Source organism: Oncorhynchus gorbuscha, linkage group LG04 (assembly GCF_021184085.1).
Source record: "Oncorhynchus gorbuscha isolate QuinsamMale2020 ecotype Even-year linkage group LG04, OgorEven_v1.0, whole genome shotgun sequence".
In the NCBI taxonomy this organism is placed as follows: domain Eukaryota; kingdom Metazoa; phylum Chordata; class Actinopteri; order Salmoniformes; family Salmonidae; genus Oncorhynchus; species Oncorhynchus gorbuscha.
The window spans coordinates 35,357,783-35,501,961 of NC_060176.1; the positions used below are offsets into that span (position 1 = coordinate 35,357,783).

At 43.0% G+C, this 144,179-nt stretch overlaps 5 protein-coding genes and 1 pseudogene across 11 annotated transcripts in view; 4 read left to right on the forward strand and 2 right to left on the reverse strand.

The window, feature by feature from the left end:
- LOC124034004 (nucleus accumbens-associated protein 2) overlaps positions 1-4,760 on the forward strand; it is a 7,447-nt gene extending 2,687 nt beyond the window's left edge. Inside the window, exons 4-6 of the mRNA XM_046346611.1 lie at positions 2,848-2,953; positions 3,153-3,250; positions 3,377-4,760. Of these exons, the coding sequence (XP_046202567.1) occupies positions 2,848-2,953; positions 3,153-3,250; positions 3,377-3,942 (770 nt within the window). The 3' untranslated portion in view covers positions 3,943-4,760. The remainder of the gene's footprint in view (positions 1-2,847; positions 2,954-3,152; positions 3,251-3,376) is intronic.
- A 31,685-nt stretch (positions 4,761-36,445) lies between these two features.
- On the forward strand, positions 36,446-44,238 carry LOC124034005 (endothelial differentiation-related factor 1 homolog). 3 transcript variants are annotated; one of them, XM_046346614.1, is made up of 6 exons: positions 36,446-36,498; positions 40,076-40,167; positions 40,615-40,666; positions 42,873-43,033; positions 43,202-43,295; positions 43,577-44,238. In XM_046346614.1, the coding sequence occupies exons 2-6, from the start codon at positions 40,090-40,092 to the stop codon at positions 43,636-43,638; spliced, it is 447 nt and encodes a 148-aa protein (XP_046202570.1). In that variant the 5' UTR covers positions 36,446-36,498; positions 40,076-40,089; the 3' UTR covers positions 43,639-44,238. The 3 variants fall into 3 exon arrangements, with proteins under 3 accessions (XP_046202570.1, XP_046202568.1, XP_046202569.1); XM_046346612.1 differs by lacking the exon at positions 36,446-36,498 and adding an exon at positions 38,896-38,920; XM_046346613.1 differs by lacking the exon at positions 36,446-36,498 and adding an exon at positions 39,735-39,961.
- Positions 44,239-46,041: 1,803 nt separating this feature from the next.
- LOC124034006 (putative uncharacterized protein BRD3OS) lies at positions 46,042-47,964 on the forward strand. Its single transcript, XM_046346615.1, has one exon. It carries the CDS (start codon positions 46,528-46,530, stop codon positions 46,786-46,788), a length of 261 nt encoding a protein of 86 aa, XP_046202571.1. The 5' UTR covers positions 46,042-46,527; the 3' UTR covers positions 46,789-47,964.
- Positions 47,965-50,855: 2,891 nt separating this feature from the next.
- LOC124034007 (bromodomain-containing protein 3-like) lies at positions 50,856-78,545 on the reverse strand. 5 transcript variants are annotated; one of them, XM_046346618.1, is made up of 12 exons: positions 78,307-78,545; positions 75,923-76,249; positions 72,628-72,765; positions 72,138-72,285; positions 71,854-72,044; positions 67,942-68,313; positions 67,554-67,682; positions 67,274-67,471; positions 66,826-66,894; positions 63,042-63,250; positions 62,457-62,746; positions 50,856-53,753 (listed from the first exon to the last, which is right to left on the reverse strand). In XM_046346618.1, exons 2-12 carry the CDS (start codon positions 76,112-76,114, stop codon positions 53,635-53,637), a joined length of 2,055 nt encoding a protein of 684 aa, XP_046202574.1. In that variant the 5' UTR covers positions 76,115-76,249; positions 78,307-78,545; the 3' UTR covers positions 50,856-53,634. The 5 variants fall into 5 exon arrangements, with proteins under 5 accessions (XP_046202574.1, XP_046202573.1, XP_046202575.1 ...); XM_046346617.1 differs by having other exon boundaries at positions 78,250-78,545; XM_046346619.1 differs by having other exon boundaries at positions 67,289-67,471; positions 78,250-78,544.
- Positions 78,546-85,042: 6,497 nt separating this feature from the next.
- LOC124032974 lies at positions 85,043-114,044 on the forward strand (annotated as a pseudogene).
- Positions 102,185-107,862, reverse strand: serpind1 (serpin peptidase inhibitor, clade D (heparin cofactor), member 1). The gene is given in 9 exon segments (XM_046346622.1): positions 102,185-102,915; positions 103,078-103,222; positions 104,749-104,789; positions 104,791-104,874; positions 105,064-105,212; positions 105,484-106,127; positions 106,323-106,609; positions 107,067-107,118; positions 107,718-107,862. Coding segments are annotated over 9 exon segments (1,704 nt in total). The 5' UTR covers positions 107,828-107,862; the 3' UTR covers positions 102,185-102,723.
- Positions 114,045-144,179: the final 30,135 nt, after the last annotated feature.

Below are 144,179 nucleotides of genomic sequence, written 5' to 3' on the forward strand. Positions count from 1 at the left end.
CTAGAGCAGTGATGTTTTGGGGCTGTTGCTGGGCAACACGGACTTTCAACTCCCTCCAAAGATGTTCTATGGGATTGAGATCTGGAGACTGGCTAGGCCACTCCAGGACCTTGAAATGCTTCTTATGAAGCCACTCCTTCGTTGCCCGGGCGGTGTGTTTGGGATCATTGTCATGCTGAAAGACCCAGCCATGTTTCATCTTCAATGCCCTTGCTGATGGAAGGAGGTTTTAACTCAAAATCTCACGATACATGGCCCCATTCATTCTTTCCTTTACATGGATCAGTCGTCTTGGTCCCTTTGCCGAAAAACAGCCCCAAAGCATGATGTTTCCACCCCCATGCTTCACAGTAGTTATGGCGTTCTTTGGATGCAACTCAGCATTCTTTGTCCTCCAAACACGACGAGTTGAGTTTTTACCAAAAAGTTCTATTTTGGTTTCATCTGACCATATGACATTCTCCCAATATTCTTCTGGATCATCCAAAGCCTTCTAGCAAACTTCAGACAGGCCTGGACATGTACTGGCTTAAGCAGGGGGACACGTCTGGCACTGCAGGATTTGAGTCCCTGGCGGCATAGTGTGTTACTAATGGTAGGCTTTGTTACTTTGGTCCCAGCTCTCTGCAGGTCATACACTAGGTCCCCCCGTGCGGTTCTGGGATTTTTGCTCACCGTTCTTGTGATCATTTTGACCCCACGGTGTGAGATCTTGTGTGGAGCCCCAGATCGAGGGAGATTATCAGTGGTCTTGTATGTCTTCCATTTCCTAATAATTGCTCCCACAGATGATTTCTTCAAACCAAGCTGCTTACCTATTGCAGATTCAGTGGAGTGTGACTGTTTTAGGTTGTGGACAGGTGTCTTTTTATACTGATAACAAGTTCAAACAGGTGCCATTAATACAGGTAACGAGTGGAGGACAGAGGAGCCTCTTAAAGAAGAAGTTACAGGTCTGTGAGAGCCAGAAATCTCGCTTGTTTGTAGGTGACCAAATACTTATTTTCTACCATAATTTGCAAATAAATTCATAAAGAATCATACAATGTGATTTTCTGGAGAAAAAAATTCTCATTTTGTCTGTCATAGTTGAAGTGTACTATGATGAAAATTACAGGCCTCTCTCATCTTTTTAAGTGGGAGAACTTGCACAATTGGTGGCTGACTAAATACTTTTTTTGCCCCACTGTATATGACTAGATATAAAAACAATAGTTTTTTTTTTGGATAGAGTCAAGGATATTTTTTAAAATAATTCTACAAAGTCCTACCGAAAAAGGTAGGCATACAGCCTATTTTCGTTTCCATTACAATAATAACATTAGTGCAATACATTTGAGCAACTTTATTTGTAGATTAGTAATAGTTATAGTAAGTATTACAGTCCAGTTACAGCTTCTCTGACAAAGTAGAAAACAAAAATATATAATAATATAACCAGTCAGGTGCTCATGTGAAGTGATTTGATGTATTCCTAAATAAAACCACCAGTGCATGAACAATTGTAAAGGATGAATTACATAAAGAAAAAGTTGTGGAAATATATCAATGACAATATATTTTTTTTAAACAACGCAATTTGACATTGTCCTCTTTTTCCCGAGTGGGAGCTCGGAAAGGGAAGAGGGAGAGCAGGACGCGCTGCTGCCTTGGCGGCTGTAGCTGCTTTCTTGGTGTTCATGTGGTTCTCACGAAGCTCACATGCCAGGTCCATGATGAAGTCTCTGCTGACTATCTTGTCAAGGCATTGCTTGTACAACACATGCGCATTGATAGCAGCCACGTCAATCACGTTGTAGGACACTGCAACAGGCCAGCGGCAAGTACCTCCTTTTACAGAGTACAGTCTTGCCATCTGGTCGAGTGCATCCACACCAAGCTATTGCATAAAAAAAATAGAACAGAAAAGGTTTGAATTATATATAATAAAACTAATAGTAATATCAATAATATTAACGTAAGACAATATAATGAAAGGAGAAAATATTTGTTGCATGGCAGATGGAAAGGCTATCTGTATGTAGCAGAGCTACATACCTTTGTGCGATTGTAGTCTGTCACTGTCTCCGATGTCTTCTTCTGGTAACTGCTGATGGCAACAGTGGGATGCATGGTGCTGAGGATTGCAAACACTCTTGTTTATTTTCCATCTGTACACTGTGAGTGTCGCTTTTACCACTCTCCATCACTGATGTGGAGTAAAGCTCCGCTGGTATGTTGTTTTGTGCAGAGGGCGGAAGCTCCAGTCTCTGTTTGTTCACTGTTCTGCACAGGCTAGTTTTCTCTGCCAGACTCGTCTCACTGTGGCAGGTAGGATCACCGTCTCAGTTGGCCCTGTTCTGGTTTTGCTGCGGCGAGGCTCAGGCATCAGAGGCAGAGTCTCGAATCAGATGAATAATCTTCATCAGAAACGTTGATCTCAAGCTCAATATCCGATCCTCCATCCGATTACAGCTCATCTAAATTCTACAGCATGTGCAATGCTGTCCGTGTGTCCATTTGTTTGGTTCGGCTTGCCATTGTGAACGACACACATTGTGTGTTGTTCTCAGTTTCTGATTTGACTCTCTGAGCTGAGATTATACAATTTCCAGGTTTTCAGAATCAAATAATTAGACCTCCCGCAGATTTTTTTTAATTTACAAACTCAAACGTCAGTGGCCATTGGCTGTTGTAGTGTTGAAGACCCAAGCCCTCACATGCAGACAGTATATTTTCTTCTTTACAACTGTATCATACAACACAGAGATGTTACCATGGACATAGAGATCATTAGGGAGGCCCGCCATTTTATTGTTTTCATCATGGATGTGAACGTGAGCAGCATTGCTCTGTCCTTTTCCCCAGGTTCTGGTGTATATATGACTCGTGGCCAGTTGATGAACTGTCATTTGTGTGCCGGCATTAAGCACAAAGTCCTGCTGCGTCGGCTGCTCGCCACCTTCTTTGACAGGTTAGACTGTTAAATTATACAGTGCATCTGTAATTATTGTCGTAGCCAGATTCTGGACCTAGGCAGCAGGCTCCTAGCTCTTTATAAAGCATATTTTGTCTTTTTAGACATAGAAAATGAGAGAGGGGGGCAGAGAAAATGGTAGAAAGGAGAAAGGGAAAGCCCTATATGGATACTGATTATGCTATTGTATACATAGAAACACACTGGCCAATAGCTGTGGAACTGGAATTCGCTCCTCCACCAATGATCCCAGCCGGAAACCGTTGGACAACCGAGTCCTAAACACTGTCAAACGTAGGTGCCCTTCTGTTTTCTCGGGTGTTAAACACCATACTGGATTCATTTGGCTCAACACTGTATGTAAAGTTGACAATATGCATCTCTTTCAATGTTGTCTTGTCTCTTTCCTCTCATTTGCAGTCTACTGCCAGAACTTTGCACCTAATTTCAAAGAGAGTGAGATGAACGTGATTGCAGCCGACATGTGCACAAACGCCCGGCGTGTGCGAAAGCGCTGGCTGCCCAAGATCCAGTCCATGCTCCCAGAGACCAAGGAGAGCAGCAGAAGCTCCTGCAAGGGGCAGTCCAGGGCCTGTGCGTCATCCCAGACAAGTGTGCTGTCGTCGGCCTTGCCCTTTGAAATGGACTTCAGACACCTGACGTCGTCCTACCTGACCCTAGAACAGCAGCTCTACGCCGAGAGCCGCAAAGAGACTCTCCTACCTCACCTGCAGTTTGTGGGAACCACCAGGTCAGAGGAGGGGGCTGCAGCAGCAGAGCTGGCTGAGTCCGAGACAGAGCATGGGCCTGATCGAGGAGGACGAGGAGCCCAGGCGGGCCAAGGAACTGAACGCCTCTCTGAGTGCTTGGAGAAAGCAGCTGAGGTCCCCTCCCTCAGCACACAGGGTAAGGCTGGGGCCGGGGGCTCCCCCTCCTCCAAACACACAGCACAGCAGGAGGACAAGTTGCTAGAAGATGACCAGTGAGGTCCTAACATCCCTCTTCTCCACCAATCTATATATGTCTATGTATGTGTATTTAAGCTTTGGCTACTCAACTGCATGTAACATTGCAGAAATTGCAGTTCAGACATGCACTTAAAAGAAAACTGATGAAAAAATGAAATGCAGTATAATAATTCCTTGAAGGAGAAGAGAAGAATTGCTACTACTGTGGCACCTTGATGGACTCGCTGATAGATAAGGTGGGTGAACAGACATGGGGCGAATAAGGAAAAACGTTGAGTTTTTAGTTGTCGTTTGTACTCTTGTAAAGCCTACAAGACCAGAGGTCTAGGGTTGTCTTTTATGTGCATTTACCCTCTACTACACCACTGGTCATAATGTACGACTCACTACTTCTACCAAAAGTCCGGTACCACTTTATTTTACAGTACAGAAATGACCTGGTATTTTACATAGAAATAGAAATACATAGAAATTGCATTGTAAAATGCAATTAAACAATTATAATATAATAACCTATAACCGACATTTGTTTATTTGAGGCTCAATGCAAGTAGCACCACTCAGCACCATTTGGTACCAGGTAGTTACAAATAGTTTAAAGGTCTTTGAAGTAAGTAGCAGAAAGTACCCATTAATACCTCACAATTTCCTAGAAAATACCAAGCAATTTCTCTTCCTTAAAATAAAGTGCAACAAACACTTCTTTATTGAATTCTGTTTTCTAATTGTTCTGCTTCCACCTAATTACCTCTGTGACATTATGTTCATCTATATAATCAACTGTTGGCACTGAATAAGACAAACATTACCAATAACAAAATGGGGAGGCCACATAATATTGCTTCTATATTTCTTTATTTTAATCAGCTTCAAACTGTCGGTCCACTGCGATGCATTGAAGGTATAGCCCCAGTGAGATTGATCTGTTCTTTACCTTATATCCAGTACTGTTTTGATATTACTGATTGGAATATGTTGAAAGATTCATCCACCCAGGACTCATCCATCAACATTGAGGAATATACACCATCAATCAGAGGCTTCATTAGGAAATGTGTTGATATTGTTCCCACAATAGCAATCCGGACATGCCCCAACTAAAAACCCTGGATCAACAGAGATCTCCGTACCATGCTCAGAGCCCATACTGCAGCATTCAATGTCAGCAGAACGGACCCTGATGACTCGGTGGGGAGCGATGCGTACAAGGCAAGCAGTTACGAGCTCCTCATCCATAAGTGATGCAAAAAGACAGTGCAGACTCAAACTTTAATTGATGTTTGACAACCTAGACTCGCGACACGTGGCAAGGACTACAGACTACAAAGGCAAATCTAGCTGTGTGGTGCCCACCGAAGCCTCCCTCCCAGATGAGCTCAACACATTCTATGGTCGCTTCGAGGCAGACAATACCGAGCCATCCAGGAAGACACTCGCTGCTCCGGACAACCAAGTGCTTTCACTCTGAGGCTGATGTGAAGAAAACTCTCGAAAGAGTGAATACTCACAAAACCGCCAGACCAGTTGGCATCCCTGGCCACATTCTCAGAGTGTGTGCTGACCAGCTGGTGAGCGTCTTCTAAGACATATTCAACCTCTCCCTGGCTGTAGTCCTCACCTGCTTCAAGAGACTACCATTGTCTCAGTGCCCACGAAAAACAAGGTGACATTCCCAAATGACTACCGACCAGTCTCACTCACCCCAGTCATCATGAAGTGCCTCGAGAGGCTGGTCATGGCCCACATCAAGGCCAGCATGCCAGGCACACTGGACCCACTCCAATTATCCTACCGCTCCAACAGATCCATGGAAGATCCCATTTCAATCGCTATTCACACGGCCCTAACACATCAGGACAAGAGGAACACCTATGTGAGAATCCTGTTCATTGACTACAGTTCAGCATTCAACACTATTGTTCCCTCAAAGCTCGACACCAAGCTCAGAGCACTGGGTCTGGGCAGCACCATCTGCAACTGGGTCCTGGACTTCCTGACGGGCAGACCACAGGAACAACACCTCTTCTATACTAACTCACCCATGACTGCGTGGCTTTGCATGACACCAACTCCATCAAGTTTGCTCACGACACCACAATTGTAGGCCTGGTAACCAACAATGACGAGTCAGTCTACAGGGAGGTTGTAAGTAAACCGACATTGTGGTGCTCCCAATTCAACTGTGGGAGCATGGCGGCTCTCAACACCAGGCAACAAAAAGAGCTGGCCACTACTATACGAGAGATTGTTTGTGAGGAGATTACCTCTGCCCTCGTCTTACAATAAAAACCGATAATTGAATCATTGGCTGTGCTCACTGCTAACGTGGATACCTATTCTAAAGTGGAAAGCCTGGAGAAGGCAACCAATGCGACAGAGGTGTGACTCCATGACCTGGAAACAGCGCAAGCTAAGTTGGAAGGGATAATCAAACTCCTGTAAATTCAATGTGCAGGTCACAGGACTTGAAACTGGTGTGGAGGCGGTCAACCCAACTTCCTTCATGAGCAAAATCTTTTCTATGAGCTGTTCAGGCGGGAGGTCCCATGTCGCTGATTAACAGTGAGCACTGCAACGGTCAACTCCAACGGCTCTCACTGTATGATTGTACGGATCCACAGCTTTGAAGTAAAGCTGAGAATTGTTCACCTTGTAGTGTAATCTGGGGATTTGACTATGCAGGGAAGAGGATTAACATCTACCCAGACCTGAGTGCCAAAATGCTAAAACACAGGGAAACCCACGACAAGGTGCGATATCAGCTACGCAAGCTAAACCTGAGATTCGGCTTCATCCACTCGACAAAACTCCTCTTGACCTTCCAGAACACCACACACATGTTTTCTACTGCCAAGGAAGCTCAAGACTTCTTCAAGAAGCACATCAAACCCAACACACAACGGGACAAGCCAACAGAAGGAACCTCATGACTGGCACATTTTTTAAGGTATGCTATCCATGCAAAATCACACGGCCTAGCCTATGGCTATGATGCTGCCCTCAGCATAAGACAATGATGACACCCCCTAATGTTTGGGTACAAGGAACAATAATAATATTATTGCTGAACATTAAACTTGTTATAAGTATATTGCCTATGGTCCTGGACATTTACACAGTAATGGCACCACACCAATTAATGAACAATGGACAATATAGTTATATATAGTCAAGTAGTTTAATTTAGTAGCTATTCCTCTACTATTTTATGTTTCATTTTGTATAGATGTTTTGCTACTGCCAAGGAGAGATGGCCAGTCCAATACGGGCTACTACTATACAATAGCTGTTTTGTTTTTGCTTTTTTCCTTCTTGTTGATTCCTTTCCCCCTCTATTTAGGCAGATTCCTTTCCCAGCCTCTAGAGTATAGACTTCACTTTTTGCACATACCCTCTTATTTGTTTTGTACATAGAACAGAGCACTTAAAGGAGGGCAAATATATGTTTAAAGTCATTCTAATCATATTGCTAATAATTTATGCATATCATGGATTAAGATCTATTGCTCCTCCTATTTTTGACTGTTTAGGCATTAGACTTGCATATCTGTCATGTTTTTGTTTTCATTTTCTTTTATTTTTTCTTCATTCCCCACCCTTACTCATCAAGTCTGCAAACTTAACTGTAAAGGTCTAAATTGGTTGCTTATTTTATGTTTTATTTAACAATAATAATGTGTTTTTTTAATGTTACAGCTTAAGACCCCCCCTGCTGCTTCAGAGAAACAGGAGAACAGGAGAAGGAGGGCTGGGGGAACAGGAGAAGGAGGGCTGGGGGAACAGGAGAAGGAGGGCTGGGGGAACAGGAGAAGGAGGACTGGGGGAACAGGAGAAGGAGGGCTGGGGGAACAGGAGAAGGAGGGCTGGGGGAATAGGAGAAGGAGGGTGGGGGGAACAGGAGAAGGAGGGCTGGGAGCTACATAGGAAGGAGGGGGCTGAGGAAGGGGGGGGGGTGGTTTATAGAGACCCAGTGGGTCGTGCTATTTTATTTTACATCCATGATCTTATCAACACTAAGGATAACAATTCCATTTTAGAAAAACAATGGCAACACTAGCTATTGTCTCATGGAATCTGAAAGGCTTTAGTAATCCTATCAAACATTCCAGCTGTCTTGATATTCAAGCAAGAAACCATATTGATATAGCAATGCTCCAAGAAACACACTTTCTCCATAAGGACGCACATAGAATAGAGAACCATTTGTACAAACTGCCGGCTTTTTAATGAGCCCCAAACAAAACTAAGGGTGTTATCATAATGATGCATAAGAAACTCAAAATCACAGTATCCCTGGTGAAGGCGAAGACCAAGAAGGCAGAATCGCTTACCTTAAATGTCCATAATGGGAAGAGAATTGCCTTTATCAATGTGTATGCTCCAAATTCATATGATCCCAAGTTTTTTTTTAAAGTTCTCTGACCAGCATATTGTTAGAATTGACTGAATTCCAACTGGTTATTCGGACAGACATGAATGCCATTTTGGACATGAGGGACAAATCTAATGAGATCAACATACTCTCCAACATACGCTGTATTCAGAAATTATTCAGACCCCTTGACTTCTTCCAGATTTTGTTACTTTACAGCCTTGTTCTGAAATGGATTAAATTGTTTTTATCTCTCGTCAATCTGAACACAATACCCCATAATGAGGGTTTTCAGGTTCAGACATTTTTGCAAATGGATTTAAAAAAACTGAAATATCACATTTACGTAAGTATTCAGACCCTTTACTCAGTACTTTGTTGAAGCACCCTTGGCAGCGATTACAGCCTCGAGTCTTCTTGGGTATGATGCTACAAGCTTGGCACACCTGTATTTGGGGAGTTGCTCCCAATCTTCTCTGCAAATCCTCTCAAGCTCTGTCAGGTTGGATGGGGAGCGTCGCTGCACAGCTATTTTCAGGTCTCTCCAGAGATGTTCGATCGGGTTCAAGTCTGGGCTCTGGCTGGGACACTCAATGACATTCAGAGACTTGTCCCAATGCTACTCCTGCGTTGTCTTGGCTGTGTGATTAGGGTCGTTGTCCTGTTGGAAGGTGAATCTTCTCCCCATTTTGAGGTCCTGAGAGCTCTGGAGCAGGTTTTCATCAAGGACCTCTTTGTACTTTGCTCTGTTAATCTTTCCTTCAATCCTGACTAGTCTCCCTGTCCCTGCCGCTGAAAACCATCCCCACAGCATGATGCTGCCACCACCATGCTTCACCGTAGGGATGGTGCCAGGTTTCCTCCAGACGTTGACGCTTGGCATTCAGGCTAAAGAGTTCAATCTTGGTTTCATCAGACCAGAGAATCTTGTTTCTCATGGTCTGAGAGTCCTTTAGGAGCCTTTTGGTAAACTCCAAGCGGGATGTTATGTGCCTTTTACAGAGGAGTGGCTTCCGTCTGGCCACCCTACCATACATGCCTGATTGCTGGAGTGCTGCAGAGATCGTTGTCTTCTGGAAGTTTCTCTCATCTCCAAGGAGGAATTCTTGATCTCTGTCAAAGTGACCATCGGGTTCTTGGTCATTCCCTGACAAAGGCCCTTCTGATTGCTCAGTTTGGCCGGGCAGCCAGCTCTAGGAAGATTCTTGGTGGTTCCAAACTTCTTTCATTTAAGAGGCCACTGTGTTTTTGGGGACCTTCAATGCTGCAGGCATTTTTTGGTACTCTTCCCCAGATCTGCGCCTTGACACAATCCTTTCTCGGCGCTCTACGGACAATTCCTTCGTCCTCATGGCTTGTTTTTTGCTTTGACATGCACTGTGGGACCTTGTATAGACAGGTGTGTGCCTTTCCAAATTATTCCCAATCAATTAATTTCACCATAGGTGGATAAAGTTGTTGAAACATTTCAAGGATGATCAATGGAAACAGAATGCACCTGAGCTCAGTTTCGAGTCTCATACTTACGTAAACAAGGTATTTTTGTTTTTATTTGTAACAAATTAGCAAGACATTTCTAAAAATAAAATAAAACGTTTTTTTGCTTTGTTATTATTGGGTATTGTGTGTAGATTGATTGATTGAAGATTTTCATTTATTTAATCTATTTTCGAAAAAGGCTGTAACGTAACAAAATGCAGTAAATGTCAAGGGGTCTGAATACTTCCCGAATGCGCTGTACATGGAGACTGTTTTGTGACAAAAATAACGTGTTAAATATGTACAAAAAAATTGAAAATGTTTCCTGACCTTTCTTATATCTCTCAGATATAGGACAGACACTTCAGAACAGACTTTGTTCTGTTTTTTTTGGGGGGGGGGGGGGTCTGTTATTCAATGCGTTTGTATGGGCTAATAATAGTAAGGCCAAATAAAATTGTTAATCAAACTGGGTCGTGTTTTGGAGGACACACGACTCTCGACCTTCGCCTCTCCCGAGTTTGTAGGGAAGTTGCAGCGATGAGACAAGACTAACTATCAATGGAATATCATGAAATTTGGGAGAAAAGGGTTAAAAATATATATATATTTAACATTGGTCATCAAATATTATTTTTTAAATATATTTTTTATACATCAAGGGTTCTTAAAATTATAATAATTTAAATTAATATGAAAGAACAAAACGAACCCTGGTATGACCTTCTTAAAACAATTCCATATACAGCTTAGTAGAATCACCCCCATTAAGCCCCTGGCCCAGGCAATTCGACATTCAAAAGAAGTTACACCAATTTGCCTCAATTCTACGGCTCAAATCATCTCATTATACGCTGAAGATGTATCTCAATCCCTCCCAAATGCTTTGAAGATCATAGACAAATTCCACTCCAGCTCAAGTTATAAAATAAATCTAACTAAATCTCCCCTACTCCCCCTCAAGAACCTGAAAAGAGTACCCCAACTCTACTCTTGAATCCCAATCGTTTCCCATTTTAAATATTATATTTAGGAATAGATATATTTCCTTCGTTAGGCAAAACCATTGTCTAAACCTTCAACAGAATGCTCAGTGAAGATGCGGGAGGAGGTGTGCTTGGTAGGGTGGGAAGGGGTGGGAAAATGGTTTCTGGGTGGGGAGGGAGGGAGGATGCAGGTGTGTGGATATGGACTGAGGGGGTGGGGGAATGGTTTGGTGAGGCGGAGCCTTTTTTGTTTATTTTCCTTGCATAAAAAGTATTACAAAAATGTTGATACACAAAACTGTTGATACACAAAACTATTGATACTGTTCTTTATGTATGTATGCATTTCTCTGGTTGTTTTTTTTTCTTCTTTCGAGTGGCATCCCACAGGTACAAAAAAATATGAAAGGCAAATATGATAAGTGAATACATCTGAATTGATTTGACTTTGAATGTTATACCAGTACCTGTAACCCCCTTCTGAAAAAATGACCAACAAAATTAAAAAAATGTGTTAAAAAAAAGGAAGCAGAGGACGGACACATGCCCTGATCCACATATATGGGATTGCAGTAAAAAGAGTAAGCAGTTTTAAGTTCCCGGTTTCCACATCACCAGGGACTTGACATGGACCAACAGCACCACCACTCTTGTCAACAGGGCGCAACAGCGTCTCTACCTCCTAAGGCGGCTGACGATATTCCGCATGCCAACCCGGCTCCTCTCCAAATACTTCCGCTGCACCATTGAGAGTGTCCTGAATGGTTGCAATCACTGCCTGGTAAGGGTAATTCCTCCATCCACGACAGCAAGACCCTCCAGTGTGGTGAAGACGGCCCAGTACATCACTGGGACCATGCTCCTGCCCATCCAGGACATCTACTTGAAACGGTGCCTGAAGAAGCCCCGCAGCATCATCAAGGACACCACACACCACAGCGAAGAGCTGTTCACTCCCTTATAGTCTGGAGAATGAGGTCTGATACCAACAGACTCAGAGACAGTTTCTAGGCATCAGACTGCTGAACACTTGAACTGGACTGACCACCTGCACTGACTCTCTGCACCTAAGCAAACATGCACTCACTCACATACACAGCCACACAGATACTGTATACGCGTGCACACACACACATATTCATGCTACGCACACACACATCCCAACTGCTGCTACTAGGCTCTTATTATTGCTAAATACTGCACAATTTAAATTCTTACCCACCAAACCCCCCCCCCTTCCCCAAAACTAAATTGTGCCTTCCTGTATTATATTTAAGCTAAAATATTTCTTATATTCTACTGAGCCATTTACTTTACGTTCACATTCTTATCTTTTATAATTTCTTATTGCTGTTGCATTGTCGAGAAGGAACCTGCAAGGAAGCATTTCGTTGGACGGTGTATGTCATGTTTATCCTGTACATATAACTAATAAAACTCAGTCCGTCCCTCCATCAATAACATACTTTCTCACACTCATGTTCTGAAACGAGGTTGAGCGCAGCAGAGTCGTGGTTTACAACAAAACAGATGCAATAAACAGAAACATTGGTCAAAATCCTCTTTGTTTTGATGTCAATAGAGGATGGTTAGAGCTGGGAGAAATGGGTGCATATATTGTATGTTAGGTTTGTTATATTGGTTGACTTTGCCCACAATTACTATTACTTGCTTGACAATTAATGTTAGTCTTTAAAACCGACTCTTCCACAATCAATACATCTAGACGGGTTTGTATTGCACAAAGATTGGTCTGGCTATTGGAATATTTTCAAAACCTAATGGCTGGCTGTTTATGTCACACATGTTATTTTAATCACACTTTTGCTATACGGTATTAATTGAGTATTGTTTGTAGAAATACATTGTTGTTTTGTGATGCTTTTTTGTGAGGTCCTTCTGTTCCATGAGCTTCTCCAGGAGGAGGACGTGTCCCTAAATGTGAAGAGGAGGTTCCGAAACGTCCAGACAGTGTGGAACTGGTTGTTCTGTTTGAGGTGGTTGTTCTCCAGGCGAAAGAGATTCCAAATACACCGTCTGGAGGAAGAAGAAAGAAAAAACAGGCTTCTGGCAAAAAAGTTGTGGCAAACCTTTGGCCAATTTGCCAAAAATGTTTGCAAATTTGTTTTGTGGCAAACTGTTGCAGTAAATATGCGGCAGCTCGTACAACTTCTGGCAAACAATTCTAGGAAACTTGTGGCGAACATTGTGACAAACAGTACAAATATGCAAATTAAATCCGTTTTTTGTTATAATGTGTTAAACAATTCAAATGTATCTACATAAAACAAATCACATAACTTTAAATTAATTTACACTACAGATCAAAAGTTTTAGCACACCTCCTCATTCAAGGTTTTTTCTTTATTTTTTACTATTTTCTACAGTGTAGAATAATAGTGAAGACATCAAAACTATAAAATAACACATTGAATCATGTAGTAACCAAAACGGTGTTAAACAAATCAAAATATATTTGAGATTCTTCAAATAGCCACCCTTTGACTTGATGACAGCTTTGTACACTCTTGGAATTATCTCAACCAGCTTCATAAATTCACCTGGAATGAATTTAAATTAACAGGTGTGCCTTCTTAAAAGTTAATTTGTGGAATTTCTTTCCTTACCCAACACCTCCAGGCTGTGTAAGGGCTATTTTACCAAGAAGGAGAGTGATGGAGTGCTGCATCAGATGACCTGGCCTCCACAATCCCCCGACATCAACCAAATTGAGATGGTTTGGGACGAGTCGGGCTACAAAGTGAAGGAAAAGCAGCCAACAAGTGCTCAGCATATCCTTCAAGACTGTTGGAAAAGCATTCCATTTGAAGCTGGTTGAGAGAATGCCAAGAGTGTGCAAATCTGTCATCAAGGCAAAGGGTAACATTTTGAAGAATCTCAAATATAAAATACATTTTGATTTGTTTAACACTTTTTTGGTTTCTATATGATTCCATATGTGTTACTTCATAGTTTTGATGTCTTCACTATTATTCTACAATGTAGAAAATAGTAAAAAATAAAGAAAAATCCTTGAATCAGTAGGTGTTCTACAACTTTTGACCGGTTGTGTACTTCACATAGAGAAGGAAATGAAACATACTAAATATAGTAACTAAACAACATATATTCAATGTCTTTAACAAAAAAAATAATAACAATACAATACAACTTGAAATCATCAGCATGGTAAACGAAGAAAATAGCTAAGACTGGATATTTCCCAAATAAATCTTGTTATGTATAAATAGAACATTTACATGAGAGGAATGTGAACACTATCGGGATGTTGACCTTAGCATGTGTGACAATTACAGAATTATTTATGAGCCGAGTATTAACTGAGCAATAGATTAACCAATGGAAGTTTATTAAAGGACAATCAGCCAAATTACGCTGTGAGCTATGGGGGTCATAAACCTCTCCAACAGGGCAACGTTATGACACGGCCCTGTAGAAAGTCCTTTGTCCAATGTTTGTTGAATGCATGCATTAGGATACTGAAAACAATTACTGAAGAAAATATATATATTTTGGCATCTTAAAAAGGTAGAAATTGAGTTATGCCTAATATGGAAATTCATATTATTTTTCCAACATGAGTTATTGTTACTCTAAAAAAGATCCTGGGTTAAAAATAACCCAATTTGGGTAATTTCGACAACCCACTGCTGGATCAATATCGGTCAGACACAGCATTGGGTTAATTCAACCCAACGGGTTTGGGTTGTGCTTCTAACCCAACGTCTTGGGTTGAGCACTTGACCCAACTGCTGGGTAAATATTAGACTATATTTCTGGATTGTGACATAAACCCAGCACGTTGGGTTGAGGGATTGACCCAGCAGCTGGGTTATTTATGTCATCCTAATTTATATTTTGATTCGATATTACATTTGAAGGTCACTCTACTAAGGACAGACTAATGACTCACTACTTATTAACTATTTCATTCATAAAGCACTTTTCACAATTCCCAAAATGTAAAATAAATTGTTGTGATCGAATGAAAGCGCAATAGAACATACTTCAGTAGTAAAGGCAAACAAGTCACATACCGTGCTGTAGGCAAAAATCAGGCACAAAAAAACTAAAAGTAAATGTAACTCACTGTTACTCAGGCCCAGAAGCTAGGGTATGCATATAATTGTTAGATTTGGATAGAAAACACTCTAAAGTTCCCAAAACTGTTAAAATACTGTCTGTGAGTATAACAGAACTGATTTGGCAGGCGAAAACCTGAGGAAATGTGGGTAGTTTTCAATTTACATTTACATTTAAGTCATTTAGCAGACGCTCTTATCCAGAGCGACTTACAAATTGAATGCCTAATAAAGTATCCAAGGGGGTAGGACCCAGATTGCAGTTCCTATGGCTTCCACTAGATGTCAACAGTCTTTAGACATTGTTTCAGGCTTGTTTTCTGAAAAATGAAGAAGAATGAGACCTTTCTGTTAGTGGACTATAGAATCATGCAGTGCTGGTTTGCACGCGTGACCGAGTGCGCGCCCTTCATTGTTTTTCCTTTCTATTGAATACGCTATTGTTCGGTTGAAATATGATCGATTATTTAGACAATTGACAACCTTAGGATTAATTATAAACATCGTTTGACATGTTTCGACAAACTTAACCGGTAATTATTAGGATGGATTCGTCTGCATGTTTTGACCGCCTTTAAGCCAGTGGATTACTGAACAAAACGCACCAACAAAACTGAGTTTTTGGGATATAAAGAGGGACTTTATTGAACAAAATAAACATTTATTGTGTAGCTGGGACTCTTGAGACTGCAACCATATGAAGATATTCAAAGGTAAGTGATTAATTTTATTGCTATTTCTGACTTTTGTCATTCCTTTACTTGGTTGTAAAATGTTTGTCAGCGGGGCGCTGTCCTCATATAATCGCATGGTATGCTTTTGCCATAAAGCCTTTTTGAAATCTGACAGAGCAGCTGGATTAACAAGAATTCATCTTTAAGTCAGTGTATAACACTTGTATTTTTTATGAATGTTTATTGTGACTATTTCTGTATTTTAAATTTGGCGTTCTGCAATTTCACCGGATGTTGTCAAGGTGGGTCACTAGCAGAACGCCTGTGCCAGAAAGGTTAAACTAAGGAAGTGCATGATATATATGAATCCTAAGGATTATGATTCAAAGGAACCCCCAGAAGGGTCATCCCCTGAAAAAAACGAAGTACGTGGCTGTTACGTTATCCACGCCCCTATACCAAAGGAATGGTTCAACAATAAAAAGGGTGACCATAAAGCCCTCTGGTTCTTCATTTCAGCATATACCATGGATATTCATATACCATATCAGGACTCCAATACGTCATGGGTACCAGACCCTAAGTACTCTATGCCTCACAGCCCTCCTTTCTACTCCCCCCAGGGAAGCCCCCTGACACCCCCTACATGTACACAGCCTGAGGATGTGTTTGATGGGGTGGGCAGTAGTATTTTTATGGACACCATCAAGGCCTCTGTAGCCACACTTTTAGATGTGGTGATCGGAGAGTATATAAGAGAGAAATGCCACGGTCGTGAGATCAGTCACCCCAGCCAACGACGACCTCCGTGTTTATATGACCCACCCAGGTACTTCTTCAACCACTTTGAGTAGCTGGTGAAAAGACTGTGGTCCTGCTGCATTATACCATTGATGGTCAGAGCCCTGGAGTCTATGGGTCTTGTGCCATCTATTCCCAGGGTTTACGGTGTAACCAAGGCTTTCCTACATGAACTGAAGGAGGTGATCCTACATCCATGAGAAACTCAAAGAAATCAGGCACGCACTGGTGGACGACAACAAATACATGGAAGCTTTGGTGGCTGATGTGGTGACTTTCTGGGTCTGTCAACCCCAAGAGAACGAATAACAATAATATATATGTTTTATTTAGATATAAAGCAATGGGTAATTACTGTATATGAATACGATGTTAGAAAATTAATACATTTTTTCTTTTGAGAGGATTTACAAATGTTATGCAGCAAATTATTGAAAATAAAGTGAGCAATGTATCGCTCTACACAACCTACAAAACAGGGGTTAATGCAGAGCGTGTGCTAAAAATGGAACAAATCATGAGTCATGTACGACATACATACATACATACATACATACATACATACATACATACATACATACATACATACATACATACATACATACATACATACATACATACATACATACATACATACATACATACATACATACATACATACATACATACATACATACATACATACATACATACATACATACAGGGGAGACTCTACAATGGTCACAACTGGTATCCCGTCTTGTGGATGATTCTGAAGAAATAGAAACATCCTTGTCTGAGATTTTAGTTTATTTGTTTGAAACATCATTTAATTGTAACGTGTATCATATTTGTTGTTTATCTACTTATAGAACGGATGTATGTGTTTTAAAAATTCAGCGATATAAGCCTGTAAATGTAAACCAAGTATACAAGGTGTTGCATGCATGGGTCATTGAGAAAACGGGACATAATATTCTGCTATGTATCCTGAATTGTATGGATGTGTCATGGTCTTCATAAAGAGGAGACCAAGGCGCAGCGTGGTTAGCGAACATAACTCTTTAATAAAAGAGAGAACACTGAACAGAACTAAACCAAACTAACCGTGAAGCAATATGACTAATGCAGAACAGGCAACTAAACATAGAATAACAACTCACAAAATAACCAAGGAATATGGCTACCTAAATATGGTTCCCAATCAGAGACAACGATAAACAGCTGCCTCTGATTGAGAACCAATCAAGGCAACCATAGACATATAAACACCTAGACTAGAAAAACCCCTGGACATACAAAACCCTCTAGACAATACAAAAACTAAACAAACCACCCTTGTCGCACCCTGACCTAACCAAATAATAAAGAAAACTAAGATAACTATGGTCAGGGCGTGACATACTTTTTTTTAAATTGCAGAAATAAAATGCAAAATTAAAATGAAATGTTCTCGTTATTTGAAAGGGGCTCATTAATGTTATTGTACATCAGATAGGCAAGAATGATGGCGGAGCAGATTATGAAAAACATTTATTATACCCCCTCTAACCCAGGATCTAATGGGGGGGGGGAAGAGGTTCCAGAGAGCTATAGCCGAAGAAACAGGTAGCAGGTTAGGCGCTGCTCAAGTGAATGATTGGCTAGCATGGACCCGCTATGCGATGGAATTACTATAGATGATGGGGATAGAAAGTGTGTACGATAGGTTTTCATGCATGCCGATGCAATAGTTGCACAACTCCAGGGGTCAATGCCGGCATCTTTGATTACCTCTTCTCTGAATCTAAGGCATTCATCACGCAGTATAACCACATCATTGTCACAGTATGACTCCGTCTCTTTACGGAAATCAAAGGATTTATGACATACTGTCTCATATCATGTCATGAATTTCTCTCGCTCTTTGGGAGACATTTCATCACACCCGTACATTTCGGGGCTGGGATAAGATCCAATATAATGTAGATTCTCCTCAGATGTGAAGAAATTAGGAAACCAACCTTTCACAGAGTTTTCAAAACCCAAGGCCTCAGGCATTTGAGCCAATCTCATGGGTAAGAAGCTTAAACTGTCAATGTATCTCTGGTTGAAGGCGGGGTCTACAAAACACAAGATCTTACTACCTTGCGCTATGACCCTCGGTGCAACAGCTTGTATGAAGAGGTTCAAAAGAAGATAGCAATCATAGGCTCTAGAATTGTGAGCTACAAACGTGAAGCTTTTGTACTGGGGTTTTCTGAAGTGTTTTAGAAAGAGTAGTGCACAATTGGAGCCCTCTGCCGACCACTTTTCACCCTTGAAAGTCATGGTAGATACAAAAATAGGCAAATGAACCCCAGATAGCTGATTAGGTTCAAAGTCATAAAACACATATTTCTCATCATGTTCACCTATAGTAAAGTGACTGTTCCACTGGATGTCATAAGGTGAATGCACCAATTTGTAAGTCGCTCTGGATAAGAGCGTCTGCTAAATGACTTAAATGTAAATGTAAATGTAATCTTCAGCCAAGGGCTGACTATAGCACTCGTGTGGCACTTGAACCACTTCAGTGTCTCTGCTTTTCAAAGGCCCTTTACAGATTGGGCAACGTATGATACCACACTTGAGGTTCAGGGTTGTCTATTTTAAGGTTGTAATTGCAATGGCATTTTGGACTTCTTGTTAATGTCACAACTGCTTACAGATTTACATGCCTTGGGGTGCAATGTTTCAATTTTGTGTGTTTCATAGCAGTAGGCAGAATGACATGTGCGTTGACAATCTGCACAGGGTATTAGGTTTAAGGGTTGCATCGGGCATTTTTCATCCTGACATACTGAACAGTTATAACGACAAGAGTGTAGCCTGTATGACATGATGGACATACATATGGTGCTCCTTAAAAAGCTCTGATGTTGGTAATAATAATAATGGGTGTTTTGCACATAAAAGTAGTGTTGTCCTGGAATTTTAAGAGAGCTGAATTAGCTCTACTATGGTACAAAACCACAAGCTTGATGTCCAGAAATTTTTCAAATTTGACTATGACAGAGAAAGCCACAGCCACAGCATACCTAGACTGATGGCATTTTGGAGCTCCCAAGCCTTTTGTAAAGCCTCTAGATCAGTACATCCAGGGTTGAGTAAATGTGATAGGCCTATTGCAAAGCAGAACTGATTACCAGGATTGTTAACGTTTATGAGATATGCCATCTTATTGTTTATGATTTCTGATTGCACGAGACTATCCTTCTCTGACCACCTTCGCCTAGGGGTTGGCAAACTATTTGTACAACAAGTTCTGGGGTCCTATCAGCTATGATGGCTAAGTTAGATTGAACAAGACGTTCCAGCAGGGCTATAAATTGTTCAAGATCTGCTTCGCCATTGGGTAAAACAAGAGATAGTATGCAAAACACAGTATCTCCACATATTTCAAGTTGTAAGACATCACGAGGTTCGGCAAAATCTGTAGCCCTTTCTAAAAGTTATCCTAGAGTATCCAAAACCATCACATAAAAAACTGCATAATCAAGGCTCTGATTCATACATGTAAAATTTTAAAACTGACGAATCTCTGTATTGCTGAATTTATTGCGGTACACAACACGGACACTTCTATCAATACCATCCCCACTCTGATTTATTACACAATTTTCCAAATCCTCAATAACATTGTGCTGTTGTTCATAGTCATCGGACATAGGAGTTAAAGGAGGTGTGAGTGTGTGGGGGGTGTTGAAGATGTTGTGCTCTCATTCATTTGGTTAATTAAGGATATGAGGTTGGCCCTGTCTGGGTCCTGGACTTCCTGACGGGCCGTCCCCAGGTGGTTAGGGTAGGTAACAACATCTCCACCCCGCTGATCCTCAACACTGGGGCCCCACAAGGGTGTGTTCTCAGCCCTCTCCTGTACTCCCTGTTCACCCACGACTGCATGGCCATGCACGCCTCCAACTCCAACATCAAGTTTGCAGACGACACTACAGTGGTAGGCTTGATTACCAACAACGACGAGACGGCCTACAGGGAGGAGGTGAGGGCCCTCGGTGTCAGGAAAATAACCGAACAGAACACAAGACTGGTAGGAGACCTGAGGAAGGTTGTTATATTTGTGACAGCAGCAATCAATTGCACAGAAATATTTCAATCAAGGACTAAGAAGATCAAGATCATAGTGCAGCAGGCAGTGAGGTATCTTGGAATCACAGGACTGACATGGGGAAATGTACAGGATGACCTCAATAAGATTGAAAATCAGTCCAGCCTGTCACGCCTTGGTCATTGTATTTTGTGTTTTTGTTATATGTTTGGGTAGGCCAGGGTGTGACATATGTTGTATTCGAATTGGGGTTTCTATTATTTGGGATTGCGGCTGATTAGGGGTGTGTCTAGTTAGGCTTGGCTGCCTGAGGCGATTCTCAATTAGAGTCAGGTGCTTGTCGTTGTCTCTGATTGAGAACCGTATTTAGACAGCCTGACTTTCGCTTTGTATTTTGTGGGTGTTTGTTCCTGTCTCTGTGTAGTGTTCACCAGATAGGCTGTAATAGGTTTCACGTTCCGTTTGTTGTTTTTGTATTTATGAGTTATTTCATGTACCGCAATTCCTTCATTAAAGTCATGAATAACCTACACGCTGCATTTCGGTCTGACTCTCTTCATTCAACAGATGAACGCCGTTACAGAAACACCCACCACTCACAGACCGAGCAGTGTGTAAACTGGCAGGATCTAAAGGAGGACGTTATGGACGGTAGAAGCATGGAGTATACGTCGTGGGAAGAAATCAACAGGTGGGCGGCAGACCCAGAGCGAGTGCAGGAGCCCGCCTGGGATTCGCTTCAGCAGTGCGAAGAGGGCTACAGGCTAATGGAGTCAAAAAGGAAAACACGGCGACGCAGAGCGAAAACCGAAAGTAACGGGGGAAAGCGCAGAGAGAGAGTGGCTGAGTCAGGAGTCAGACCTGAGCCTACTCTCCCTGTTAATTGTGAGGAGCAGCAAAATAAGGACTTCTGGTCTTGGGAGATGATATTAGACGGAAAAGGACCCTGGGCGCAGCCGGGATAATATCGCCGTCCCAAGGAAGAAATAGACGCGAATAAAGCGGAGAGGCGCAGGTATGAGGAGGCAGCACGGCGACGCGGTTGGAAACTGGAAAAACAGCCCCAAAAAATTATTGGGGGGGTGGCTAGAAGGGAGAATAGTTATGCCAGGTAGGAGACCTGCGCATACTCCCTGTGCTCACCGTTGGGCTAGAGAGACCGGGCAGGCACCGTGTTATGCTATGGAGCGCACGGTGTTTCCAGTGCGGGTGCAGAGCCAGGTGCGGCACATACCAGCCCTTCCTATTGGCCGGGCTAGAGTGGGCATCTAGCCAGGTAAGCTTGGGCAGGCTCGGTGCTCAAGAGCTCCAGTGCGCCTGCACGGTCCGGTCTATCCAGAGCCACCTCTACACACCAGTCCTCCGGTAGCAGCTCCCCGCACCAGGCTTCCTGTGCGTGTCCTCGAGCCAGTACCACCAGTTCCAGCACCACGCACCAGGCCTCCAGTGCGCCTCGTCTGTTCAGCGCAGCCAGCGCTTTTCTCCTCTCCTGCGCTGTTGGAGTCTCCCGCCTGTTTAGCACAGCCAGAGCCTTTCTCCTCTCCTGTGCTGCCGGAGTCTCCAGTCTGCCCAGCGCCGCCAGTGCTCCCAGTCGGCCCAGCGCGGCCAGTGCTCCCAGTCTGCCCAGCGCGGCCAGTGCTCCCAGTCTGCCCGGCGCCGCCAGCGCCGCCAGTCTGCCCAGCGCCGCTAGTGCTCCCAGTCTGCCCAGTTCTCCCAGTCTGCCCAGCGCCGGCAGTCTGCCCAGCGCCGCCAGCCTGCCCAGCACCGCCAGCCTGCCCAGCGCCGCCAGTCTGCCCAGCGCCGCCAGTCTGCCCAGCGTCGCCAGTCTGCCAGGATCCGCCAGAAGTGCCAGTCTGCCAAGATCCGCCAGAAGTGCCAGTCAGCCATGATCTTCAAGATCGGCCAGACAACCTGAATCATCCAGTTCCACCAGCCAGCCAGGATTTACCGGAGCCTACTACCTGCCTGAGCTTCCTCTCAGTACTGGGCTTCCTCTCAGTACTGGGCTTCCTCTCAGTACCGGGCTTCCTCTCAGTACCGGGCTTCCCCTCAGTACCGGGCTTCCCCTCAGTACCGGGCTTCCCCTCAGTACCGGGCTTCCCCTCAGTACCAGGCTGCTTCTGTCCCGAGCTGCCCCTCAGTCCTGGGCTGCCCCTCTGTCCCGGGCTGCCCCTCTGTCCTGAGATGCCCCTCTGTCCTGAGATGCCCCTCTGTTCTGAGATGCCCCTCTGTCATGAGATGCCCCTCTGTCCCGAGCTGCCCCTCTGTCCCGAGCTGCCCCTCTGTCCCGAGCTGCCCCTCTGTCCCGAGCTGCTCCTCAGTTAAGTGGGGATCTGGGTGAGGACTATTAGGCCATGGTCGGCGGAGAAAGTGGATTATCCCAGGACGCGAAGGGGAGGAAATAGGACATTTATGGAGTGGGGTCCACGTCCCGAGCCAGAACCGCCACCATGGACAGACGCCCACCCGGACCCTCCCTATGCTCTTGAGGTGCGTCCGGGAGTCCGCACCTTAGGGGGGGGTTCTGTCACGCATTGGTCATTGTATTTTGTGTTTTTGTTATATGTTTGGGTAGGCCAGGGTGTGACATGGGTTTATATGTTGTATTCGTATTGGGGTTTGTATTATTTGGGATGGCGGCTGATTAGGGGTGTGTCTAGTTAGGCTTGGCTGCCTGAGGCGATTCTCAATCAGAGTCAGGTGCTTGTCGTTGTCTCTGATTGAGAACCGTATTTAGACAGCCTGACTTTCGCTTTGTATTTTGTGGGTGTTTGTTCCTGTCTCTGTGTTGTAGTCACCAGATAGGCTGTAATTAGTTTCACGTTCCGTTCTGTTGTTTTTGTATTTAGTTCAGTTATTTAATGTACCGCGATACTTTCATTAAAGTCATGAGTAACCTACACGCTGCATTTCGGTCTGACTCTCTTCATTCAACAGACGATCGACGTTACACAGCCAGGAATCATATATTGGTTCATTTGCATTATGGTGTTAATCCTTCAATGGAATGCCAGAAGTTTGATGGCTAATGGGCAAGAGTTCAAACAGTTTCTTGAGTTACCAGCCAAACCTGATATAATATGTAACCTAATTCAGAAAACTAGGCATATGTCATAAGTAACAACTTCACAGGAGAGCCATTTGAACGTAAAAAATATTTTTTTAATCTAAATGAGTTTTTAGGCAGAAATGCCTTCTCGAGCATGTGAACTTTCATGTGCCTTAATAACAAACTTGCATGCCATCTGTAAATATGAATACAATTGATACATTTATGAGCCTTGTTTGTTAAGCCACAGAAAAAGTCAGCAACCTTCCCCACTAGCCATGATTGGCTGAGATAATGAGTGGGCTGGACATGCCGAGAGAGGAGTTCAGATTGGTCTGCCATAGAAGCTCGTCAGTCTGTGTTGGTAATCCTGTCGAACGTGTCTTTTTAAAAAATGCATTGTGTAGTGGAGTTTCATAAGTGTTGCTCTCCACTTTCTGGAGGATCAAGTATTAAAGTATGATAGCTAAAGAGATGGAGAAAACACCTGTCTCCGGATTATATCTTCAAACTAAGGGCAACTGTGGTATGGCATTCCTGACAGGCAGACGTGTCCATGCACAATGATGTATACAGGTAAGATAGTCTAGCGTTAGCTAGCTACAGTACATTTTCAGATATTAAACGTCTTCTAATTTTGACAGAAAGTGGTTTCATTTCAAGCTAAAGTGTACTGTTAGTTAGCTAGCTAACGTTAGCTGGCTGGCTCCCTAGCTGACATTATTATTTGTTTCCCAGAGCCTGTTTGCTGTCCTAGTCAGAGCCTAATGTTAGCTAGCTAACATTGAACATGGCTGGTTAGCTCCCAGCACTGTGGCATTGTTGGCACTGTTCATTGTTATTTAACTAACTAACGTTGGCTGGCTGGCTGGCTCATTAGCTAACGTTGCGTGACGGGTGTACGACACCCACTGAATATGGCCAGTGTCAGTAAATGTCTGCAAAAAGCATAATGAAATTGTTGCCAGCAGAGCTGGTTAGGCTGTTTTCGTGTTATCCAGAGGTAAACAAATCATCGGCCAGAGTGTCACGTGTGCGCTTCAAGAGCAAAATGAGATGGGTGAGGCTAAAGCTTACGAGGGTGTGAACGATGCTGAATGGGTGTAGACAAAGAAGAGCTCTTCACTAGATACCAAAACATTCAAAGGCGATTTTCTCAAAAGTGAGTTTACAAGTTGATCACATTTCAAAGCAGAATTATTTTTCCATTGTTCCTCAAATGCAGTGCATGATATACCATTATTATGTAGCTCTAAGTCTCTACTTTTATCTAATGTGAAAAACACAATTTCAAATTTTGCTACATAAGACAGAATCCAGGTGGTGAGTCACATATGTCTCCAGGAGACATGGCTAAAACCTACGCTAGATTTTGTATTACAAGGTTATGTTGCAGCCCGTAGAGATAGGTGGAGGGTGTGCTTCCTTTATAAAGCGTGGGATCCCATATAGGTGTGTGGGAAAGGGAGTTGAAGTGGTAGAGGTGTGGTTGGGAGGGGGGGAATATGGTAATAGTGAACTTTTACAACCCGTATAAGAGACTGGAGTTGCTGGCCCCTGGGAATGTAGAAGGTCAAGATAGGAGACAGGTAATGTGGTGTGGGGACTCATAGCACGCTCTGGGGAGGGTTATGGACTGATGTAAACGGACAAGTGTTGGAGGAACTACTGGATGAGATAGGGCCTGTGATGGCCGGGGAACCAGGATTGACCCAGTAACAGGAAATGAATCTGCTCTGGATCTTACTTTGATCTCAAGTTCAATGGCAGGTAGATGCATTTGGGAGGTTTTGGAGGAATCTACAGTGTCACTATCCTATCTTGTGCACTGTAGGATTGAGGGAAGAAGAATCAGTAGGAAATGGATTGAGGAGATGGATTTTTGGGAAAGCAGAGTGGGGTCAGTTTCAGGAGATCTTAATTATATAGAAAGATATAGAAATAGTCAATGATGGAATTAGAGGAGCAATAGTAAGGGCCCGCAAGGCAGGTGATTCCTATGGGTACAGGGCAAAGAAAGAGAAACGCAGTCCCCTGGTGGAGTGAAGAGTGTGGAGAAGTAGTGAAGAGTCAGAACAGTGCTTTCAGAATGCTGAAACGGTCCCTTAATTACCAGCACCCGATTCAGTATAAACACCCCAGGGAATTGTCATTAGTCCTTTGTTGTTCTCCATTATGATTGATGATGTATTCTCTCAGGTGAGACCTGATGTTGGGAGGTCATTGGAGCGCTGTGGAAGAGTGGGAGAAATCGATTAGTGAAGTAGAGCAGTGGTCCCTCAGGTGGGGCTTCAAGTTTTCAGTTGAGAAAACACAGACAGTTTTTTTCTAGAAGGAAGGTTGGGGAGGAAATATACTTGAAGTTGTATGGAAGGAATCTGGAGAGGTTGGGAGTGTTTAGATTCCTGGGGGTCTGGTTTGACACTCGAATGACACGGGCAGAGCATGTTAACAGAGTAGTTGTCAAAGGAAAGAAAATATTGAATGTCAGGAATGGAGTGGGGGGGCAGATAGAATGCCATTGAAAATGATATACAGTGGGGCAAAAAAGTATTTAGTCAGCCACCGATTGTGCAAGTTCTCCCACTTAAAAAGATGAGAGGCCTGTAATTTTCATCATAGGTACACTTCAACTATGACAGACAAAATGAGAAAAAAAATCCAGAAAATCACATTGTAGGATTTTTAATTAATTTATTTGCAAATTATGGTACCTGTAGTATGTACTGTCTTTACACACTAGGTAAGACCTGGGCGGACCATCCCCTGTGTTTTGGTTAGTGCACCATGTGGTGCTAGTAAGGTAGGAGAGGGGGCTCTTTAACTTTAACTTTCTTTGCTTTGGTTTCCTCCAAGCATAACAATGGTCATTATGGCCCAACAGTTCTATTTTTGTTTCCTCAAACCAGAGGACATTTCTCCAAAAAGTACGATCTTTGTCCCCATATGCAGTTGCAAACCATAGTCTGGCTTTTCATGGTGGTTTTGGAGCAGTGGCTTTTTCCTTGCTGAGCGGCCTTTTAGGATATGTCGATATAGGACTCGTTTTACTGTGGATATAAATACTTATATCTGTTTCCTCCAGCATCTTCACAGGGTCCTTTCCTGTTCTGGGATTGACTTGCACTTTTCGCACCAAAATATGTTAATCTCTAGGAGACAGAACGCGCCTCCTTCCTGAGCGGTATGACGGCTACGTGGTCCCAAGGTGTTCATACTTGTGTACTACTGTTTGTACAGATGAATGTGGTACCTTCAGGCGTTTGGAAATTGCTCCCAAGGATGAACCAGACTTGTTGGAGGTCTACAAAAAAAGATTCTGAGGTCTTGGCTGATTTCCCCATGATGTCAAGCAAAGAGGCACTGTGTTTGAACGTAGGCCTTGAAATACATCCACAGGTACACCTCCAGTTGACTCAAATAATGTAAATTAGCCTTTTAAAAGCTTCTAAAGCCATGACATTTCCTGGAATTTTCCCAGGAAAAGGCACAGTCAACTTAGTGTATGTAAACTTATGACCCACTGGAATTGTGATAGTGAAATAATCTGTCTGTAAACAATTGTTGGAAAAATGTTGCGTCATGCACAAAGTAGATGTCCTAACCGACTTGCCAACATTAGTTTGTTAACAAGAAATATGTGGAGTGGTTGAAAACAAGTTTTAATGACTCCAAACTAAGTGTATGTAAACTTTCAACTTCAACTGTATGTGGTAGTGGTGGAGTAGGGGCCTGAGGGCACACAGTCTGTGAATGTATTGTAATGTTTTTAAAATTGTATAAACTGCCTTAATTTTCCTTGACCCCAGGAAGAGTAGCTGCTGCTTTGGCTGCAGTTAATGGGGATCCATAATAAATACTACAGTCCCTAGTTTGAATCCAGGCTGTATCACATCCGGTTGTAATTAGGGGTCCCATAGGTTGGTGCACAATTGGCCCAGTGTCATCCGGGTTTGGCCGTCATTGTAAATAAGAATGTGTTTTTAACTGACTTGCCTAGTTAAATAAAGGTTAAAATAACTAAAACAATTAAATAATACAATCAGGGCACAGCAGAGGAGAGGGAGAACTCTGCAGTGTTGATTTATAACATTTGAGTGTGAATAATTTAGTCCAAAATCAAAGTTGTAGGTTTGGATGGCAACAAGATCATATTGTACAGGTAACGTGAATACAAAGCCGGCTAGAGGTGGGTAGAATAGAATGGGAGGCCAGGAGTCCGTGTAACCAATAGAGAGTCAGTGTCCCGAGTGTGGGAACACACACAGACTGTCCCACGGTTGGGTAAACAAGCAAGTTCCTTGTGAACAAAGCATGCAGGAGTCATGAGGCAAATGGCATAAAGCACAAGAGAAAAATATATCAACTTGGGGCTAGCCATTGTTAGTTCAGAGTCACTCGCCCCAACAGTGCACATGTGCTGGAGGCAAGCGAACGCTCGGGAGCGAGGGGGGAGTGTGATGGGGGTACCTGTACCAGACAGGGGGAGACAGGCCAGGGCAGACAGTGAACGAATCAAAGCTGCAGTGGGAGCAGGCAACGGGAGTAGGTCTCACACCCACTTGGGAGAAGCTTTTTTCGGGAGGCAGATTCCTTGTAGAAAGTCCCGGCTAGCAAGTTAACATAGCTAGTAAGTCTCTATCCATCTTTTCCACGTTAGCTAGCTATATCTTTTCAGTGTCGAGGAGGATATCTTTCAGTTTTGTGTTGGATGGTATTTCCAGGTTCCGCTGTGTTTCTTCTGCAGGTTTTGGCTTGTTAGAGTTTTTTTATTGATCATCCGTGGTAGTAGTAGTCCATTCAGGTAATTTAGTCCAAAATCAAAGTTGTAGGTTTGGAATTGTGATCTGGAATCAAGGTTTTGATGTTGAGGTTAGTGCCATGTATAAATCCTTGTAAAAAATAAATAAATGCAGGTACATCTGCTGCTTCCTCTGCTGGAGCTTGGTCCACGCTCTCTTCCACTCTCCTATTCTCTCTCTTTCTCACATAAAACTCCATCTGTTTCCCTGTCCTCTCCTTCAAAACTAGACAATTCAAGACTTTAAACCTGTTGCATTGATATAAAACAATGACGATGCATCTTAAATTGCTAATCTACAAAGTTTATAGTTGGCTTACTTATTTTTGCTACTACGCCGTGCATCTGTTGTAGATCCAGGGGGTGGATTCCTGCAATGTATTCTGGTAGGTATTGCCTCGGAGGACAGTGTCTTCCATTGAACCTTGTTGAAAGAGACATTTTCAACAGAAAAGTTTCAGATATGACTGAAATTTATTTTTATTGATAAAGATAGTAGCTCTATATAATCATAATAAAACACTCTTCAAGGTGCTCCTCGCACACAGCATAACCCCTTCAGGTCTTTGAAGGACTTCTGCAGACTGATGTCCCTACGTCTGATGTTTAACAGCCATATCTTCCTCCTGAGTAATTGAAAAGTTTGTAAGGTTTAATATCACATTTATTGAATTCACAGCAGAGGTGTGTCTGAACACACACTGACTGAGATCCTTATTTTAATGTGTTAAATTAAGTGATTTGTGTGTAGCCAGCACATTTATATGTGAAGCTTGTCTTACTTCAATTCTATGTTCTACCTTCTATTAGTATTCATTAGTTGAATATTTCAGAAGCATGTTGTTGATACATGCTATGTTGCTCATTGGTAGTGTTTGTTTTCCATTTTATGGAAATATGACTGGCTAATGTGTTCTCTTTCTCTCGCACGACAAGAGCAGCATCTATCCTTTCCAGGAGCAGAAGAGGCCTCTGGAGTTTCTGGTGTTAGGTTCTAAATATCAGAGAAAGAACTCGACGGACACAGTTTATTCATCCCAAAGGATCGAACAACTAAACAGAAAAATACATATTCACACAAGCACTGGTATTTAACCCTTTCTCCTATGCTGAGTCTCCCTCTACACATCTGAACGGCCAATGCATCTCTGTTGCTCTTCCTCCCGGGGAAGGACTGCCCGTTCCATGATCTCGCCATCACGGTTGACAATTCCATTGTGTCCTCCTCCCAGAGCGCTAAGAACCTTGGCGTGATCCTGGACAACACCCTGTCGTTCTCAACTAACATCAAGGCGGTGGCCCGTTCCTGTAGGTTCATGCTCTACAACATCCGCAGAGTACGACCCTGCTTCACACAGGAAGCGGCGCAGGTCCTAATCCAGGCACTTGTCATCTCCCGTCTGGATTACTGCAACTCGCTGTTGGCTGGGCTCCCTGCCTGTGCCATTAAACCCCTACAACTCATCCAGAACGCCGCAGCCCGTCTAGTGTTCAACCTTCCCAAGTTCTCTCACGTCACCCCGCTCCTCCGCACTCTCCACTGGCTTCCAGTTGAAGCTCGCATCCGCTACAAGACCATGGTGCTTGCCTACGGAGCTGTGAGGGGAACGGCACCTCAGTACCTCCAGGCTCTGATCAGGCCCACACGCAAATAAGGGCACTGCGTTCATCCACCTCTGGCCTGCTCGCCTCCCTACCACTGAGGAAGTACAGTTCCCGCTCAGCCCAGTCAAAACTGTTCGCTGCTCTGGCTCCCCAATGGTGGAACAAACTCCCTCACAACGCTAGGACAGCGGAGTCAATCACCACCTTCCGGAGACACCTGAAACCCCACCTCTTTAAGGAATACCTAGGATAGGATAAAGTAATCCTTCTCACCCCCCCCCCCTTAAAATATTTAGATGCACTATTGTAAAGTGGCTGTTCCACTGGATGTCATAAGGTGAATGCTAAATGACTTAAATGTAATGTAAATGTGCCAGAGCCTTAGTGATATCTGTTCTTCCTCACTTCATCTGACCTGACCTCTGTCCCAACGCGCTCACTCAACTCCAAATCACAGCGGTCATGGTGACTGATACCAGACTGTCTCTTCTCCTCCCATAGGATCCCTGATGGCTAAAAATAACAAATCCTGACGTAATGTAAACATTATACATTCCCCTCTCTCCCTCAGTGACATGAATAAGTACATTTTATGATTTCATAAGTCAAGAAATCAGAACCCATCACTGGGAATCAGTTGTTTTTAAACCTCTTCTCTGGAACCCCCAGTCATTGTGTGTATATAGGCCAGTACCAGTGTTTTTAAGTTTAATTAAAGTTTATGGTTGTGTTCTAGATCCTTGTTCTCTTATTCTTCTACACAATACACTGAAGTTTAAGAAGTCCTTTAGAGCCTAAGGACACCACCTTTTTGACATTTAAGTCATTTTAGCAGAAGCTCTTATCCACTCCTGTCACCTGAACCTGCTGCAGACCACCTGAACTACATTTGGCATCTGCTGGGGTTGTGGGTCTATGCTTATGGTCTCCTGTTCTCTCTTGTTCTCTTTCTCACCTCTACTCTAGTTTCTGCTGGATGTCTCCCGTTTCCTTATTCCCTCCTAACACCTCCTCCCCTATTCTCATTTCCTCACCTTCTGCCCCACCTTGTCTCCCGTTTCCTTATTCCCTCCCAACACCTCCTCCCTTATTCTCCTTTCCTCACCTTCTGCCCCACCTTGTCTCCCGTTTCCTTATTCCCTCCCAACACCTCCTCCCTTATTCTCCTTCCCTCACCCCCCCTCTTATTGGCAGCCAAGATCAGTCCGACTGTTAAAATGAGGATGCTTAAGGTCTCCTGTTTTATAGTTCATTTAGTAGTGTAGTTATTGTTATAACATCTGTAGTAGTATATATTGTAGTTTGTAGATAATAGTTTATGGTTATGTCCTCTCCCTGTTATTCACCCTTATTTAAAAAAATAAAAATTGTACTCAGTAGTTAATTTAAACAGCAGCGACGTAGTTTTTCTCTCTATGTATAAGAGGAGTATGACGTAGACCACAGAAGTCAGCAGAAAGGCAGCCTTACTTGCTACTCTTTTGACCCAGAACCCAAATGAGGATCTTAGTCTTTACTGATCGTGTCATGCCATAGTTGTGTACAGTACGTTCGGAAATTATTCAGACCCCTTGACTTGTTCCACATTTTGTTACGTTACAGCCTTATTCTAAAATGGATTAAATATACCCCATAATGACAAGTAAAAAAAAACAGGTTTAGACATGTTTGCTCATGTATAAAAAATAAATAAAAACTGAAATATTATATATACATAAGAATTCAGACCCTTCACTCAGTACTTTGTTGAAGCACCTTCTCGGCAGTGATTACAGCCTCGAGTCTTCTTGGGTATGACGCTACAAGCTTTGCACACCAGTATTCTTCTCTGCAGATCCTCTCAAGCTAGGTCAGGTTGAATGGGGAACGTCGCTGCACAGCTATTTTCAGGTTTCTACCGAGATATTCGATCGGGTTTAAGTCCGGGCTCTGGCTGGGCCACTCAAGGACATTCAGAGACTTGGCCTGAGGCCAATCCTGCGTTGTCTTGGCTGGGTGCTTAGGCTCGTTGTCCTGTTGCAAGGTGAACCTTCGCCACAGTCTGAGCTCCGGTTTTTATCCAGGACCTCTCTACTTTTCTCCGTTCATCTTTCCCTCAATCCTGACTAGTCTCCCAGTCCATGCCGCCGAAAACATCCCCACAGCATGATGCTGCTACCACCATGCTTCACCGTAGGGATGGTGCCAGGTTCTGACAGACTTGACGCTAGGCATTTAGGCCAAAGAGTTCAATCTTGATTTCATCAGATCAGAGAATCTGGTTTCTCATGGTCTGAGAATCCTTTAGGTGCCTTTTGGCAAACTCCAAGCGGACTGTTGTCTTTTACTGAGAAGTGGCTTCCGTCTGGCCACTCTACCATAAAGGCCTGATTGGTGTTCTGCAGAGTTGGTTGTCCTTCTGGAAGGGGTCTCCTATCTCCACAGAGAAACTCTGGAGATCTGTCGGAGTGACCATCAGGTTCTTGGAAGACTCTCAAGGAAGAATCTTGGTGGTTCCAAACTTCTTCCATTTAAGAATGATGGAGGCCACTCTGTTCTTGGGAACCTTCAATGCTGCAGACCTTTTTTGGTACCCTTCCCCAGATCTTTGCCTCGACACAATCCTGTCTCTGAGCTCTAAGGACAATTCCTTTGACCTCATGGCTTGGTTTTTGCTCTGACATGCACTGTCAACTCTGGGACCTTAAATAGACAGGTGTGTGCCTTTCCAAATCATGTACAATCAATTGAATATACCACAGGTGGACTCCAATCAAGTTGTAGAAACATCACATGGATGATTAATGGGAAAAGGATGTACCTGAGCTCAATTTGTAGTCTCATAGCAAGGGTCTGAATACTTCTGTAAATAAGGCATTTGTTTATTTAAGAAATTTGCAAAAATTTATGAAAACCTGTTTTCACTTTGTCATTATTGGGTATTGTGTGTGTGATTTTTTTATTTGTATTTAATCCATTTTACAATAACATGCAGACCAGACCGCACACACACGTGCGTCCATGTGCACAATAGCGCACATGTTGATATTTAAAATCAAATGAAATGTTGTCACATGCGCCGAATACAACAGGTATTTCACCTTACAGTGATGCTTACTTATAAGCCCTTAACCAACAATGCAGTTTTAATAAAACACCCCAATTTTTTATTTTTCAAGTAGAGACAAGAATAACAAATAATTAGCAGTAGCAGTAAATAACAATATCGGGGCTATATACAGGGGGTACCGGTACAGAGTTGAAGTGCGGGGGCACTGTTGTCAAGGTAATTGAGGTAATATGTACATGTAGGTATAGTTATTAAGGTGACTATGAATAGATAATAATAGCGAGGAGCAGCAGCGCAGAAGCAAATAGCCTGGGTAGCCATTTGATTAGCTGTTCAGGAGTTTTTTGGCTTAGGGGTAGAAGCTGTTTAGAAGCCTCTTGGACATAGACTTGTCACTCCGGTAACCTTCTTTTACCAGGTAAATTAACTGAACACATTCTCATTTATAGTAATGACCTGGGGAATAAGCTCAGCAAAAAAAGAAACGTCCTCTCCCTGTCAACTGCGTTTATTTTCAACTAACTTAAATATTTGTATGAACATAAGATTCAACAACTGAAACAAACTGAACAAGTTCCACAGACATGTGACTAACAGAAATAAATCCGACCATCACCCCTGGTGAGACAAAACCGCGATTCGTCAGTGAAGAGCACTTTTTGTCAGTCCTGTCTGGTCCAGTGACGGGGGGTTTGTGCCCATAGGCAACGTTGTTGCCTGTGACGTCTGGTGAGGACCTGCCTTGCAACAGGCCTACAAGCTCTCAGTCCAGTCTATTGTGGACAGTCTGAGCACTGAATGAGGGATTGTGCGTTCCTGGTGTAACTTGGGCAGTTGTTGTTGCCAACCTGTACCTGTCCCACAGGTGTGATGTTTGGATGTACCGATTATGTGCAGGTGTTACACGTGATCTGCCACTGCGAGGATGATCAGCCGTCCGTCATGTCTGTCTTCGGCGTCTCACAGTACGGACATTGCAATTTATTGCCCTGGCCACATCTGCAGTCCTCATGCCTCCTTGCAGCATGCCTAAGGCACGTTCGCACAGATGAGCAGGGACCCTGGGCATCTTTATTTTGGTGTTTTTCAGAGTTAGTAGAAATGGCTCTTTAGTGTCCTACGTTTTCAGAACTGTGACCTTAATTGCCTACCGTCTGTAAGCTGTTAGTGTCTTAATGACCGTTCCACAGGTGCATGTTCATTAATTAGTTATGGTTCATCAAAAGCATGGGAAAGTGTTAAAACCCTTTACAATGAAGATCTGTGAAGGTAATTGGATTTTTACTAATTATCTTTGAAAGACAGGGTCCTGAAAAAGGGACGCTTTTTTATGCTGAGTTTAGTTACAGGGGAGAGGAGGGGGATGAATAAGCCATTTGTAAACTGGGGATGATTAGGTGACCGTGATGGTATGAGGGCCAGATTGGTAATTTAGCCAGGACACCAGGGTTAATAAATATTAATTTGGGGACAGGTCAAAAAGCATTAAACGTATGGCAATTTAGCTAGCTAGCTTGCTGTTGCTAGATAATTTGTCCTGGGATAAAATCATTGGGTTGTTATTTGACCTGAAATCCACAAGTTCCTTTACTCAATTAATCCACGAATAAACGGGTAAACGGAGTTTGTTTCTAGTACTCTCTCCTCCTTCAGGCTTCTTCTTCTTCTATGGACTTTATATGGCGGTTGGCAACCAACTTTAAGGTGAATTACCACCACCAACTGGACTGAAGTGTGGACCTCTGTTCATCTTTAAATCACCCATGTGGGTATATGCTCCTAAAAACCAATGAGGAGATGGGAGAGGAGCCAAGTTCTATTTTAGCGCTAAGCTACAAAGATCGTCGTTGACACGTGCGAGTAGTGTGGGTGCAATGATTGAATAACCTGTATGTGTACATTTATTTTAAAACGCTCACACACGCGACGCAGGTGGTGTGGTCAGCGCGTAAGGCTGTAATGTAACAAAATGTATAAAAAGGGAAGGGGTCTGAATACTTGGACTCTATCCATGTAGTCTTCCGACTTCTGGGGGTCTACATCACACTCCTTATCTTCAATCAAAACTAACACATTCCTCTCTGAGATACCACCATAACAAACATTGTCTGATTAGAACAGATTCTAGAAAGAAGATCCACACTTTAGCTTATCCTATGAAACATTTTCAGTTGCTGCTGCCGTGAACCTCCTGATTGCTCTTTTTGAAGCGATGCTCTAATTCTACACATGGTGCATATCTGTCTTTTTTTTGCATCGTGTTCCTATTGAGAGGGGATGCTCAGCGTGTTCATCCAGGTTGTGATCAAATGCTCTTTATTCTCATGGTGTCTATTTGTTCCACCACGTTAACTGGCCTTTCATAAAGGTCTGCTAAATGTACAACTTTTTGAGTTTTGTCTATTTTCTGAAGATGCATATAATTACAGCATTTTTATGGTATTCTGAACTAATCTGATCACAGGGCAAAAGAACTGAAGTTGTTTGCCGATACAATGTCTTACAGACATCAACCATAACTTAAGGTTACTTAACGGTGTTCTACGGCTGGATAAATTGCTTTGCAATGACCCAGTGTCACAAATGACAGCTCCTATTGGTTGTGCAGCATACCCTTGGATGTATTATAGCTGGGCACATTAGTCAACTAACGTTAGCTAGCCATGCTGCCTCATGCTAGTTGTGTTATACTCGGCTATTGTTTCATTGCTGGTAGCATGTTTTATCTATCTGTGATCATTGCTTTAGTGATTGATTAGATGGGTAGTCATGGATACAGCACACTATTGATTACAGCGAAAGACATGTGCCTCACCATGCAATAATTAATCCAAATGCATCTAATCTTTATTTATTATATACCTTTCAACATCTGTTGGAAATTGGAAAACTGATTTTCCTCCCTTCCTCTGGACAGTATTGCAGCCTATTCATGCACATAGATGAGGCTATCTCGTAATAATTGCAGTAGCTATTGGAATCTTTGACACAAATGTAACAGTATAACTTTAGACCGTCCCCTCGCCCATACCCGGGCGCGAACCAGGGACCCTCTGCACAGATCAACAACAGTCACCCAAGAAGCATCGTTATCCATCGCTCCATAAAAGCCGCGGCCCTTGCAAAGCAAGGGGAACCACTACTTCAATGTCTCAGAGTAAGTGACGTCACCGATTGAAACGCTATTTAGCACGAACCACCGCTAACTAAGCTAGCCGTTTCACATCTGTTACACAAACATGAGATTCCAGCTAAACAATTTCATATTAAAGCGAGAAATTAGCTTTGCGTAATGATTTGTTTTTAATTTTGCTTCCCCTCCCCCTAAACAAAATCATAGAGAACATTTTACATTTATTGATGACGTATGTCTTATCGTGAATTTATTTTATTTTCCGCGACGGAGGACTAGTAGTGGAAAAACGTACAAAGACATTGATTTCTAGCTGTTTAAGAATTAGCTAGCTATCACCTAGAAGAGGTCAAGTACCATTTGTGCGCTACTGAATATGCATGACATTTTTCATTAGGAAAACGTCCAGTACGTAGTGCACTCGTCCTAAACAAAGTAATCTCTATAAACAATTAGGTAAGTCTACCAACCTTAGTGCACTCTGTTTGATACAGATTTTAGTTTTGGAAACAGAAAACTGTATGTAGATCAAATGTTTAATTGATTAGAAAATGTGCAGAATGTCGACCAAAATCCATTTTGTTCCAGTTTCACCCACTGTGGCCAATGGGCTTCCTCACATCACCATATTTGGTAGTGAGTGGAAACGCAGTGAGTGGATGCTTCACATGCTTCACATTTATACATCCGGTGAAATCGGTATCCTTGTTCTATCTGTTCGTAAATTCACTCTGAAGTGCCAGAAGGCGTTTGTAAATTCAGAGCATAGTCAGATTGTCCAAATCAAATGTTTTTGGTCACATACACACAGTAGCGTGCCGTGGGCCTGGGCCTTCAGTGAAGTCCTACACAGTCCCACCTGAATTAATCCACCTCTTATTACCATCATTATGGTGCCATGGCTCTAGACACTATACATTTAGACAGAAGCGCAGTATAACCAGGCGTTGTGTCACCTTGAAATTGACATTTTTATTCAGAGAATTGCAGGGGGAGAGTACAATACCAAAGTACGGCTGGGCACTTCGTTGCCCTCCACTCGGGTGTCTTCAAAAGCGCCATTGCTTGTAAGTGCCCAGCCGTACTTTGGTGTCTCGTTGCTGCCTTGGTTAGACAACTCAAGTTTGCAAAGCCAGTGTGGCTCCAAACACCAAATCGATCACTTGCAAATAATAGGCATTCCCAGCAGTACAGTTTGCAGTGCTTCTCGGAGCCTGTGAGCCATTGATAGCGCTCGTAGTTGGAACTTTGAAAGTGGCGAACGAACCCCTTTCCCGCCTGTGACAGGCTTTGTAGCGTCGGCATCGACCTCTCCTGACAATATCTAACTTTTCTTGAAAAGTTTGTCTTGAGAATGGCATTATAATTATATCCTCGACCAAATCGATATATTCTCCTTCCGCCATTGTGGGTTGAAAAAACAGCTTAGTAGTAGGCAAATTAATTTGTTTATCAAATTCAGTTTCCTAGTTCTGAGATTCTGCATAGGCCCATATAGGACCTGCCTCTCAATATTGGTAATCCAATCAAAAGACGTGCATGCACTACGCCTGCTAGCTGGCTCCTGTGTAACACTGGGGCCAGCCAGCAGGCGTACAATAGCCAACTCTAAAGCTGATTGGTTGACACTAAATTTTAATTTCCATTCACTTTAAGCTACAAGCGCCCGCACTGTTGATTCTGAAGGGCAGATTTTAGACCCCTGGCAACACATGATGGCTGAATATGATTGGATAAAAGATCTAACATAAAGACCAGCCCTCCAAATCTCAACCTGGGGCTGGAAGCAGTGCAACCAAGAGGAAAGCTATGAAATGAAGAGTATAACTCTTACTCTGGGGAATAATTTAATACATATTTGTGAGAAAATATATATTTTTTAAAAGTATATTCTGATGATGTTTAGGCCAGCAGAGAAGGCCTTGCTGGCCCTAACGGCCCACCACTGCACACACATGGTTAGCAGATGTTATTGCTAGTGTAGCGAAATGCGTATGCTTCTAGATCCGACAGTGCAGCAGTATCTAACAGGTAATATCTAAGAGATTCCACATCAACCTAATATCTAACAATTCCACAACAAAACCTAATACACACAATCTAGTAAAGGAAATGGGATAAGAATATATAAACTATATGGATGAGCAGTGACAGAGTGGCTAAGATGCCATAGATAGTGTTGGATACAGTATATGCATATGACATAAGTAATGTGAGATATGTAAACATTCTTAAAGTGGTTTTATTAAAGTGTTCCATTTATTAAAGTGGCCAATGATATCAAGTCTGTTGGTAGGCAGCCGCCTCTGTGCTAGTGATGGCGGTTTAACAATCTGATGGCCTTGAGATTGAAAAACAGCTTCCATCTCTGTCCCAGCTTTGATGCACCTGTACTGACCTCACCTTCTGGATGAAAGCAGGGTGAACAGGCAGTGGCTCAGTTGGTGGTTATTGTCCTTGATGATCTTTTTTGCCTTTCTGTAGGTGTCCTGGAGGGCAGGTAGTATGCTCCCGGGGATGCGTTGTGCAGACCGCACCACACTCTGGAGAGCCCTGCAGTTGTGGGCAGTACAGTTACAGTACCAGGCAGTGATACGGCATGACAGGATGCTCTTGATTGTGCACCTGTAAAATTTAGTGAGGGTTTTCGGTGACAAGCCACATTTTTTTTAGCCTCCTGAGGTTGAAGAGGCGCTGTTGCGCCTTTTTCTCCACTTTGTCTGTGATATGTACACCGAGATGGCTGGTTTCCTACCTTCACCACCTGGGGGCAGCCTGTCAGGAAGTCCAGGACCCAGTTGCACATGGCGGGGTCGAGACCCAGGGACTCAAGCTTTATGATGAGTTTGGAGGGTACTGTGGTGTTGAATGCTGAGCTGTAAGTCAATGAGCAGCACTCTTACATAGGTATTCCAACTACATAGGTAGTCCGTTTGTAAATTCAGAGCATTTCGCTCTGGGAGTTTTCAGTGTGCACACTGGACAAAGGAGTAGGGTGGATCTGAGCTTTCTGACCTCACTGGCAGTCAAGTACCCAAGTGTAACGGATGTGAAACGGCTAGCTTAGTTAGCGGTGTGCGCTAAATAGCGTTTCAATCGGTTACGTCACTTGCTCTGAGACCTTGAAGTGGTAGTTCCCCTTGCTCTGCAAGGGCCGCGGTTTTTGTGGAGCGATGGGTAACGATGCTTCGAGGGTGACTGTTGTTGATGTGTGCAGAAGGTCCCTGGTTCGCGCCCGGGTATGGGCGAGGGGACGGTTTAAAATTATACTGTTACACAAGCTAACTGGGTAAAGTTAGCCTGTTAGCTACTTCTGTAAATAAATGAGAGAACACCCCACGCTGACCATTTTCCTCGCCCTAGCAGAGCTGGTTAGGCTGTTTTAATGTTATCTAGACTAGAGCGTTGGTAACTAACTGTGCTGCTGAAGTCTAATTAATTACGTTTTTTGCCGACGTTTACTGACACTGGTCAAATTCAACAGGTGGTTTACGTTCGTAAATTCCTCAGTGCACACTCAGACAAGAGCGCTCTAATATCGAATAGACAGCCAGAGTGAATTTACGTTGACTACAACTTTCGGCCATTTTGGAGGCTGTCTCTAGTTCATATGACGCGTTCAAAACAACAGGGAGCTCGGTTCGTCTGAGCACTCAAACAATTGGGAACTCGGAAAAAAAACTAAATCCAACTGGGAAAATCGATTTGAACGTCCATCCCAACGCGGAATTCCTACTCGTGAACTCTGGCCTCTTTCTAGAGCTCCGGCCTGAAAATCACTGACTTCTTGATTTGTCCTCGTATTTTTCCGAGTTCCTAATTGTTTTGAATGCGGCATTAGTATTGCTTAATGCGCTAAGGACGGTATGTGACGTCATTATAGAACTCTTGTGAACGACGGGGTCGACTATTCGATAGAGTACGGTACTTTCATAGTTACCACGTTATATTAGCGTGCGCTAAAGTTATCGTATAGCATACTGACTTTACATGTGTATTTAAACCAACCTGTTTATACGTTGTTTCCATCAAGGTAAACTCAAAAACATGGCAGAAAGTGATTGGGATACCGTGACCATACTGAGGAAGAAGGGACCAACTGTCGCACAGTCGAAGTCGAAACAGGTAGCTATAACGTTAGTGAGGTAGAGGCAGGCTTGGGCTAATGCGTTTGCGAACGTTAGCCGATTACTAGCGTAGTCTGGCTAGCCAGCGTCTGAACACGCTTGTTAGTGAACTGGGACCTAGCTATCTTTTTGCGTAAACTATTTTCGGTTTTTTTCAAGTCTTACTAGCTGTCTACCCTGCTAGCTTATTTGCATTAGAACTTGTAATAAGTTGGCCAGAAATGGTTCCAAATGTACCTAAGCTAGCTAGTAACGTTAGCTAACTAACGTTACTATACTGTAGCTAGTTATGTTAACCAAATATGGTGGTGGTATTATTATTGACTTTCCCTTTAACGGCGTGTGTCTTGTAATGTGACTAACGTTTAACGAGTTAAAATGTATGAACTTTCTACACAGTCAGGACACATTGACACAACAATGTGACACGTTTACTGTCGTTTAGGCTGTTGCAGCAGCTCAAAGACGTGGAGAAGAACTTGATACCACTAAGAAATGTAAGAAATCCCATCAATTTGCTCTTGTCCTTGTATTATCTTTTGGTTTGGTAGGATGTTGTGCCATGTCTGTGGTTATTATTCAATGTTGAGAAGATGGATAGCTTGCTACACACACCATCTCAATAATGTCATTTTATTTATTTTTTTCACCTTTATTTAACCAGGTAGGCTAGTTGAGAACAAGTTCTCATTTGCAACTGCGACCTGGCCAAGATAAAGCATAGCAGTGTGAACAGACAACACAGTTACACATGGAGTAAACAATTAACAAGTCAATAACACAGTAGGAAAAAAAGGGAGTCTATATACATTGTGTGCAAAAGGCATGAGAATGTAGGCAAATAATTACAATTTTGCAGATTAACGCTGGAGTGATAAATGATCAGATGGTCATGTACAGGTAGAGACCTTGGTGTGCAAAAGAGCAGAAAAGTAAATAAATAAAAACAGTATGGGGATGAGGTAGGTAAAAAATGGGTGGGCTATTTACTGATAGACTATGTACAGCTGCAGCGATCGGTTAGCTGCTCAGATAGCAGATGTTTGAAGTTGGTGAGGGAGATAAGTCTCCAACTTCAGCGATTTTTGCAATTCGTTTCAGTCACAGGCAGCAGAGAACTGGAACGAAAGGCGGCCAGTTAGTTTCAGAAATAGATAGCGGATAGTTTCAGAAATAGAGGGTCCAGATTGTCAAGCCCAGCTGATTTGTACAGGTCCAGGTTTTGCAGCTCTTTCAGAACATCTGCTATCTGGATTTGGGTAAAGGAGAACCTGGAGAGGCTTGGGCGAGTAGCTGCGGGGGGGGCGGAGCTGTTGGCCGAGGTTGGAGTAGCCAGGCGGAAGGCATGGCCAGCCATTGAGAAATGCTTGTTGAAGTTTTCGATAATCATGGATTTATCAGTGGTGACCGTGTTACCTAGCCTCAGAGTGCAGTGGGCAGCTGGGAGGAGGTGCTCTTGTTCTCCATGGACTTTAGTGTCCCAGAACTTTTTGGAGTTGGAGCTACAGGATGCAAATTTCTGCCTGAAGAAGCTGGCCTTAGCTTTCCTGACTGACTGCGTGTATTGGTTCCTGACTTCCCTGAACAGTTGCATATCGCGGGGACTATTCGATGCTATTGCAGTCCGCCACAGGATGTTTTTGTGCTGGTCGAGGGCAGTCAGGTCTGGAGTGAACCAAGGGCTACATCTGTTCTTAGTTCTGCATTTTTTCAACGGAGCATGCTTATCTACCTAGCATGGACTTGAGGTCAATGTCCTTCCAGGCCAGGTCGATTAGAAAGGCCTGCTCACAGAAGTGTTTTAGGGAGCGTTTGACAGTGATGAGGGGTGGTCGTTTGACTGCGGCTCCGTAGCGGATACAGGCAATGAGGCAGTGATCGCTGAGATCCTGGTTGAAGACAGCGGAGGTGTATTTGGAGGGCCAGTTGGTCATCAAGGCCTTGAGTTTTTACATTTTTGATCTTTACTGCCAACTAGATTTTCATAATTTTCCAATGAAATCATGGCAGTATTGAGCAAATGTTTGAATTGTGTACTGAAGGGGAGTAAACTTACTCATATTTAAGCACAAACGCACACATTTGTCTGCGACATAAGTCTAGAAATCAAGTTATTTAAATCTGCCAATACAGGTGGTTAGAGCCATTTTGTATATTCATATAGTGCCATTTTGTATGGTATGTAACTAAAGGGGCCACCCATTGTCTTTCGACAACTGCTGTAAAACTGTGATATAAGACAATGTCAATCTTGATTCTTGGGATCCACAGGGTGTGCTTTTCCAGCCTAATTGTAACATTGATTAAACTCAAGTGCTTTATGATTAGTTGAGTCAAAGTGTGTCTACTGGGCTGAAACAAAAGCCTGCAGACCATGTGGGTCCCCAGGATTAGGAATGAAGAACAGGGGGTGGTCCTTTTTGTTTCAGTCTTGTATCTTAAAATGCATAGTCACAATAATTAGATCTTGTTGTTGAATTTGTTAGCTTATTACCCAGTTTCCCAAACTTGGTGCTCTGGACCCCAATGGGGGCACATTTTGTTTTTTGCCTTAACACGACGCAGATGATTCGAATTATCAAAGCTGGGTGATTAGTTGATTATTTAAATCTGTGTAGTGCTAGGGGGAAAAAACAATGTACACCCCTTGGTCTCGAGCACTGAGTTTGTGAAACCTTGCTATTACCTTTCTCTCCCTCTCAGGGGCTGCAGGACAAAACAAACAGCACGTGATCACCAAGAATACAGCAAAGCTTGACAGAGAGACTGAAGAACTTCAACACCAAAGAGTATCTCTGGAGGTGGGCAAGGTCATCCAACAAGGCCGGCAAAATCAGGGCCTGACGCAGAAAGACCTGGCCACTGTAAGTGCACTCTCCCAAATGTGGATTAAAGAGTTTACAAAATAGGAACTCGGTTCATTTTCACTGAGGGTTGTTTATTGAAGTGTATTTACCTTGGCTTAGCAGGGCTTGGATCAAATAAATGTTCTTTACCAGTCATGGATATGTTGGTCTTTATTTTGTTTTTAGAAAATCAATGAAAAACCACAGATAATTGGAGACTACGAATCTGGAAAGGCTATCCCCAATAACCAAGTAATGGGAAAGATTGAAAGAGCAATTGGTGAGTTTTATTTTCAGCTATTTTTTCTGTCATAGCTTCATATCACCCTTCTTGCACCATAGGCCTGTTTGACACCATTATTGGGTTATTTTTGTACTAACTAGTCTGATTACAATCATATTTTATTATCAGTATCACTAATGGAACAATTAAGCCCAGGTGTTTGGCGGTGGTGTCAACAAAAATCGGAGCGATTTTTTTTAAATTTATTTTTTATTTATTTTTTTATTATTATTTTTTAAAATTATTATTATTTATTTTTTCCTCCATGTTATCCATAGGACTGAAGTTGCGTGGGAAGGACATTGGGAAACCCTTGGAGGCAGTCCCAAAGAAAAAGTGAAGGCAATGCCTTGAAGCAGCTTAGCCTACAGTACTACCACCACAGCTGACAGCCTTGTCAATTCTCTGGAGCGCTAGCACATCTTAACCAGTTTATTTAATTAACTCTGGCTGCTATTTTCTTTTACTGCCCTGATTCCAATAATGAATGTCAAGCTTGTGGGACCTGATTTAAACAATATTGCATAACTAAATTCAAATTTATTGTGGTTTTGTTTTGCATCTGGCTTTCAGCAAACCACAAGAAGAGACTGGATTTTACTGAATGGTTTTAATGTCTTCAAAACTATATTCTATACTCCCTGAGGTCTGTCTCCATGCTCGTTCTGTGGTCATTCCCTTTCAACTAGACATGGATAAGTTTGGCATTTTGGCTAAAATGTTTTATTGTAGTGTATGCTTTTCAAACATTTATGCAAGAATGCTGCTTTCATGGGCTGATATCTCCTGAAAAAGTGATTTATTCAATCTCAAGGGCCTAAAAAGTTTAACGAAATAATAAAATATGGTATATGGAACCATTGTCTTAATCAATCATTCTACTTCGATTGATTTTTTTTTGGACACAATGTTGCCATGTACTGCTTGTCTAACAGATGTACATTTGTTTTGCCATATGTTTTTTTTGCTGGATGCGTAGCCTGTATTTTCCGTACTAAATGCACATGTGCTTCGCACGGTTGCAGAATGGTTTGCAACATGGAGAAGATCATTTTCGCCCTGGTCAACCAAAGCAAATGATTATAACAGATTAAAGTTATTCTCCTATTGACCTACTGGTTATAATATACGCCATTTAGCAGACGCTTTTATCCAAAGCGACTTACAGTCATGTGTGCATACATTCTACGTATGGGTGGTCCCGGGAATCGAACCCACTACCCTGGCGTTACAAGCGCCATGCTCTACCAACTGAGCTGGGTGAGATACTGGTGTGCATTACAACAATTCATTACTGAACAAAAATAAACATAACATGAAAAAATGTAAGATTTGACTGAGTTACACTTCATATGAGGATCTGTCAATTGAAGTAAATTCATTAAGCTCTAATCTATACATTTCACATGACTGGAACTACATCTACAGCATCAGTTGTTCACATACCTTTAATAAAATATGTAGTGATGTGGAACAGAACTAGTCAGTATCTGGTGTGACCATTTGCCTCATGCAGCACGACACATCTTTGTATACTGTTGATTGTGGCCTGTGGAACATTATCCCACTCTTCAATGGCTGTGTGGAGTTGCAGGAATTGGAACACACTGTCGTACACATCAATCCAGAGCTTCCCAAACAAGCTCAGTGTGACATTTCTGGAGAGTATGCAGACCATGGAAGAACTGGGACATTTTCAGCTTCCAGAAATTGTGTACAGATCCTTGTGCCATGAGGCCATGCATTATAATGCTGAAACATGAGGTGATGGCACGACAATGGGCCTCAGGATCTCATCATGGTGGATCTGTGCATTCAATTGCCATCGATAAAATGCAATTGCGTTTGCTGTCTGTAGTTTATGCCTGCTCATACCATAACCCCACAGCCGCTATGAGGCATTCTGTTCACATTGACAACAGCAAACAGCTCTCATACAATGTGGTACCCCACCTCTTTAAGGAATACCTAGGATAGGATAAGTAATCCTTCTCACCCCCCCCCTTTAAGATTTAGATGCACTATTGTAAAGTGACTGTTCTACTGGATGTCATAAGTTGAATGCACCAATTTGTAAGTCGCTCTGGATAAGTGTCTGCTAAATGACGTAAATGTAATGTAAAATGTCTGCAGGTGTGAGGCCAGTTGGACGTACTGCCAAACTCTAAAACAACGTTGGAGGTGGCTTATGGTAGAGATTAACATTACATTCTCTGGCAACAGGTCTGGTGGACATTCCTGCAGTCAGCATGCTAATTGCACACTCCATTAAAACTTCAGCCATCTAACAGGGGTGTAAACAAATTTGTGCACAACATTTGAGAGAGATACTATTGTTGTGCGTATTGGAATGTTTCCAATATATTTTATTTCAGCTCATGAAACATGTGACCAACACTTCAAATGTGTTTATGTTTTTGTTCAGTATAGTTTTCTTGTCTGTCTCAATCTCTAGCAACATCAATATATTTAACTGGTTTTCATATAGAGTACGGATTTCAATTCACTTGCTTGCCCTGCATGATGGCATGCTAAATTACACAAGTCCTTCAGCCGGTGTCTTCTTGTCTCTAACTACAATTAGTCATAATTTTGGCCTCTATGGTGACTCTTCCCCATAGGGAACTTTTATGAACTTCTGTTTGTACCACCGCACGGTAATACAACGTACGAGTTGAAAATATTGAACTCGCGGCATCCTAGTGCTGGATCCCAAATTTAGCATTGCGGACTGCTCCATTGACAATGAATGACTTCCGCCGGAACGCAGAGTTTGACACTTCTGGTGAAACTTAGCGTTGACTTAACTCTGGCAGCAGCGACAAATACATCTCGGCTCAGCCATGTCTGATGAATTTGTGCTGTAAAACCTGCGTCAATATTGCAAATCACTACGGAATCGCACTGAACAAACCCAGTTGATAGACGTATATGTATTTTTTTTAAGGAAGCTGGATCGCTAACAATTACTGTTACGTTAGCAACAAGCTAGCTAACGTTATCTATATCCACAAGTACGTGTAGTCGTCAACGTTTTACACGGTTGGGTGTCACAAAAGAATGGTTGGTGACGGTGTCATTTACTAGCTACTGCCAACCAGAAAATCTAACTAGCTAGCTAGCTGCTTAATCCGTTTTCTTCGAGAACTACGACAACGCTACCCCAGCACTGCCCATCCAGGCAGTCAGTGTTAACAAAACAAGAGATTGGAGCGATGACGGCAACATCATGTCTGGGAGATATCCTTTAGTCGAGAAAGCCCTCTCAGAGGGCTATGCTCGGTTTAGGTTCAAGGACACGTCGCTGCTAATTTGGCAACAGCAGCAAATGGAGCTGGAACAGGGACCACCGAGTAACTACCTCAGTCGGAGTCAAAGTACGTGGTACAGTCAGTATGGAAACCAGGCAGTCGTGGTACGGGACAAACGAACTGTCACAGTGGATCCAATTGCTGACGCTGGAAGTTCCAGAATATGTTTGATTATGTGACAGTTATAGTGACACATACATTTATTCATATGCCCTACGCTTCCATATTTGTAAACTGTTTGTGCAAAAATATATGGTGCAGACTGAAGTTGATTATTTGTGTCCTGAAAGACGTCTGCCATAAACATGTCATGACCGACTATGTGGTGGTCAAAGTAAGCCTGTGCATGTACATTGGGGTATGGCAGTGTTAGCTAAGGTTTACATTGGGGCAGCAGGTGTCCTAGTGGTTAGGGCGTTGGACAAGCTGACGAGGTAAAACACGTCTTTCTACCCCTGAACAAGGCAGTTAACTCACTGTTCCTAGGCCGTCATTGAAAATAAGAATTTGACTTGCCTAGTTAAATGTAAAGCATTTTTTTAATCATTTATAGCATTTTTGCATTTCAATGCAGTATTGTCAATATATGCACTTGTCTCTCACGAACACTTGTAACAAGACAATTGTTGCAACAGCAAGTGGAGGTTGATTATGTAAGTCGCTCTGGATAAGAGCGTCTGCTAAATGACTTAAATGTAATGTAAATGTTGATTATGTGCATTGTTCTGTGAAATAAGTCTGCACTTTTTCAATTCAATTTCTGTCTGTTACATACCATAAACCTTTAACATAGCTAATGCCCCTGCCAGCTTTAACAGCTGTGATGTGGATAGTATACAAAGACTCCAGGAGCTCACAATTGTATGTAGTTTATTCATTAAAACAAACTCAGAAAATAAGGGATCCCATGTAAATAATTACATCAAATATTCACTTTGTTTGCCCTGCATCCCCATATATTTTCACCCTTATAACAACATGAATCTTACATTTCTCAAAGACATGTCTACAGAAGTTACTATACTGTGTTACAAAATATTTAAGTTGCAGCAGGAGGGTAGGCAAATACATACAATTGTTTTGAAATAAAAATGACCTATGACCAAGAACTAAAAGGAACAAATCAGTGAATATGGTGAAAACCCTTTAGAAAGTATTCAAACCCCTACTTTTGCCACATTCTGTTGTTATAAAGGGGTATTCAAATTAATATAGTTTTCTGTCAACGATCTACACATGTCAAAGTGGATTTTTTTTTTAATCAGTAAAGAAATCACTCTTGATTAGGTAAATATTCAACCCCTGAGTAAATACATGTTATACTGAACAAAAATAAAACGCAACATATGTCTAAACCTGTTTTCGCTTCATCATGGGGTATTGCGTGTAGATTAGAGTAAAAGATTATATTTAATCCATTTTAGAATATGGCTAACGTAACAAAATGTGGAAAAAGTCAAGGGGTTTGAATACTTCCCGAAGGCACGGTAACATGGTCAGTTCCAATACCACAATGCTCTGGCTCCAACGGGACTCTGGAAACATGGCTCTCGGTCAAGATACCCCCCATGGCTATCCAACTTGATGGAGTCTCCATTCACTGCGCAGACAGGACAGTGGAGTCAAGGAAATCAAGGGGGGAGGGGTTTGCCTCTACATCAACTGGTGTGCTAACTCCAGTGCGATGGAAGTGCCGACCCACTATTCCCTCGTCTTGGAATACCTGATGGTCAAATGCCAACCCTTCTACCTCCCGAGGGAGTTTTCAGCTGTGACTGTTGTGACTGTTGTATACATTCCACCCCAGGACAAGAAAAATAACAATCTGGCACTTAACGAACTGTACAAGGCTATAAACAAGCAAGAAAAGCAGCCTCGATGTAGGTTCTGGTTGCCAGCGATTTTAATTCCCAGTCACTAAGACGTGTGATACACAACTTCCATCAACACGTCTCCAACGCCACAAGGGGCGATAAAGTCAGAGATCACTGTTATTCTACCAGCAAGCAAGCATACCTTGTCTGCCCTTTGTCTGCCATTTGGTAAATGACTCCGTAGTCCTGCTTCCTGTTTTACAAGCAGAAACTCAAACAGGAAGTACCTGTGACTCGCTCTATTGAGAAATGGTCACCAGAATCAGAGATGCTACAGGACTCCTTTGCCACCACTGATTGGAATATGTTTCGAGACTCCGCCGATAACATTGAAGAGTTAACACACCTCCGTCATTGGCTTTTTTGAAAATGCATCGGCAACGTCCCCACTGTGAGGGTTCGCTGCTTCCCCAATCAAAAGCCCTGGATTAATACAGAGATTGACACTAAACTAGAGGACAGGGCTACCGCACACTGAGCTAACATAGACAACCCTGTCTATGGCTGAGGACAGGAATAAGTACAAGAAGTCCCGCTATGACCTGGGTCATGGCAGAGTCATCAAACAAGCAAATGGACAATATAGGATTAAGGTGGAATCATATTACATAGGCCAAAAACCGTCTCAGAGATTAGGGTGAGGGACAAATACCAAACAACTCGATGGCGGAGAGAGGGGACAAGAGAAGTTAATAGGAGGGGAGGCCACAGATGAATCCCTGTTTCAACTGTACCGAGCAGACAGTGTGTATTGCGGCGTGTGGGCGAGCGGTTTGCTGATGTCACCGTTCTTCCATGGCCTACACTCAGAAATGTCACCCATTGAGCATGTTTGGGATGCTCTGGATCGACGTGTTCGACAGCGTGTTCCAGTTCCTGCCAATATCCATTAACTTCACACAGCCATTGAAGAGGAGTGGGACAACATTCCACAGGCCACAATCAGCAGCCTGATCAACTCTATGCGAAGGACATGTCGTGCTGCATGAGGCAAATGGTCACACCAAATACTGACTGTTTTTCTGATCCACGCTCTTACCTTTTAAACATAAAAAGTATCTGTGACCAACAGATGTATATCTGTATTCCCAGTCATGTGAAATCCATAGATTAGGGCATAATGCATTTATTTCAACAGACTGATGTCTTTATAGAAACTAACTAGGTAAAATCTTTGAAATTGTTGCATGTTACATTTTTATTCAGTGTAGAATCACCTTTGGCAGTGATTACAGCTGAGATTTTCCTGGGTAAGTATTAGCTTTGGACACCTGGATTGTACAATATTTGCTCATTCTTTTTAAAATTCTTCAAACTCTGTCAAGTTTCTTGTTGATCATTGCTAGACAGCAATTAAAGTTTTGCAATAGATTTTCAAGACAATTTCAATCTAAACTGTAACTAGAACTTTCAATGTCGTCTTCGTAAGCAACTCCAGAGTATATTTGGTCTTGTGTTTTAGGTTATCCTGCTGAAATGTGAATGTCTCCCAGTGTCTGTTGGAAAGCAGACTGAAACCAGGTAGCTCTATTCAGTGTCTTTTTAGCCTAAAAAAACTCCCTAGTCCTTGCCGATGACAAGCATACCCAAAACATGATGCAGCCACCACCATGCTTGATAGTGATACTCAGTGATGTGTTGTTGAATTTGCCCCAAATTATGTGCAGTTTTATTGAAAACAGGATGCATGTTTGAGTATTTTTATTCTGTACAGGCTTCCTTATTTTCACTGTCATGCAGGTTAGTATTGTGGATAAACTACAATGTTGTTGTAGTTTCACAACCATTAAACAGTGTAACTGTTTTAAAGTCACCATTGGCCTCATGGTGAAATCCCTGAGCGGTTTCCTTCCTCTCTGGCAACTGACTTAGGAAGTACGCCCGTAACTTTGTAGTGACTGGGTGTATTGATACACCATCCAGTGTAATTCATAACTTCACCATGCTCAAAGGGATATTCAGTGTCTGCTTCTTCCAATAGGTGCCATTCTTTGCGAGGCATTGGAAAACCTAGTCTTTGTGTTTGAAATTTACTGAGGGACCTTACAATTATGTGTGGGCTAGAGATGAGGTAGTCATTCAAAAATCTTGTTAAGCACATTTTTACTCCTGAACTGATTTAGGCTTCCCATAACAAAATGGATTGAATACTTATTGACTCAAGACATTTCAGTTTTCATTTAATTCATTTGTAAAAACATAATTCAACATTGACATTATTGGGTAGTGTGTAGGCCAGTGGATCTCAATTTAATCCATTTGAATTTCAGGCTGTAACGCAAAATGTGGAAAAAGTCAAGGGGTGTGAATACTTTGAAGGCACTGTATATACACTTGTCTCAACTCGTATGACATCACTCAGGCACACCAAGCTGTTTTTAAATGTTTTAATGTAAGAGGTTGTCTGTGTTAATGAGAATTTAGTTGTTAAAAGTAAAAAAATAATCACCACTACTAGCAACTCATTTAATGATCTCAGATTCATGAATTGCCATTGTAAATTCTCTAATCGATTGCAAATACATTTACCACCTCACATACATAATAGTAAAAACCCAGTCACAGCAGGTGTATTTGTAAAAGGGTAAACAAGCAGTTTGAATACATTATTCTGAATTTGGACTACATTGTTTATTAGGACACTTAACTACACTAAACAAAAATATACACGCAACATGTGAAGTGTTGGTCCCCTGTTTCATGAGCTGAAATAAAAGATCCCCCAAATTTGACATATGCACAAAAAGCTTACTTCTCTCAAATTTGTTTACATCCTTGTTAGTGGGCATTTTTCATTTGCCAAGATAATCCATCCCCCTGACAGATGTGGCATATTAAGACGCTGATTAAACAGAGTTTATCAGTACACAGGTGCACCTTGTGCTGAGGGCAATAAAACGTCAGGTCTAAAATGTGCAGTTGTGTCACAACACCACAGATGTCTCAAGTTGAGGGAGTGTGCAATTGGCCTGCTGACTGCAGGAATGTCCACCAGAGCTGTTACCAGAGAATGTAATGTTAATTTCTCTACCAATGTCATTTTAGAGAATTTGGCAGTACGTCCAACCGGCCTCAACCTCTGACCACGAGGAACCACGTCCAGCCCAGGACCTCCACATCAGGCTTCTTCAGCTGTGTGATCCTCCAGCCTGCTTGATGAAAATGCGGGTTTGCACAACAAAAGAATTTCACCAGAACGTATAAGGGAAGCTCATCTGCGTGCTCGACGTCCTCACCAGGGTCTTGACCTGACTGCAGTTTGGCATCGTTTCCGACTTCAGTGGGCAAATGCTTCTCTTAGATGGCCACTGGCATGCTGCCGTTCATCCGCCGCCATCACCTCATGTTTCATCATGATAATGCACGGCCCCATTTTGCAAGGATCTGCACACAATTCCTTCAAAGCTGAACATGTCCCAGTTCTTCCATGGCCTGCAAAATCACCAGACATGTCACCCATTGAGCAGATCACAATTAGCAGCCTAATCAACTCTATGCGAAGGAGATGTTTCGCACTGCAAATGGCGAACCGACTGGTTTTCTGATCCACGCCCCTACCGTTAAAAGGTATCTGTGACCAACAGATGCATATTGGTGTTCTCATTCATGTGAATCCATAGATTAGGCTTATATGAACTTTAATTCAGTAAAATCGTTGAAATTGTTGCATGTTGTGTTTATATTTTTGTTCAGTGTAGCTTTGTTTACAGAGGTCTTTGCAATGCTCAAATGTTGACAAAATAATTCGGTCTTGAGTAAACCAATTGAGTTTTTATACATTCTGTGTTTAGTCGATCACCCAGATGAGATGGAGAGCCCATTGCTCTCCACTCAAAAGAAACAGGCTATACTGTAAGTGTTAATTCACCTACATGTGGAATATAACCATCATGTTCAATGAAAGACTAGCCCATACACAGACAATGGAAATAGTTATTTCATTCAATAATGAAAGTTGTCAGATTTGGCACATGCCAAATATACAAACAGGCCAGGAAACAAATCACAATGTGATGAGTGTTAAATGCTCCCCTCCTAAAATGTTTTAACATTAAACACTGGCTGCATAGATACATGTAAAGGACAATAGAAGTGTCAAGAACTATCGAATAAAATTGAGAAAAACATAGAACTCAGTCTCAACTGCTTGATAAAAGAAAATCACCTGACAAATCATCAGGTGAACTCTTTATAAAGGAGTAGATGTTAAAAGGTATGAGTACATCTAGTAATACATTACTTTGGGAAGTATCAAACCAAACAAGTTCATTTGTATATGCTCCACATTCTTGATGCAAAATATCAAAGCAAAACACTGCTAAGAAATCAAGACGCAAAAATGATAATTAGACAATCAGCAAAAGGTGTTCGAATAGCAACTTTACTTTGCCACAAATGTGTATATAAAATATCCTCAGGAAATACAGATAGGGCCATGATTAAGTCAATGTTCTATTCAACTATATTTTAACAGACCCTTGAGACATAACAGATTTAAATACTGATTGGAGCATGGAAGATTGATAAAAATAAATTATTTGCGATAGATGACTAGTAACCATTTGTTTTGCATTGTCAATGGAAATGAGATTTATGCTCATAAAAATAACAATCGTCTTAATTTCTTCAATATAACTGTATACATAAAGTAAAACAAAATGGAATGGAGTGTTGTGAGGTGGCAAAGGTCAAACTACAGGCAACAGCCTTCCCAGGAAGAGAAAAAACATTTGTCCCTTGAGACAATGTTGTCCAAACCAAAATCAATCTTTAGTGTTTTTAAAGATTTCCTACTGGTATAACAGTCTTTCAAAGTTGATTCAGCTACAAGCACCCATGTAAAGCAGATTTTTTTTCTCTTCAATTAAAATAACTAACATGTGGTTCTGGTGATACCAGGCATTTCCCTTTGAGGGCCAGCAAAAACAAACCCTGACTATGTCAGCTATATCTTCTTACACGTTTTCCTACTTTGTCTCTAAAGGCATTTCTAAATACAAAACATGATCAATATCTTCAGTCATCGAAAGTCTTCATTATCTTATAAAAGTAATCCAGGGGAAGAAAAGAAGACAATACCCTACTAGCTAAAAAGGAGGGTAGATTACCTAAGGTGAGAGAGGGACTCAGGGTATGGGGGTCTTTCACTGATCAATCGGAGTCGCTGCTTTCTGAGCTGGAGCCACTGGAGCTGCTACTGCCAGAGTCAGAGGAGCTGCTGCTGCCGCTCAGCCGAGAGGCACCCCCTGCTGGCGCCGAGCCTGCCTTCTCTGCAGAGAAGAAGGAAGGAGGAGAGGGTTAATACTAAGGCACACAGTCAAACACAGACATATCAACTAGAGAAAACAGACAACCATCCTTTTCACAGAGAGCATCAATGGACAGTATATTATAAACAGCCCAAAGCGGCATAATTAGTAATAGGCCATATTTAGTCAATACTACTTACTACATTGACATACTACTACTATTGACATACTATTGATATTGTTCAATGACTAACACTTTTGAGGTGCATGGTTAGAGGAGAAAAAGGAGGTAGCCATCCAAGCAGTCAGAGTTTCTTACAGAAATGTCTGAATCTGTCTGAATCCCTCCATGGCTAAAGCTTAACGCAGAAACACTGAAAACGTGTCCCATGTAGGGCTGTCCCCAACAACAACAACAACAAATCTTGGTGACAAAGAGTCCTCTGTTCCTTCGACCAATCGAATGGTAAACATTTTAAAATGTGTATTTTTCCATATATTGACACAGACCGTCTTTCCACCCTCAGCATCCGACGGATTGTCTCCACCTTCCACCACCATGCACCATGGTGAGTATTTACTCTGTTCACAGCCATAAACGTATGTGACAACAGTTCACTCATAATAACGTATTATTTGTTGAACAACAATTACAGTCCATCCATTCTAGCTGACCCCATTCCTCACTTGAACCCCATGTAAAGTGACGTGCTCTACAATACGTCTTCTTATTTGTCTCTCCACCCTCCCGCCTCTCTAATGGACTGTCTCCACTGTGGCTGTACAGTAAAAGGAGTCGACCTCAAATATGAAAACTGTTCAAGGGTGTGTAGACTCACTACACTGTATACCCATTATAGAAATCTATAGAAACATCTATTCTACCATTTCTGAATTGTGTTCTGAAGTATCCAATCTAACCAGGAAATACTTTGATATTCGGGGAAACGCAACCAGAGTGACTGATGAACTCTCCAGCAGATGGACTGGATTCCAACAGAGAATACAACAATGACATAAATATATACTTGGATTTCAATGTACATAATTTTAGATTGTGTGTAAATGAATCCAATCGTCTTGCCCGCTCTCAGTCCCACCCCATTCCCTTTGTCCACCAAGCCGTCGTATCAGCTTAGCCCACTAGGGACTTTTTCCTATCATTGTTAGTAACCAATATCTACTGTTTGTTTATGTATTTCTGTGATTATTTAGTTAGTAAATAAATAAATAATTGAGCCAATTGGTGTAATTTGAACATTTTCCATGGTGCCCCGACTTCCTAGTTAATTCAATTTACATGATTAGTTTAATCACGTAATAATAATGACAGAATTGATTTGATAAAATAAGTTCACATTTAATGACAAGCAAGAGACACGACAAAGCTACAATCTTGATATAATGGATTGCCAGTCCTTGGATCCATAGCTCCTATATGTTTATCACCCGTGCTATCTGGGATCCTTGGGACGTACCTACCCCAAATCATGACCCTTCCCCTAACCTTACATATAACCAAATCCCAAGTTCATCATAAGGTGGCTGCAGCTTGCTTGCACCAGACAGAGGCAGAAAGGAGAGGACCAAATACAGCAAGGAAAGGGCGGATAGACCCAGAGACATAGATACATTTAAATGTACACACACACGCACAGTTTAAGTCGGAAGTTTACATACACTTAGGTTGGAGTCATTAAAACTATTTTTTTCAACCACTCCACTAATGTATTGTTAACAAAATATAGTATTGGTAAGTCGGTTAGGACATCTACTTTGTGCATGACACGTAATGTTTACAGAGATTATTTCCCTGTATCAGAATTCCAGTGGGTCAGAAGTTTACATACACTAAGTTGACTGTGCCTTTAAACAGCTTGGAAAATTCCAGAAAATGTCATTGCTTTAGAAGCTTCGGATAGGCTAATTGACATCATTTGAGTCAATTGGAGGTGAACCTGTGGATATATTTCAAGGCCTACCTTCAAATTCAGTGCCTCTTTGCTTGACATCATGGGAAAATGAAAAGAAATCCACCAAGACCTCAGACAAACAAATTGTAGACTTCCACAAGTCTGGTTCATCCTTGGGAGCATTTTCCAAACGCCTGAAGGTACCACGTTCATTTGTACAAACAATAGTACTCAATTATAAACAAAGGGACCACGCAGCTGTCATACCACTCAGGAAGGAGACGCGTTCTGTCTCCTAGAGATGAACGTACTTTGTTGTGAAAAGTACAAATCAATCCCAGAAAAACAGCAAAGGCCCTTGTGAAGATGCTGGAGGAAACAGGTACAAAAGTATTCATATCCACAGTAAAATTAGTCCAATATCGAGTCCTAAAACACCGCTCAGCAAGGAAGCCACTGCGCCAAAACCGCCATAAAAAAAGCCAGACTACAGTTTAACTGTAAATGGTGAAAAAGATCATCATTTTTGGAGAAATGTCCTCTGGTCTGATGAAACAAAAAATAGAACTGTTTGACCATAATGAACATCGTTATGTACGCTTGCAAGCCGAAGAACACAATTCCAACCGTGAAGCACGGGGGTGGCAGCATCATGTTGTGGGGGTGCTTTGCTGCAGGAGGGACTGGTTCACTTCACAAAATAGATGGCATCATGAGGATGGAAAATTATGTGGATATATTGAAGCAACATCTCAAGACATCAATCAGAAAGTTAAAGCTTGGTCACAAATGGGTCTTCCAAATGGACAATGACCCCAAGCATACTTCCAAAGTTGTGGCAAAATGGCTTAAGGACAACAAAGTCAAGATATTGGTGTGGCCATCACAAAGCCTGATCACAAAGCCTTGACCTCAATCCTATAGAAAATTTGTGGGCAGAACTGAAAAAGCATGTGCGAGCAAGGAGGCCTATAAACCGGACACAGTTACACCAGCTGTCAGGAGAAATGGGACAAAATTCACCCAACTTAATTGTGGGAAGCTTATGGAAGGCTACCTGAAATGTTTGATCCAAGTTAAACAATTTAAAGGCAATGCTACCAAATACTATTTGAGTATGTAAACCTCTGACCCACTGGGAATGTGATGAAATAAATAACTTTCATCTATTATTCTGACATTACACATTCTTAACATAAAAGTGGTGATCCTAACTGACCTAAAACAGGGAATATTTACTGGGATTAAATGTCAGGAATTGTGAAAAACTGAGTGTAAATGTATTTGGCTAAGGTGTATGTAAACTTCCAACTGTACATGTAAGGGATAAACACTGATGCTTTGTACATTATCTGGAAATAATGGATGACTTGGTCCTGCCCGTGTTTATTAGTTCCAGAAATTGTACAGAGCAGAGGCGTTTATCCCACTTATACCACGGTTGCCAAAGAAAACAAGCACACATTTACTGGTAAAAATGACATGTAAATTCATACCATTTCATCCTTCCACTTAACCTGGTTGGTAGTTCTATAGGTTAGGTTGCTAGAGAAGCTGACTTGTTCATTATATTTGTTTGATTGCTATGCAGACTGGCAATGTTCTTATCCCTTGCTTGCTAGCTAGTCATGTCAAATCTACAGATACAATTACATCAACATAGCTGCATTTGCATTTGTTTAAGCTGTTTTCTAGTGCATTTATTTGGGTACATCCATGCTACTGTACATGCGTGTAGTGCCTGTTGAGGGATGACACGCACAAAGTCAATTTCATCTATTTAACTAATTAGAAAATGTCATGTATTTTTTTATGTTTATGTTGTTCATATTTCAGTTGATAACTGCAATATAACTACCTACATTTAATATAACATTACTAACTACATTTAACAATGTTTTAGTGGGGGAAGGGTGGGGTAGAATTGAGTGGATTTGGGACATTGCTGGGCCGATTCTGGCCCAAAAATAGCACCTTTGGCTGAGTTAAGGGCTCCCGAGTGGCGCAGCAGTCCAAGGCACTGCATCTCAGTGCTAAAGGAGTCACTACAGACCCTTGTTCGATTCCAGGCTGCATCACAACCGGCCGTGATTTGGAATCTCATAGGGCGGCACACAATTGGCCTTCCGTCGTCTTAGGGTGTGGCCTGGGTAGTCCGTCATTGTAAATAAGAATTTGTTCTTAACTGACTTGCCTAGTTAAATAACAAATAAAAACAAAGTTCAGGCTACCAGATCTGGGCCGAATGACTCGGGCCTAGTCTGTACTGTCATTCATTTCGGACTCGGGCCGGATTGCATTTGGCAATTTTCAGTTTGAACGCACAAAAGCATTCACTGTGAAAGTTGATAGGCTACATTTAATGCCATTCATATATAGCTTATACGCAATTTATTGAATCGCTTCATGTTTTCTTGCGCAAACTGTGAGCAACTCAGACATGTCTCAAAACACAGGGATTTCGATTTTCACCGGACTAGTATTATCAGAGGACCTTGGAGTACGTTATTCTGGCTGGAATTGATGCTCTCCTGCCATGTTAAAAATTATTGATATAGTAGATTCGGACGGGACTACAGATGTGGTGTTTTGTGCTCGTGAACATACACTATAGTTCAAAAGTTTGGGGTAACTTAGAAATGTCCTTGTTTTTGAAAGAAAAGCACAATTTTTGTCCATTAAAATAACATCAAATTGAATAACATCATCAGAAATCCAGTGTAGACATTGTTAATGTTGGCATTAGAAAATGTGAGAAAATGTGCTTTTCTTTCAAAATGCTAGTGTAATTACATTACTGATCTCCCCCAGTAAAACAAATCCCGTCCGAATAGGGCACAATAGAGCCTGACCTATAGCACATCATAATCACATCAATAAATTGGTTATAACAATCTGAACACCATAACACGTGACAGAAAAATGGATGCCGAGGATGTGACAAAAACTCGAAACGGGGGAATGTTTACTGTTTGCTCAGGGGGTAAAGGGAAAGTTGTGTAGAATCATTGACTAGTGAAAAATACTGGAAATCAAGAAAAAGGTAAGGAGCAAGTGCTGATTATAGACCTAATTAAGTTGGAGTTTCCTTTCCTCACTTTTCCTAGAAAATAAGGCAAGGGCTGTTTTCCTTCTCTGTATTGTTCTCAACACCAATATGCTTGTTAAATTTGCTTATATTCACATAGCAACATGGTCTAGGAAAAGGCGCCAATTCAACAGCACACTGATGTGTTTCTGAACTGCGGACAGCGGCCAATATCCAATGCAGGAGGAAGTGCATATCAAATAACGTTATTTTTATTAGTGTGGCACCATTGTTCTTATGTAATATAACCATATACAATTTCAGTAGCACGTCTTAGACTGATGGACTGTGTCATCCCCACGGCCTCCTCAATGACTCAGTTCACTCAGACAGGTGTTACGTACACCATGATATTTTAAAAAATATACGTTTTGCTACTGCTCTACTAAAGAAATCTGTCTGTCAGTCAACAGCCTATTGACCAAACAATCGACGAGTCGACTCACTGGTGTCTGCCCTAGTCCCATTCCATGTTTGTATTATTTTTAATGATTGTCTATCACTATGTGCCATCAGGGTGATTGCCCACGAAACTCGAACAAAAGAGGACCATGTTTCTTTTGATTTTCACAGATTTTTATCCATAAAAGGATCCTTTGGAAGAAGGTATGATTAAATTTGACATTTGTATCTTAAAGCACAATTGAGAAATAATTTAAGTTTTGGCCTTACTCAGGAACTACTTTTCGACACCATAATGTTTCATCTGTCATATGAAGCTTTACCACTTGCTCTGTAATATGAGTAATATTTAGATTTTTTAAAATGATTTTATTGCATTCATTTATGAATAAAGATCGATCTAAACATGAATATTGAAAAACATTTTCCAATATGTTGTTGATCATAATAAATCTACAGCGGGGGTTCTTATTTTTTTTTAGCTCGTGACCCAAATGAGAAATGAATCGTCCTCCTGTGACCCAAATCCAAAACGACCCAAATTAATTATAGATGTATTCTCATAACTCGCGATCCACCTCTCACATGCCCAGGGCCCACTTTGGGTTCTGACCAATAGTTGAAGAAAGAAAACCTGATCGAAAGGCATATTATATCAAAGTTCCCAAGTGGGAGCTCACCTAGTTTTAGAGTTATGATAAAAATTGCAGCATTATGATCCAATCCCCTTGTAGCACATACAGATTAAACATGGAGTCTTAAAGGAGGCCTGGGTAAGGTCAAACTGTCACAAATGTTCCAATTTAAATTAAAGGAATAATCCACACAAAACCACAAAGTCATAAGATTTACAGTGTTAAATAAGCGGGAACAAGGTTATATATAACAATGTTATAAGATTCGTAGCAGCATGTGAAAATCTGTTGCAGCACAAGTAGACTACAAAACCCATAATTTAAAGCCATCAATCTTATATATATACTTTGTCATGAGGATATAAAACGGATGATGGTGATCTGGAGTGCAAGTAATTGTTTTAAAAGCGTTATGAAATGTTATGTTGTGTCCCCCCCCCCCCCCCCATCTCCAGTGATGAGTACCGTATATGTATGACGCGTTCCTACACAATTTCCTGATTTCAGACAGACCACTTAAAAGTTAAAACATGGTGAAAATAGTTATTTTACACACTCATAAAACATTCGAAAAATTGACAGGAGTTTAAAGAGTTTATTTTCTGGGGGGTGAATTATCCCTTTAATTATTTCTCAATTATACTTTGACACAAATGTCAAATATCTGTCAACAATCCTTCTTTCAAAGAACCCTTCTATGGATGCGATTTCATGAAAATCCCCCAAATCATGGTCCTGTTCTAGTTCGGTGAGGAATCACTCATCATAAAGCTACTGGACAGTGACGACTCAAGTAGGTCTATGCCACTTCCTGACACGGACCTCCATGCTTAGACAGTCGCTAGGTCGGGGGGGTAACTGATCCTTGAAACTAGAGAAACATTAATTCTACAAAGCATCAACAAAACTGCCATCAACGCCTCAACTAGGCCAGTGAGAACTTTTCACTTGCCCATCTTTTGCCTATACTATTCTAGTCCATTTGGCAGCCTGTTGCACATTTTGAGCTCTGAAACACCGGTATCTTTGTCAAGCGGTTTCTTGTGGTTCAGTTGTCCACTCACATCCCGTAGTCTCTTTTCTAACTATTCTTTTCCTGAACCAGTTCTTCCTTAGAATTGGCACTGTTTTCCTCAATGCCCTCTCTCAATGAGAGACACACAGTGCCCTGCAATAAGTTCCCACATGATGTACCTTGCTGATGTGGTAACAAGCTGCATGTCTTGGTCTCTCTAACATCCATTACTTTTTCTGTGTTTTGGTGGTGGTAATGAATCCACTTAAAATTCTATTGGACCAAAACAATAGTTCCAGTTCAAGTCAGTTTTGCTATCTTGAATTAGGATATATTTCTATTATCGCATTCAACACAAGTACTCTACGTGAATTGCCAAACTGCTCTGCATATAAGAGACAATTTTATCTGAACTGAAGGCTAATTTTCAATGAACCACTAAAACCAGGCATGCAAAGAATGGGAGGGTGAGTAACCTCAGTTCAAAGGGGGAGGAAGGAACAAATGCAAGGGAGCTTTAACCTCTTGCTCCTACCTGACACGCAGACGTCCCATCTAGACATCTGGAAATGCAAATGCGCTACGCTAAATGCTAATAGTACTAGTTAAAACTCAAACGTTCATTAAAATACACATGCAGGGTATTGAATTAAAGCTACACTCGTTGTGAATCAAGGCAACAAGTCAGATTTTTTAAATGCTTTTCGGCGAAAGCATGAGAAGCTATTATCTGATAGCATGTAACACCCCAAAAGACCCGCAGGGGATGTAAACAAAATAATTAGCATAGTCGTCGCTACACAAACCTCACAAATAAAATATAAAACATTCATTACCTTTGACCATCTTCTTTGTTGGCACTCCTAGATGTCCCATAATCACTATTGGGTCTTTTTTTCCGATTAAAATCGGTCCATATATAGCCTAGATATCGATCTACGAAGACTGCGTGATAAACGGAAAAAAATAGCGTCTTATAGCGTAAGGTCATTTTTTTAAATTAAAAAAGTTGACGATAAACTTTCACAAAACAAAATACTTTTGTAATGCAACTTTAGGTATTAGTACACGTTAATAAGCGACCAAATTGATCACGAGGCGATGAATATTCTTTAGCTGTCCGTCTGGAAATAATGTCCGGGTAAATCTCAACCAAAATATCCGGTCGGAGACCGGAAGAACTGCGCTGCCTTGCGTCTGTTTGACCAAGAAACAAATAGTAGGCAAATGACAAGACTCTAGACATCGTGTGGAAGCTGTAGGTATTGCAACCTCAGCCCCATTAAATGTGGTTCACCTTTATCAATGGGTTCAAGTCACGCATGGATATATTTTTCCATTTTCAGTGATCAGATTTTCCTGCACTTTTCGATGAAACGCATGTTCTGTTATAGTCACAGCCGTGATTTAACCAGTTTTATAAATGTCTGAGTGTTTTCTATCCACACATACTAATCATATGCATATACTATATTCCTGGCATGAGCAGCAGGGCGCTGAAATGTTGCGCGATTTTTAACAGAATGTTCGAAAAAGTAGGAGTAACAGGTTAAAGCATTTAGGCAACAGACAGAGAAAGGAGAGGTTTATCCCTGAAGAAGCCGTAACCATTAGTGACTGGAGAAGGGAATCTGTGAAAACACCAAGAAAGAGTAATAGTTCACGACTTACGTAAAAGTTTCCGCTGCTTTTTCTGCAAACAGGACTTGACGTATCGTTCGAGCTCACGAAGGGTTGAGGGTTTGAGTGTCTCAAAGTCTATCTCTATCTCGTCTGGATTGGAGTCACGCAACGATGGCTCCCGGGACTGGATGATGTGGACCACCCTGCCCAACTTCTCACCCGGAAGACGGTTGATGTCAAGGCTGAGCTGGCGCTTCTCGTCGTACGACATGGGAAGGGATGGCTCCTCTTCTGACTCGTTGTTCGCCACCACCACCTTGGACCCTTTCTTCGGTTGCCTGAAATTGTTTTGGTCAGATATTTGTTAGGCCTACAGCTTTTGCCTCTCTCAGGAGGTTCAGCTTAGCACTGAGAGAAGTTCAAAGAACAGATGATTCGTGACAGACTGACATGTCTGGATCAGGCTACATGGGGATACGAGTTAAAGTGTTAACACAGCAGTGCGTAACACTGTTGCAACAATGATTCATCCAAAAGCAAAAGTTACTGGCATTATTGAGCAAATTACTTGTGATGCTCAGGACAGTGTGATGAATTACGAAACACAGATATGAAAAGACTGGGCAGTAGTACCTGGTAGCCACCACCATGCTGTTTGGTTTCCGGGCTGGAGCCTTTTTCTGATTAGCTGGCTTGACTTGGGGTGCTGACTTGGGTTTCTTCTTGTCATCCGCCGTCCCCTTGTCCTTCTCTTTCTTATCTTTTTCCCTTTTCTCCCTTTTCTTTGGTTTACTTACTGGGGCCTGTGACAGAACAGCCAGCTGTTCGTGAACGGCCTTCAGCTGAGGAGAAAAGCAGAGTCAAGAGTCACCCATGAGTCCAGATGTTGGTGTATGTAGGGTGAAGCTGATGGAGGGACTGGGGCAAGATACTGGGAGTGATGGCAAAATACAGGCATCGATGGTTAGCTTAATGTGTGATGTCAGCACGTGTAACCTGTTGCAGAGAATTTGCACCATTATGTCGTGGACCATCTCATGTCACAATTATGACAGTGATATTAGTTATATTTTAGCCCTGGGAGGGACATTTTCTTTTCCCTTTGAAGGAGTCATTTTATAGCCAATTCATGCTTGATTGACTTTTGTTGCATCTTGAATAAGATAATACATAAATCATCCTCAAGTTATGTGCATTAATTAATGGAGTACACAGTACTCATGTTTCTGCATATCTTCTCAAATGAAAGCTCAAAATATTAACAGAGGAAACAATCAAGTGTGTGATGTGTATAATGTACATTGATTTATGTCAGAAAAACAGAATACTGGCATGCAAATGAGGTGTCTCGATAAATAATTTCCCATTGGCCTGGGAAAAAAGCAGTAGGAAAAGCACACCGGGACCACCCAGCCTGTACTGTAGCTATCTAACACTTTAAAACAAGACGCACATGCTGACTCCCCAAGTGACGCATTGACTGATTGCTTTTTGAATAAACAAGTATGTAATATAGAAACAAACAAAAAAAATATATATAATAACTTTGAATTGTGAACACCCTAATAAAACACTGACATTTCCTGGTCTTCAGCACAAAAACATTGGTCTTTTTTATTCCACTTGAAAAAAGGAAATATTTTAAGTGAAGCTACAATGCGGAAAAAGCATTTGAAATCATTGCCAGAATCATTTAAAAAAAAATAAAACACTGCTAACACTATCACCATTCGCCACCAGCCAACACTGTCACAGTTTTATTAGTCGTATTTACAGGATACACATGGTTTACATCGTCCGACGAAATGCTTACCACCATGAAAACTAACATTTCCTATGAAAAAACAACACTAAAATAATGCAACAATGGAGGGAAAAAGTAACTATCAACAAAATCTTAGAAAAGACATGACAAAGAGCAAGCTGACTACTGAGGGAAAGATCATCTGCTAGGGATGGACAATAGTTTTCAAATACTTTAACACTGAAACTTGTATTGCAATATCCATGTGACATTGTAACATACTACAAAGATATACCATTACATTTCAAATGATTAATAAAACAAACTTTTCAATGTAGTTTTTATGACATGCGCCCCATAAAAAGACTGGCAGCCGACGGGTAGCACTCAGTGGGTAGCTTGTTTTTAATGTTGGCCAATCAAAGTGGCAAAAAGGCTCAATGTAATTAAAAGTTAGAGATATAAGAGTAGGCTACAACGAGAAACCAACAGGTAAGCGGTTTAATCTTAATGGGGTTGGGTAGAAAGCGCATTCAGAATACATTCAGACCCCTTCCCCCTTTCCATATTTTGCTACGTTACAGCCTTATTCAGAAATGGTTTAAATATAGATTTTTTGACATCAATCTACACACAATACTCCAAAGCAAACAGGTTTAGAAATTTCTGCAAATTTCCAAAACTAAATATTTACATACGTATTCAGACCCTTTTGCTATCAGACTCAATAGAGCTCAGGTGCATCCTGTTTCCATTGATCATCCTTGAGATGTTTCTACAACTTGATTCGAGTCCACCTGTGGTAAATTCAATTGATTGGACATGATTTGGAAAGGCACAACTGTCTATATAAGGTCTCACAAGCCATGAGGTCGAAGGAATTGTCTGTAGAGCGCCGAGACAGGATTGTGTCGAGGCACAGATCTGGGGAAGGGTACCAAAAACATTCTGCAGCATTGAAGGTCCCCCAAAACAGTGGCCTCCCTCATTCTTAAATGGAAGAAGGCCTGGCCAAACAGAGCAATCGGGGGAGAAGGGCCTTGTTCGGGGAGATGACTAAGAACCTGATGGTCACTCTGACAGAGCTCCAGACTTCCTCTGTGGAGATGGAAGTACCTTCCAGAAGGATAACCATTTCTGCAGCACTCCACCAATCAGGCCAGACGGAAGCAACTCTTTAGTAAAAGGCAGAGTTTGCCAAAAGGACTGTCAGACCATGAAAGAAGATTCTCTGGTCTGATGAAACCAAGATTGATCTTTTTGGCCTCAATGAAAAGCGTCATGTCTAGAGGAAATCTGGCACCATCCCCTATGGTGAAGCATGGCGGTGGCAGCATTTGTGCTGTGGGGATGATTTTCAGTGGCAGGGACTGGGAGACTAGTCATGATCGAGGGACATATGAAAGGAGCAAAGTACAGAGAGATCCTTGATGAAAACCTGCTCTAGAGCACTCAGGACCTCAGACTGGGGTGAAGGTACACCTTCCAACAGGGCAACAACCCTAAGCACACAGCCAAGACAACACAGGAGTGGCTTCGGGGCAAATCTCTGAATATCCTTGAGTGGCCCAGCCAGAGCCTGGACTTGAACCTGATCAGACATCTCTGGAGAACTGGAAATAGCTATGCAGCAACGCTCCCCATCCAACCTGACAGAGTTTAAGAGGATCTGCAGAGAAGAATGGGAGAAACTCCCCAAATACAGGTGTGCCAAGCTTGTAGCGTCATATCCAAGAAGACTCGAGGCTGTAATCACTGCCAAAGGTGCTTCAACAAAGTACTGAGTAACACTTACATAAATGTGATTTCAGTTTTTACTTTAAAAAATATATATAAATGTGCAAAAATGTCTAAAAACAACATTTTTGCCTTTCATTATGGGGGTTTGTGTGGAGATTGATGATAAAAAAAAATGTTTTAATCAATTTAAGAATAAGGCTGTAACGTAACAAAATGTGGGGGAAAAAATCATGCGGTCTGAATACTTTCCGAATGCACTGTAGCCTCAATTAGCCTAGCTAGCTGTAGCTGAAAAGCTTAGCTAGCTAGCTAGCTAGCTAGCTAGCTAGCTAGCTAGCTAGCTAGCTAGCTAGCTTGTCTGGGCTAATCCAGTCAAGAAAGGCACGGTTATATCATAGGAGGCGCTATAGGAGGACAGGCTCATTGTAATGGCTGGAATGGAGTCAAATATGTTTCCATGTGTTTGATGCATTTGGTACCATTCCATTCCAGCCATTACAATGAGCCCATGCTCCTATATCGCCCCCCCCACCAGCCTCCTCTGTGTTTTATGGGACGGTAAATAACATTGGGGCTGCTACAAGTTAGTCTTGGCTGTAGCTGAGTTGCCTTGGCTAAAGTTACTTGGTCTCTCTCTCTCCCCTCCGTCTGCTCGGCTTGCTCCCTCCCATCTCACACACAACGGCCCCTCCGGAGCTGCAGCAATAGCGTGCCAATGCCTCTCCCTCACTCAGCAGTGCTCAGATTAAAAACATTTAAAAAACACATGTATTTCGAATATCCCACATTTTATTTCAAACCCCCATCCCTACCATCTACCAAGCACACTTACAATCCGTTTCAGAGTGCTGGTCCCTCTACCGCTCTTTCAACAAGGTGCAATACAAAAATATAAATAGTTTTGTGGGGACGGGGAAGTAAGAGATAAATCACCTGAAAACGTTTGGCACACCCGTTTTTTTTCCCCGCCCTGTTACCATTGGGGTGCTCCACAGTGATTTGCTGGTAAGAAAGCCAAAGGGGAAATCAGTGGACAAAGATAGAAAACTCCAAAGTTCATGTTAACATCCTAGCAGCACAACAAACTATTTCATCATCAGACCTAAATATTGTCACCATTGGTATGAATGAAATGTAAAACATTGCGCTAAAATGTGAGCTCTACAGTTACAGTATGCAAGCCACGATACCAAGATATTCTAACAGTTTGTGGCGGTAGAGGGTTAACTATGTCACTTTTACTGTGGATCTCTGAACACCATGCAGTGGCTTTGATTTTTAAGTGGTAGCGGTCTAAATCTGATGTGGGGGACGAAGAGGGCATCTCCCTGTTCATCCATCCACGGGTTTTGGATCTTGGTCCTTGGTTGTGAGAACCCACCTGTTCCGAACCCACCTGTTCCTGCAGTTCGGCGAGCCGCATGGCCCGCTCCTCCTCTGAGTCCGAGCTCTCCGAGCTGGAGGTGTTGCCGCTGCTCTCACTGCTCTCTGTACTCTTGCTTACCACCGGCATGGTGGAGGGCTGGGTGGCGTCAACGGGCTCGTCTGGCATCTTGGCAAATCGCATCTCAAACACATCCTGAGAAACAAGAAGACAAGGGGCAGTTCAACCGACAGTGCTCCAATGAGGTGAGTTAAAGATCTGATGAACTTTATCCTACCTGTAGCTTCCTGGCCATGGCTACAACCTCGTGGTCGGGGGGGTTGTACTTGTAGCAATTTGAGAACATTAACCGGACGTCCGTCGCAAAGCTTTGGGCATCTGGGTAATCTTGACTGTCAATTTTTTTCTGTGGACACAGCGCAAACAGTCAGAGTCTTATTACTGAGAAAGCTTTCTTCAAAACTCAAAAGCAAATCTACTAGCAAAACAAATGTAATCATCCTCCCCTTAGCTGTTACGGTGTCGACTGTCGTTCAGGGACAGTTTTAATCACGAAATTTAAAAAACAGGGTCAAATTATTTTCTTCCACCAAGTAAACAGCCAGACTTTGGAGGGCAATTTAGAAGAGTTAGGGGTGAGTCGAGGGAGTGAATAGGGGACCTACTTTGACAGTGCTGAGGTCCATGGGGTGCTTGATGATCTCATGGTAGTCATGCAGTTCTAGCGCCTCCGCATCTACAGGCTTATAGAAAGGCCAAGCGTAGGCTGCGTGCTTCTTGGAGAGCATCTCCTTCAGGATGAAGTCGCAGTGCTTGAGCTGCTCGCCGGGCTTGCCTTTCTTGCCACCGAGCAGTGGCACCTCTCCGTCCTCGGTGCCCTTCTTGGGGGGTTTAATGGGTCGCACCGTGCTCTCCCGCCTGGATGAGACTTTCCCCTGTTGGGATTCCAGGAGCTGGGTAGGGGAGTCACTTCTACTGGCCGAGATTGCTGAGGTTGTGGGAGTTGTTGTGTCTGCTTTCCGCTTCACCCCCTTTTTCTGTGAAAATGACAATGACCAAACAAAGACATCAGTGGCTTGCGTCTCTTTATCAAGACATGGCATATTCAACATTTTCTGATTTCTAATAGATTATTACATCCTAAGACAACATTTCGAGGAGCAGAATTGTAAAATACGTTCCCCACACAAAATCCCATTAGACTGTAGAATTAAATAAAAAGACCCCCGGGAGAGACCAGTCTTCCTGGACTTAACATTACTTTTTTTTATATAATTCAAAAAAATTACATACATACAGTTGAAGTCGGAAGTTTACCAATTACATTTAAACTCACTTCACAATTCCTGACATTTAATCCTAGTAAATTTCCCTGTCTTAGGTCAGTTAGGATCACCACTATTTTAAGAATGTGAAATGTCAGAATAATAGTGGAGAGTGATTTATTTCAGCTTGTATTTCTATCATTACATTCACAGTGGGTCAGAAGTTCACATACACTCAATTAGTATTTGGTGGCATTGCCTTTAAATTGTTTAACATGGGTCAAACATTTTGGGTAGCCTTCCACAATAAGTTGGGTGAATTTTGGCCCATTCCTGCTGACAGAGCAGGCGTAACCGAGTCAGGTTTTGTAGGCTTCCTTGCTCACACACGATTTTTCAGTTCTGCCCCAAAATAATTCTATAGGATTGAGGTCAGGGGTTTTTGATGTTGTCCTTAAGCCATTTTGCCACAACTTTGGAAGCATGCTTGGGGTACTTGTCCATTTAAAAGACCCATTTGCGACCAAGCTTTAACTTTCTGATTGATGTCTTGAGATGTTGCTTCAATATATCCACAATTTTCCTTACTCATGATGCAATCTATTTTGTGAAGTGCACCAGTCCCTCCTGCAGCAAAGCACCCCCACAACATGATGCTGCCACCCCCGTGCTTCACAGATGGGATGGTGTTCCTTGGCTTGCAAGCCTCCCCCTTTTTCCTCCAAACATAACAATGGTCATTAAGGCCAAATAGTTACATTTTTGTTTCATCAGACCAGAGGACAATTCCCCCAAAAAGTATGATCTTTGTCCCCATGTGCAGTTGCAAACTGTAGTCTGGCTTTTTATGGCGGTTTTGGAGCAGTGGCATCTTCCTTGCTGAGCGGCCTTTCAGGTTATGTTGATATAGGACTCGTTTTACTGTGGATATCGATACTTTTGTACCCGTTTCCTCCAGCATCTTCACAGGTTCCTTTGCTGCTGTTCTGGGATTGATTTGCACTATTCGCACCAAAGTACATTCATCTCTAGGAGACAGAACGCATCTCCTTCCTAAGCAGTATGATGGCTGCGTGGTCCCATGGTGTTTATAATTTTGTACTATTGTTTGTACAGATGAATGTGGTACCTTCAGGCGTTTGGAAAATGCTCCCAAGGATAAACCAGACTTGTGGAAGTCTACAATTTGTTTGTCTGAGGTCTTGGCTGATTTCTTTTGATTTTCCCATGATGTCAAGCAAAGGGACACTGAGTTTGAAGGTAGGCCTTGAAATGCATCCACAGGTACACCTCCAATTGACTCAAATTATGTCAATTAGCCTATCAGAAGATTCTAAAGCCATGACAATTTTCGAGAATTTTCCAAGCTGTTTAAAAGGCACCGTCAACTTAGTGTATTTAAACTTCTGACCCACTGGAATTGTGATACAGTGAATTATAAAAGTGAAATAATCTGTCTGTAAACAATTGTTGGAAAAATTCTGTGTCATGCACAATGTAGATGTCCTAACTGACTTACCAAAACTATAGTTTGTTAACCACTCTTGGGTAGTGGGCAGTATTTTCACATCCAGATGAAAAGCATGCCCAAAGTAAATTGCCTGTTATTCAGGCCCAGAAGCTAGGATATGCATATAATTGGTAGATTTGGATAGAAAACACTCTAGTTTCTAAAACTGTTAAAATAATGCCTGTGAGTATAACAGAACTGATATGGCAGGCGAAACCCGCGAGGACAAACCATCTCCCCCCAAAACAATTCAGCCTACCACTATTTTCAATGGCTGTCACTTGTATTATAAGGACAAGTCCTCCTAAATTGTAGCTCCTAGGGCTTCCACTAGATGTCAAGTCTTTACAAAGAGTTTACAGGCTGTTTTGGGGGGGAAAAATGAGCCAGAAATTCAAGTTTTTCTAGGTGGCTCCCATTTTGACTGTAAAAAATAAACAAATTAACATTTACAGTGGCTTGCGAAAGTATTCACCCCCTTGGCATTTTTCCTATTTTGTTGCCTTACAACCTGGAGTTAAAATAGATTTTTCGTGAATTTGTATCATTTGATTTACACAACTTTGAACATTTAATTTACCACTTTGAAGATGCAAAATATATTTTATTGTGGAAAAAAAATTAAGAAATAAAACTAAAAAACTAAACTATTCACCCCCCCAAAGTCAATTCTTTGTAGAGCCACCTTTTGCAGCAATTACAGTCTCTTGGGGTATGTCTCTATAAGCTTGGCACATCTAGCCACTGGGATTTTTTCCCCCATTCTTCAAGGCAAAACTGCTCCAGCTCCTTCAAGTTGGATGGCTTCTGCTGGTGTAAAGCAGTCTTTAAGTCATACCACAGCTTCTCAATTGGATTGAGGTCTGGGCTTTGACCTGGCCATTTCAAGACATTTAAATGTTTCCCCTTAAACCACTCGAGAGTTGCTTTAGCAGTATGCTTACAGTCATTGTCCTGCTGGAAGGTGAACCTCTGTCCCAGTCTCAAATCTCTGGAAGATTGAAACAGGTTTCCCTCAAGAATTTCCCTGTATTTAGCCCCATCCATCATTCCTTAAATTCTGACCAGTTTCAAAGTTGCTGCCACCACCATGCTTTAGTGTGGGGATGGTGTTCACAGGGTGATGAGGTATTGGGTTTGCGCAGACAGAGTTTTCCTTGATGGCCAAAAAGCTCAATCTGACCGGAGTACCTTTTCCATGTTTGGTGAGTCTCCTACTTGCTCCATGGGATGTTCAAAGTGGTGTATATTATTTTTTTAGAACCCAACCCTGATCTGTACTTCTCCACAACTTTGTCCCTGACCCGTTTGGAGACCTCATTGGTCTTCCTTGTGCCGCTTGCTTGGTGGTGCCCCTTGCTTCGTGGTGTTGCCGACTCTGGGGACTTTCAGAACAGGTGTATATATACTGAGATCATGTGAAATCATGTGACACTTAAATAAAGTCCACCTGTGTACAATCTAACTAATTATGTGACTTCTGAAGGTAATTGGTTGCACCAGATCTTATTTAGGGGCATCATAGCAAAGGAGGTGAATACACCACTTTAAACAAGTAATTTTTTTCATTTCACTTCACCAATTTGGACTACTTTGTGTATGTCCATTACATGAAATCCAAATTTTAAAAAAATTAAATTACAGGTTGTAATGCAACAAAAAAGGGAAAATGCCAAGGGGGATGAATACTTTTGAAAGGCACTGTACATACATTTTCACAAACACTAATGACATCACACTTGCTCAGACCCACATTCACACCCAACGCTGTTACCAATACCTGAAAGACTTTCTGGACTTACTTTGATGACTGGCTGTGCTGTGGGAACCACAGCCATCATGGAGGCAGCGGGAGACACAGCTTGGACAGGGATAACAGAGATGATGGTTGGCACTGGCGTGGCTGCTATGACAGGAGTCTGACAAACAGGTGGAGGGGAGCTGGGATAAGTGGATGGGGGTGAATCTGTTGGCTCGGCCTCTGCTTGGCTGCCTGAAAGGAAGACGCAGGAAGCAAACTTTTGTAAGTGACAGACATTTCCCCTCAGTGCACAAGTCCCTCCCAACTGTGAAAGGATGGAGTTACCTGCACTAATAGGCCCTCCTGGTTTGTGGGCAGCTTTAACTTTGGGGGCCGGTGGTAGCAGCTCCACCTCCTCCTGAGGCATTTGAGACACTTTCTGTAAGAAGATTTTCTCCAGAGCTTGGGCCATCAGCACAATGTCATCTGTAGGCTGTGGGAATACAAGAGGGAATGAGTTATGGGTCAAGATGAAGGCGAAGGTCAGACGGAGCACCTGATCAAAATTATCACAGTTACAGTATCAATAATACCTAGAAAGGTGATGGGGCGCCTCTAGACAGAGTAGAGAAAGTGTAAATACTTTTCAAATCCCAATCCTCATCTTGATGAGTCAAAATAATGTACACAAGTTAAAATCAATGTCACAAAACTGTGTGTGTGTGTACATGTCAGTTTATGTGATCCTGTGAAAAAAAAAAGTATGCTCTCTGAACTACTTGTTATTGCTGGTTTTTGTATTTCGATTTGGAATGAATGGTAAAGGATAATTTACCTTGTTGTAGATGTAACAGTTGGTAAACATTGTGTTGAAGTCCTGCATGCACTCGCTGGCGCTCCAATAGTAGTTATTCTCTAGCCTCTTCTTTATTGTTCCCATGTCCATTGGGCTCTTGATAACTTTATGATAGTCCTATATGGCAGCATCAATTGGAAAACAACGTTCAATATGAGGGAGCAATAAAAAATAAATGGCCAGGAAATAAACATGTTTTATGATGAATGTTGAACAATGAGGGGTTCATCCTTTCACACATCGTAATGTTACTACTACTTAGGAACCACACAAAAATGTACATACATCCACACAGAGTATTTACATTCAAATATAAGAGCCTACTTCTACCCAGAGCCAAATGTAGCATTTAAAGCTAGAATCCTTAGCTGTTACATCCATTTCTGGACTTATAAATGGATGACATATACCCATTGATGCTTTGAGAATATCTTATAAATGCCTCATGTGCTTATTTAAACTGTCATACCCTATTAGAATCCAAAATATAAGCTTGTTTTACTCCAATGTTTGTAAAAGTAAAATCTAAACAAACACATAGCCTCAAAACATGGTTTAAGGTCCAATGCAGACCTGTTTTATTTCAAAATAAAATAATTTCTGGGTAACAACTAAGTACCTTACTGTGATTGTTTTCAATTAAAATGGTGATATAACAAAAATAGCTTCTTAGCAAAGTGGCATTTCTCAAGAAGTTTGCTAGGACTGTCTGGGAGTGGTCTGAGTGGGGAGGGGAGAACTGAAAATGAGCCATCATGGGCGGAGAGGTTTGGAACTCTTATGGGTCTGGCACCAGGCAGGCCAAAACTTCATCCCACCAAAACAGTCCTTTCAGTACAAGGGAATTATTATTTTCACAGCATTTTCACAGATTCTAGCATTTAGTCTGTTAGTCAACCGAGATTGTTTTAGTCGAGCGGGAACAAATAATATAAACTCAGTAACAAAAGAACGTCCCTTTTTCAGGACCCTGTCTTTCAAAGATAATTCGTAAAAATCCAAAGAACTTCATTGTAAAGGGTTTAAACACCGTTTCCCATGCTTGTTCAATGAACCATAAACAATTAATGCACCTGTGGAATGGTCGTTAAGACACTAAGCTTACAGATGGTAGGCAATTAAGATCACAGTTATGAAAACTTAGGACACTAAAAGAGGCCTTTCTACTGACTCTGAAAAACACCAAAAGAAAGATGCCCAGGGTCCCTGCTCATCTGTGTCAATGTACCTTAGGCGTGCTGCAAGGAGGCATGAGGACTGCAGATGTGGCCAGGGCAATAAATTGCAATGTCCGTACTGTGAGACGGGTAAGACAGCGCTACAGGGAGACGGGACGAACAGCTGATCGTCCTCACAGTGGCAGACCACATGTAACAACAACTGCCCGAGTTACATCAGGAACGCACAATCCCTCCATCAGTGCTCAGCCTGTCTACAATAGGCTGAGAGAGGCTGGACTGAGGGCTTGTAGGCCTGTTATAAGAAAGGTCCTCACCAGACGTCACCGACAACAACGTTGCCTATAGGCACAAACCCACCGTCACTGGACCAGACAGGAATGGCAAAAAGTGCTCTTCACTGACGAGTCGCGGTTTTGTCTCACCAGGGGTGAAGGTCGGATTCACGTTTATCGCCAAAGGAATGAGCGTTACACCGGGATCGATTTGGAGGTGGAGGGTCTGTCATGGTCTGGGGCGGTGTGTCACAGCATCATCGGACTGAGCTTGTCGTCATTGCAGGCAATCGCAATGCTTTGCATTACAGGAAAGACATCCTCCTCCCTCATGTGGTACCCTTCCTGCAGGCTCCTCCTGACATGACCCTCCAGCATGACAATGCCATCAGACATACTGCTCGTTCTGTGCGTGATTTCCTGCAAGACAGGAATGTCAGTGTTCTGCCATGGCAAGCAAAGAGCCCGGATCTCAATCCCATTGCGCACATCTGGAACCTGTTGGATCGGAGGGTGAGGGCTAGGACCATTCCCCCCAGAAATGTCCGCTGAACTTGCGGGTGCCTTGATGGAAGTGGGGTAACATCTCACAGCAAGAACTGGCAAATCTGGTGCTGTCCATGAGGAGGAGATGCACTGCAGTACTTAATGCAGCTGGTGGCCACACCAGATACTGACTGTTACTTTTGATTTTGACCCCCCTTTGTTCAGGGACACATTATTCCATTTCTGTTAGTCATGTCTGTGGAACTTATTCAACAACTGAGACAAACTGAACCTTGTTTTGGTCATACAAATATTTACACATGTTAAGTTTGCTGAAAATAAACGCAGTTGACAGTAAGAGGACATTTCTTTTTTAGCTGAGTTTTAAAAAATCCTTTGTTTCCATCTACAATAGTCATTTACAACATTAACAACATCTACACTGTATTTCTGATCAATGTGATCAATGCCACACAGCCAGGTCCATGCCACACCGCCAAATCAATCAAGGTGTGGATGGAGGACCACCAGATCAAGACCCTGTCATGGTCAGCCCAATCTCCAGACCTGTACCCCCATTGAAAACCTCTGGAATGTGATCAAGAGGAAGATGGATGGTCATAAGCCATCAAACAAAGCCGAGCTGCTTGAATTTCTGCTCCAGGAGTGTCATAAAAGTCACCCAACATCAATGTGAAAGACTGGTGGAGAGCATGCCAAGACACAAATATAGATTTCTGAACTCTTCCTAAGTTAAAACATTAGTATTTATTATTAGTAATTTCTAAAAATTAATGAACTTATTGCTCTGCATTATTCAAGGTCTGACAACACTGAATCTTTTTTTGTTATTTTGAACAGTTGTCATTTTCTGCTAATAAATTATCTAAATGACAATATTTTTATTTGGAATTTTGGAGAAATGTTGTCAGTAATTTATAGGATAAAACAAAACATTTCATTTTACCCAAACATTAGATGAGTAATGGCAGAATCTACGAAAGCCAGCAGGAGAGGAAGGAGAATAGTAGGGTCAGGTTACGTTTTTTTGATTCTGGTTATCTAGATCTCTGGCGCACTCTTGCGGCATTTGTCTTATTTCATCAAACCGTAAGCTTAAAGCATCAGACAAGCGCAATGCATATATTTGATGTTATATGGAAAAATACACTTTAAAAATGTTTACCAGTAAATTGGTCGAAAAAACAGACAACTTTCGGTGGACCAAGGTTTTTTTCTGTTGGGGACAGCCCTACTAGCTTAAAGGATCTGCTTCTACCTATTACTAACTACCAATAACAAAAGAGAAAACTACGGAGTGTGGACTTGACTTACAGCAAGACATAATTTGATGGTATCCACAGGTGTATAAAAGGGCCACGCAAACTGATGTTTCCATAGAGTCTTCACCACAACATTCTGCATGTACTGTAGTTGGTTAGTTTTCCTGCCAGGCTTGTTGGGGTTGAAGAACTCTGGTGGCGGTGGATTAACAAGCGTCGGGACGGCCGCAGGAACAGCCGACATACTGGCAACAGGAGAACACTTCTTCCCAGTTCTGCAAAACGTCTGAGTGTTTTCAATGGATACTTTGCTCCTCTTTCAGCTCCTTATTTCTCCAGCAGTACACACATCCCATCTCATGACCTGAGTGTCCGTGCCCTGCAAAACAAAATAAACAAATATTGGAATTAGAAAATTAAGGGAGCTGCAGTTCAGAAAATATGAGACACTCAGAGTTAAAGATAGCATCCTCACAGACAGTAAAGTTTACTTGAGTCAATTAGGCTAACATTTTATGACAAAGACTTTGAGCTATCAGTGGTAGCTAAATTATTTAAAAAAAATTTAATTAATAAAAAAATGTAAGTATACATTACATCTAGCCTAAGTAATATAGCCTGCACAGACACCTGATCACTTAGAATTTGTCAAATGGGCAACGAATTTAGCATTTAGCTGGGCAACAGCTAGCTAGATTGTTACACCAGATAATGTACCCTCAGAAATTGGTATCCATTACTGGGAGTTACAGGTTAGGTACTGTTTGCTATACAAAGAGTGGGTCTAATCCTGAATGCTGGTTGGTTAAAAACGCATTCCAGCCGGTGTCTATTCCACAAATTTACCACCTGCTAAATCTATGACGTTTGTATAAACCTTACTGTCTGTCTCTTCAACATTTGCAACATAGTTTCAATATTCAAATTCTATGTCCAACGATCCCATAATAATGAACGTGTCAGGGTCGGGAGGAGAGGCAGGCAGCGTTTCTCAGCCTGTAGAAATCATGAATCAGCTGCCATAGTTTTTATGGATATATACAAATAAATGTCAATTGAAAAAAAAGGTATAAAGAAACGAAGTGCATCTAGTTTGCAGTCTTCCAGACAACACCCGTGCCAGTATATCCTCCAAACACCGGCTTCTTTTATCATTTACTGTAAGTGTAGCACAGAGAATTTCCGACCGACCTTAACAATACTTTCTTCATTCTCAATTCGCTCAAAATGTAGAATCTAAATTGTCCGTGTCCAGTTGCAGGTGGAGCGTTAGAACTAAGAAAATGCTCCATTATGAAAATAAAATGTTTTGCTCCATGAAGTCATCCAAAAATGTGTATACTCTGCCATCTTGTCCATTTCAAATGTTCTCCTATTAATCGAGATCGGTGGGTGTCCACCTCAAAGTGCTGCATGTCATGACAGCCCTGTCTCGTTCAATGAGAGAACACTTGAAAGAGACAAGATGGCAGTGTATACACATTTTTGGATTACTTCATGGAGCAAACATGTATTTTATTTTAATAACGGAGCATTTTCAAAATTCAAACGGACCCCCTGAAACTCATTTTATGAGAGTCCCGTTTCCACAAATCGAGAACGAAGATTGTATAGCCAATACCAGTTTAGCATAAAATTATATTGCAGCTTCTGTATAGACAAACCTGTAATTACATTATATGGTGTTACAATCTGTAGCTACACCAAACAGTACCAAACCTGTAACTCCCAGTAATGGATACCAACGATATTTGGTTAAATCACATCTGTAGCTAGGCAACAACGATGCAGAGATAAAACATTCCCAAAAGCACATTCCCCTCCAAGTTACGTCCAAAATCTGACACGCTTAGCAATTAAAATGCATATTGCTAAATGTACACAACTACTTATCCACCCTTTATCTCACAAAATAGTAGCTATTGTACATGTAGCGATGGTGTGCATGATGATTACGTAGCATCACAATCTATTCCTTTAAAAAGATGGCGGGCAGGGCAACGCAATGCTAGCTTGCTAACTATCCTCTCAATCGGCAAAATCCTAAATGTGCATGCCATGCAAAGAGCTAGCTAGCAACGTACATACTCCACTAGTTCGCGTGAAGTAGCTACACCTAAAATGTTGAGTGGTGTGTTATAGAAGAGCTGAACATGATATAATTAGATAGACAGCTTCCCATTTACACTTCGCATATGATAAATGTAGCTTCAGCTACTAGCCTAACAAATCCTAGCTGCTTTGTAGCTGTGCATTGTTTCAAGGCGCCGAGCGGGCCGGCCGAATCAGAAAACAACCTAGATTGAGTGTATTTGAGAAACACTTAGATATGTATCCTGTCATTTAAATTACACAAACCAGAACAAAATAACATTTTACTTTATCACTCTCTCCTCAAATGGCTCCAGTGGTGGTTCGCTCGCAGTTTTCAGGTACCTTTTATTTCAGCGAAGTAGCTAGCATATTAGATGAGTTATCAGCATAGAGCTAGATAGAGGACAAATATTTTTTGTATCTGTTCCATTATAGCGTCTGTGGCAGCGCCATTAGACTATCTCCAATGTGAAGAGGTCCATTTTCTTCTTCATGACTGGCTGATCACTATGAGGACCCGGTTGGACATGACTACAACAGGGTCACCAGGAGGGTTCAGCCAATGAAATTGAATTCCCACCCAGTTGACCACATTAAAATGGTGGAAGCACTCATTGGCGCTAATAAAGTATTTTGGCCATAAGATGCCGCTATCATTCTTTATGGTCATCAGCTGTCTGCAATATCCATGCGCAATTTCGAGCAGCATCATGGTCCTTGTTGTGTTTTGATGGTTAAAGCATTTAGAATTGGAGGTATGTCCCTAAATTACTTACTACATATCCCAAGATGCACCTCCTTATTGCACAAGCCATGTTTTGGCTAAACATGCCGTCGTGAAGGGAAACGTAATTGTTCGAAGCTGTCAATTGGCTTTGAAACAACATGATTAAATATAGAATCCGATATTACCCACAATTATACATAACTTATAGGAACAATGGTTTTAAAGTAAATGTGTCCGATAGAATGCTGTAATTGCACAACTCCCTGCATTCCCAGCTAACAGGTATAGGGAGAGAACGTATTTATAATGTTACCTGTAACGTTCCCCTAATGTTTTACACGGAACCCAAACCTGCTGCTGCGCTATCGTGCATACATTTATTTTGTCCCCCCTCCACCAAACGCGATCACAACACGCAGGTTAAAATATCAAAACAAACTATAAACCAATTACATTAATTTGGGGACAAGTCGAAAAGCATTAAACATGTATGGCAATTTAGCTAGTTAGCTTTACCAGAGATGGAAAAGGACATGAGAAATCCGAATCGCTAGTTTTTTCTGGTTCATATAGAGTCACTGAACTAAGCAGACCAGACCCAGTTGCTAGTGCATTGCTGCCTATGGGAGAGCCACCCCCTTAAGCAGACCGAAACTTTTTTTTTTTCAATGGTAAATGTGACTCACCACCTGGATTCGGTCTTATGTAGCAACAATTATTGAATTTCTGTTTTTTACATTGGATAAAGTTGAGACATAGCTACAAACAATTGGAAAGTAATTCTGCTTTGAAAGTTGATCAACTTGTAAACTCACTTTTGAGAAAACCGTGTTTCAATGTTTTGGTACTACTATTGGAGAACCATTCTTTGTCTACACCCATTCAGCATTGTAAGGGTTGATCTGACCATTGTGTACTAATTTGCCAGCTACTTCAAGACACCTAAGAGAGAGAGAACAGCTCACTGAACATTATTACGCAGGGTTTGTTAGGCTGTTATGTTATCCAGAGCATTGGTGACTGCAACTGTGCTGTCAGATTGTCCATTCGTAATTCCGAGTGTTTCGTGTTCAGAGAGCACACTGAACGCTCTGGCCAATACAGTGGGGCAAAAACGTATTTAGTCATCCACCAATTGTGCAAGTTCTCCCACTTAAAAAGATGAGAGGCCTGTAATTTTCATCATAGGTACACTTCAACTATGACAGACAAAATGAGAAAACAAATCCAGAAAATCACATTGTAGGATTTTTTATGAATTTATTTGCAAATTATGGTGGAAAATAAGTATTTGGTCACCTACAAACAAGCAAGATTTCTGGCTCTCACAGACCCGTAACTTCTTCTTTAAGAGGCTCCACTGTCCTCCACTCGTTACCTGTATTAATGGCACCTGTTTGAACTTGTTATCAGTATAAAAGACACCTGTCCACAACCTCAAACAGTCACACTCCAAACTCCACTATGGCCAAGACCAAAGGGCTGTCAAAGGACACCAGAAACAAAATTGTAGACCTGCACCAGGCTGGGGAGACTGCATCTGCAATAGGTAAGCAGCTTGGTTTGAAGAAATCAACTGTGGGAGCAATTAGTAGGAAATGGAAGACATACAAGACCACTGATAATCTCCCTCGATCTGGGGCTCCAAGCAAGATCTCACCCAGTGGGGTCAAAACGATCACAAGAACGGTGAGCAAAAATCCCAGAACCACATGGGGGGACCTAGTGAATGACCTGCAGAGATCTGGGACCAAAGTATCAAAGCCATCAGTAACACACTACGCTGCCAGGGACTCAAATCCTGTGGTGCGAGACGTATCCCCCTGCTTAAGCCAGTACATGAACAGGCCCGTCTGAAGTTTGCTAGAGAGCATTTTGATGATCCAGAAGAAGATCGGGAGAATGTCATATGGTCAGATGAAACCAAAATATAACTTTTTGGTAAAAACTCAACTCGTCGTGTTTGGAGGGCAACAAAGGAGTGGCTTCGTAAGGAGTGGCTTCGTAAGAAGAATTTCAAGGTCCTGGAGTCGCCTAGCCAGTCTCCAGATCTCAACCCCATAGAAAATCTTTGGAGGGAGTTGAAAGTCCGTGTTGCCCTGCAACAGCCCCAAAACATCACTGCTCTAAAGGAGATCTGCATAGAGGAATGGACCAAAATACCAGCAATAGTGTGTAAAAACCTTGTGAAGACTTACAGAAAACGTTTGACCTCTGTCATTGCCAGCAAAGGGTATATAACAAAGTATTGAGATAAACTTTTGTTATTTACCAAATACTTATTTTCCACCATAATTTGCAAATAAATTAATTAAAAATCCTACAATGTGGTTTTCTGGATTTTTTTTCTTCTCATTGTGTCTGTCATAGTTGAAGTGTACCTATGATGAAAATGACATGCCTCTCTCATCTTTTTAAGTGGGAGAACTTGCACAATTGGTGGCTGACTAAATACTTTTTTGCCCCACTGTAAGTAGGGTTGTTCTGAAAGCTCTGACCTCACAACCACAGTCAAGTTCCCACTCTGACCTTTTTACTCTCCCTAGCAGAGCTGGTTAGGCAGTTTTCATGTTATCCAGAGCGTTGGTGACTGTAGTTGTGCTGCTGCAACATTTTAATTACACTTTGTTGCCGATGTTTACTGACACTGGACATATTCAATGGGTGTTGAACGTTCAAAAACAAATCAGTTATTTTGCGCTCTGGCACACTAAGATGAGAGAGACTTTTGTAAGGGTCTCTTTTCCAAGCTTAAAAGGATAATCATTCAATATTGGCCATGCTGTCAATCCATGTTCAAAACAACTGGAAACTCGGAACTGTGAAATCAAAGACTGAGTTCAAGACAACTTGAAAATCTGATAAAAAAGAGCTCTGACAGGGAAAATACGTTTTGAACGGTCATTCAATCCGGAATTCCAAGTTGGGAACTCTGGCCTCTTTCGAGAGCTTCGACCTGAAGATCACTGATGTCATGATTCAACCTAGTTTTTTTTCCAGAGTTCACAGTTGTCTTGAAAGTACCATAAATCCAGAGAATGCCAGACTTTGATGACAAAGTTTGATGACAAAGTTTGCCAGTGAAGGACCGCCGTGCCACCTTCCAGTTCAAGTGAGCACAGTAAAACAAGACAATTCTTGTATACTGCTACATACATTATATAATATGCCAGTTAGATAGGTATACTGTAGCTAAGAAGAAATACTAAGTGTATGCTATGTGGTGAACTGTTCGTAGCCCATGTGCCCCCCCCCTAATAATTTGGTCCCTTTCCTCATCATAATTTAGCCTACTGTTCTGACTTGGTGGTCCACATTTAGCCTATAGCCTGTTTTATAGAAATGTCATCATCAAATGTTGTAAGAGCTTTCATTGTCTGCTTATATGCCCCCTTTATTTATCCTATGGTTCTGACTTGGTGTACAGGGAGAATACTGTAAGAACGGCCCATGTTCTGTATTCTGTCGCTGTACATTTCAAAAGTGCTGAACAAATAGTTATTTACAACGTCTGTCCTAGCTCGCTCATTAATATCGGAATCTAAATTATGGATTGCCTCTTGGCCCCTCATCGTCCCCTTATGCCATAGTTTGTACATCTCAATTGTCAGTAGAAACCACATTTGTTTAAGCAAGTCAGCCATATCAGCTATGCTTTTTTTAAAGGCAGAAAATGAGTCTGAATTAACTGTTTCGCTGCCAGACAAGGCTCCGCTGATAGCCGGGTGTAGCAGTGGTAAGGTGTTGGGACTGCTGTTGGGACTCTGCTGTTTGTGATAGCTTTATGTAGGTCCTAACAGTTTGTGGGCACAGTTTGTCACCTTTATGGTGCAATCAATGTATTGTTTAACGTTGTGTAGTGGCTTTGCTGGAATGCATACATTTTTGGGGGGAAGGTTCTGGAGAAAAAGGTGTTTCAAATTGTTACAATCATTACAAATCGTCCAAAATACATCAAAGGCATATTGAATGCAATGTTTGATGTTGAGTTCTGATATTTCGCAAGCATCGCAAGGAATACAGAAGTAGTTCATCCTAGGGTGGTGTGTCCAATTTGTCCTAATGGTGGCACATTGCTTCAACCCCTGCATTGCTGCTTGCAGCTTTAATGACTGTTATAACTATACCTATTCTGCCATTATTGTGAGAAGAAAAAAAATTATCGTGAGATAATAAGACCTAGGGGGATGCACATTTATGATGGTAAAGGGCCATGAGCAACACCCTCTCATGCAATGCCATGCCAACTGGCCACATGGCGGCGCTATCGCAAACGATTGAAAATGATAACTTTGAAAGCTCACACCCCACACTCCCTGTGATCTAGAGTCATGAAATTCGGTACTCTACTGACAAGGAACAAATTTGCTGAAGGACCCCTAAGGTCCGCCATTATGGATTTTTTGCAATCTTTTATTTGATGAAAAATGCTTAAAAGCTACTCCTCTGGCACCTAATGACCGATCTACACAACAGTTCATAGGTGGCATCTATGGACCAAGGTCTCACAACGCAATATTTTCCAGACTTCTACCAAAAACAACATGTCCTCTATTGACCAATAATGGGCATGACCTGGCACATAAATGCCAATAAATCAGTCACGGATATTCGTATCGTAACAAAGCTTGGTACAGATGTTTCAAACACTGTCAAGACACAACATATAAAAACACCTCCGTATCGAACACATGGAGGCACTATAACGGAACATTTTTATATATCTTGAGCTGTTTGACTCACAGGGAGGAAATTTGGAACACATGCTCAAGGATCTGAATCGAGCTAAAGTATAGTGTTTGACAGCAAAAACCATTGATGCAAGTTCATTGGCTCATATTGTTTAGCTACAATCCCTAAAATATTTATTTCACAGATGTGCATCCATATCCATCCTATACCAAATTTGGTGCCGATCGGTCCAGCAGTTCTGGAGAAGAAGACGTTTAAAGTATTAAACATCATAAATAATTGTCCAAAATACACCAGAAGCATATTGCATGTTCAGTTTGATTTTGAGTTCTGATATTTGGCAAGCGTGGTAAACAGTGCAGAAGTAGCTCATTTTTAGGGTGATGTGTCCAATTTGTCCTGAAGTTGGCAGAGTGGTCCCACAGCTGGAACCCGGTATTGCTGCTTGCAGCTATATTTTATATATATATATATATTTATTTATTTATTTATTTTACTCCATATACAAACTTAAACACACAAACAACTTACAAAAGCCCACAAACTATGACTACATCTCATCTGTCCAGGCTCGCATTGCTCACACCCCCATCCCTAGTGCCTACATTATTGTTTGTGTTTTCATGAACAAGTACTTGATGAATAGTTCTCTTGTAAACCCATATGGGCTGGGCACCAAATGGTGTATGACACTGAAACAAATCAACATAAAAAAATCTAAATTACATGAAACACATATGGCCATAGGTCAGGTATTACATGCCCTGCATAACCTGCATAACCTCGGCAAGACGGAGCTGCTCTTCCTCCCGGGGAAGGACTGCCCGTTCCATGATCTCGCCATCACGGTTGACAACTCCATTGTGTCCTCCTCCCAGAGCGCTAAGAACCTTGGCGTGATCCTGGACAACACCCTGTCGTTCTCAACTAACATCAAGGCGGTGGCCCGTTCCTGTAGGTTCATGCTCTACAACATCTGCAGAGTACGACCCTGCCTCACACAGGAAGCGGCGCAGGTCCTAATCCAGGCACTTGTCATCTCCCGTCTGGATTACTGCAACTCGCTGTTGGCTGGGCTCCCTGCCTGTGCCATTAAACCCCTACAACTCATCCAGAACGCCGCAGCCCGTCTGGTGTTCAACCTTCCCAAGTTCTCTCACGTCACCCCGCTCCTCCGCTCTCTCCACTGGCTTCCAGTTGAAGCTCGCATCCGCTACAAGACCATGGTGCTTGCCTACGGAGCTGTGAGGGGAACGGCACCTCAGTACCTCCAGGCTCTGATCAGGCCCTACACCCAAACAAGGGCACTGCGTTCATCCACCTCTGGCCTGCTCGCCTCCCTACCGATGAGGAAGTACAGTTCCCGCTCAGCCCAGTCAAAACTGTTCGCTGCTCTGGCCCCCCCAATGGTGGAACAAACTCCCTCACGACGCCAGGACAGCGGAGTCAATCACCACCTTCCGGAGACACCTGAAACCCCACCTCTTTAAGGAATACCTAGCATAGGATAAAGTAATCCTTCTCACCCCCCCCCCCCTTTAAGATTTAGATGCACTATTGTAAAGTGACTGTTCCACTGGATGTCATAAGGTGAATGCACCAATTTGTAAGTCGCTCTGGATAAGAGCGTCTGCTAAATGACTTAAATGTAAATGTTAAATGTGCATTCTAAACGGATGTGTGCAGGTGAAGAGCTTTGTGTCTGATTACTTCCTGAAAACACAGGATGCCACAGAGGTGGGGATTTGTTTGAATCTCTTTAAAACTATATAAAACAGGTTGTGAGGAAAAATGTTTAGCACTTAATTATGCTAATGCTAAGCTGTAGCGAATCCCTGGATCCATACTGTAGGTAGACCTCTATGTAGGTATCAATAAGATTAAATGGATTTGGGTAAAGCAATCCTTTAAAGTGCATTAATAACTGTGTTCTCAGCCCTGCAGCAAGGGTTTGTAAGGCAGGTAAATTACGATTTATTATATGTGCTTTTTTTTCATGTGCAATAGCAGTGCAATAACTGTGTTCTGGGATTCCTCAGGGAGGTGTATAACTTTGTGTTGGAGTTCAGCAGCAGCCAATCTGAGCTGCAGATGGTGCTCCATGATGCAAGGGGGCTGCCGGGGGAGCCCAACGCCCTCAAGCTCCTTGGCCAGGCCAACGTGGCCTGCGTGGACCTCGCGGTGTGGGCTGTCAAAGACGAGCAAGGTAATTCATTAGCTATAACAATGTTGATAACTTCATTCTTGCCTTATGTGTTATTACATCATTGACATCGCATAATGTTGTCAACAGGTCAGAGCCATACAGACAGAGTTTGATAATCATCCATCATTTTGACAACAGCATTCATGCTTGAACGTTAAAAAGGGACATGTCCTGGTGGGCCTTCCATGGTCATGGGCCACTATTTCAGTGCCCCTAGAGATCCGGGGCTTTAACAACTGCTGCCTACCTCCTCTTTCCTCCCTTTACACTCGTAGGAGCTGAGAACCTGTGCACCAAACTATCCAAGAAGCTGCAGTCCAAGACCTCCAGTAAAGTCATCATTGCGCACATCTGCTGTCATCATCTGCTGTCTACAGGTAATGTACTCCACCTCCTCCTTTCGACACTCCCTGTCCCTCCTCCTTTCCCCACTCCCTGTCCCTCCTCCTTTCTCCACTCCCTGTCCCTCCTCCTTTTCCCACTCCCTGTCCCTCCTCCTTTCTCCACTCCCTGTCCCTCCTCCTTTCCCCACTCCCTGTCCTTCCTCCTTTTCCCACTCCTTGTCCATCCTCCTTTCCCCACTCCCTGTCCCTCCTCCTTTCTCCACTCCCTGTCCCTCCTCCTTTTCCCACTCCCTGTCCCTCCTCCTTTCCCCACTCCCTGTCCCTCCTCCTTTCCCGTCTCCCTGTCCCTCCTCCTGTCATGGCTCTGCTCGCTCTGCTCTGTGTATGTCTTTAGGTTCTGAGACATCTTTTTTGAGAGGTTTCCGGTAGTCGGCCCCTCTGCTTTGTGTCAGTCTGTATGGTTAGGGCAGGACTAATTTCTTCATCCCGCTTCCGCAGCTTTTCATCACGCACCACCTGCTCTCCCTGACTTCTTGTCCGACTCCCACCCGCTCCAGCAAGAACTGGTCCTGAACCCGACCTCAGTCCTGCAAATGTTATTTTAGGCATATATGTAAGAAAGCTTGCTTGGCAGCCCAGGCCAAGCAATTTTGTGCCATATAGGCAAGATCAAAATACGCAAAAATAGCCCCAAAAAATACCTGAGATTCTCACATGGCCCATTTATCTTAGGCTATCTGTATTGTTGGGCTATGTCAGCCAATAGGCTAGATAGAAAATAGAATAATTGCACTTGACTTGAGTGAGCTACGTTTTGAGCTACATTTTTTAGGAGCGGGACGATTGGCAGACAGAATAAAAATACATGTGTTATTCATAATTATTTCCAGTCAACTTAAATACTACATAGATATATCAAATCAAATATCAAATCAAATCTAATTTTATTTGTCACATACACATGTTTAGCAGATGTTAATGCGAGTGTAGCGAAATGCTTGTGCTTCTAGTTCCGACAATGCAGTAATAACCAACAAGTAATCTAGCTAACAATTCCAAAACTACTACCTTATAGACACAAGTGTAAGGGGATAAAGAATATGTACATAAGGATATATGAATGACTGATGGTACAGAGCAGCATAGGCAAGATACAGTAGATGGTATCGAGTACAGTATATACATATGAGATGAGTATGTAAACAAAGTGGCATAGTTAAAGTGGCTAGTGATACATGTATTACATAAGGATGCAGTCGATGATATAGAGTACAGTATATACGTATGCATATGAGATGAATAATGTAGGGTAAGTAACATTATATAAGGTAGCATTGTTTAAAGTGGCTAGTGATATATTTACATCATTTCCCATCAATTCCCATTATTAAAGTGGCTGGAGTTGAGTCAGTGTCAGTGTGTTGGCAGCAGCCACTCAATGTTAGTGGTGGCTGTTTAACAGTCTGATGGCCTTGAGATAGAAGCTGTTTTTCAGTCTCTCGGTCCCAGCTTTGATGCACCTGTACTGACTTCGCCTTCTGGATGATAGCGGGGTGAACAGGCAGTGGCTCGGGGGGTTGATGTCCTTGATGATCTTTATGGCCTTCCTGTAACATCGGGTGGTGTAGGTGTCCTGGAGGGCAGGTAGTTTGCCCCCGGTGATGCGTTGTGCAGACCTCACTACCCTCTGGAGAGCCTTACGGTTGTGGGCGGAGCAGTTGCTGTACCAGGCGGTGATACAGCCCGCGAGGATGCTCTCGATTGTGCATCTGTAGAAGTTTGTGAGTGCTTTTGGTGACAAGCCAAATTTCTTCAGCCTCCTGAGGTTGAAGAGGCGCTGCTGCGCCTTCTTCACGATGCTGTCTTTGTGAGTGGACCAATTCAGTTTGTCTGTGATGTGTATGCCGAGGAACTTAAAACTTGCTACCCTCTCCACTACTGTTCCATCGATGTGGATAGGGGGGTGTTCCCTCTGCTGTTTCCTGAAGTCCACAATCGTCTCCTTAGTTTTGTTGACGTTGAGTGTGAGGTTATTTTCCTGACACCACACTCCGAGGGCCCTCACCTCCTCCCTGTAGACCGTCTCGTCGTTGTTGGTAATCAAGCCTACCACTGTTGTGTCGTCCGCAAACTTGATGATTGAGTTGGAGGCGTGCGTGGCCACGCAGTCGTGGGTGAACAGGGAGTACAGGAGAGGGCTCAGAACGCACGCTTGTGGGGCCCCAGTGTTGAGGATCATGTTGTTGCCTACCCTCACCACCTGGGGGCGGCCCGTCAGGAAGTCCAGTACCCAGTTGCACAGGGCGGGGTCGAGACCCAGGGTCTAGAGCTTGATGACGAGCTTGGAGGGTACTATGGTGTTGAATGCCGAGCTGTAGTCGATGAACAGCAATCTCACATAGGTATTCCTCTTGTCCAGATGGGTTAGAGCAGTGTGCAGTGTGGTTGAGATTGCATCGTCTGTGGACCTATTTGGGCGGTAAGCAAATTGGAGTGGGTCTAGGGTGTCAGGTAGGGTGGAGGTGATATGGTCCTTGACTAGTCTCTCAAAGCACTTCATGATGATGGAAGTGAGTGCTACGGGGCGGTAGTCGTTTAGCTCAGTTACCTTAGCTTTCTTGGGAACAGGAACAATGGTGGCCCTCTTGAAGCATGTGGGAACAGCAGACTTGATTGAATATGTCCATAGAAACACACCGGCCAGCTGGTCTGCGCATGCTCTGAGGGCGCGGCTGGGGATGCCGTCTGGGCCTGCAGCCTTGCGAGGGTTAACACGTTTAAATGTCTTACTCACCTCGGCTGCAGTGAAGGAGAGACCGCATGTTTTCGTTGCAGGCCGTGTCAGTGGCACTGTATTGTCCTCAAAGCGGGCGAAAAAGTTATTTAGTCTGCCTGGGAGCAAGACATCCTGGTCCGTGACTGGGCTGGATTTCTTCTTGTAGTCCGTGATTGACTGTAGACCCTGCCACATGCCTCTTGTGTCTGAGCCGTTGAATTGAGATTCTACTTTGTCTCTGTACTGACGCTTAGCTTGTTTGATAGCCTTGCGGAGGGAATAGCTGCACTGTTTGTATTCGGTCATGTTGCCAGTCACCTTGCCCTGATTAAAAGCAGTGGTTCGCGCTTTCAGTTTCACGCGAATGCTGCCATCAATCCACGGTTTCTGGTTAGGGAATGTTTTAATCGTTGCTATGGGAACGACATCTTCAACGCACGTTCTAATGAACTCGCACACCGAATCAGCGTATTCGTCAATATTGTTATCTGACGCAATACGAAACATATCCCAGTCCACGTGATGGAAGCAGTCTTGGAGTGTGGAGTCAGCTTGGTCGGACCAGCGTTGGACAGACCTCAGCGTGGGAGCCTCTTGTTTTAGTTTCTGTCTGTAGGCAGGGATCAACAAAATGGAGTCGTGGTCAGCTTTTCCGAAAGGGGGGCGGGGCAGGGCCTTATATGCGTCGCGGAAGTTAGAGTAACAATGATCCAAGGTTTTTCCACCCCTGGTTGCGCAATCGATATGCTGATAAAATTTAGGGAGTCTTGTTTTCAGATTAGCCTTGTTAAAATCCCCAGCTACAATGAATGCAGCCTCCGGATAAATGGATTCCAGTTTGCAAAGAGTCAAATAAAGTTTGTTCAGAGCCATCGATGTGTCTGCTTGGGGGGGGATATATACGGCTGTGATTATAATCGAAGAGAATTCTCTTGGTAGATAAGGTCTACATTTGATTGTGAGGAATTCTAAATCAGGTGAACAGAACGATTTGAGTTCCTGTATGTTTCTTTCATCCCACCATGTCTCGTTAGCCATAAGGCATACGCCCCCGCCCCTTTTCTTACCAGAAAGATGTTTGTTTCTGTCGGCGCGATGCGTGGAGAAACCCGCTGGCTGCACCGCCTCGGATAGCGTCTCTCCAGTGAGCCATGTTTCCATGAAGCAAAGAACGTTACAGTCTCTGATGTCCCTCTGGAATGCTACCCTTGCTCGGATTTCATCAACCTTGTTGTCAAGAGACTGGACATTGGCGAGAAGAATGCTAGGGAGTGGTGCACGATGTGCCCGTCTCCGGAGTCTGACCAGAAGACCGCCTCGTTTCCCTCTTTTTCGGAGTCGTTTTTTTGGGTCGCTGCATGGGATCCATTCCGTTGTCCTGTTTGAAAGGCAGAACACAGGATCCGCGTCGCGAAAAACATATTCTTGGTCGTACTGATGGTGAGTTGACGCTGATCTTATATTCAGTAGTTCTTCTCGACTGTATGTAATGAAACCTAAGATGACCTTAGGTACTAATGTAAGAAATAACACAAAAAACTGCATAGTTTCCTAGGAACGCGAAGCGAGGCGGCCATCTCTGTCGGCGCCGGAAGTAATAATATATAATAATAATAATAATATATAGTAATAATATATATATATATATATATATATATATATATATATACTACATAGATTTCTTCGAAAGACAACTGTGCCATGCTTCTCCGTCCGTGCAGCCTACAGGCTATTTAACTGAGAATACATTTACATTTACATTTAAGTCATTTAGCAGACGCTCTTATCCAGAGCGACTTACAAATTGGTGCATTCACCTTATGACATCCAGTGGAACAACCACTTTACAATAGTGCATCTAAATATTTTAAGGGGGGTTTTTATCCTATCCTAGGTGTTCCTTAAAGAGGTGGGGTTTCAGGTGTCTCCGGAAGGTGGTGATTGACTCCGCTGTCCTGGCGTCGTGAGGGAGTTTGTTCCACCATTGGGGAGCCAGAGCAGCGAACAGTTTTGACTGAGCTGAGCGGGAACTGTACTTCCTCAGTGGTAGGGAGGCGAGCAGGCCAGAGGTGGATGAACGCAGTGCCCTTATTTGGGTGTAGGGCCTGATCAGAGCCTGGAGGTCTCTGAGCACCATGGTCTTGTAGCGGATGCGAGCTTCAATTGGAAGCCAGTGGAGAGAGCGGAGGAGCGGGGTGACGTGAGAGAACTTGGGAAGGTTGAACACTAGACGGGCTGCGGCGTTCTGGATGAGTTGTAGGGGTTTAATGGCACAGGCAGGGAGCCCAGCCAACAGCGAGTTGCAGTAATCCAGACGGGAGATGACAAGTGCCTGGATTAGGACCTGCGCCGCTTCCTGTGTGAGGCAGGGTCGTACTCTGCGGATGTTGTAGAGCATGAACCTACAGGAACGGGCCACCGCCTTGATGTTAGTTGAGAACGACAGTTTGTTGTCCAGGATCACGCCAAGGTTCTTAGCGCTCTGGGAGGAGGACACAATGGAGTTGTCAACCGTGATGGCGAGATCATGGAACGGGCAGTCCTTCCCCGGGAGGAAGAGCAGCTCCGTCTTGCCGAAGTTCAGCTTGAGGTGGTGATCCGTCATCCACACTGATATGTCTGCCAGACATGCAGAGATGCGATTCGCCACCTGGTCATCAGAAGGGGAAAGAAGAAGATTAATTGTGTGTCGTCTGCATAGCAATGATAGGAGAGACCATGTGAGGTTATGACAGAGCCAAGTGACTTGGTGTATAGCGAGAATAGGAGAGGGCCTAGAACAGAGCCCTGGGGGACACCAGTGGTGAGAGCGCGTGGTGAGGAGACAGATTCTCGCCACGCCACCTGGTAGGAGCGACCTGTCAGGTAGGACGCAATCCAAGCGTGGGCCGCGCCGGAGATGCCCAACTCGGAGAGGGTGGAGAGGAGGATCTGATGGTTCACAGTATCGAAGGCAGCCGATAGGTCTAGAAGGATGAGAGCAGAGGAGAGAGAGTTAGCTTTAGCGGTGCGGAGCGCCTCCGTGATACAGAGAAGAGCAGTCTCAGTTGAATGACTAGTCTTGAAACCTGATTGATTTGGATCAAGAAGGTCATTCTGAGAGAGATAGCGGGAGAGCTGACCAAGGACGGCACGTTCAAGAGTTTTGAAGAGAAAAGAAAGAAGGGATACTGGTCTGTAGTTGTTGACATCGGAGGGATCGAGTGTAGGTTTTTTCAGAAGGGGTGCAACTCTCGCTCTCTTGAAGACGGAAGGGACGTAGCCAGCGGTCAGGGATAAGTTGATGAGCGAGGTGAGGTAAGGGAGAAGGTCTCCGGAAATGGTCTGGAGAAGAGAGGAGGGGATAGGGTCGAGCGGGCAGGTTGTTGGGCGGCCGGCCGTCACAAGACGCGAGATTTCATCTGGAGAGAGGGGAGAAAGAGGTCAGAGCACAGGGTAGGGCAGTGTGAGCAGAACCAGCGGTGTTGTTTGACTTAGCAAACGAGGATCGGATGTCGTCGATCTTCTTTTCAAAATGGTTGACGAAGTCATCTGCAGAGAGGGAGGGGGGAGGGGGAGGAGGATTCAGGAGGGAGGAGAATGTGGCAAAGAGCTTCCTAGGGTTAGAGGCAGATGCTTGGAATTTAGAGTGGTAGAAAGTGGCTTTAGCAGCAGAGACAGAGGAGGAAAATGTAGAGAGGAGGGAGTGAAAGGATGCCAGGTCCGCAGGGAGGCGAGTTTTCCTCCATTTCCGCTCGGCCTTCCGGAGCCCTGTTCTGTGAGCTCGCATTGAGTCGTCAAGCCACGGAGCGGGAGGGGAGGACCGAGCCGGCCTGGAAGATAGGGGACATAGAGAGTCAAAGGATGCAGAAAGGGAGGAGAGGAGGGTTGAGGAGGCAGAATCAGGAGATAGGTTGGAGAAGGTTTGAGCAGAGGGAAGAGATGATAGGATGGAAGAGGAGAGAGTAGCGGGGGAGAGAGAGCGAAGGTTGGGACGGCGCGATACCATCCGAGTAGGGGCAGTGTGGGAAGTGTTGGATGAGAGCGAGAGGGAAAAGGATACAAGGTAGTGGTCGGAGACTTGGAGGGGAGTTGCAATGAGGTTAGTGGAAGAACAGCATCCAGTAAAGATGAGGTCGAGCGTATTGCCTGCCTTGTGAGTAGGGGGGGAAGGTGAGAGGGTGAGGTCAAAAGAGGAGAGGAGTGGAAAGAAGGAGGCAGAGAGGAATGAGTCAAAGGTAGACGTGGGGAGGTTAAAGTCGCCCAGAACTGTGAGAGGTGAGCCGTCCTCAGGAAAGGAGCTTATCAAGGCATCAAGCTCATTGATGAACTCTCCGAGGGGACCTGGAGGGCGATAAATGATAAGGATGTTAAGCTTGAAAGGGCTGGTAACTGTGACAGCATGAAATTCAAAGGAGGCGATAGACAGATGGGTAAGGGGAGAAAGAGAGAATGACCACATGGGAGAGAGAAGGATCCCTATGCCACCACCCCGCTGACCAGAAGCTCTCGGACATACATAATAGGATAGGTGCACCTGTTCTCACATGCCTGGCAAAAGACTGGAGGTGGGCTCCTGAACTTGAAGCAGCAAGAATTCGTCAATTAGTTTTGTGAATATTGAGATAAAGAGGTGATTTTAATACAATAGAAAAGGTATGCAAAACAGAAAGACAACCCTTTAGAAAACAATCTTGCATAGCGTTTAGGAGCAGGACGATTTGCAGGCGTAGACAAATGCATTATTGATATTCAGTCAATGTTGGAGCCTCAACTATAGCTTATCATAGGAAGCTACTTCCCTTGACAAGACAACTTCGTCATGCTATTGCGCCCATAAAGCCTAGAGGCTATTTAATTGAGACCATACAGAGGCACATTTTATCTCACATGCCCAACAAAAGAGAGAAGAGTATAGGCTAGAACTTGAAGCAGCAAAAATTAGCATATGACAGTTTGTGAATAGTGAGGTATATAAGAGGTGCTTGTAATACAATAGAAAACTCATTCAAACAGAAAGACAGCCATTTCAAAAATCCGCAGGACAAAAAAAATGATTTATGTTCCAAAGCTTCCTGACCCCAGCATGAAAAAATGCTGATATAGCGCCACAATGATCTCTGTTGGGGTCCACGCCCAGTAGTAGCCCACTCTGATCTCTCTCGGTGTCTGTCTGTCTGTAAGGTCTAGGATGCCTGTGTGAGAGATTTCCAGTAGCAGCCCACTCGGCTACCACATTGCACAGAGACTTTCGGTCCTCGTCAAGTTCTACAAATACCATAGCCAGTACAACCCAGGTAACCATGACTACCAACGCCATACACTACCAAAACATTTAAGAGTGGATTTATATCTACCAGTTACAGGACGACTAATTACCATCTCTTATATGTGAATTAGAGTTTGGAACAGTCTGACCGCGCAGCAGATGCCTTTCAGACATTCATTAATCACACAGTATAAGTTGCCTGTCGGGCACGTTGGGAAAAACTCAGAGGTGTTGGTGCTGGGACTGTTGTTCCCAAAATCTCCACAATATAAATCCACTATTTATCATATGCTATTGTCCAGGGTGACTTACAAATCAGTGCGTTAACCTAAAACAACAACATATCATGTAAAACAATGACATATCACCATCATTTCAAGTAAAGTATTTGCAATGGAAAGCCAAATCATCACAGCCAAGTCTGTACAGGACAGGAAGAACCAAATTACAGATGCTGTAATCTAATTACTAAATGACATGTTGGGTTGTTACATAGGCTACATGTTCTGCTGAGAACTGTGTCACGTGCCAATCCCATTTCCTGTTGAGCTGTCCCGCTTCAGTGGAGCATATTCCATGTCTGAACAGATCGATACACAGTTTAAGTTATTGATTCCAGTTGGCAAAAGCCATACAGTATGTAACAACTCACTATTACAGTACTACATCTACTAGTCTGCTATTATATCTTGAGACATTTTTTATTTCGACATTTTTGATATCTCTCTCTCTCTCCTGCGCTCTCTCGAAGTGGCGACAGAGATCAGGATTAACCTGACTGAGGAGCATTCTCAGTCCACCTTCAACATCCTGTCTCACAGGAAGGACCAGTCGTCCACGTATGAACAGCTCCGGGACATCTCCATCGGCAACATCTAGAGGTACCCACACGTGGTGCACTCAAACATCTTACGCCCACATAGGTGTAGGGTGAAGTTGGCCCTAGATGTGGATCTTGGGTCAGTTTTGCATCTTCCCAACTAATGGTTAAAGTTAGGATTGCGGTTAGGACTCCCACATACACCTGGGAGGCCCCCTCCAATTGATTACTTATAGCATTAAACAATCTTACTCCCTTTCTCTCTATCTCAGGTGTCAAAATAGAGGCTTTCCTGGCCAGCCTGTCCAACCGTCTCTAAATCTCCCAGGAGAATAACAAGTAAGTTTTTAACATGATGATGATGATGATGATAAAGATTACTGTGGATATGATGACGTGATCCCTTATTGCCCCTTTTACTGATGTGTCACGAGTCCGACCGAGGGTGGCGCTCGGCGGTCATCGCCGCCGGCCTATTAGCTGCCACTGATTGTCTTTCCTCCCCCTCCTTGTATGTTTATTGTTAGCACCTGTTAGGGAATCATTAGTTGGGCTTTATTAGACAGCCGGCCCGCCTGTTTCTTTGTGCACTTCCGGCGCCGACAGAGATGGCCGCCTCGCTTCACGTTCCTAGGAAACGATGCAGTTTTTTGTTTTCATAAGGTGAATGCACCAATTTGTAAGTCGCTCTGGATAAGAGCGTCTACTAAATGACTTAAATGTAAATGTAAATGTTATTTCTTATATTGGTACTGAACATAAGAGCAGCGTCAACTCACCATCAGTACGACCAAGAATATGACTTTCGCGAAGCGGATCCTGTGTTCTGCCTTTCACCCAGGACAACGGAATGGATCCCAGCCGGCGACCCCAAAAAACGACTTCGTAAAAGGGGAAAACGAAGCGGTCTTCTGGTCAGACATCGTGCACCACTCCCTAGCATTCTCCTCGCCAATGTCCAGTCTCTTGACAACAAGGTTGATGAAATCCGAGCAAGGGTAGCATTCCAGAGGGACATCAGAGACTGTAACGTTCTTTGCTTCACAGAAACATGGCTCACTGGAGAGACACTATCGGAGTCGGCGCCAGCTGGTTTCTCCACGCATCGCGCCGACAGAAACAAACATCTTTCTGGTAAGAAGAGGGGCGGCTTCATGGTTAACGTGACGTGGTGTTGCCACAACAACATACAGGAACTCAAGTCCTTCTGTTCACCTGATTTAGAATTCCTCACAATCAAATGTCAACAGAATTATCTACCAAGGGAATTCTCTTAGATTATAATCACAGCCGTATATATTCCCCCCAAGCAGACACATCGATGGCTCTGAACGAACTTTATTTGACTCTTTGCCAACTGGAATCCATATATCCGGAGGCTGCATTCATTGTAGCTGGGGATTTTAACAAGGCTAATCTAAAAACAAGACTCCCTAAATTTTATCAGCATATCGATTGCGCAACCAGGGCTGGAAAAACCTTGGATCATTGCTAATTCCAACTTCCGCGACGCATATAAGGCCCTGCCCCGCTCTCCTTTCGGAAAAGCTGACCACGACTTCATTTTGTTGATCCCTGCCTACAGACAGAAACTAAAACAAGAATCTCCACTACAGTGCCACTGACACGGCCCGCAACTAAAACATGCGGACTCTCCTTCACTGCAGCCGACGTGAGGAAAACATTTAAACGTATCAACCCTCGCAAGGCTGCAGGCCCAGACGGCATCCCCAGCCGTGCCCTCAGAGCATGCGCAGACCAGCTGGCTGGTGTGTTTACGGGCATATTCAATCAATCCCTATCCCAGTCTGTTGTTCCCACATGCTTCAAGAGGGCCACCATTGTTCCTGTTCCCAAGAAAGCTAAGGTAACTGAGCTAAATGACTACCGCCCCGTAGCACTCACTTCCGTCATCATGAAGTGCTTTGAGAGACTAGTCAAGGACCATATCACCTCCACCCTACCTGACACCCTAGACCCACTCCAATTTGCTTCCCGCCCAAATAGGTCCACAGACGATGCAATCTCAACCACACTGCACACTGCCCTAACCCATCTTGACAAGAGGAATACCTATGTGCGAATGCAGTTCATCGACTACAGCTCGGCATTTAACACCATAGTGCCCTCCAAGCTCGTCATCAAGCTTGAGACCCTGGGTCTCGACCCCGCCCTGTGCAACTGGGTACTGGACTTCCTGACGGACCGCCCCCAGGTGGTGAGGGTAGGCAACAACATCTCCACCCCTCCACCCCGCCACTGCCACTGCCTGTTCACCCCGCTATCATCCAGAAGGCGAGGTCAGTACAGGTGCATCAAAGCTGGGACCGAGAGACTGAAAAACAGCTTCTATCTCAAGGCCATCAGACTGTTAAGCAGCCACCACTAACATTGAGTGGCTGCTGCCAACACACTGACTCAACTCCAGCCACTTTAATAATGGGAATTGATGGGAAATGATGTAAAATATATCACTAGCCACTTTAAACAATGCTACCTAATATAATGTTTACATACTCTACATTATTCATCTCATATGTATACGTATATACTGTACTCTATATCATCTACTGCATCCTTATGTAATACATGTATCACTAGCCACTTTAACTATGCCACTTTGTTTACATATTCATATGTATATACTGCACTCAATACCATCTACTGTATCTTGCCTATGCCGCTCTGTAGCATCACTCATTCATATATCTTATGTACATATTTTGTATCCCCTTACACTTGTGTCTATAAGGTAGTAGTTTTGGAATTGTTAGCTAGATTACTTGTTGGTTATTACTGCATTGTCAGAACTAGAAGCACAAGCATTTCGCTACACTCGCATTAACATCTGCTAACCATGTGTATGTGACAAATAAAATTGGATTTGATTTGATTATTGTAACCTTCGGTTATGTAGTAGAGGAACGTGTTTGTTCCTGGTCGTGTATTAAGCTGTACTATTTTCATCCCCCATGTTTGGGGCATTTTGGTTTTGAGCACCCAGTGTTGCGTTAGTGCATTAAAGAGCACAGTATTGCACTCTCTGTTTCCTGTGTCTGACTCCACACCCACGACACCCGGAGCGTTACATGATGACAGCACTGCTACCCATGATTGACAGCCACTCTGACTAATTCATTGTCTCTCTCCCTTTTACTTTTACATTTTATTTTAAAAAATGTATTTATTCTTTAACTAGGCAAGTCAGTTAAGAACAAATTCTTATTTACAATGACGGCCTACACCAGCCAAACCGGGACAACGCTGGGTCAATTGTGCGCCGCCCTATGGCACTACTAATCATGGGCGGTTGTGATACAACCTGGATTCGAACCAGGGTGTCTATAGTGACGCCTCCAGCACTAAGATGCAGACCGCTGCACCCCTCAGGAACCTTATTACTAATGATAACCCTGCCCATGAATGATTGACACACTCTGACCAATCCAGTGTTTCTCGCTCTCCCTTTTACTAATGATAACACTACCCATGATTGACAGCCACTCCGACAAATCCGTTGTCTCTCTCTCTCTCCCAGAGAGGCCACCTGATCCTGGACCACACAATCAGGGCGTTGGGTCACATCGTGCTGGCTCTGAGGGACACTCCCCGAGTTATGGAGCCCATCCTGCAGCAGAAGTTCTGCCAGCCGCCCTCTCAATGTTCTCATCATAGACCAACTGGGCTGCATGGTCATCACAGGCAATGTGAGTTGTCCATGCACGCACGCACACACTCGCACGCAAACAAATTTCCCCCTCAGTGAATTCACTCCCTTCTTTCTCAGTAAACTCACTTCCCCCTCTCTTCCTCTCTCTCTCTCCGTGGCCCTGTGTGGCTCAGTTGGTAGAGCATTAGAGCATGGCACTTCGGTTTGATTTCCACTGGGGCTACCCATACATAAAATGTATGCATGGATGACTGTACGTCGCATCGGATAAAAACATCTGCTAAATGGCAAATACTATATATATATTCTCCTTAGCAGTATATCTACCAGGAAATGTGGAACCTGTTTCAGCAGATCAGTGTGAATGCCAGCTCAGTGGTGAACTTCTCCACTAAGGACTACAGAGACCATGGATAAAGGTGGGGGTTTTCCTCAAAGGAGTACAAATACCATCATGGGTGTCGAAAGGGATTCATGGGCTTTCATGAAGTGTTGAAATGACAAAGTTGTGTGTGGTACTTGTGTATACTGCAGACACTGCTCCCTGGCTGTGATCAATGCTCTGGCCAATATCTAAGTCCATTTCCAGCAGGTGGACCTACTGGTTTATGAGCTGATGATCCATGTGCTGGAGCTATTTGTCCAGCTGGGGGTGGAGGGCAAGAGAGCCACCAAGAGGGACTTGGACAAGGGCCCTGAATTGAAGGTACAAACACACACACACGCGCGCACACACTCACACTGAGGGCAATAACAGGTGATTGGAGACCACTTTAGAAACATGTTTCATCTGAAGAGTTTTGGCAAATAAATGTTGACTTGAATAAATGAGGTAATACTGTAATAACAAGTGTCTTATAGTGATTTCCCCTCCTCCTCCTTCAGGCATCCAGCAGTGCAGGCATCCTTGGGGGTTCTTATTCCAGTCATTGCTGTGGTAAGTACGTACCATTGGCGCTCAAATCACTCATTCGCACTCAGACAGGCATCACGATTGTGCGAGTATCTGAAGTAAAGGAACGAGTGTGTCTTAGGGGTATTGTCTATCGACGATTGACAGCCATAGTCCTATTTTCTTAGCCTATTTCAATAAATATGTTATGTACAGAACACAAAAGAGGTATGTGGGCCAGACACAGCAGATAATTCCACCAAAGCAGCACAAAATGTCTAGTCAGAAAATATTTGTTTTCTCTCTCTCGGTCGAATGCATGGGCATTAGCCTATAGACCATACCTATTTTTTTTAAATAACGAACACTCCTTAACTGTATTGTGTCTATCTGTTTACATTTTTAAAACTTATATTCCCATATCTTTCCAGTCGATAGGCTATGAATATGACTTTGGGCTATAGGCTACACTTTCATTGTTTTATGCGTGGCTTTCTTCCGATTCAACCATGAATACATCTAACGGAGTTCCTGCTCAAAAAGTTGTCTGAATAGACTAAAAATGTAAAGTAGTCAGGGGACTAACAATAAGAGAGAACAAACCATATTGAATTAAAAGTTTAATCAAGCATATTAAGAAGGAAATCATCCGTGCGGGGCTAGGAAAACTATCCATGCGAGGTTGAACACCAGATAGCCAATAAACTATCCTCCTACTAAGCTGATTCTAAAAGCTTCAAGACAAGTTCAAGTTATGAACATTAGCCTATTTACCAAATATTCTAGATTCAAAAGGTGTTGTCCTAAAGTTTCCGCTTTCAAAAAGAAGAAGAATGAAAGTCTATAAGCCCAGCAGTGTTTCCCCTATATTTATTTAGCAGTAACGGGCCGCCGACACTTCTAATTCTTTGCCACTCCTTAGAAATATATATTTTTTCGTTGTTTTATTAGAAAAACATTTTCATAGTGCTAAATCATTGTCAGTCTAAACGTATATGACTAACACCAAATATATACTATGTAGAAAAGATAAAGGAGCTATATACTGTATTTTTCAATAAGATCATCGTTGAAAACTAACAATCACCAATGAAAATAGACTGTCAGAAAATCTAACATTAAAAAAATGTCATGGCATGGGGCCTCCCAATTGATTTTGTTATAATGTTTCCTCACTCAAATTGCATGAGAACATGGTAAAATGTGTAGAATTTAAAAACGGCTAATTTTCTTTCAGCCCAATTGCAAAATGTGTAGAATTGCAGGAAATTTGTTTTTTAAACGGATTTCTTTTCTCTTACATTTCAAAGATGATAGTACAAAAAATATGTTTTTTTCTTTGTGTTATCTTTTACCAGATCTAATGATATTCTCCTACATTAATTTCACATTTCAACAAAGTTCAAATTGTTTCCTTTCAAATGGTATCAACCACAGTGTGAGACGCAGAGTATGTGAATGGATGATCTCTGCAGGTGTGGTTCCCAACATGAAGCATGGAGGAGGTGTGATGGTGTGGGGGTGCCTTGCTATTGACAATGTCAGTGATTTATTTAGAATTCAAGGCACACTTAACCAGCATGGCTACCACAGCATTCTGTAGCAAAACACCATCCCATCTGGTTTGCACTTAGTGGGACTATCATTTGTTTTTCAACAATGACCCAACAGGTGCCAGGCTGTGTAAGGGCTATTTGAACAAGAAAGAGAGTGATGGAGTGCAGCCTCAGATATTTGGTTCCTGAGTGGCGCAGCGGTCTAAGGCACAGCATGTAAGTGCTAGAGGCGTCACTACAGACCCTGGTTCGATTCCAGGCTGTATCACAACCTACCGTGATTGGGTGTCCCACAGGGCGCCGCACAATTGGCCCGGCGTTGTCCGGGTTAGGGGTTGGCCGGGGTAGGCTGTCATTGTAAATAAGAATTTGTTCTTAACTGGCTTGCCTAGTTAATCACAGGTTTAAAAAATCTGATGACCTGGTCTCCACAATCACCTATCCTCAAACCAATTTTTTTTTACCTTTCTTAACTAGGCAAATCAGTTAAGGACAAATTCTTATTTACAATGACGGTCTAGGAACAGTGGGTTAACTGCCTTGTTCAGGGGCAGACGACAGATTTTTACCTTGTCAGCTCGGGATTCAATCTTGCAACCTTTCATTTACTGGAACAACGCTCTAACCACTAGGCTACCTGTGGCTACCTGATGGTTTGGGATAAGTTGGATGGCAGACTGAAGGAAAAGCAGCCTACAAGTGCACATCATATGTGGGAACTCCTTCAAGACTATTGGAAAAGCATTCCAGGTGAAGCTGGTTGAGATTGACGTTGTCATTGACGCTGTCATCAAGGCAAATGGTGGCTACTTTGAAGAATATATAATATAGAATATTTTGTGTGTGTGAGATGGATCTGATGGTGCCATTACATACCAACCCAAAAAGATCTGAGCTCCATCTAATTAGAGTTTAACTCAGCCGACAAATATTTACTCTTTGCTAAATATGTAACTGGGTTTTTATCTTGTAGCGTTTGTTTTCACCCTTTATTGGAAAGCTTACTGTATTTGTACGTTTTCTTTATTTTAACATAATATATGTCATTTTAGCCGATGATTTTATCCAAAGCGACTTAGTCATACATTTGACATATGGGTGGCTACTGGAATCGAACCAACAATCCTGGCAAGCGCTACCGACTGAGACAGACCGGATTTTGAATTTTGAATTTTGAATTAGGTCATTTTTTTGTATTGCTGAAAATGTACTAGAGAAAAAAAATGTTGCACCTGTATTTTAACTTGTAAAGCCTTTAAATGTTTGTCATACAACACAAAAGCATTTTCAACAGTCTCAAATGCTTTTGTTTATTCTTTTATCTAACATTCTAGACAGAACTTTACATACACAGTAGCTAAACACTTTTCAGAAAATCCAAACATCAAACATTTAAAAAAAACTAAACAAGAAAGTCATGGTCAAATTGACTATGTTGTTTTCCCCTAAAACATTTATTGAATAGCCAAATCTTAGTGTTTCTAGTCGAACAACTTCCACTGTAGATGTATAGAGAGATGGAACATTAACAGACAGCAAATATCAACACTCCTGACTAACCTCTCTCAGACACAAGTTCATACAGTTCGCCATGACAGCTAGTAGTCCCATTGTAGGATCAGCAGAATTTGTTACCAGGCCAATATTTTTGAAAGGCCTTCCTACTTTGGGTGAATGCTAGCTGAAAAGAACATTTAAAAAGATAGTTCATAAAAATAAAATAAAATATTTTGTTAATTAGTCCACTGTTAATACAATCCTAAAAAAAAATATTATTGTTAGTAGGTACATTTTTCTAGATAGAATGAACTACAGAGTTACGAAGCGTTTAGCTCTGTGAGGGGTCGACCACGCGGCCCATGAAGACGAGGCAGTCTGTGCGGTGCTCGTAGATGAGGAAGAGGAATGGCCGGTCTATAACGAATCGTATCTGTGAGGAGAGGGGCATGAAGCCCACCTGGGTCAGGGCCGCAGCCTCCGTCCCCTCCTCGTTCACCGTGATCGTCCCCTGGTGCTTCAACTGGTGGGGAGAGAAGAGAGAGAATCGAGTTATGACCCAATGGTTATCTTATCTAACATTTTTAGATAAAAAGTTATTTGGTTTTGACAGCGTATTGCTGGTGTTAGCATCGAGCAGTGAAAGTTAAGATTGTGGTGTTTGCTCTCTTGGAGGTTTGTTTACCCAGTTAATAGCGATCTTCTCTGAAGTCATCCCAGTGAAGTCACCCCTCTCCTCAAAGAGGTCTGAGAGGCCCATCTCCTTAAGGTTGTCTATCAGGTCATAACTCTGCTCCAGCTTAAACCTAGGGAAGACCACCTCACGCGTCCTTGGGTAGAGACCAATACAGAATATACTCTTTAGACCCATAGACTGGTTTCAGAAATTATTAATATTCCTTGACTTACTCTACATTATCTCACCCATCTACACACAATACCCCATAATGATCTCACCCATCTACACACAATACCCCATAATGGTGGGATTTTTATTTTTTATTTTTTTGACAAAGGGATTTTTTTTTATAGAAATGTATTGGAAATGAAATACAGAAATATTGAATTTACATAAGTATTCACACCCCTGAGTCAATAGTTTGTAGATGCACTTTTGGCAGTGATTACAGCTGCGAGTCTTTCTGGGTAAGTCTCTACGACCTTTCTACACCTGAAATGTGCAACATCTACCCATTTTTTTATTTATAAAAAAAACGTTTTTAATCTTCACACAGAACTAGGTTTTCCTCTAGGATTTTGCCTGTGCTTAGCTCCATTATGTCTATGCTTGAAAAAATGGAGAGTGCTACTCAGTAAGTGGATTTGCCCATAGCACTTTGTATTCAGATTTGTATTCTGTACGGGCTTTATTCTTTTCACTCTGTTGACTAGGTTAGTATTGTGGAGTAACTATAATGTTGTTGAGCCATCCTTGGTTTTCTCCTATCACAGCCACAGCTCTGTAACTGTTTTAAAGTCAACATTGGCCTCATGGTGAAAATCCCTGAGCTGTCACCTTCCTCTCCGGCAACTGAGTTAGGAGGAACGCCAATATATTTCTAGTGACTGGTTGTATTGATACATGATCCAAAGTTTAATTTATAACTTCACCATTCTCAAAGGGATATTCAATGTCTGTTTTTTATTTATTTATTTTTTTATCTACTAATCTGTGTTTTAAATTCACTGCTCGACTGAGGGACCTTAGAGATCATTTTATGTGTGGGGTACAGAGATGTGGTAGTCATTCAAAAATGATTTTAAACACTATTGTGTACAGAGTCCAAAAAACGTTTTATGTTACTTGTTAAGCACATTTTCAGTCATTAAGTTATTTAGGCTTGCCATAAAGGGGTTGAATACTTATTGACATTTGAGCTTTTCACTTTTTATAAATTTGTAAAAAAATTAAAAAACATAATTCTACTTTGACATTATGGGGTATTTTGTGTAGGACAGAAAACACCTCGATTTAATAAATGTTAAATTCACGCTGTAACACAACAAAATCTAGAAAAAGTGAAGGGGTGTGAATACTTTCTGAAGGCACTGTGTCTCTTATCCCATAGCTTCCATAATGTGGTCGTTCTGGCCCTATACTCTAACCTAGTGGTCATCTTTTGTTCATACCGTTACGGTGCTTATTCCTGCTTACCTTGGGCCAGGTCTGTTCACCTTGGGCCAGGTCTGTACACCTTGGGCCAGGTCTGCTGAAATGTTGGTCAAGTTTTGTCTGGAATGGCCAACTGTTGTCTTGTATGGTCATGTGTGCTGTTCTCTTTTATCGTGTATGCCTGTCAGTCAGTCAGTCAGTCAGGTTCTTACCTATTGGTCAGATGTGGTCATATGTTCTCACCTGTTGGTCATGTTGCTAAGCCATTTGTTGACCACTGTGGGGGGAGATCTCTTGCTCCAGCTTCCTCATGCCGGAGAACTTCCTGGGCAGGGCGATGAGCATGCTGATGTTCCCCACATAGGGGAGCTAGAATAATCATTACGATAATGAAATGACAATCTTTTTTGAGACGGTCTAAATCCATAACCGTCGGTTACACATTTATACGGTAATTGTGCCAGCCCTGTACTGTAGGCCTAAATTGCACTGCACTGAATCTTCTTTTTTTTGTTGTTGATATAGCTCACTTCCCTGAACTAAATGTCTACCACCCACCTGTAGGATGTCACACTGCAGTTCGTGGTCTGCAGCCGCCAGGTAGTTCCCTTTGTTCTGCATCATTGGCACTCGAACGTTTATCTTCTCATTCACACGGAAGTTCCGGTAGTGAGTCATCTCCTTTGGGAATTTCTGCTCCCACGTACCTGTTTGTGTGGGTGGGGATTTGTTGTTTGTGTGGGTGAGATATTGTTTGGCTTGTGTCAATAAAATGTTTCTACAATTTTCTTACAAAGAGAGGATTTTAAGTTTGTTGTTAAAATCTAGGCCTAATGGAAATGTAAAATAGACCATAATGTATCACTTTAAAAGATTTGACTTAATGTTGACAAAATATAATCAGAGACAGACAGATACTTGGTGCTTGGTCCATAGAAATGGCATAGTTGAGTCTTATTGCTCTGATGTTATCTTTACCTTTAAAGTAGAGGTAGTTGAGTAGCATCAGCACCATATTGGGGTCCACATTTTTTAGTGGTTCTCTGATCAGTCCTTTGGTCAGCTTCGAGATGCGCCGGTTAGCCTTGACCAGAAACGCCTTGTCCCTGAAATCCACCGATTGGGGCTCTGCAAAGTAGTATGCCTTGGTGTCTGCCCGGAAACTCGGTTCCACCGACACCTCCTTTTTCACGTACAGGTCATTAACGGATCGCAGCGTGTACCCGAAATTGCGTCGGAAGAGTCTGTGTGTGAGCTTCCGGAACAGCTTGTGCACCGTGGCGTTGTCATAGTGATTGCTGGCATTGACGAAATTGGCGAATCCCAGCACCCGGTAGAGCTGAGAATGTGTTCCAGGCCCCGCTCCCAGTGACATCATGCCCATGGCGATGGAGATTCCGGCGGGCGCCAGCAGAATGTTGTGGGTCTGGTTGACGTTGTTCCGAAGGCTGCGGTAGAGGTTGAAGCCAAAGTGGGCGTTGACCACGTTGATTCGTTGGAGGCGTGAGCGGTCGTGAAATAGGCTCAGGAGTCGTGCGCGCCGCGTCTTTGGATCTGAGGGCTCAGCGAAGATGTCGATATGCGGAGTGGGAGTTGCGATCTCATCAATCTCATCCCCCTCACTGTAATAATATAAATATTATGAAAATATGGTCATTTAGCAGAAGTGTTTCATCCAAAATGATTTACACAGTCAATCAAACCCACAAGCATGCACCATGCTCCAAACACTGCAACCAATGTTTTGTGTCTATGGAGCGTCCCAGTGCTTAAATCCCTTGACATCGTTACAGGATTAGTAAGTGTGTATCACCCACCTGTAGTCGTCCCCTCCCTCAGCCAGGATTTTGTCAAAGTCGATGTAGTCTTCGTCCTCAAAGCCTTCCAGGGGCAGATCATTGGTCACCGTGTTCTCTTTGTGGAACTCCAGAGGAATGTTCTCCATGTCCAGAGCTCCACCCCGGCCGAGGCCTCGTGGGTCCGGCTCAGTGTTTGGGGTCGGACTCTGGTCATAGAAGCTGAAGTGAGAGGCCAGGTCCTTGACCCCGGCGAGAGAGGGGCCGACAACGACACAGGACACAGCGATGACCGTGACAACCCACATCTTGACACGTACACAGCAGACAGATAAAGAAGGCATTTATTCATCTAGAACAAACCACCGTCAACATCACAACAGACAGAGCCCGAGGAGATTGATCAAACTTTTCTATTGTGACTCAAAATAACCTAAAACCAGTGTTTCTAGTCTAAGTCTTCAGCAAAGGCATGAGTCACGACCCACCATTTGAGAAACACTGACCTAATGTATTTATCAAGAACCATGATCAATATCAATTGCAACATGCTTAGCCTTCTTTTGGTTGAAGGCATACACACTAAAGAACATCCAAAAAAGTATTCTGCAGTTGTTCAAAACTTGCAAACATTTCTGCTTAAATTTCAGAGGAACTTTTCAGTTAATAAATAGGAGTTATGTACGAACGCGACAGTGATAGTCTTTATCTTGTTAGGATTCACGTATTTGACGGCAGTCAGTCAAGTACTCTAAAATGGCTTACCTGTGCTTTCTCTGTGATGGCGGGAACTGGTCTGTTTGGTCTGTTTGCAACACTGTGAAGAAAGAGCAGAAAGCCCAAACTGAACTTTGATGTCCTCTTACCCTGAACAAATAGCTCAGATCAAACAACAAAGTGTACAAAGTGCTGGATCTGTCTGAAATCTTTAACTCTGCCCCAGTCACTTGATCACTTAATACCGTATCTGTATTTTTTGGACGAATTTTGAATTTTGTCCATTGAACTGGTAACTTTAATTGATACGTTGACGGAAATTATTGGAGATTACACAGTTTTACATGTTTAATCACTAATACAGTAAAAATGTGCTATTTTGTTAAGAAAAAAAGTTTGACATATGCCCATACATTGTTACTCTAGATTTTACAATGCCAATGCAATACAGATTCACTGGCCTTCATTGGAAAAATGGCACTGTGGACCACTGAGTTCTCCTCAGTGACATTCAATCTCTGTCATCCATCTAATATATAATAATAATATATGCCATTTAGCAGACGCTTTTATCCAAAGCGACTTACAGTCATGTGTGCATACATTCTACGTATGGGTGGTCCCGGGAATCGAACCCACTACCCTGGCGTTACAAGCGCCATGCTCTACCAACTGAGCTACAACTTTACCCATCTATACCTGTGCAAAGCCTGTGGGCTTAGCGGTACGCTCCCAGCCTGTCTCCCCTTTGCTTTCAGCTGTCTGAATAAAGTGTGAAATTTAAAAAATATATATATATCTCTATCCATCTTCCTTTTCTCGTCCTTTACTGCTGACCAGACGGCTGCTGCCAATCATTGAGGCTAATCCACTCCTTCAGAAGCTCTTCAGGGACTTTTGGCTGTACTCTGTTGCAGGGATGCAAACTGTTGAGGCCCCAAAAAGGTGACTGAAACATGCAACAAAAAACATGCCTGCTAGGGGGAAATGCAGGTTTTAACTAATTATACAACAAAGAAAATTATCTACATGATCAGTCTCTGTGTTTAAAATAAAACGTAGTTAATGTAAAACTAACTCACAGCTAAATTTTTTTAAAGAAAACAATCCAATGTTATTTGTTGCCTAGACTTTACTGCAAATGACACACAAGTCTTGAGAAAAAACAATACACCAATATTGCAGTTAGCCATGACGGCCTTTATAATAGAACACTTGTGACCACACACATCTAAATATTGCACTTGGGGAAAAAAACATCTTAAAGTAGAAAAACAGGCATTCTATTTTTGCTCTATTATAGTGTCCCAATATAGCAGACATCGATCAAGTGCACAAGGATACATGTGAGCAAAAATAACGTTCACTGAGTAAAACATTAAATAATCCCCCCTCACTCACACACAAGTATCAAGTTCAATACAACAAAACCAATATCTTCGGGCACATGATTACTTTGTACACTTTCTGCCTGTGGACATCTGTTCTACATAGTGCCAGCAGAGCATGATACCCTTTGTTGGCATAATTGATCTCTTTCAGGCAGGTATTGAAAAAGTGAGAAAGAGGGAAAGTGTGTGGGGTTCCTTTCACCTATATAGTGGCATCCAGCTTAAGCCAGGCCCAGCTCCAGCTACACTTGATCCCTGAATCCACTGAATCCATAAGCAAAGTCTAATTTTCACCTCATTCTCTCATTCTGAAAATTAACCACATTGTGTAGTAGTTCACAGATAGTAGTTAGTTCATTGGCTAGTTAACTAGTTAACATTTCACACAGATTGCCAGGGTCCAGTAAGCAACTAACACGTTATAACTTGAGGAATGGCAAGGAGTCAGAAACCAGTTAATACTATAGCGAATTGGTTAGGTTACTAACGTTAGCTCATCTGATGTTGTAACCTTAGCTAGCTTAACGTTAGATATCTGAATTTATTAACCAGCAAATTTTCACACCATAAACTGAATTATTTGATCAGTTAAGTTGGCTAATGTTGCTCAACATTTCTCTGGCTAGCTAACGGAGAATTCGATCCAGCTAGCAAGATACTGTAACGACCCTGGGTTTATAAGCGCGGAAATCGACTCTGTCGTTCGAGCATGCTTTTGCGGCACATGCGATAGCGCGCCGGACCTCGGGCTCGAAGGTCGAGGGTTCGAGACCTACTCCCTGCTGTTTCATTACAATATTTAACCAGTTATGCATTAGGGGGCTCTATTAAAATTTTGGGATGAAAAACATTCCCATTTTAAACAAGATATTTTGTTACGAAAAGATGCTTGACTATGCATATAATTGACAGCTTTGGAAAGAAAACACTCTGACGTTTCCAAATCTGCAAAGATATCTGTGAGTGCCACAGAACTGATGCTACAGGCGAAACCAAGATGAAATTTCAAACAGGAAATGCCCCAGATTTTGGAGGCGCTTTGTTCCAATGTCTCCTTATATGGCTGTGAATGTGCAAGGAATGGGCCTACACTTTCTGTCGTTTCCCCAAGGTGTCTGCAGCATTGTGACGTATTTGTAGGCATATCATTGGAAGATTGACCATAAGAGACTACATTTACCAGGTGTCCGCTTGTTGTCCCCCGTCAAAATTATTGCGTAATCTCCAGCTGCATGCATTTTCCCATGTGGTTTAGAGGAGAAACCAAACTGCCACGAATGACTTATCATCGAATAGATATGTGAAAACCACCTTGAGGATTGATTCTAAACAATGTTTGCCATGTTTCTGTCGATATTATGGAGTTAATTTGGAAAAAAGTTTGGCGTTTTGATGACTGAATTTTCGGGGGGTTTTCTCAGCCAAACGTGATGAACAAAACGGAGCGATTTCTCCTACACAAATCATCTTTTTGGAAAAACTAAACATTTGCTATCTAACTGAGAGTCTCCTCATTGAAAACATCCGAAGTTCTTCAAAGATGATTTTCATCCGAAGTTCTTCAAAAATGATTTTCTTGTTTTTGTGAAAATGTTGCCTGCTGAATGCTAGGCTTAATGCTATGCTAGCTATCAATACTCTTACACAAATGCTTGTTTTGCTATGGTTGAAAAGCATATTTTGAAAATCTGAGATGACAGTGTTGTTAACAAAAGGATAAGCTTGAGAGCCAATATATTTATTTCATTTCATTTGCGATTTTCATGAATAGTTAACGTTGCGTTATGGTAATGAGCTTGAGGCTATACTTAAGATCCCGGATACAGGATTGCTCGTCGCAACAGGTTAACAATGCTAACAATACTTGTTCCACCACACTTTCTCCCTCACCTCAAACTTTCCAAATGCTAGTTGTTTTTCGATTACAGCTCATGAAGTATACTTCATCACCTGTCTCTTCTCTCTTCAGTCGCGTGATGCATTCTGTTGTTATGAGAATGTTTGGCTGACCCTTGGATACAGCCAGTATTGCTCCAAACTTCTCATCGGATCTATACGAATCATGTAGGTCACCTATTTTGGATTCAAAATGGCTAATTTCGCCGAAAGGTTACTAGTTTGCATCTCCGTTGTTGTCATGGCCTTTGCTGTGGAGGGCTTGGGTCTGTGGCCAGAGGAGTGGTATGAGGGAGTGTGTGAGATCGCCACCAAGTCTCCTCTCCTGATCTTCCCCAGTGGTGAATCGCTCCACTCCGAGAGTACAACTCTGCCAGACACACACAAAGACCAGCACAGTCAGGTGGTCAAGTCACCTACCCTAAATAATGGCACCTGTATGTTTATTGAAACTCTACTTGTCCCCTTTCGAAGTCTTAACTTTACCTGTCTCCTTTCTGTGAGTATAACTACCTGTCTATCACCAAGGCCGAGCTTAGTGACCTACAATCCACCATCATCAACTTGTTAGACCCCTCCCCTGAAGGATCTGCTCTGATCAACAAACTAGACTTCGCCATGTCAACGTACCTACTGTCTGTTTACTGGCTAGAGTACATGAGGTGATGTTCCGGTACTTTGAGGACAAAGCCATCCAGAAGGACATATCGGGTGGGTGTAATTTACTATTATGGATCCCAGCTACTCCATCTATTATTATTACTCCATCTATTATGGAGTAATAATAATCTACTCTTTCTGGGGTCCAGCAAAATTAAGGCAATTTATACAATTTTAAAACATTATACAATACATTCATAGATTTCACAACACACCCTGTGGGCTCTCAGGCCCCTACTCCACCACTACCACATATATACATTATTAAATCCATGTGAATGTATAGTGCATGTGCGTGTGTGTGTGTGTGTGTGTGTGTGTGTGTGTGTGTGTGTGTGTGTGTGTGTGTGTGTGTGTGTGTGTGTGTGTGTGTGTGTGTGTGTGTGTGTGTGTGTGTGTGTGTGTGTGTGTGTGTGTGTGTGTGTGTGTGTGTGTGTGTGCGTGTGTGTGCGTGCTGTGTATGCATGTGTCTGTGCCAATGTTTGTGTTGCTTCACAGTCTCCTCTGTTCCATAAGGTGTTTTTTATCTGTTTTTTTTAAATCAAATTTTACTGCTTGCATCAGTTACTTGATGTGGAATAGAGTTCCATGTAGTCAATGGATCTATGTAGTACTGTGTGTTTCCCATAGTCTGTTCTGGACTTGGGGACTGTGAAGAGACCTCTTGTGGCATGTCTTGTGGGGTATGCATGGGTGTCTGAGCTGTGTGCCAGTAGTTTAGACAGACAGCTCGGAGCATTCAATATATTAATACCTCTCATGAATAAATGTAGTGATGAAGTCAAGCTCTCCTGCACTTTCAGCCAGGAGAGATTGACATGCATATTATTCATATTAGATCTCTGTGTACATCCATGGGCCAGACATGCTGCCCTGTTCTGAACCAATTGAAAGTCCTTTTTTTTGTGGCACCTGACCATGGGACTGAGCAGTAGTCAAGGTGTGACAAAACCAGGGCCAGTAGGACCTGCCTTGTTGATAGTGTTGTTAAGAAGGCAGAGAATCACTTTATTATAAACAGACTTCTCCCCATCTTAGCTACTACTGCATCAATATGTTTTGACCATTACAGTTTACCAACTAGTGTTACTCGAAGCAGTTTAGTCATCTCAATTTGCTACATTTTTCACGTTATTTATTACAAGATTTAGTTGACATTTAAGATTTAGTGAGCGTTTTGTTCCAAATATAATGCTTTTTGTTTTAGAAATATTTAGGGCAAATTTATTCCTTGCCACCCACTCTGAAACTAACTACAGCGCTTTGTTGAGTGTTGCAGTCATTTCAGTCGCTGTAGTAGCTGACATGTATAGTTTTGAGTCATCCGCGTACACAGAAACTCTTTACCTTTTACTCAGTCAGTGGCATGTCGTTAGTAAAGATTGAAAAAAAGCAAGGGGTCTAAGCAGCTACACTGTTATCTGTGTTCTAATGTTTTATCTTGATTGTATATACTTTTTTTGCTCCTCGTGAGGTAGATGACCAGGTTTTTTTCTGTTTCTGATTCAATGTATCATTAGGTTCGATGCAGTGTGTGATCGGTGTTGCTGATAAAATCTTCGATGTCTTCCTCAAAATTATGGCTGAAAAAGGTAGGTGTGCTCTTGACCTTTTCACATATGAGTTCCAAATATCTCTAAGGATCGTCCCAGCGTGAGTTTTTTTTATACGTGATGTCAAAATGCACTCACTATTCCAACATGCGATTGTCACTCAACAGGACAGTTAATCCGTGCTGCCCTCAAACTAAGGCACTCTGCCTGCTTTTTATTTATAGGCTGTTTCATATTGTCAATTTCAAGTTGTGTTTTCTAACAACAGTTTGAATTGAGGTGTGTTCCGCCTCCTCATTAATTCACATAAAAGTAGGCCATTTCACTTTTGTGGACAATACATTTTTGGGGGGCATTACTGAGCCTGAAAAACTTCCCCAAGCACTTCGCCATTGTTTACGCAGATCAAGTATGCAGACATTTGCGTATCTCCAGTCAGATCAGAACCTGCATAAACTTTTTCACATTTTCCAGCTGGTGCCTTCATGGTTGTTTTCATTACTACATGATAATAACTTTGATAGAAACGCACACATCTCCAAAGTAAATGCCTTATTACGTTATAATAGTTTCTGAATGTCTTTTCTACTGTTGCTCACTGTATGTGTTGAGCATAATATATTTGTGTGTATTCCTTGTAACCACGGACACGCAAGGTAACATTACTAACTTCGTAACATTTACGGTGTTATACTCAGTCGTGCTTATGTAGCTACATTCTTCTATTATCTCTGTAAAACAATGGTAATTTCGGCAGGGAAATATTAGTTGTGTTGTCTTTTGAAGCAACCCTGGCCTTATGACCATGGCTTGTTTTCATTTGGCCTGTTTAGCATAGCTCTGTTCTGCCTCCTTGTGGAGCTCAACAGTTACTGTTTCTTACTGTTATAACTCATTTGTGATTTTGTCAATGTAATACATTATTTTTATGGCAGTGTTATTATGTTACCTCTTTCAAATATTGTTTTATTGCTATATCCTGAAATTGTATTCTAATGAATAATTCCTCTTTATTCTGTACTTTCAGAAACCACAAACAGCATTTGCCAATATCATAACTGGAGCTGGACATCTTTGGAGCTGAAGACTGAGGCCAGCTTTTGTATGCTAACGTACACTCCTTAACAGTTGTACTGGATGAAAACACAGCAAGAAAACACATAGGCCAATATGTAATACTCATCTATTTTATTAAACTATTGGTGAACAACAACAAGTTTTACTAATGGAAAAAAACTGCAAGAAAAGACTGACAACTTATGAATATGCATAACCGATAATTCATATTCATGCAGTGATTGAACAACAACTGCATTCCCCCCCCCCCCACCTCTAAGCATAGTATCACGGCAGATTACCGTTCAAGTCACCTGTCAAGTCAGTCGGTAATTGCTGCAGATGTGCTCAATATTGCTTTATAAGGGCACAAGGCGAGACCCAAATGCAGACACGGGAGCCAGATGGTTGAGCTCCGATATTTATTATAACAAAGCGGCCCACGCTTGGATTGCGTCCTACCTGACAGGTCGCTCCTACCAGGTGGCGTGGCGAGAATCTGTCTCCTCACCACGCGCTCTCACCACTGGTGTCCCCCAGGGCTCTGTTCTAGGCCCTCTCCTATTCTCGCTATACACCAAGTCACTTGGCTCTGTCATAACCTCACATGGTCTCTCCTATCATTGCTATGCAGACGACACACAATTAATCTTCTCCTTTCCCCCTTCTGATGACCAGGTGGCGAATCGCATCTCTGCATGTCTGGCAGACATATCAGTGTGGATGACGGATCACCACCTCAAGCTGAACCTCGGCAAGACGGAGCTGCTCTTCCTCCCGGGGAAGGACTGCCCGTTCCATGATCTCGCCATCACGGTTGACAACTCCATTGTGTCCTCCTCCCAGAGCGCTAAGAACCTTGGCGTGATCCTGGACAACACCCTGTCGTTCTCAACTAACATCAAGGCGGTGGCCCGTTCCTGTAGGTTCATGCTCTACAACATCCCCAGAGTACGACCCTGCCTCACACAGGAAGCGGCGCAGGTCCTAATCCAGGCACTTGTCATCTCCCGTCTGGATTACTGCAACTCGCTGTTGGCTGGGCTCCCTGCCTGTGCCATTAAACCCCTACAACTCATCCAGAACGCCGCAGCCCGTCTGGTGTTCAACCTTCCCAAGTTCTCTCACGTCACCCCACTCCTCCGCTCTCTCCACTGGCTTCCAGTTGAAGCTCGCATCCGCTACAAGACCATGGTGCTTGCCTACGGAGCTGTGAGGGGAACGGCACCTCAGTACCTCCAGGCTCTGATCAGGCCCTACACCCAAACAAGGGCACTGCGTTCATCCACCTCTGGCCTGCTCGCCTCCCTACCACTGAGGAAGTACAGTTCCCGCTCAGCCCAGTCAAAACTGTTCGCTGCTCTGGCCCCCCAATGGTGGAACAAACTCCCTCACGACGCCAGGACAGCGGAGTCAATCACCACCTTCCGGAGACACCTGAAACCCCACCTCTTTAAGGAATACCTAGGATAGGATAAGTAATCCTTCTCACCCCCCCCTTTAAGATTTAGATGCACTATTGTAAAGTGACTGTTCTACTGGATGTCATAAGGTGAATGCACCAATTTGTAAGTCGCTCTGGATAAGAGCGTCTGCTAAATGACTTAAATGTAATGTAAATGTATGAGAACTCTTTGAGTCAGTGGTCTGGCAGAGAGCCAGGTCCTGGTCATGCGCATTTCACATGATAGCGACCTGCGTTCCATGGCTTTTCTACAGACAATGGAATTCTCCGGTTGGAACGTTTATTGAAGATTTATGATAAAAACACCCTAAAGATTGATTCTATATTTAGTTTGAAATGTTTCTACGACCTGTAATATAACTTTTTGAAGTTTTCGTCCGACGTTCGGCTGGACCTGCACGAGTGTTTGGATTTGTGTACTAAACGCCCTAACAAAAGTAGCTACTTGGACATAAATAATGGACATTATCGAACAAATCAAACATTTATTGTGGAACTAGGATTCCTGGGAGTGCATTCCGATGAAGATCATAAAAGGTAAGGGAATACTTATAATGTTATTTCTGATTTCTGTTGACTCCAACATGGCGGATAATTGTATTTTTTTCTGAGCGCCGTTCGCAGATTATTGCATGGTTTGCTTTTTCCGTAAAGTTTTTTTGAAATCTGACACAGCAGTTGCATTAAGTAGAGGTATATCTATATTTCCATGTCTAACAATTGTATTTTCATCGACTTTTATATTGAGTATTTCTGTAAAATTATGTGGCTCTCTGCAATATCAGTGGATGTTTTTGAAACTAGTGAACGTAACGTGCCAGTGTATACTGAGATTTTTTTATATAAATATGAACTTTATCAATCAAAACATACATTTATTGTGTAACATGAAGTCCTATGAGTGTCATCTGATGAAGATCATCAAAGGTTAGTGATTCTTTTTCTCTCTATTTGTGCTTTTTGTGACTCCTCTCTTTGGCTGGAAAAATTGCTGAGTTATTCTGTGAGTTGGTGGTGACCTAACATAATCGTTTGTGGTGCTTTCGCTGTAAAGCCTATTTGAAAACGGACACTGTGGTGGGATTAACGTCTGCCTAAGTTACTTCCCTAGATCCATTAGCCTGGACAATGAGATGACAGGTCTGGAATGGCGAGCCACAATCCGGACCTCCCCTGTCCATTCTGGTGGTGGTCTTTAGCTTGCAGAAATCTTACCAGGTTAAACCACCAGAGGGGCACTGCTACGATGATCCACAAACCAGGAAATCCGATGGTCATTCTTATGGTGGGTTGCAACTTCCAAGGTTGAACCCACCAGATGGGGACTGTCATGACTGACTGTGTGGATCCAAAGATCAGGTTACAGTGGATCAGCATCTACAGAGCCCTCTCACCCGTAGAGGGGGGTGGGATTCATGTGGGGGTTTTATGACACTTCACATCGATGGTAAATTGTACTGCTCCTCAGTACTGGGAAAGAAATATCCCTTTGTCTCCAGAAGATTTTGCCGCCCCAAAAAACATCCAAAAGGGAACACTAGGACAATATATTTCAACATCCAAATGTTGGGAATGATGCGATGGAATATGGGAAATGAACGTCTATTTTGTGATGTCATTAAAACGGGTATAAAGATGTTATAACGAGAACATTGTAACTTGAACTTTCACACTGTGAATATCAAGGAAGTAGAGAATATTTCTGTTAAGATAGAAATGTGATTTTAGTTCTCTAACGAGATCATAGTAATGATGATTATTTGCCTCATAACTAGCCATGCCCTAGGGAGCACAGAGAGCATGTCAGCATGATGTAAATGGCCCTTTTTACCCAAGGGTATAAAAGATTGAGTTAAGAATTAACATACTAGACTAGAAGGACCACGAGCTGCAGCTAGGTCTACATTGGTCACGACCCTGAAACACACGGTTAAAGAAGACAAAGGAGCCTCTAACAATCAAGGTTACGGTTGAGTAGCTGTTCTAAGTACTGTATCTAAGAAAGTGAATTTAAGTAGGACCATCCGGTTACTTTTTTCAAATCATCAAATCATCATACACTGCTTTCATCACCCCGTCTGGGGATCATTGACACTGCTGATTAGCTGTCCTTAAAAGACCACTCTTGGTGGGTCAAAACAGAATTGAAAAACTGCCCAAATGAAACATGAGATGAATTCACGTTTTCACCAGCAGGTAGCAGCCGTTCTCAGAGAGAGACCCTATGGTCTCAGTCACACAAACACTACACTAAAAGAAAGACATGCTGAATCAGCAATACAAATAAATTAATAAACATTTTTTCAAGTAAAAATGGTCTGTTGATATGTGAGACTATAGTGGTGCTGCAAAAGGATATCAGAATGATTCTTCAAACATTAGCTGGATTTACTAGGTCCTTAGAGCGCTTAAAAGGAGGGGAAAAAGCCATGAAGTTACATCTGTTAAATCTAACAAGAAACCAGACGGAAAACAATGCTCTCTCACTCTTGCACTCTCCCTCTTTCTCTATGCTTTTGAAGAAGCCTGCAAATGTCTGGTGGATGTGAATGGGGGCTTACCTGTGCTTACATGTTTATGCTGGCCTATGTAAAAGAAAGTGAGCAGGCACTGTATCTTAGTTGCACTGGTGAAGGCCCAGGTCTTGCAAAACAGGTTTGGTAAAAGTAGCTTACTCCACAGTGATAAAATTTCATTATGACATTTTAATTGAATATTAATTAACTGAAAGATGAGGATGAAGAAGAATTATAGTTTTGGTAAGTCGGTTAGGACATCTACTTTGTGCATGACACAAGTAATTTTTCCAACAATTGTTAACAGACAGATTATTTCACTTACTGTATCACAATTCCAGTGGGTCAGAAGTTTACATACACTAAGTTGACTGTGCCTTTAAACAGCTTGGAAAGTTCCAGAAAAGGATGTCATTGCTTTAGAAACTTCTGATAGGCTAATGGACATCATTCGAGTCAAATGGAAGTGTACCTGTGGATGCATTTCAAGGCCTACCTTCAAACTCAGTGTCCCTTTGCTTGACAACATAGGAAAATCAAAACCCCAAGACCTCAGAAAAACATTTGCACACCTTCACAAGTTCATCTTTGGGAGCAATTTCCAAACCCCTAAAGGTACCATGTTGATCTGTACAAACAACAGTATGCAAGTATTAACACCATGGGACCACGCAGCCATTATACCGCTCAGGAAGGAGACACGTTCTGTCTCCTAGAAATGAACGTACTTTGGTGCGAAAAGTGCAAATCAATGCCAGAATAACAGCAAAGGACCCTGTGAAGATGCTGGAGGAAACGGGTACAAAGTATCTATATCCACAGTAAAACTAGTCCTAAATCGACATAACCTGAAAGGCCGCTCAGCAAGGAAGAAGCCACTGGTCCAAAATCGCCATTAAAAAGCCAGAGTACAGTTTGCAACTGTACATGGGGACAAAGATCGTACTTTTTGGATACATTTTCTCTGGTCTGATGAAACAAATATAGAACTGTTTGGCCATTATGACCATCATTGTGTTTGGAGGAAAAAGGGGGAGGCTTGCAAGCCAAAGAACACTATCCCAACCATGAAGCACGGGGTGGCAGCATCATGTTGTGGGGGTGCTTTGCTGCAGTAGGGACTGGTGCACTTCACAAACTAGATGGCATCATGAGGAAGAAAAATGTATGAATATATTGATGCAACATCACAAGACATCAGTCAGGAAGTGTTGATGGAATTTATAGGTTTAAATGACTGACTAGAATATTCCACACTGAAGCCATATGAATGAAATGGATTAGAATCATGAGATTATTCAAATGATGTGTGTGGTTTTAGCCTGTAGAATTACATATCCGTGAGTGTAGTTTTTAGTCAGAAGTAGGGTATGACAATATAGCTGTACCATAGTTCTATAATAGTATCTTAAACACAGACTGTCTGAGCAAAATTCAGTGCCGACCCGACTAGAGATTTGAGAAAGGACAGGGAGTATGTCTCAAGGTCTCCCTAATCTTTGTCGGCTGGGTAGTGGGACAGTATGTGCATATGATATCTACTGTTTGTGTGGAAGTATGTGCGCAGCTATAAAATGGATGTCTTTGTATTCTTGACTTTAGAACGTTCTCTGAATTAACTGTACTAACCTTTTGAGTCTTTTTTGTTTGTTGCATAAACAGACTAATTATTATTATACCCATGGTCTTACAAACCTCGTGGATTGGTCAGAGCTATTTATTGTTAGTTATTCTCATTGGGATTGAAAATTCTTGTGACAGGAAGTTAAAGCTTGGTTGCAAATGGGTCTTCCAAATGGACAATGACTTTCAAAATTTGTGGGGGCAGTATTTTGTTGTTTGGATGAAAAACGTACCCAAATAAAACCTATGCCTATTTCTCAGGCTCAGAATCTAGAATATGTATAGAAATGTCAGATTAGGATAGAAAACACTCTAAAGTTTCCAAAATTGTCAAAATATTGTCTATGAGTGTAACAGAACTGATATTGCAGGTGAAAACCTGAGGAAAAAACAACCTGGAATTGCTATTTTTCCTGAAAGCTCTCTGTTCCATTGCCTGCCTTCGCTCCATTTAAAGGGATATCAATCAGATTCCTTTTCCTATGGCTTCCCCATGGTGTGAACAGTCTTTAGACATAGTTTCAGGCTTTTATTATGAATAATGAGCGAGAAAGATCACACCGCGTCATTGTATGGCTGGGTGCCAGCAGCATTTTGCATGCGCAACAGCTTGGAGCAGACATTTTCTCTCTCTCCTATTGAAGAAGGTACAGTCCTGTTGAAATATTATCGATTGTTTATTGTAAACACAACCTGAGGATTGATAATAAAAAACGTTTGACATGTTTCTACGAACTTTGCGGATACTATTTGGAATTTTCGTCTGCCCGGTCGTGACCGCTCGAGCTTGTGGATTTCTGAACATAACGCGCCAACCAAATGGAGGTATTTTGGATATAAATATAATCTTTATGGAACAAAAAGAACATTTATTGTGTAACTGGGAGTCTTGTGAGTGCAAACATCCGAAGATCATCAAAGGTAAGTGATTCATTTGATTGATTTTCTGACTTTCGTGACCAATCTACTTGGCTGCTAGCTGTTTGTAAGGGAATACCCCCCTGTATTGGACAAAAATGAATGGCAAGTCATTGGCATCGGACAAACCATATACACATTGGCCAATACCACCCAATTCGGCGTTGATTCATGCAAAGTGTATTGCAAATGCCATATGGCAATTGCCAGTTGTAACACTTTAAAAATCCAACAGGGGGCGAATCCTCTCCACCGGGGTTTTTCATATTGGAAATGTAACCCAAGTCAACGTCCAAAAGCAAAATTTTGAAAAAATGATTTTTTTGTCAAAAACTTATCACCCCTTAAAAAAGTGCTTTCTGGACCGTTTTTTGAAATTCTTTCGATTTTTTTGTCAATTACACATGTGTAAGAACTGTATGAATATACTTTTGTCCAATTTTATTATCATAATTTTTTTTTTTACATGCGCATAAGGAATATGTTTTGTCCAATTTCAATATGATTTCATAGGAAGTCAAAAGTCAAAAATGTCAAAATTTTGTAAAAAACTTCACACACCCTTAAAAAAGTGCTTTCTGGACCGTTTTTCGAAATTCTTTCGATTTTTTTGTCAATTACACATGTGTAAGAACTGTATGAATATACTTTTGTCCAATTTTATAATCATATTTTTTTATATATATTTTTAAATTGTGCATAAGGAATTTTTTTGTGGGCCAAATGCCATAAGAAATTTGACATGCTCAAAAATCCTGCAGAAATGCAAAATTGACTGGCCTGACGAACTCGGGATGGCCAGGCAGTGATAGTTGTTCCTTTCCATCACTCGTTGTGTTGATTTCATCATGTCCATTTTGTGATGTTTTTTTCACTATAGAATCATATTGCAAGTGCACGTGCATTTGCAATATGTTTCAATGTGCATTTACCATATGAAATTTGACATGCTCAAAAATGCAAAATTGACTGGTCTGATGAACACAGGATGGCCGAGCAGTGATAGTTGTACATTTCCATCACTCGTTGTGTTGATTTCATCATGTCCATTTGTTTATGTTTTCTCACTTTTGCAAAGTCACTGTGCATTTGCAATATGGTTCAATGGGCATGTACCATCACGATTTTGTCATGCTATAAAAATGCTGCAGGAATGCAAAATTGACTGGCCTGATGAACACAGGATGGCCTGGCAGTGATAGTTGTTCCTTTCCATCACTCGCTTTGTTGATTTCATCATGTCCATTTGGTGATGTTTTTTCACTATAGAATCATATTGCAAATGCACGTGCATTGTTGTGCAACTGGTAACCCAAAAATTTAAATATGGTTGTAAATGCATTTACCGGGACTCCTATTATCCATGCCCGCTATGGCAGTACCCTACTACGGCCCTCTATCTATGGGGGCAGTCCTGAGTGCTTTATGGACTGTTTAAAATATTCTGATGGATACGCATTGTTGTGCAACTGGTGATTGAAAATAGGCACCTGGTAACCCAAAAATGAAAATATGGTTGTGAATGCATTTACCGGTCATTCTGATATTAATGCCCGCTATGGGAACACAGGATGGCCGGGCAGTGATAGTTGTTCCTTTCCATCACTCGTTGTGTTGATTTCATCATGTCCATTAGGTGATGTTTTTTCACTATAGAATCATATTGCAAGTGCACGTGCATTTGCAATGTGGTTCAATGGACAATTACCATATGAAATTTGACATGCTCAAAAATCCTGCAGAAATGCAAAATTGACTGGCCAGATGAACTCGGGATGGCCTGACAGTGATAGTTGCTCCTTTCCATCGCTCGTTGTGTTGACTTCATCATGTCCATTTTGTGATGTTTTTACACTATAGAATCATATTGCAAATGCACGTGCATTTGCAATATGTTTCAATGTGCATTTACCATATGAAATTTGACATGCTCAAAAATCCTGCAAAATTGACTGGCCTGATGAACACAGGATGGCCGAGCAGTGAGAGTTGTACCTTTCCATCACTCGTTGTGTTGATTTCATCATGTCCATTAGGTGATGTTTTTTCACTATAGAATCATATTGCAAGTGCACGTGCATTTGCAATGTGGTTCAATGGACAATTACCATATGAAATTTGACATGCTCAAAAATCCTGCAGAAATGCTAAATTGACTGGCCAGATGAACTCGGGATGGCCTGACAGTGATAGTTGCTCCTTTCCATCGCTCGTTGTGTTGACTTCATCATGTCCATCAGATCCTCCTCTCCACCCTCTCCGAGTTGGGCATCTCCGGCGCGGCCCACGCTTGGATTGCGTCCTACCTGACAGGTCGCTCCTACCAGGTGGCGTGGCGAGAATCTGTCTCCTCACCACGCGCTCTCACCACTGGTGTCCCCCAGGGCTCTGTTCTAGGCCCTCTCCTATTCTCGCTATACACCAAGTCACTTGGCTCTGTCATAACCTCACATGGTCTCTCCTATCATTGCTATGCAGACGACACACAATTAATCTTCTCCTTTCCCCCTTCTGATGACCAGGTGGCGAATCGCATCTCTGCATGTCTGGCAGACATATCAGTGTGGATGACGGATCACCACCTTAAGCTGAACTTCGGCAAGACGGAGCTGCTCTTCCTCCCGGGGAAGGACTGCCCGTTCCATGATCTCGCCATCACGGTTGACAACTCCATTGTGTCCTCCTCCCAGAGCGCTAAGAACCTTGGCGTGATCCTGGACAACAAACTGTCGTTCTCAACTAACATCAAGGCGGTGGCCCGTTCCTGTAGGTTCATGCTCTACAACATCCGCAGAGTACGACCCTGCCTCACACAGGAAGCGGCGCAGGTCCTAATCCAGGCACTTGTCATCTCCCGTCTGGATTACTGCAACTCGTTGTTGGCTGGGCTCCCTGCCTGTGCCATTAAACCCCTACAACTCATCCAGAACGCCGCAGCCCGTCTAGTGTTCAACCTTCCCAAGTTCTCTCACGTCACCCCGCTCCTCCGCTCTCTCCACTGGCTTCCAGTTGAAGCTCGCATCCGCTACAAGACCATGGTGCTTGCCTACGGAGCTGTGAGGGGAACGGCACCTCAGTACCTCCAGGCTCTGATCAGGCCCTACACCCAAATAAGGGCACTGCGTTCATCCACCTCTGGCCTGCTCGCCTCCCTACCACTGAGGAAGTACAGTTCCCGCTCAGCTCAGTCAAAACTGTTCGCTGCTCTGGCTCCCCAATGGTGGAACAAACTCCCTCACGACGCCAGGACAGCGGAGTCAATCACCACCTTCCGGAGACACCTGAAACCCCACCTCTTTAAGGAATACCTAGGATAGGATAAAGTAATCCTTCTCACCCCCTCCCCCTTAAAATATTTAGATGCACTATTGTAAAGTGGTTGTTCCACTGGATGTCATAAGGTGAATGCACCAATTTGTAAGTCGCTCTGGATAAGAGCGTCTGCTAAATGACTTAAATGTAAATGTAAATGTCCATTTTGTGATGTTTTTACACTATAGAATCATATTGCAAATGCACGTGCATTCGCAATATGTTTCAATGTGCATTTACCATATGAAATTTGACATGCTCAAAAATGCCAAATTGACTGGCCTGATGAACACAGGATGGCCGAGCAGTGAGTTGTACCTTTCCATCACTCGTTGTGTTGATTTCATCATGTCCATTTGTTTATGTTTTCTCACTTTTGCAAAGTCACTGTGCATTTGCAATATGGTTCAATGGGCAGGTACCATCACAAATTTGTCATGCTATAAAAATCCTGCAGGAATGTGAAATTGACTGGCCTGATGAACACAGGATGGCCTGACAGTGATAGTTGTTCCTTTCCATCACTCGTTGTGTTGATTTCATCATGTCCATTTGGTGATGTTTTTTCACTATAGAATCATATTGCAAATGCACGTGCATTGTTGTGCAACTGGTAACCCAAAAATAAAAATATGGTTGTAAATGTATTTACCGGGACTCCTATTGTCCATGCCCGCCATGGGAGTACCCTACTACGGCCCTCTATCTATGGGGGCAGTCCTGAGTGCTTTATGGACTGTTTAAAATATTCTGATGGATACTCATGTTGTGCAACTGGTGATTGAAAATAGGCACCTGGTAACCCCCCAAAAAATATGCTTGTAAATGCATTTACCGGTCATTCTGATATTAATGCTCGCTATGGGAACACAGGATGGCCGGGCAGTGATAGTTGTTCCTTTCCATCACTCGTTGTGTTGATTTCATCATGTCCATTTTGTGATGTTTTTTCACTATAGAATCATATTGCAAGTGCACGTGCATTTGCAATATGGTTCAATGGACAATTACCATATGAAATTTGACATGCTCAAAAATCCTGCAGAAATGCAAAATTGACTGGCCAGATGAACTCGGGATGGCCTGACAGTGATAGTTGCTCCTTTCCATCGCTCGTTATGTTGACTTCATCATGTCCATTTTGTGATGTTTTTTTCACTATAGAATCATATTGCAAATGCACGTGCATTTGCAATATGTTTCAATGTGCATTTACCATATGAAATTCGACATGCTCAAAAATGCAAAATTGACTGGTCTGATGAACACAGGATGGCCGAGCAGTGATAGTTGTACATTTCCATCACTCGTTGTGTTGATTTCATCATGTCCATTAGGTGATGTTTTTACACTATAGAATCATATTGCAAATGCACCTGCATTTGCAATATGTTTCAATGTGCATTTACCATATGAAATTTGACATGCTCAAAAATCCTGCAAAATTGACTGGCCTGATGAACACAGGATGGCCGAGCAGTGAGAGTTGTACCTTTCCATCACTCGTTGTGTTGATTTCATCATGTCCATTTGTTTATGTTTTCTCACTTTTGCAAAGTCACTGTGCATTTGCAATATGGTTCAATGGGCAGGTACCATCACGAATTTGTCATGCTATAAAAATCCTGCAGGAATGTGAAATTGACTGGCCCGATGAACTCGGGATGGCTGGGCAGTGATTCTGGTTCATCTCAATGGCTCGTTAGGGTTGATTTCAGAATGTCACTTTTGGTGATGGTACCTCACTGTTTAAACATATTGCAAATGGACAAGAGTCACCAGCAAGTCACCGTCCATCAGTCAATTAGATATCATTCTGACACCAAACTGATACAAACTGACACTAAACCCACTTTTTCCAACCTGTTTAGTAGCCAACTATCACATACTTCAGAGCTGGCCCAAAATTCACAATGCCTTTGGTTCAAACCATAAAAAAACCATAAAACACGTAGTTACATTCTAGCTACGGGTCCATTTCTTATGTTACGTGTAGGCCTAGCTGAGGCGACCCCGAATCCCAAGTTTCGGCTCGATCGGTCATTTGGTGTCCGAGCAAAACCCTAATTGGTGCTGAAAATCCACTTTTTTTTCCATGACTTGCTACGGGGTCCTTGAATGAGCTATCGGACAGAAACATTGGGGACTGTCTGTATGGGCCGAGACGATCGCAATGCACCTAGTCTTGTGTCTCTGAGACATTTCTAAATGTCGCTATTTTCGTATTGGTCAAAATGAATTGAAGTCATTGCAAATGTACGAAGCTGTTTCTCGGTCCGAGAACCGTCTAGAGCCACGTAACTCACCACGCACTATCGACCTGAGGTCTAGAACAGGATTCTAAAGTTTCGGAACTCTAGGTCTGACGGTTATTTAAAAGTTCCAACAAGGTTAATTAATGCAGGCAGTGTATGTCTCTACGCACCCCAATGGGTCCCTACTTCCAAGCTGTGTGTATGTGTGATTTAGTTTTCCTTTGAAATCTTATGGGAAAAATGACTGATTTACAGTTCATGGGGGTTGTCTAATCACATATATGAAGTTTTGGAAAGATCTGACTTTTTTAACCCCTCGAAACAGCCCAAGAGACACCAATTATGGCACTTCCGGTTGGCACAGGAAGCTATAAGTCAACACATATCCTCACTGGGGTATGCTTTTACAGAATCCTGAGTTTTAAGTCCTTACGTTAAGAATTGACTGATTTACACAGGGTTGAATGCACTATGTCTATCAAACTGCAGGCAGGTAATGGAAAAACACTTTTAGGGTGATTTTAACCACTTCCGGTTGGTCCAGGAAGCTTAGAATCAACACAGGTAGACCTCATACTGGCCTGATGGACTGTTATCAAAGACAGGTTCATACGGCATTCATAACCCATATAGACTTCAGGTTGAATTTAGGGGTGCAGGCAATGTATTCCTATGGGGAGAGAAGTCAATGCAAACTCTTTGAAGTAAACACCTTCTTTTAACTATTAAGGGTTAATGCCACAGGGTCAAGGTTAGGCTTGCACGGATCGGAAGGACCTTGGGAACATACCTGAGGTCGAATTGTGCTTCTCACCCTAACGGTTCTCTCACTGTCACCCAAAAGCAAATGACGTTGTGGGGCAGGCTTAATTTTGGGCCTAATTTTCTAATGGTCACTGCGCTCAGACCGAGCGAGCTACGGTCAAGCGGGATATCTCGTTGAACTCGGCATGGCCTAGAGATTATGGTAATGCCATTGCCTGCTCTCTGTGTCTTTAAGCACCGCACTTTTTAACTCCATCCTTGCTGTGTGTGCGTGTGAGAGCTTTTCTTTGACATCTGCTGGGAGAAATGACTGATTGACAGTTTAGGAGGGTTACCTGGTCACACATATGAAGTTTTGGAGAGATGTGACTTTTTAACCCTTCAAAACAGACAGTGTGACCCAATTAAAGGCACTTCCGGTTGGCACAGGAAGCTATAAGTAAACACATGTCTTGATTGACATAAACACTTACAGAATCCTGAGTTTTAAGTCTTTAAGTTAAGAATTGACTGATCTATGATCTACACAGTGTTGAATGCAGTCATTTTCACCTTTGAAGGTTATGTACATCAAAACTCCTTTTGGGTCAATCTAACCACTTCCGGTTGCTCCAGGAAGCTTAGAATCGACACAGGTAGACCTCATAGTGGTCTGATGGACTGTCATAGAAGACAGGTTCATAAGGCATTCATAACCCACATAGGCTTCAGGTTGAATTTAGAGGTGCAGGCAATGTATTCCTATGGGGAGAGAAGTCAATGCAAACTGTTTGATGTAAACACCTTCTTTTAACTGTTAAGGGTTAATGCCATAGGGTCAATGTTAGGCTTGCACGGATCGGGAGGACCTTAGGAACGTACCTGAGGTCGAATTGTGCTTCTCACCCTAACGGTTCTCTCACTGTCACCCAAAAGCAAATGACATTGAGGGCCAGGCTTCATTTTGGTTCTGCTTTTTTTCAAGGTCACTGCACTCAGAGCGAGCTACGGTCAAGCGGGGCGTCTCGTTGAACTCGGCACAGTCTGGAGACTATGGTGATGCCATTTTTTGTGTTGATTTCAGAATGCCATTTTGGTGATGGTCCCTCTCCGTTTAAACATATTGCAAATGTACAAAAGTCAACTAGCAAGTCAGTGTCCATCAGTCAATTAGATGTCATTTTGACACCAAACTGATACCAATTGACACCAAACCCACTTTTTCCAACTCATTTAGAAGCCAACTATCATATATGTCAGAGCAGGCCCATAATTCACAGCGCCTTTAGTTTAAAACATAATAAAAACGTAAAACACATAGTTACGTTCTAGCTGCGGGTCCAGGTCGGACATTATGTGAAGGCCTATGTGAGGCGACCCTGAATCCCGAGTTTCGGCTCGATAGGTCCTTCGGTGGCCGAGTAAAACCCTAATTGGTGCTGAAAATCCACTTTTTTCCATTCCTTGCTATGGGGTCCTTGAATGAGCTATCGGACCGAAACGTTGGGGTCCGTCTCTATGGACCGAGACGATCGCAATGCACCTAGTCTTGTGTCTCTGAGACTTTTCTAAATGTCGCCATTTTCGTAATGGTCAAAATGAATTCAAATCAAAAATCAAATCAAATCAAATTTTATTTGTCACATACACATGGTTAGCAGATGTTAATGCGAGTGTAGCGAAATGCTTGTGCTTCTAGTTCCGACAATGCAGTGATAACCAACAAGTAATCTAACTAACAATTCCAAAACTACTGTCTTATACACAGTGTAAGGGGATAAGGAACATGTACATAAGGATATATGAATGAGTGATGGTACAGAGCAGCATACAGTAGATGGTATCGAGTACAGTATATACATATGAGATGAGTATGTAGACAAAGTAAACAAAGTGGCATAGTTAAAGTGGCTAGTGATACATGTGTTACATAAGGATGCAGTCGATGTTGTAGAGTACAGTATATACATATGTATATGAGATGAATAATGTAGGGTAAGTAACATTATATAAGGTAGCATTGTTTAAAGTGGCTAGTGATATATTTACATCATTTCCCATCAATTCCCATTATTAAAATGGCTGGAGTTGGGTCAGTGTCAATGACAGTGTGTTGGCAGCAGCCACTCAATGTTAGTGGTGGCTATTTAACAGTCTGATGGCCTTGAGATAGAAGCTGTTTTTCAGTCTCTCGGTCCCAGCTTTGATGCACCTGTACTGACCTCGCCTTCTGGATGATAGCGGGGTGAACAGGCAGTGGTTCGGGTGGTTGATGTCCTTGATGATCTTTATGGCCTTCCTGTAACAACGGGTGGTGTAGGTGTCCTGGAGGGCAGGTAGTTTGCCCCCGGTGATGCGTTGTGCAGTCCTCACTACCCTCTGGAGAGCCTTACGGTTGAGGGCGGAGCAGTTGCCGTACCAGGCGGTGATACAGCCCGCCAGGATGCTCTCGATTGTGCATCTGTAGAAGTTTGTGAGTGCTTTTGGTGACAAGCCGAATTTCTTCAGCCTCCTGAGGTTGAATAGGCGCTGCTGCGCCTTCTTCACGACGCTGTCAGTGTGAGTGGACCAATTCAGTTTGTCTGTGATGTGTATGCCGAGGAACTTAAAACTAGCTACCCTCTCCACTACTGTTCCATCGATGTGGATAGGGGTGTTCCTCTGCTGTTTCCTGAAGTCCACAATCATCTCCTTAGTTTTGTTGACGTTGAGTGTGAGGTTATTTTCCTGACACCACACTCCAAGGGCCCTCACCTCCTCCCTGTAGGCCGTCTCGTCGTTGTTGGTAATCAAGCCTACCACTGTTGTGTCGTCCGCAAACTTGATGATTGAGTTGGAGGCGTGCGTGGCCACGCAGTCGTGGGTGAACAGGGAGTACAGGAGAGGGCTCAGAACGCACCCTTGTGGGGCCCCCGTGTTGAGGATCAGCGGGGAGGAGATGTTGTTGCCTACCCTCACCACCTGGGGGCGGCCCGTCAGGAAGTCCAGTACCCAGTTGCACAGGGCGGGGTCGAGACCCAGGGCCGTGTCAGTGGCACTGTATTGTCCTCAAAGCGGGCAAAAAAGTTATTTAGTCTGCCTGGGAGCAAGACATCCTGGTCCGTGACTGGGCTGGATTTCATCTTGTAGTCCGTGATTGACTGTAGACCCTGCCACATGCCTCTTGTGTCTGAGCCATTGAATTGAGATTCCACTTTGTCTCTGTACTGACGCTTAGCTTGTTTGATAGCCTTACGGAGGGAATAGCTGCACTGTTTGTATTCAGTCATGTTGCCAGACACCTTGCCCTGATTAAAAGCAGTGGTTCGCGCTTTCAGTTTCACGCGAATGCTGCCATCAATCCACGGTTTCTGGTTAGGGAATGTTTTTATCGTTGCTATGGGAACGACATCTTCGACGCACGTTCTAATGAACTCGCACACCGAATCAGCGTATTCATCAATATTCCCATCTGACGCAATACGAAACATGTCCCAGTCCACGTGATGGAAGCAGTCTTGGAGTGTAGAGTCAGCTTGGTCTGACCAGCGTTGGACAGACCTCAGCGTGGGAGCCTCTTGTTTTAATTTCTGCCTGTAGGCAGGGATCAGCAAAATGGAGTCGTGGTCAGCTTTTCCGAAAGGGGGGCGGGGCAGGGCCTTATATGCGTCGCGGAAGTTAGAGTAACAGTGATCCAAGGTTTTACCACCCCTGGTTGCGCAATCGATATGCTGATAAAATTTAGGGAGTCTTGTTTTCAGATTGGCTTTGTTAAAATCCCCAGCTACAATGAATGCAGCCTCCGGATAAATGTTTTCCAGTTTGCAAAGAGTTAAATAAAGTTCGTTCAGAGCCATCGATGTGTCTGCTTGGGGGGGGGATATATACGGCTGTGATTATAATCGAAGAGAATTCTCTTGGAAGATAATGCGGTCTACATTTGATTGTGAGGAATTCTAAATCAGGTGATTTCTCGGTCCGAGAACCTTCTAGAGCCACCTAACTCACCACGCACTATTGACCCGAGGTCTAGAACAGGTTTCTAAAGTTTCGGAACTCTAGGTCTGACGGTTCTTTTTTAGCTCGAACAAAGCTAACTATTGGAGGCACTGTCTGTCTCTACAAACCCCAATACGTCCCTCCTTCCAAGTTGTGTGTCTGACTGATTTACAGTTCATAGGGGTTGCCTAATCACACATATGAAGTTTTGGACAGATCTGACTTTTTTAACCCCTCGAAACAGCCCCTGAGACACCAATTAAGGGACTTCCGGTTGGCACAGGAAGCTATAAGTCAACACATATCCTCACTGGGGTATGCTTTTACAGAATCCTGAGTTTTAAGTCCTTACGTTAAGAATTGACTGATTTACACAGGGTTGAATGCACTGTCTATCAAACTGCAGGCAGGTAATGGAAAACACTTTTAGGTGATTTTAACCACTTCCGGTTGGTCCAGGAAGCTTAGAATCAACACATGTAGACCTCATACTGGCTTGATGGACTGGTACCAAAGACAGGTTCATACGGCATTCATAACCCATATAGACTTCAGGTTGAATTTAGGGATAAAGGCAATGTATTCCTATGGGGAGAGAAGTCAATGCAAACTCTTTGAAGTAAACACCTTCTTTTAACTATTAAGGGTTAATGCCACACGGTCAACGTTAGGCTTGCACGGATCGGAAGGACCTTAGGAACATACCTGAGGTCGAATTGTGCTTCTCACCCTAACGGTTCTCTCACTGTCACCCAAAAGCAAATGACATTGAGGGCCAGGCTTCATTTTGGGCCTAATTTTCTAATGGTCACTGCGCTAGACCGAGCGAGCTACGGTCAAGCGGGATATCTCGTTGAACTCGGCACGGCCTAGAGATTATGTTTATGCCATTGCCTGCTCTCTGTGTCTTTGAGAACCGCACTTTTCACTCCATCCTTGCTGTGTGTGCGTGTGAGAGCTTTTCTTTGACATCTGTTGGGAGAAATGACTGATTTACAGTTCATGAGGGTTACCTAGTCACACATATGAAGTTTTGAAAAGATCTGACCTCTTTAACCCTTGGAAACTGCCACTGTGACACCATTAAAGGCACTTCCGGTTGGCACAGGAAGCTATAAGTAAACCCATGTCTTGATTGACATAGAAACTTACAGAATCCTGAGTTTTAAGTCTTTAAGTTAAGAATTGACTGATCTATGATCTACACAGTGTTGAATGCAGTCATTTTCACCTTTGAAGGTTATGTACATCAAAACTCCTTTTGGGTCAATCTAACCACTTCCGGTTGCTCCAGGAAGCTTAGAATCGACACAGGTAGACCTCATAGTGGTCTGATGGACTGTCATAGAAGACAGGTTCATAAGGCATTCATAACCCACATAGGCTTCAGGTTGAATTTAGAGGTGCAGGCAATGTATTCCTATGGGGAGAGAAGTCAATGCAAACTGTTTGATGTAAACACCTTCTTTTAACTGTTAAGGGTTAATGCCATAGGGTCAATGTTAGGCTTGCACGGATCGGGAGGACCTTAGGAACGTACCTGAGGTCGAATTGTGCTTCTCACCCTAACGGTTCTCTCACTGTCACCCAAAAGCAAATGACATTGAGGGCCAGGCTTCATTTTGGTTCTGCTTTTTTTCAAGGTCACTGCACTCAGAGCGAGCTACGGTCAAGCGGGGCGTCTCGTTGAACTCGGCACAGTCTGGAGACTATGGTGATGCCATTTTTTGTGTTGATTTCAGAATGCCATTTTGGTGATGGTCCCTCTCCGTTTAAACATATTGCAAATGTACAAAAGTCAACTAGCAAGTCAGTGTCCATCAGTCAATTAGATGTCATTTTGACACCAAACTGATACCAATTGACACCAAACCCACTTTTTCCAACTCATTTAGAAGCCAACTATCATATATGTCAGAGCAGGCCCATAATTCACAGCGCCTTTAGTTTAAAACATAATAAAAACGTAAAACACATAGTTACGTTCTAGCTGCAGGTCCAGGTCGGACATTATGTGAAGGCCTATGTGAGGCGACCCGAATCCCGAGTTTCGGCTCGATAGGTCCTTCGGTGGCCGAGTAAAACCCTAATTGGTGCTGAAAATCCACTTTTTTCCATGCCTTGCTATGGGGTCCTTGAATGAGCTATCGGACCGAAACGTTGGGGTCCGTCTCTATGGACCGAGCCGGTTTCAATGCACCTAGTCTTGTGTCTCTGAGACTTTTCTAAATGTCGCCATTTTCGTAATGGTCAAAATGATTTGAAGTCATTGCAAATGTACGAGGCTATTTCTCGGTCCGAGAACCTTCTAGAGCCACCTAACTCACCACGCACTATTGACCCGAGGTCTAGAACAGGTTTCTAAAGTTTCGGAACTCTAGGTCTGACGGTTCTTTTTTAGCTCAAACAAAGCTAACTATTGGAGGCACTGTCTGTCTCTACAAACCCCAATACGTCCCTCCTTCCAAGTTGTGTGTCTGTGTGATTTAGTTTTCCTTTGAAATTTTATGGGACAAATGACTGATTTACAGTTCATAGGGGTTGCCTAATCACACATATGAAGTTTTGGACAGATCTGACTTTTTTAACCCCTCGAAACAGCCCCTGAGACACCAATTAAGGCACTTCCGGTTGGCACAGGAAGCTATAAGTCAACACATATCCTCACTGGGGTATGCTTTTACAGAATCCTGAGTTTTAAGTCCTTACGTTAAGAATTGACTGATTTACACAGGGTTGAATGCACTGTCTATCAAACTGCAGGCAGGTAATGGAAAAACACTTTTAGGGTGATTTTAACCACTTCCGGTTGGTCCAGGAAGCTTAGAATCAACACATGTAGACCTCATACTGGCTTGATGGACTGGTACCAAAGACAGGTTCATACGGCATTCATAACCCATATAGACTTCAGGTTGAATTTAGGGATAAAGGCAATGTATTCCTATGGGGAGAGAAGTCAATGCAAACTCTTTGAAGTAAACACCTTCTTTTAACTATTAAGGGTTAATGCCACACGGTCAACGTTAGGCTTGCACGGATCGGAAGGACCTTAGGAACATACCTGAGGTCGAATTGTGCTTCTCACCCTAACGGTTCTCTCACTGTCACCCAAAAGCAAATGACATTGAGGGCCAGGCTTCATTTTGGGCCTAATTTTCTAATGGTCACTGCGCTTAGACCGAGCGAGCTACGGTCAAGCGGGATATCTCGTTGAACTCGGCACGGCCTAGAGATTATGTTTATGCCATTGCCTGCTCTCTGTGTCTTTGAGAACCACACTTTTCACTCCATCCTTGCTGTGTGTGCGTGTGAGAGCTTTTCTTTGACATCTGTTGGGAGAAATGACTGATTTACAGTTCATGAGGGTTACCTAGTCACACATATGAAGTTTTGAAAAGATCTGACCTCTTTAACCCTTGGAAACTGCCACTGTGACACCATTAAAGGCACTTCCGGTTGGCACAGGAAGCTATAAGTAAACCCATGTCTTGATTGACATAGAAACTTACAGAATCCTGAGTTTTAAGTCTTTAAGTTAAGAATTGACTGATCTATGATCTACACAGTGTTGAATGCAGTCATTTTCACCTTTGAAGGTTATGTACATCAAAACTCCTTTTGGGTCAATCTAACCACTTCCGGTTGCTCCAGGAAGCTTAGAATCGACACAGGTAGACCTCATAGTGGTCTGATGGACTGTCATAGAAGACAGGTTCATAAGGCATTCATAACCCACATAGGCTTCAGGTTGAATTTAGAGGTGCAGGCAATGTATTCCTATGGGGAGAGAAGTCAATGCAAACTGTTTGATGTAAACACCTTCTTTTAACTGTTAAGGGTTAATTGTCATGCTGGTGAATGAGGACCCAAAAGCGACTTGGCGAAAACAGAGTATTTAATCCAGAATAAACTTTACAAAACAAAAAGCATAATACAACACGTAAAGACGAGAACAGACTGGAGACTTGATCGAGAACTGCAGGTTGCCTCGGGAAGGCACTTGAACCTAGCAGACTCAGACACCTGCTCACCACGCAGCATCTGAGGGAAACACGACACGACAGGGCAAAACATAGACACAGCACGGTGAATTATAAATGAGGATCCGACAGGGCAGGTACGGGAAACAAGGAGAGAAATAGGGACTCTAAGGATCGGGAACAGGTGTGGGAAGACTAAATGATGATTAGGGGAATAGGAACAGCTGGGAGCAGGAACGGAACGATAGAGAGAAGAGAGAGCGAGAGAGTGAGAGAGGGAGGGGGAGAGAGAGGGATAGAAAGAGGGAAAGAACCTAATAAGACCAGCAGAGGGAAACGAATAGAATGGGAAGCACAGGGACAAGACAAGATAATAAATGACAAAACATGACAGTACCCCCCCACTCACCGAGCGCCTCCTGGCGCACTCGAGGAGGAATCCTGGCGGCAACGGAGGAAATCATCAATGAGTGAACGGTCCAGCACGTCCCGAGACGGAACCCAACTCCTCTCCTCAGGACCGTAACCCTCCCAATCCACTAAGTATTGGTGACCCCGTCCCCGAGAACGCATGTCCATGATCTTATGTACCTTGTAAATAGGTGCGCTCTCGACAAGGACGGGAGGGGGGAGGGAAGACGAAGGGGGGTGCGAAGAAAGGGCTTAACACAGGAGACATGGAAGACAGGATGGACGCGACGAAGATGTCGCGGAAGAAGCAGTCGCACAGCGACAGGATTGACGACCTGGGAGACACGGAACGGACCAATGAACCGCGGAGTCAACTTACGAGAAGCTGTCGTAAGAGGAAGGTTGCGAGTGGAAAGCCACACTCTCTGGCCGCAACAATACCTAGGACTCTTAATCCTGCGTTTATTGGCGGCTCACAGTCTGTGCCCTGTAGCGGCAAAGTGCAGACCTCACCCTCCTCCAGGTGCGCTCACAACGTTGGACAAACGCTTGAGCGGAGGGAACGCTGACTCGGCAAGCTGGGAAGAGAATAGAGGAGGCTGGTAACCCAGACTACTCTGAAACGGAGATAACCCGGTAGCAGACGAAGGAAGCGAGTTGTGAGCGTATTCTGCCCAGGGGAGCTGTTCTGCCCAAGACGCAGGGTTTCTGAAAGAAAGGCTGCGTAGTATGCGACCAATCGTCTGATTGGCCCTCTCTGCTTGACCGTTAGACTGGGGATGAAACCCGGAAGAGAGACTGACGGACGCACCAATCAAACGACAGAACTCCCTCCAAAATTGTGACGTGAATTGCGGGCCTCTGTCTGAAACGGCGTCTAACGGGAGGCCATGAATTCTGAACACATTCTCGATAATGATTTGTGCCGTCTCCTTAGCGGAAGGAAGTTTAGCGAGGGAATGAAATGTGCCGCCTTAGAGAACCTATCGACAACCGTAAGAATCACAGTCTTCCCCGCAGACAAAGGCAGACCGGTAATGAAGTCTAGGGCGATGTGAGACCATGGTCGAGAAGGAATGGGGAGCGGTCTGAGACGACCGGCAGGAGGAGAGTTACCCGACTTAGTCTGCGCGCAGTCCGAACAAGCAGCCACGAAACGGCGCGTGTCACGCTCCTGAGTCGGCCACCAAAATCGCTGGCGAATAGACGCAAGAGTGCCTCGAACACCGGGATGACCAGCTAACTTGGCAGAGTGAGCCCACTGAAGAACAGCCAGACGAGTGGAAACAGGAACGAAAAGGAGGTTACTAGGACAAGCGCGGCGACGCAGTGTGCGTGAGTGCTTGCTTAACCTGTCTTTCAATTCCCCAGACTGTCAACCCGACAACACGCCCATAAGGAAGAATCCCCTCGGGATCAGTAGAAGCCACAGAAGAACTAAACAGACGGGATAAGGCATCAGGCTTGGTGTTCTTGCTACCCGGACGGTAAGAAATCACAAACTCGAAACGAGCGAAAAACAACGCCCAACGAGCTTGACGGGCATTAAGTCGTTTGGCAGAACGGATGTACTCAAGGTTCTTATGGTCTGTCCAAACGACAAAAGGAACGGTCGCCCCCTCCAACCACTGTCGCCATTCGCCTAGGGCTAAGCGGATGGCGAGCAGTTCACGGTTACCCACATCATAGTTGCGCTCAGATGGCGACAGGCGATGAGAAAAATAAGCGCAAGGATGAACCTTATCGTCAGACTGGAAGCGCTGGGATAGAATGGCTCCCACGCCTACCTCTGAAGCGTCAACCTCGACAATGAATTGTCTAGTGACGTCAGGAGTAACGAGGATAGGAGCGGACGTAAAACGTTCCTTTAGAAGATCAAAAGCTCCCTGGGAGGAACCGGACCACTTAAAACACGTCTTGACAGAAGTAAGAGCTGTGAGAGGGGCAGCAACTTGACCGAAATTACGAATGAAACGCCGATAGAAATTAGCGAAACCTAAAAAGCGCTGCAACTCGACACGTGACCTTGGAACGGGCCAATCACTGACAGCTTGGACCTTAGCGGAATCCATCTGAATGCCTTCAGCGGAAATAACGGAACCGAGAAAAGTAACGGAGGAGACATGAAAAGAGCACTTCTCAGCCTTTACGTAGAGACAATTCTCTAAAAGGCGCTGTAGAACACGTCGAACGTGCTGAACATGAATCTCGAGTGACGGTGAAAAAATCAGGATATCGTCAAGATAGACAAAAACAAAGATGTTCAGCATGTCTCTCAGAACATCATTAACTAATGCCTGAAAAACAGCTGGCGCATTGGCGAGACCAAACGGCAGAACCCGGTACTCAAAATGCCCTAACGGAGTGTTAAACGCCGTTTTCCACTCGTCCCCCTCTCTGATGCGCACGAGATGGTAAGCGTTACGAAGGTCCAACTTAGTAAAGCACCTGGCTCCCTGCAGAATCTCGAAGGCTGATGACATAAGGGGAAGCGGATAACGATTCTTAACCGTTATGTCATTCAGCCTCGATAATCCACGCAGGGGCGCAGAGTACCGTCCTTCTTCTTAACAAAAAAGAACCCCGCCCCGGCCGGAGAGGAAGAAGGCACTATGGTACCGGCGTCAAGAGACACAGATAAATAATCCTCGAGAGCCTTACGTTCGGGAGCCGACAGAGAGTATAGTCTACCCCGAGGAGGAGTGGTCCCCGGAAGGAGATCAATACTACAATCATACGACCGGTGAGGAGGAAGGAAGTTGGCTCGGGACCGACTGAAGACCGTGCGCAGATCATGATATTCCTCCGGCACTCCTGTCAAATCGCCAGGTTCCTCCTGAGAAGTGGGGACAGAAGAAATGGGAGGGATGGCAGACATTAAGCACTTCACATGACAAGATACGTTCCAGGATAGGATAGAATTACAAGACCAATTAATAGAAGGATTATGACATACTAGCCAGGGATGACCCAAAACAACAGGTGTGAAAGGTGAACGAAAAATCAAAAAGAAATAGTCTCACTGTGGTTACCAGATACTGTGAGAGTTAAAGGTAGTGTCTCAAATCTGATACTGGGAAGATGACTACCATCTAAGGCAAACATGGGCGTAGGCTTGTCTAACTGTCTGAAAGGAATGTTATGTTTCCGAACCCATGCTTCGTCCATGAAACAACCCTCAGCCCCAGAGTCAATCAAGGCACTGCATGTAGCACCCGAACCGGTCCAGCGTAGATGGACCGACATAGTAGTACAAGATCTAGATGAAGAGACCTGAGTAGTAGCGCTCACCAGTAGCCCTCCGCTTACTGATGGGCTCTGGCCTCTTACTGGACATGAATTAACAAAATGTCCATCAAATCCGCAATAGAGGCACAGGCGGTTGGTGATCCTCCGTTCCCTCTCCTTAGTCGAGATGCGAATCCCTCCCAGCTGCATGGGCTCAGTCTCAGAGCCAGAGGAGGGAGATGGTTGCGATGCGGAGCAGGGAAACACCGTTGATGCGAGCTCTCTTCCACGAGCCTGGTGACGAAGATCTACCCGTCGTTCTATGCGGATGGCGAGAGCAATCAAAGAGTCCACACTGGAAGGAACCTCCCGAGAGAGAATCTCATCTTTGACCACTGTGTGGAGTCCCTCCAGAAAACGAGCGAGCAGCGCCGGCTCGTTCCAGTCACTAGAGGCAGCAAGAGTACGAAACTCTATAGAGTAATCCGTTATGGATCGATCACCTTGGCATAGGGAAGCCAGGACCCTAGAAGCCTCCCCACCAAAAACTGAACGGTCAAAAACCCGAATCATCTCCTCTTTAAAGTTCTGGTAATTGTTAGAACAATCAGCCCTTGCCTCCCAGATAGCTGTGCCCCACTCTCGGGCCCGGCCAGTAAGGAGTGAAATGACGTAAGCAACCCGAGCTCTCTCTCTAGAGTATGTGTTGGGTTGGAGAGAGAACACAATCTCACACTGGGTGAGAAAGGAGCGGCACTCAGTGGGCTGCCCGGAGTAGCAAGGTGGGTTATTAACCCTAGGTTCTGGAGGCTCGGCAGGCCAGGAAGTAACAGGTGGCACGAGACGAAGACTCTGGAACTGTCCAGAGAGGTCGGAAACCTGAGCGGCCAGGCTCTCCACGGCATGGCGAGCAGCAGACAATTCCTGCTCGTGTCTGCCGAGCATGGCTCTTGGATCTCGACGGCAGTGTTACGAGCGTCTGTAGTCGCTGGGTCCATTCCTCGGTCGGATCCTTCTGTCATGCAGGTGAATGAGGACCCAAAAGCGACTTGGCGAAAACAGAGTATTTAATCCAGAATAAACTTTACAAAACAAAAAGCATAATAATACACGTAAAGACGAGAACAGACTGGAGACTTGATCGAGAACTGCAGGTTGCCTCGGGAAGGCACTTGAACCTAGCAGACTCAGACACCTGCTCACCACGCAGCATCTGAGGGAAACACGACACGACAGGGCAAAACATTGACACAGCACGGTGAATTATAGATGAGGATCCGACAGGGCAGGTACGGCAAACAAGGAGAGAAATAGGGACTCTAATCAGGGAAAAGGATCGGGAACAGGTGTGGGAAGACTAAATGATGATTAGGGGAATAGGAACAGCTGGGAGCAGGAACGGAACGATAGAGAGAAGAGAGAGCGAGAGAGTGAGAGAGGGAGGGGGAGAGAGAGGGATAGAAAGAGGGAAAGAACCTAATAAGACCAGCAGAGGGAAACGAATAGAATGGGAAGCACAGGGACAAGACAAGATAATAAATGACAAAACATGACATTAATGCCATAGGGTCAATGTTAGGCTTGCACGGATCGGGAGGACCTTAGGAACGTACCTGAGGTCGAATTGTGCTTCTCACCCTAACGGTTCTCTCACTGTCACCCAAAAGCAAATGACATTGAGGGCCAGGCTTCATTTTGGTTCTGCTTTTTTTCAAGGTCACTGCACTCAGAGCGAGCTACGGTCAAGCGGGGCGTCTCGTTGAACTCGGCACAGTCTGGAGACTATGGTGATGCCATTTTTTGTGTTGATTTCAGAATGCCATTTTGGTGATGGTCCCTCTCCGTTTAAACATATTGCAAATGTACAAAAGTCAACTAGCAAGTCAGTGTCCATCAGTCAATTAGATGTCATTTTGACACCAAACTGATACCAATTGACACCAAACCCACTTTTTCCAACTCATTTAGAAGCCAACTATCATATATGTCAGAGCAGGCCCATAATTCACAGCGCCTTTAGTTTAAAACATAATAAAAACGTAAAACACATAGTTACGTTCTAGCTGCAGGTCCAGGTCGGACATTATGTGAAGGCCTATGTGAGGCGACCCCGAATCCCGAGTTTCGGCTCGATAGGTCCTTCGGTGCCCGAGTAAAACCCTAATTGGTGCTGAAAATCCACTTTTTTCCATGCCTTGCTATGGGGTCCTTGAATGAGCTATCGGACCGAAACGTTGGGGTCCGTCTCTATGGACCGAGCCGGTTTCAATGCACCTAGTCTTGTGTCTCTGAGACTTTTCTAAATGTCGCCATTTTCGTAATGGTCAAAATGATTTGAAGTCATTGCAAATGTACGAGGCTATTTCTCGGTCCGAGAACCTTCTAGAGCCACCTAACTCACCACGCACTATTGACCCGAGGTCTAGAACAGGTTTCTAAAGTTTCGGAACTCTAGGTCTGACGGTTCTTTTTTAGCTCAAACAAAGCTAACTATTGGAGGCACTGTCTGTCTCTACAAACCCCAATACGTCCCTCCTTCCAAGTTGTGTGTCTGTGTGATTTAGTTTTCCTTTGAAATTTTATGGGACAAATGACTGATTTACAGTTCATAGGGGTTGCCTAATCACACATATGAAGTTTTGGACAGATCTGACTTTTTTAACCCCTCGAAACAGCCCCTGAGACACCAATTAAGGCACTTCCGGTTGGCACAGGAAGCTATAAGTCAACACATATCCTCACTGGGGTATGCTTTTACAGAATCCTGAGTTTTAAGTCCTTACGTTAAGAATTGACTGATTTACACAGGGTTGAATGCACTGTCTATCAAACTGCAGGCAGGTAATGGAAAAACACTTTTAGGGTGATTTTAACCACTTCCGGTTGGTCCAGGAAGCTTAGAATCAACACATGTAGACCTCATACTGGCTTGATGGACTGGTACCAAAGACAGGTTCATACGGCATTCATAACCCATATAGACTTCAGGTTGAATTTAGGGATAAAGGCAATGTATTCCTATGGGGAGAGAAGTCAATGCAAACTCTTTGAAGTAAACACCTTCTTTTAACTATTAAGGGTTAATGCCACACGGTCAACGTTAGGCTTGCACGGATCGGAAGGACCTTAGGAACATACCTGAGGTCGAATTGTGCTTCTCACCCTAACGGTTCTCTCACTGTCACCCAAAAGCAAATGACATTGAGGGCCAGGCTTCATTTTGGGCCTAATTTTCTAATGGTCACTGCGCTTAGACCGAGCGAGCTACGGTCAAGCGGGATATCTCGTTGAACTCGGCACGGCCTAGAGATTATGTTTATGCCATTGCCTGCTCTCTGTGTCTTTGAGAACCGCACTTTTTCACTCCATCCTTGCTGTGTGTGCGTGTGAGAGCTTTTCTTTGACATCTGTTGGGAGAAATGACTGATTTACAGTTCATGAGGGTTACCTAGTCACACATATGAAGTTTTGAAAAGATCTGACCTCTTTAACCCTTGGAAACTGCCACTGTGACACCATTAAAGGCACTTCCGGTTGGCACAGGAAGCTATAAGTAAACCCATGTCTTGATTGACATAGAAACTTACAGAATCCTGAGTTTTAAGTCTTTAAGTTAAGAATTGACTGATCTATGATCTACACAGTGTTGAATGCAGTCATTTTCACCTTTGAAGGTTATGTACATCAAAACTCCTTTTGGGTCAATCTAACCACTTCCGGTTGCTCCAGGAAGCTTAGAATCGACACAGGTAGACCTCATAGTGGTCTGATGGACTGTCATAGAAGACAGGTTCATAAGGCATTCATAACCCACATAGGCTTCAGGTTGAATTTAGAGGTGCAGGCAATGTATTCCTATGGGGAGAGAAGTCAATGCAAACTGTTTGATGTAAACACCTTCTTTTAACTGTTAAGGGTTAATGCCATATCACCCCCCCTAAGTTTTAGATGCACTATTGTAAGTGACTGTCCCACTGGATGTCATAAGGTGATTGCACCAATTTGTAAGTCGCTCTGGATAAGAGCGTCTGCTAAATGACTTAAATGTAAATGTAAATGTCAAGGTTAGGCTTGCACGGATCGGGAGGACCTTAGGAACGTACCTGAGGTCGAATTGTGCTTCTCACCCTAACGGTTCTCTCACTGTCACCCAAAAGCAAATGACATTGAGGGCCAGGCTTCATTTTGGTTCTGCTTTTTTTCAAGGTCACTGCACTCAGAGCGAGCTACGGTCAAGCGGGTCGTCTCGTTGAACTCGGCACAGTCTGGAGACTATGGTGATGCAATTTTTTGTGTTGATTTCAGAATGCCATTTTGGTGATGGTCCCTCTCCGTTTAAACATATTGCTAATGTACAAAAGTCACCTAGCAAGTCAGTGTGCATCAGTCAATTAGATGTCATTCTGACACCAAACTGATACCAATTGACACCAAACCCACTTTTTAGACTTTGTGTGTCTTTAAGCACCGCACTTTGTCACTCCATCCTTGCTGTGTGTGTGTTTCTCTGTGTGTGTGTGTGAGAGAGAGCTTTTCTTTGACATCTGTTGGGAGAAATGACTATGGTGATGCCATTTTTCTGTTGATTTCAGAATGCCATTTTGGTGATGGTCCCTCTCCGTTTAAACATATTGCTAATGTACAAAAGTCAACTAGCAAGTCAGTGTCCATCAGTCAATTAGATGTCATTCTGACACCAAACTGATACCAATTGACACCAAACCCACTTTTTCCAACTCATTTAGAAGCCAACTATCACATATGTCAGAGCAGGCCCATAATTCACAGCGCCATTAGTTTAAAACATAATAAAAACGTAAAACACATAGTTACGTTCTAGCTGCAGGTCCAGGTCGGACATTATGTGAAGGGTATTTTAACCGAATCCCGAGATCGGCTCGATAGGTCCTTCGGTGCCCAGAGTAAAACCCTAATTGGTGCTGAAAATCCACTTTTTCCATGAGGTTGCTATGGCATCCTTGAATGAGCTATCGGACCGAACCTTGGGGTCAGGCAATGTATTCTCTATGGGCCGAGCCGGTTTCAATGCAAACTCTTTGTGTCTCTGAGACTTTTCTAAATGTCGCCATTTTCGTAATGGTCAAAATGAATTGAAGTCATTGCAAATGTACGAGGCTATTTCTCGGTCCGAGAACCTTCTAGAGCCACCTAACTCACCACGGTGTCGACCTGAGGTCATTTAGAACAGGTTTCTAAAGTTTCGAACTCTAGGTCTGACGGTTCTTTAGCTCGAACAAAGCCTAATTATTTTATGCCATTGCCTGTCTGTCTCTACAAACCCCAATTTTTCCCTCCTTCCAAGTTGTGTGTCTGTGTGATTTAGTTTTCCTTTGAAATTTTATGAGAAAAAAATGACTGATTTACAGTTCATGGAGGGTTGCCTAATCACACATATGAAGTTTTGGACAGATCTGACTTTTTTAACCCCTCGAAACTCCATTGTGACCCAATTAAAGGCACTTCCGGTTGGCACAGGAAGCTATAAGTCAAGACATATCCTCACTGGGGTATGCTTTTACAGAATCCTGAGTTTTAAGTCCTTAAGTTAAGAATTGACTGATGATCTACACAGGGTTGAATGCACTATGTCATATCAAACTGCAGGCAGGTAATGCAAAACACTTTTTGGGTGATTCTAACCACTTCCGGTTGCTCCAGGAAGCCTAGAATCAACACAGGTAGGCCTCATAGCCCGTCTGATGGACTGTCATCAAAGACAGGTTCACGTCACCCGGCATTCATAACCCACATAGGCTTCAGGTTGAATTTAGAGGTGCAGGCAATGTATTGCCTACGGGGGAGGGAAGTCAATCAAACTCCAGGATCTAAACACCTTCTTTTAACTGTTAAGGGTTAATGCCACACGGTCAAGGTTAGGCTTCGCCCCTACCACTGGGAGGACTTAGGAACAGCCTGAGGTCGGTGTGCTTCTCACCCTAACGGTTCTCTCACTGTCACCCAAAAGCAAAGGACAGCGGAGTCAGGCTTCATTTTCCGGAGCCCACTTTTCTGAATGGTCACTAAGCGCTCAGACCTAGAGCTAGGCTAAGCAATCCCTCGTTGAACTCGGCACGGCCTAGAGATTATTATGTTTATGCCATTGCCTGTCCCTCTGATGTCATTTGAATGCACCAATTTGTAAGTCCATCCT

What these genes read in the sequence shown, in the direction of transcription:
- LOC124034006 (XM_046346615.1), top strand. Translation starts at nt 46,528, where the DNA reads ATGTCTGGGAGATATCCTTTAGTCGAGAAAGCCCTCTCAGAGGGCTAT.
- LOC124034007 (XM_046346618.1), bottom strand. Translation starts at nt 76,114, where the DNA reads ATGTCGGCTGTTCCTGCGGCCGTCCCGACGCTTGTTAATCCACCGCCA. An exon ending in TGGACCTCAGCACTGTCAAA is followed by an intron (nt 67,683 to 67,941) that starts GTAGGTCCCCTA and finishes CTGTGTCCACAG; the next exon opens with AAAAAAATTGACAGTCAAGA. An exon ending in CCATGGCCAGGAAGCTACAG is followed by an intron (nt 67,472 to 67,553) that starts GTAGGATAAAGT and finishes CTTGTTTCTCAG; the next exon opens with GATGTGTTTGAGATGCGATT.
- LOC124034005 (XM_046346612.1), top strand. An exon ending in ACTTGATACCACTAAGAAAT is followed by an intron (nt 40,667 to 42,872) that starts GTAAGAAATCCC and finishes TCTCCCTCTCAG; the next exon opens with GGGCTGCAGGACAAAACAAA. An exon ending in AAAGATTGAAAGAGCAATTG is followed by an intron (nt 43,296 to 43,576) that starts GTGAGTTTTATT and finishes TGTTATCCATAG; the next exon opens with GACTGAAGTTGCGTGGGAAG.